This window comes from Anomaloglossus baeobatrachus, chromosome 7, assembly GCF_048569485.1.
Source record: "Anomaloglossus baeobatrachus isolate aAnoBae1 chromosome 7, aAnoBae1.hap1, whole genome shotgun sequence".
NCBI lineage: Eukaryota > Metazoa > Chordata > Amphibia > Anura > Aromobatidae > Anomaloglossus > Anomaloglossus baeobatrachus.
The window spans coordinates 65952988-66077598 of NC_134359.1; the positions used below are offsets into that span (position 1 = coordinate 65952988).

The 124611-nt window shown below is 49.6% G+C and overlaps 1 protein-coding gene across 3 annotated transcripts; it reads left to right on the forward strand.

Moving 5' to 3' along the window:
- Nucleotides 1–33443: 33443 nt before the first annotated feature.
- HNRNPA3 (heterogeneous nuclear ribonucleoprotein A3) lies at nt 33444–92889 on the forward strand. 3 transcript variants are annotated; one of them, XR_012724727.1, is made up of 14 exons: nt 33444–33569; nt 50706–50732; nt 51823–51945; nt 52949–53095; nt 53178–53388; nt 59840–59929; nt 60009–60131; nt 60219–60287; nt 62473–62625; nt 62794–62922; nt 63007–63085; nt 81154–81212; nt 89180–89306; nt 92723–92889. XR_012724727.1 is itself a non-coding variant. In XM_075317372.1 (12 exons), exons 1-11 carry the CDS (start codon nt 33549–33551, stop codon nt 63066–63068), a joined length of 1155 nt encoding a protein of 384 aa, XP_075173487.1. In that variant the 5' UTR covers nt 33445–33548; the 3' UTR covers nt 63069–63085; nt 63184–63622. The 3 variants fall into 3 exon arrangements, 2 of the variants coding, with proteins under 2 accessions (XP_075173487.1, XP_075173488.1); XM_075317372.1 differs by lacking the exons at nt 81154–81212; nt 89180–89306; nt 92723–92889 and adding an exon at nt 63184–63622 and having other exon boundaries at nt 33445–33569; XM_075317373.1 differs by lacking the exons at nt 60219–60287; nt 81154–81212; nt 89180–89306; nt 92723–92889 and adding an exon at nt 63184–63622 and having other exon boundaries at nt 33446–33569; nt 60009–60068.
- The last annotated feature ends 31722 nt before the right edge of the window (nt 92890–124611 follow it).

A 124611-nucleotide genomic window follows, 5' to 3' on the forward strand; every position in this document is an offset into this window, starting at 1 on the left:
GAGAGCCCTCCAGAAGCGGGAGGTGAACTGAGTTCCTCTGTCTGATACGATGTGTAATGGAAAGCCATGCAAGCGGAAGATGTGTTGTATAAAAGCGTCCGCGAGTTCCTGAGCAGAGGGCAGTCCAGCCATAGGAACGAAATGGGCCATTTTTGAGAACCGGTCCACCACGACCCATATGACTGTGTGCCCGGATGACAATGGCAAGTCCGTAATAAAGTCCATTGCTATGTGTTGCCACGGAATCGAAGGTATCGGCAGAGGCAGAAGGCGGCCATGTGGGAGGTGTTTGGGCGTCTTGTTTCTGGCACAAGAGGAGCAGGCAGAGACAAAGGCGGCGACGTCCGTGCGAAGAGATGGCCACCAGTAATGGCGTACAATCGCACCCCATGTTCTCTTCTGGCCTGCATGGCCGGCTGTTTTTGAGGTATGACCCCAGTGTAAGACCGTTAGCCTGTCGGTCTCCGAGACATAGGTCTTCCCAGGTGGTATCTGGGCCAGAGTGACAGGAGCCACCGGAACAATCTTGCTAGGAGAGATGATAGGCTGGATAGTCTCTTCCTCCTGTTCCATGGGCATGAGAGACCTAGACAAGGCATCAGCGCGTACATTCTTGTCCGCTGGTCGGAAGTGGAGCTGGAAGTCAAACCTGGCAAAGAATAAGGACCACCTGGCTTGCCGTGGGTTCAGTCGCTGAGCGGACCGCAGGTATTCCAGGTTTTTGTGGTCCGTGTAGATAATCACGGGGTACACTGCTCCTTCCAGGAGGTAGCGCCACTCCTCCAGAGCCAGTTTGACCGCCAGTAGTTCTCGGTCACCGATGGTGTAATTACGTTCGGGTGCTGAGAAGCTCTTAGAGAAGAAACCGCAGGTCACCATCTTCCCGGAGGAGGATTTTTGCATGAGCACTGCTCCGGCTCCTGAGGAGGAGGCATCCACCTCCAAGGTGAACTGGCGGTTTAACTCCGGTCGGTGGAGTACAGGGGCGGAGGCGAATGCTCGCTTCAAAGAACAAAATGCGGCGTCTGCCGCAGGTGACCAGTCCTTAGGATTAGCCTCCTTTTTGGTCAAAGCGGAGAGAGGAGCGGTCAAGGCAGAGAAGTGCGGGATAAACTGGCGGTAGTAGTTGGCGAATCCCAGGAAGCGTTGGATTGCCTTCAGTCCAGAAGGCGGAGGCCAGTTGATGATGGCGGAGACCTTCTTGGGGTCCATCTGCAGTCCAGTATCAGAGATGATGTACCCCAGAAAGGGGAGGGAAGACTGCTCAAAGACACACTTCTCATACTTTGCGTACAGGCGATTCTCTCTCAGTCTTTGTAAGACCAGCTGTACGTTTTCTCTGTGGGTTTGGAGGTCCGGAGAGAAGACAAGGATGTCATCTAGATAAACAACCACACAGATGTAGAGAAGGTCCCGAAACACGTCGTTCACCAGTTCTTGGAAGACGGCAGGAGCGTTACACAGACCGAAGGGCATCACGCAGTACTCATAATGTCCATCGCGCGTATTAAACGCGGTTTTCCATTCGTCACCAGAGCGGATGCGTACCAGATTGTAAGCACCCCGAAGATCCAGCTTGGTGAACACACGAGCTCCTCTAAGCCGGTCAAATAATTCGGGAATGAGCGGCAGGGGGTATTTGTTTTTCACGGTGATTTGATTGAGACCCCGGTAGTCTATGCATGGGCGTAAGTCTCCCTCTTTCTTCTTGACAAAGAAGAAACCTGCTCCAGCAGGAGAGGAGGATCTCCGAATGAACCCTCTTGCTAGGCTCTCTGAGATGTAATCTGACATGGCCCTGGTTTCGGCTGGAGATAAAGGATATATCCGTCCTCTAGGTGGGGTTGTCCCTGGAAGCAGGTCAATGGCACAATCGTATGGACGATGTGGCGGCAGTACCTCGGATTCCTTTTTGTCAAAGACATCGGCAAAGGACCAATAGGCCGAAGGCAGCCCCGTTAGGGTCTCAGGAACCGGAGGTCGTCGGAGGGGTGGTATGGACTTTAGGCACCTCTCATGACACGAAGAGCCCCAACGGGTGACTTCGCCAGTACCCCAGCTAACCGATGGTTCATGTGTCCGCAACCATGGGAGTCCCAACAGGATCTGGTGGGACATGTGTGGGAGAACGTAGAGAGCGATGTTCTCGGTGTGAAGAGCACCGATGCGTAGTTCGACAGGCCTGGTGATCAAGGAGATGGTATCAGAGAGAGGCCTCCCATCCACCGAGGCAATCACTAGGGGTTTGTCGAGTGGCATGACAGGCACCCGGTACTTGTCCACCGTGGCCTGCTGGATGAAATTGCCTGCTGCCCCGGAATCGAGGTAGGCATCAGCCGTGAACCGCGTCTCTCCCGTGGTCACTTGCACTGTCCATGTAACTGGGTCAGAGAGGGTCCCAGCACCTAGGGTGGCCTCTCCTACCAACCCTAGGCTTTGGAGTTTCCCGGCCTCTCTGGACAGGAGCGTAGCAGGTGGGTGTCCTCACCACAGTAAAAGCAGAGGCCCTGGGCGAGCCGCTCTGCTCGACGTCGTTCAGACTGCCGCACTCGGTCGATCTGCATGGGCTCGTGGACGGGAATCCCAGCTGTTGATGACTGAGGAACGGAGGACTTCTGCGGAGGAGGAGAATGCCGTACCGGGCGTCTCTCCCGAGATAGCTCTTTGGAGCGCTCCTGAAAACGTATGTCCACACGAGTTGCTAGGGCGATCAGTGCATCTAGGGTGGAGGGCACGTCCCGACCCGCCAACTCATCCTTGATGCGACTCGAGAGTCCTTCCCAGAAGGCGGCTGTTAGGGCCTCATTATTCCACCCGAGTTCTGAAGCCAAAGTGCGGAAACGGATGGCGTATTGACCCACCGTCAGTGTCCCTTGACGTAGGCGGAGGAGTGATGAAGCAGAGGCAGAGGCGCGTCCTGGCTCGTCAAAGGTACTGCGGAAGGCCTGTAGGAACTGTTGAAGATCCTTGGTCATGGGGTCCTCCTTCTCCCACAAGGGGTTCATCCACGCCAGCGCCTCGCCCTCTAGGTGGGACATTATAAAGGCGACCTTGGCTTGGTCGGAGGCGAACAGATGTGGCAGCTGCGTGAAGTGAAGGGAACATTGGTTTATGAAGCCCCTGCAGGTCTTGGGATCTCCAGCATACCGAGGAGGTGACGCCAAACGGAGTCGGGAAGCATCTGAAGAGGCTGCCACTGGTACGGGAGCCATGGCTTGCCTGGCGGGGGACCTGGGTGCCGCAGGCGTCATTGATGCTTGTAATGTGTACAGGCGGGTGTCCACGGAGGTCATGAATTGCAGCATGCGGGTCTGGACTTCACGCTGGCGTTGGAGTTCCTCTTGCAGGGCCATTAGTGCAGCAGCGGGATCCATGGCCTGATCTTACAGTCACGGCCGGGCGGTCGGGCAGACCCAGGAGGTGGATCCACTGGACCGAACTCTAAGATGGAGGTAGGGAGTCCGGCAGCTGAAGCACTGAAGGGCAGCAGGATAGTCCGTGCAAGTGAAGACAGCGGAGGAGTCCCTGGGACCACGGAGTCACAGAAGGTAGTCTTGGTGACGTAGCTCAGGTTCGGAGGCCGAGATGATATCAGGCGGAGTCCGGAACCTCTTGGAGCAAGATGACGGGTCACCGCAGGGATCCGAGATGGCAGGTGCTGTCGGATGGCAGACGGACAGCGTGCGGGGTTCGGGATACGGCAGACTGGATGGCGAGGCAGGTACGGCTCTACAAAGAGAGATAGGTGAGTACAGGCACATAAACACCAGGAGACCTGACTCCTAGCTCAGGGAACACGAAGATCAGGCCCCGCCCCCTTGGACAAGAACCCCCTTTATACCCTGAACCTGACTAACCTCATTTCCTGTTACTGGACGCTGGCCCTTTAAGAAAGGGTCAGTGACCGCGCGCGTGCCCTAATGCGCATGCGCGCGGCCCGGGTGCCAGAAGCCAGGGAAGGAGGCTGCGAGGAGGACGCAGGAGAGCCGGCCAGGGCCTGGGAAGATGTCGGACGCCGGGATCGGCGACCAGAGGACCTATGGAGGACGGGCACCGGAGGCTGGGACGAGGGGAGCGTGGCAGGTGAGCCGGGGAGCGGAGCTGAGGACCCGGGGAGGGGAGCCGAGGACCCGGGGAGCGTGACACATATCCATATAATCTCTCTGTATGGTTTTTGGAAATTTGTTATTATAAAAGACCTCAACAAATAATGAGAGTGAGACAATCAAGTGAAAGGATCCATGCAACATTTCAGCTTCAGTCTGCTTTTCTCGAGCATTGTAGGGTGTTGATTGTAAGGGATATCAGTGGGTGCTGCCATTTAGGTGTGGACCTACTGCGCCACTGGTCAGACTTACCCTAGAGGAATTTGACTAAGTGACTGTTACGTCCCCACCGGAGTCCGCTCCTGTGACTTCTACTTCAATCACCAAGCGACGCTGTGTTCCTGCCATGGATAGTGCTGGTGATGGGAGAGGAGTCAGTGCCAGCGGCGCTGGTGGACGCAAGCTCCGCTTATCCACTGGTCTGGGTTTCCTTGGGATTCGCAGTACCACTGGCTGACTGTAGGTAACGTGTATATTCCAGCTGAAGTTACCACCATTCATCTACAGCCAATGGAAAGACACATCACCCTTCTTATTCCCCCTCCTGTCTGCTGACCACTGCCAGAGATAGTTCTGTATTCCTGGTTCCTGTCCCACCCTGTTCTGTTTAGTGATTCTGGTGTTCTGACTTCTGCTTGTTTCCTGACTACCCTCCTGCCTGCTGTTTATGTACATTGCTGCATGATCCGGATTTAACCTCTGCTTTGTTTTCTGATTACATCCTTGCCTGCGTGATTGTGTCCCTGTTTTGCATTTACCGGTTCGACCCTGCCTGACAACTACTCTCATCGGACTGCAGCCTTCCACAGGTAGTGATCACCGGCGCCCTGTGTAATTCCAAATCCCCGTATAGGGGTTAAAGGGTTTCAGGGTTCTAGGGGTCCTACTTGGTGAGTGGCTTCCCTCAAGCCTGTCCATTACAGCCCGTCTGAGTCTGTGGATCCAGGCAGGCGTTACAGTGACTATCTGGTCTTTACTAGAGCCTCTGATGGTGAGAATAGGCTTGAGGCGTTAGGGTTGTCACCAGTTACCACTTCAGAGCTGTAAACCGGACTCGCAGCAGCTAAACAATTGGTCAAGGCAGGAGTACAGGCACCAAGGGAGAAGGCAGAGATATAGTCAGGAAAGTTAAGGTCAGGGCAGGTGTAACACATGCCTGGATAAAAAGACTCAGGTAGGATGTAATGGACAGACTATAGGGAAGCCCCTCACCAAGCAGGACCCCAGAACCCTGAAACCCTTTAACCCCTATACAGGGATTTGGAATTACACAGGGAACTGGAGATCTCTACCCGTGGAAGGCTGCAGTCCGATGAGAGTAGTCGTCAGGCAGGGTCAAACCAGGAACAGCAGAACAGGGATAGAATCAGCAGGCAAAGGCGTAAACAGAAAACGTAGAAGTGGTCAGATCCGGGGTGGGCAGCGAGGTACAAAACAGCAGGCAGAAGGGTAGTCAACAACAAGCAAGTCAGAGCACAGGAATCACAAAACAAACAGCACATGAGCCAGAATCAGAACTCTCTGGCAGAGGCCAGCAGACAGGAGGGGGAATAAGAAGGGTGTGGTGTCTTCCCATTAGCTGTAGCTGAATGATGGTACTTCAGCTGGGAGACACCCGCCACCTACAGTCAGCCAGCGGTACTGCAGATCCCAAGATAACCCAGCCCAGTGGATGATCGGAGCCTGCGCCCACCGGTGCTGCTGGCATCGACTCCTCTCCCATCACCAGCACCATCCACGGCAGGAACACTGCGTCGCCTGGCGATCGGAGCAGAAGTCGCTGGAGCAGACTCCGGCGGGGACGTAACAGCAGGCAGCACAGGATCAAAATACAAAGCTGGCTTCAGGAACGGAGAGGGCAGACAGGACGAGTGCACAAGTCAGGTCAAAAACAGAAGAGGCAGGACAATACAACACCTTAACAGAGGACTAGAGCAAATAGCAGCTAGGAGCTAAGCTCAGGCAAGGTGTAGGGGAAAGAACTTCCCAATTTACCACTTGCAGGCTGGGGATAGTCTGGAGAAGCAGAATACAACAGGCCACAGTGCATATAAATTCCTGCAAAGTCTGGCCGCGCCTTCCTATAGCCAGGTGGGGACTCTCCAGCAGTAGGAAGATATTGCAAAGCTGGAAGTGTTTGCATAAGACAGCTCAGCAAGATTGTCAGAACCTGAGGAGGACAGAATGTTGCACGCAGTGAGAAGGACGGCACTTACCACTCATGCGAGTCACCAGCATGACATAGGGCCCCTACAAATGTATCTTCATTAGTGAGGACTTGTGCTTTCCTATGACATAACTGTTTTAGACTGGGCTAACTTGGTGACTTTGTCCTTTGCACAAATTGATGGGCAAAGATTGCTCTGCATAGCTCACCTATTTCAGCACAAAGCATGTTAAAGGGGTGGCATTGAGTTCCAAATGGTACTGAGAATGTGACAAATATGTCACAAAATATCCAGCTGGTTCCAACTTTACACAAATTGCTTGTCTCATACTTTAGGGGTTGCAATGCAGCCACATACAGTATACTAGCATTACATTACAGTGTAAAACTTACACAGAGTGATTTTTGACAGTGCAACCTTTCGCCCAGGACCATTTCTTAAGGATTCAGCTACGGATAATCAGTTCAACACCAATGCAGAGTTTGCATGTGTGACGCTCTAGCCGGGCCAGGTAGTCACAAATAGGGCCCCACAAAACACCTGTCCCTCACAGGTGACATCAGCCAACCTTAAAACCCTAGTCACCCCCCTTAGGGCTTGATAGACACACCAGGGGGCGGAACCAGGCGGTTGGAAGACGCCCACCTAGGAGTTTTAGACAGCCCAGGGGTGGAAAAACAGTAGTCTAGAGTCTAGAGACAGATCAGTTGTAGAGTTCAAAGAGAGTGGAGGTCAGGCCTGTGTCTGAGGCCTGAAGGAAAACTGACAGGTGCCAGGGCAGGAGCCCTGGTGCCTTTGGCTAGAAGGCAGACGGTGGTCTCTGTCTGCAGGAGCCGGGAAGACGGCTCGGTGGAACCGAGGTGGACCGGGACAGGGTAGTGGCCCGCCGATACCGACCCGGGGAACCGACTCGGAAACAGGAGCACACAGGGGGGTATTCAGACCCTGAAGCTAGGTCCAGAAGCGACTGGAACTAGTTAATTAACTGATTACGGCCAGGACTAGAGGTCCTGTCCCTCCCAAAGTCCCGATTGAAGGCAACAGCCCACCGAGGGGGATAACAGGCCACCGCCAGGGCTCAGAGATCCCACGGGCCAGCGTCTGCGGGCAAGGGCTCCTTAGGCCACATCCAGCCGAGAGCGGACTCCTGAAGTTGCAAGCACAGGCAGTCCACCATTACACAAAAGTGCAGGAGAAAGACAGAGACCACCAGCCGGGTGGGGGACCAGAACGCAGCCGGCTACGGGCACCGACCACCATCACCTTGGTTTACCAGAGACTCGTGTGTTTTCTTAATAGTGAGTACACCAGTACTCTGCGGTCGCCCATCTCCCTGAACGACCAACCCCAACGGGTCCCGGGGCCACCATCCCTACCCACGGAGGGGTTAACAACTTGCTGCACAACATCTCCCTCGGGTGCCCCGTAACTGCAGCGGTGGTGTCCAAACTCACCACATACCGTGGGTGGCGTCACGAACCTAGTACGGCCCAGCCCGTACATATACTTCCTACATCCACCACCCCCAAATATTCATTCGGAGTGTCCGCGGGATCCCCCGGGTCTGGAGACCCTCGAGCCACCCACCGGAAGGCCCGGACCTGAGCAGCGGCAGGCTGCCGGCACGGGGGCGGCACACATGCACAGTGAGGCAAAGGGTTTTGGAGGTTGACCTGGCAGGAATACAGCCACTTCTCTCCAAAAAAACATCAAAGACTGACTGACATTCTAGATAAAGTACAGGGATTGGACTGCAAAGGATTGTGTGACGCCCCTGACTACGTCAGGGTGTCACAGGGAACTGCACCCCTGTTTCTGATCGTGCAGAACCCACCCTCCATGGTTCTGGGATTCTAACTACTGGTATTGCTTCTGTGGCGCCCTGGACAAGCCAGGGGCCACAGGTAACAACACACACACCCCCACCCCCAGCAGTTTCACAGCAGACATCCCCAGTGAAACTTGATTCCTTTCCTCGGGCTCAGACTGACACACCAGGTGGGGGGAGTCAGGAGATGGAGATGCCCACCCAGGAGTTAGCTGGCCTGAGGCAGGAAACAAGCGCAGTCAAGTCCTAGGAGAGGAAGAGAGAGGAGGTCTGCAGAGAGGCAGACGCAGACTGGGGCCTAGGATTGGAGCCTAGGGCCCTCGTGCAGCAGAGAGTCAGGCAGACGGTAGTGGCCGTCTGCAGGGATCCGGGGAGACAGTTGGTGGAACCGTAGGTAGCCGGGGCTGGGTGGTGGCCCACCGGTACCGAACCGGGGAGCCAGCTGGAAGCCGGAGCGCAGGAGGAGCGTGCACGGAGGTGGAAGAAAGGACTTACACCACCAAACTGGGTCAAGGGAGAAACAACAACCGCAGCCGTCTGTGGGCACCCATCCATCCAGCCGAGTGTTTTACCAAGGACTGTGTCGTGATTACTGGCTGAGTGAGTACCCCGTGCCGTGCGGCACAGCGCTGCCCCTGCGACCCTGCACCTCACCAGGCCCCGTAACCCGCCTGCTACCCATCCACCTACCTCACCGGGCCCCGGGACAACCAACCCCCTACCCACGGAGGGGAGAACTAACATCTAGCTGCTCCATACCATCACTCCCGGGATCCCCGTCCAGAGCAGCGGTGGTGTCACAACCTCACCACAACCGTGGGTGGCGTCACGGACAATCTCCCTTACCAAATCCCCTTTTACTGTGGAGCCTGGGATCACAGACCGGGTCACGCTACCGTGATACCCACATAAGTGACCTCGTGGACCGGATCTGAGTACCCCTTATCCACGGGCGACTCACTTCCATCAGCACTCATATCCTAACCACACCTCACACCACACCCTGTCAGGCACACCAGTGGGTGGTCTAGCTGGAATAGGGCCACCCGCTTAGGGGTCAGGCAGACTGGTGGGAGGGAGGAAGTCAGAACAGTAGTAGCCCTCAAAGAGTGAGTAGCTGAGGGAGTTGTAGCTCCCTATGTGACCTTGGTTGGGTCACAGATGGCGGTCTGGGACCAGAGGAGTCGGAGACCCAGTCGCAGGGTATTGGGAGAGGGTGCCTAGACTTAGTTTTGGAGAATGGTCGGCACTAGAAGTCCAGTAACCGGACCAGTACCGAGCACGGTGGGGTACAGGACCCTAGATCGGGGAGTAGCTTCACGCAACCTGACAATTCACCTGTGGAGGATAGTTTCTTTATGAACTTTCCCCAAGAGCTCAGAGATCGATGGCATAAACACAACGAGGGGGATAGGGATTTCCAGCTTATGCAGCCCACTGAAATCCCAAGTGTCAGCCATCGAGAGCACAGCTCCACTATATCACTATAGGGAGCGGGACCCTGACAGCTTCAGGCCGAAGGGTCACTCAGGAAAGTCTACACAATTGAGCATGGAGGCAGGCTCCGGACCACTAAGCAATACCAGCAGGGACGGACACCCGGACGGGCTCCCCAGAGTGGCAGCGACACCCAGAGACTTGGTTTACTTCTGTGTCAGAGTCTGCTTATTGGCCGCACTAACAACTGCACCGCCTGAGTGAGTACACTTGCCTCCCCGGGTCCTTGCCTGCCCACATCCCCCACCGTGCTATACACCATCCCTTCAGAGCCCCAGGGCCTTCCCTACCCGTGGAGGGACCACCATCTGGCTGCCCCACTCCATCTCCCCCAGGTACTCCCATTGGCAGTGGCAGTACTCTCCTTACCGCGAACCACGGGTGGGGTCACAAACTCTCCCCTGTAAATAATTCCCTCCCTTTTTATTTAAGTGGCCGCTGAGCCCCGGGTCCGGGGACCCTCGAGCCACAGCAAACCCTGGATCCAAGCAGTTCGACTGCTGCAGGGGCGGCACAATTGAGGTAAAGTTGATTTCTTTGATGAAGCCTCCTTCAGACTATTTAGGAGATCTGCAAGAATGATTGTTTGGAAAAGAAAAGATAAGAGCTAACACGGGCTCTGTGTTATGACAACTTTCAAGTATCTTGAGACCATTCATTTGTGCAGTTACTATTCATCCAAGGGAAGGGGCTGGCTCACAATTTAGTCTATGAACACTGCCATGAATAAAGAATGGTATCTACATTGTGTGCACAAATATTAGGCAATATCTATTTTTGATGATTAATTTTAATATTGACAGTGCTGTCGGTCAATCCAAAAGGTTTATAAATGAATATTTAAGAAAGTAAAATGAGATGTTGTTTTTCTTAGAATATCTATACATGATGAATTATTGGGCAACTATTAGTAAGCAGAATAAACATTACCCCCCGTAGAACCCACAAATACCCTTATAAAATCTCCCACCATATATTTAAGTTGCCCGGTCCAGTCTGATGGGCTCCCTAATCTGTGCCTCCTGTTCATCCTTTGGCCATCCTCCCATGCTGATTGATGTGGATGATGACTCTGGAATCTACGTAGACGGGAAATTCTCGCACCTCCGCAGACACATTCCTGATGCGCGCAGTCGCATTTCGCTATACCCTATTGTAGACAGAGCCGAAAACATAGGTGCGCCTGCGCGAACCGGCGAGTTCTCTGAGCAGGCATGACATTTTGCCCGGCGATGTGGATGACGTCACCCGTGTCTTGCATATCGCCGGTCAAAATCTCACGCCTGTGCAGAGAACTTGCCAGTTTGTGCAGGCGAACCTATGTTTTTGGCTTTGCCCGCAATACGACAGAGTGAAGAGCTGCCTGTGCAAGCCAGGAATGTGTCTGCGCAGGGGCGAGATTTTGCCCACCTACGTGGACAGCACCTGAGGCGTCATCCACGTCAATTAGCTCAGGAGGATGGCGAAAGGAGGGACAAGAGGCACAGGTTAGGACGCCCATTGGACCGGCACGGGCAATTTACATACATGGCGGGAGATTTTAGAAAAGTATTTTTGATGTCTACAGGGGGGGCTCAGGGGGTAATGTGCACATTCAAAGAATGCAGCACTGGCACTGCTTAAGGTGCTAGTTTTAGTTTAGAAAGTCAAAATCAGGTTCTCTCTAATAGCTTCAGTTAAGAAATCTGCAGCCCAGTTGTTGTTTAACCATCAGTAAACGTTTTGGTTTCCTAAGTCTTCGGTGCATGGGGTGGGATTGTGGGGGGGGGGGGGAGACTGTGGGTAGGTACTTCGGCTCTGCCCCAGCCTCTCCTCCACTACCTCTGGTGTCTGCATCTTCTTCCTGTTTTAAATTTTGTGCTGGCGCTGTCCTAGCCGCGGGCGGCACTTGCACAGCTTGATCTCCTGGCGGTCTTCAGGAAAATGGTGCTACTGGCAACACATGGGCAGATTTAGATCTCACTTCAATGACGAGCCGAGCTTTCAATCTGCACATGGCACTGTTTTAAGGAAGACCGTCCAGAAGTCAATCTGCGCATGTGCCTCCACCAGCACAATTTTACTGACGCCCGCCGCAAAATCAATCAGCGCAAGTGCTGCCTGTGGTTGGGACAGCGTTGGTGAGAGATTAAAAACAAGAAATAGATACATACACCACAGGCAGGGAAGGAGCCGGCGCAAACCCAAAGACACAGTCTCGTCCCACTGCACTGAAAGCTTAGGAAACCAAAACTTCTAATGATTAAACAACAACCATGCTGATTTGTTGACTGAAGGGATAAATTAAATAAGTATAACAGTGCCTTTACAGCCATACCTTTATTTGAACATGCATAATCCTGATGCCAGGTTCTCTATAATGAATTTGGCGCATGTCCATGTGGAGTACACCTCCATTGCGACACCAGAAGTACTACCGGAGTAGCATTCCTGGCATACAAAACTACAGCATAATTGTGGCGATGTGTCCCTCCCCAACACCCGGCCTGTATTCATGTACTCTATGCCATATAGGGTCATGTAGGTTGCTTGGCTGTCTTTGTTCTTCTCAGCTGGGGGTGACTCCAATAGACAGGCCTGTGGGAGACAATGGAGCCATGAGCTTCTGGAGACTTCTCCATATATAGCCACTACTCAAAAGTGGGTGTGAACCCTTCCCCTGGGGTGGATCTACAGGCACTGGAGAACAGACTGATGGTGGATCAGTCAGTTGGGTGTGGGATGAGGTTCGAGCAGCTGGGATCTTCGCTGAGGCAAGACCCTGGCACCCGTGTGTGGATTTATGGAAGCTGTCACGTGGGATTGGGTTGTGTCCCTTATCTGTTGGATCCATTGACTTCTTCCAAGGATTACTTCTACGTGTTTACTGGTGTCGGATTGCCGGGTGGCGCCCCCGGAACTTTGAGGACTCATTGTGTACTCTAAAGAACAATGCTGATATTAGCTGTTCTATGCTCTCTGCCTCAATAAAACTTGTTGGATTGTTCATCGGCCTGGTGTCCCTGCCTGCTCTGTTGCATACCCCGTCACAATGATTGATAAATATGGCGGGCAGATGTGACAATATCGCCATCCCGACCTTCACTCATTTTGGTGGAAGTGATTCAAACTGGTGTGTAAATGACGAAGAAGGGAATTTTGTTTACTTACCGTAAATTCCTTTTCTTCTAGCTCCAATTGGGAGACCCAGACAATTGGGTGTATAGCTTCTGCCTCCGGAGGCCACACAAAGTATTACACTTAAAAGTGTAAAGCCCCTCCCCTTCTGCCTATACACCCCCCCGTGCATCACGGGCTCCTCAGTTTTGGTGCAAAAGCAGGAAGGAGGAAACTTATAAATTGGTCTAAAGTAAATTCAATCCGAAGGAAGTTCGGAAAACTGAAAACCATTCAACATGAACAACATGTGTACACAAAGAACAACAGCCCGAAGGGAACAGGGGCGGGTGCTGGGTCTCCCAATTGGAGCTAGAAGAAAAGGAATTTACGGTAAGTAAACAAAATTCCCTTCTTCTTTGTCGCTCCATTGGGAGACCCAGACAATTGGGACGTCCAAAAGCAGTCCCTGGGTGGGTAAAATAATACCTCGTAATAGAGCCGTAAAACGGCCCCTTCCTACAGGTGGGCAACCGCCGCCTGAAGGACTCGCCTACCTAGGCTGGCATCTGCCGAGGCATAGGTATGCACCTGATAGTGTTTCGTGAAAGTGTGCAGGCTCGACCAGGTAGCCGCCTGACACACCTGCTGAGCCGTAGCCTGGTGCCGCAAAGCCCAGGACGCACCCACGGCTCTGGTAGAATGGGCCTTCAGCCCTGAGGGAACCGGAAGCCCAGAAGAACGGTAGGCTTCGAGAATTGGTTGCTTGATCCACCGAGCCAGGGTTGATTTGGAAGCCTGTGACCCTTTACGCTGGCCAGCGACAAGGACAAAGAGTGCATCCGAGCGGCGCAGGGGCGCCGTACGAGAAATGTAGAGTCTGAGTGCTCTCACCAGATCTAACAAGTGCAAATCCTTTTCACATTGGTGAACTGGATGTGGACAAAAAGAAGGTAAGGAGATATCCTGATTGAGATGAAAAGGGGATACCACCTTAGGGAGAAATTCCGGAACCGGACGCAGAACCACCTTGTCCTGGTGAAACACCAGGAAAGGAGCTTTGCATGACAGCGCTGCCAGCTCAGACACTCTCCGAAGTAATGTGACTGCTACTAGGAAGAACACTTTCTGCGAAAGGCGTGAAAGAGAAATATCCTTCATTGGCTCGAAGGGTGGTTTCTGAAGAGCCATCAGCACCCTGTTCAGATCCCAGGGTTCTAACGGACGCTTGTAAGGAGGGACTATGTGACAAACCCCCTGCAGGAACGTGCGTACCTTTGGAAGTCTGGCTAGGCGCTTCTGAAAAAACACAGAGAGCGCTGAGACTTGTCCCTTAAGGGAGCCGAGCGACAAACCCTTTTCCAATCCGGATTGAAGGAAGGAAAGAAAAGTGGGCAAGGCAAATGGCCAGGGAGTAAAACCCTGATCAGAGCACCAGGATAAGAATATCCTCCACGTCCTGTGGTAGATCTTGGCGGACGCTGGTTTCCTGGCCTGTCTCATAGTGGCAATGACCTCTTGAGATAACCCTGAAGACGCTAGGATCCAGGACTCAATGGCCACACAGTCAGGTTGAGGGCCGCAGAATTCAGATGGAAAAACGGCCCTTGAGACAGCAAGTCTGGTCGGTCTGGTAGTGCCCACGGTTGGCCCACCGTGAGATGCCACAGATCCGGGTACCACGACCTCCTCGGCCAGTCTGGAGCGACGAGGATGGCGCGGCGGCAGTCGGACCTGATCTTGCGTAACACTCTGGGCAACAGTGCCAGAGGAGGAAACACATAAGGCAGTTGAAACTGCGACCAATCCTGAACTAATGCGTCTGCCGCCAGAGCTCTGTGATCTTGAGACCGTGCCATGAATGCCGGGACCTTGTGGTTGTGCCGGGACGCCATTAGGTCGACATCCGGCATTCCCCAGCGGCAACAGATCTCTTGAAACACGTCCGGGTGAAGGGACCATTCCCCTGCGTCCATGCCCTGGCGACTGAGAAAGTCTGCTTCCCAGTTTTCTACGCTCGGGATGTGAACTGCGGATATGGTGGATGCTGTGGCTTCCACCCACAGCAGAATCCGCCGGACTTCCTGGAAGGCTTGCCGACTGCGTGTTCCTCCTTGGTGGTTGATGTATGCCACCGCTGTGGAGTTGTCCGACTGAATTCGGATCTGCTTGCCTTCCAGCCACGGCTGGAACGCCTTTAGGGCAAGATACACTGCCCTTATCTCCAGAACATTGATCTGAAGAGAGGACTCTGGCTGAGTCCAGGTACCCTGGGCCCTGTGGTGGAGAAAGACCGCTCCCCACCCTGACAGACTCGCGTCCGTCGTGACCACCGCCCAGGATGGGGGTAGGAAGGATTTCCCCTTCGACAATGAAGTGGGAAGAAGCCACCACCGAAGGGAGGCTTTGGCTGCCTGAGAAAGGGAGACGTTCCTGTCGAGGGACGTCGACTTCCTGTTCCACTTGCGGAGAATGTCCCATTGAAGTGGACGCAGATGAAACTGCGCAAAAGGAACTGCCTCCATTGCTGCCACCATCTTCCCTAGGAAGTGCATGAGGCGCCTCAAGGGGTGTGACTGGCCTTGAAGGAGAGATTGCACCCCTGTCTGTAGTGAACGCTGTTTGTCCAGCGGAAGCTTCACTATCGCTGAGAGAGTATGAAACTCCATCCCGAGATATGTCAGTGATTGGGCCGGTGTCAGATTTGACTTTGGAAAATTGATGATCCACCCGAATCTCTGGAGAGTCTCCAGAGCAATGTCCAGGCTGTGTTGGCATGCCACTCGAGAGGGTGCCTTGACAAGCAGATCGTCTAAGTAAGGGATCACCGAGTGTCCCTGAGAGTGTAGGACTGCTACCACTGTTGCCATGACCTTGGTGAAGACCCGTGGTGCTGTCGCCAGGCCGAAAGGCAGTGCCACGAACTGAAGGTGTTCGTCCCCTATGGCGAAACGCAGGAAGCGCTGATGCTCTGGTGCAATCGGTACGTGGAGATAAGCATCTTTGATGTCGATTGATGCTAGGAAATCTCCTTGGGACATTGAGGCGATGACGGAGCGGAGCGATTCCATCCGGAACCGCCTGGTTTTTACGTGTTTGTTGAGCAGTTTTAGGTCCAGAACAGGACGGAAAGATCCGTCCTTTTTTGGCACCACAAACAAGTTGGAGTAAAAACCGTGACCCTGTTGCTGAAGAGGAACAGGGATCACCACTCCTTCTGCCTTCAGAGTGCACACCGCCTGAAGAAGAGCATCGGCTCGCTCGGGGGGCGGAGATGTTCTGAAGAATCGAGTCAGAGGACGAGAGCTGAACTCTATCCTGTAACCGTGAGACAGAATGTCTCTCACCCAACGGTCTTGTACCTGTGGCAGCCAGGCGTCGCAAAAGCGGGAGAGCCTGCCACCGACCGAGGATGCGGTGTGAAGAGGCCGAAAGTCATGAGGAGGCCGCTTTGGGAGCGGTTCCTCTGGCGGTCTTTTTAGGACGTGACTTAGACCGCCATGCATCGGAGTTCGTCTGACCCTTCTGTGGCCTGTTGGACGAGGAGAATTGAGACCTGCCCGCGGGCCGAAAGGACCGAAACCTCGATTGTACCTTCCGTTGTTGAGGTCTATTTGGTTTGGACTGGGGTAAGGATGAGTCCTTTCCCTTGGATTGTTTAATGATTTCATCCAATCGCTCACCAAACAGGCGGTCGCCAGAAAATGGCAAACCGGTTAAGAACTTTTTGGAAGCAGAGTCTGCCTTCCATTCACGTAGCCACATGGCCCTGCGGACTGCCACCGAATTGGCGGATGCTACCGCCGTACGGCTCGCAGAGTCCAGGACAGCATTAATGGCGTAGGATGCAAACGCCGACGCCTGAGAGGTTAAGGACACCACCTGCGGAGCAGAGGCACGTGTGACCGCATTAATCTGCGAGTGACAAGCTGAGATAGCTTGGAGTGCCCATACGGCTGCGAATGCCGGAGCAAAGGACGCGCCGATAGCCTCATATATGGATTTCAACCAGAGCTCCATCTGTCTGTCAGTGGCATCTTTGAGTGAAGCCCCATCTTCCACTGCAACTATGGATCTAGCCGCCAGTCTGGAGACTGGAGGATCCACCTTGGGACACTGAGCCCAACCCTTGACAACGTCAGGGGGGAAGGGATAACGTGTGTCCTTAAGGCGCTTAGAAAAGCGCTTATCTGGACAAGCTCGGTGTTTCTGGACTGCCTCTCTGAAGTCGGAGTGATCCAGAAACGTACTCATTGTACGCTTGGGAAACCTAAAACGGAATTTCTCCTGCTGAGAAGCTGACTCCTCAATTGGAGGAGCTGGGGGAGAAAGATCCAACACCTGATTGATGGACGCTATAAGGTCATTCACTATGGCGTCTCCTTCTGGTGTATCTAGGTTGAGAGCGGCTTCAGAATCAGAATCCTGATCTGCCACCTCCGCTTCATCCTCTAGAGAGTCCTCCTGCTGAGACCCTGAACAGTGTGATGAAGTCGAGGGAAGCTCCCAGCGAGCCCGCTTAGGCGGTCTGGGACTGCGGTCCGTGTCAGAGACCTCACCTTGGGACCTATGAGTCAACCCAGGAGCACTTTGCTGCTCCAACCGAGGGGGGCCTGGGGTCAATGATTCAACAGTGCCCGGGGCCTGTGTTACCGGCCTGGACTGCAAGGCTTCTAGTATCTTAGCAGACCATTTATCCATAGTCTCAGAAAGTTTGTCAGCGAATACTGCAAACTCCGTCCCTGTCACCTGGACAGTGGTAGCAGGTGGTTCCACTTGGGCCACCAGTGGCAGAGGCTCCGGCTGAGTAAGTGCCACAGGGGCCGAGCATTGCACACAATGAGGGTAGGTGGAACCTGCCGGTAGTATAGCCGCACATGAGGTACAGGTTGCAAAGTAAGCCTGTGCTTTGGCACCCTTGCTTTTTGCGGACGACATGCTGTTGTCTCCTCTGAGTACAATCCGGGAGGGTATATAGCCAAAAACCAACAGTGCGACCGTACAGAGTAACTGTATAGCATATAAGCATATATATATATACACTTCGGCACCCAGGGGGGCCAGCACCTAGAAACAGGTGCGGCTTACCGACCGCCGAAAGCGGTTGTGTGACCACCAGATTCCCTGCCTGGGCCTCCCAGAGCCGTGTTGTCTCTCCTCTCCAGCTTCAGAAGTGCTGACAGGAATGGCTGCCAGCGTTCTGTGAGGAGGAGGGGGCCGTGGGCGTGCCCTAGAAAGTGCGGGAATCTGGTGCCCCACGGTGCTCAGTGAGGGGGGAGGAGGATACAAAGTATGCTCCAGCCCTCAGCGCTGACGTCCAGTGCAGCGTCCCTCCCTTCCCCTGACTGGCAGGCCCGGGGGCGGGAATATGCGGTACTAGGCCGCAGAAGCCTGGGACTAAAGTTATAAGCGCGGCCGGCAAACAAGCACGGTCAGCGCGGTAGTCCCGGCGCACTAACACACCCAGCAGTGCTGCAGCATGTATGACACAAGCGCTCCATGCGCCGTCCCCAAGGGGACACAGAGTACCTCACAGTAGCAGGGCCTTGTCCCTGACGATACCCAGCTCCTGTCCAGCAGATTCCCCAGGGGCTGCGGAGGGAGCACGGTCCCAGTGCCTGGAGACCGATTAGGATCCCACTTCACCCAGAGCCCTTAAGGGATGGGGAAGGAAAACGGCATCCCTTAAGGTGCTCAGTGAGGGGGGAGGAGGATACAAAGTATGCTCCAGCCCTCAGCGCTGACGTCCAGTGCAGCGTCCCTCCCTTCCCCTGACTGGCAGGCCCGGGGGCGGGAATATGCGGTACTAGGCCGCAGAAGCCTGGGACTAAAGTTATAAGCGCGGCCGGCAAACAAGCACGGTCAGCGCGGTAGTCCCGGCGCACTAACACACCCAGCAGTGCTGCAGCATGTATGACACAAGCGCTCCATGCGCCGTCCCCAAGGGGACACAGAGTACCTCACAGTAGCAGGGCCTTGTCCCTGACGATACCCAGCTCCTGTCCAGCAGATTCCCCAGGGGCTGCGGAGGGAGCACGGTCCCAGTGCCTGGAGACCGATTAGGATCCCACTTCACCCAGAGCCCTTAAGGGATGGGGAAGGAAAACGGCATGTGGCTCCTGCCTATGTACCCGCAATGGGTACCTCAACCTTAACAACACCGCCGACCAGAGTGGGGTGAGAAGGGAGCATGCCGGGGGCCCTGTTATGGGCCCTCTTTTCTTCCATCCGATATAGTCAGCAGCTGCTGCTGACTAAATTGTGGAGCTATGCGTGCATGTGTGCCTCCTTCGCACAAAGCATAAAAACTGAGGAGCCCGTGATGCACGGGGGGGTGTATAGGCAGAAGGGGAGGGGCTTTACACTTTTAAGTGTAATACTTTGTGTGGCCTCCGGAGGCAGAAGCTATACACCCAATTGTCTGGGTCTCCCAATGGAGCGACAAAGAAAGCAAAATTTTTGTGTAATTTCCCCCACTATTGAGCAAAAATGTAGCGAGATTGCAAGCATTTTTACCAGTTTTCCTGCGCAAAAGCTTTGATGAATTGACCCCAATATGCTCAAATGTGTTTTTTTTCTTACCAACATTGCATTTGTGGTGACAGCGAAAGAAGTTACAGTCGGTTCAGGTCTGCTGTGTTATAAAGCCAAAACGAATAAAACGTAAGACTTCTTCTACAGTAGCTATATTCTCAGTGGCAACTTCAATAACTCTCAAGGAATTATACCGGAGAACACTGCACAGTTTTTAATTATGTACAATAAGATGTGCATAAATAATGATCAAATCGCAATTTGTATTCTACAGAATTCTCCAACTTTCACTTCAGTAAATACTTAATGAAAGCTAGAAAGATTGCCTTCCAAAGACGTTCCCATTTTCTAAATGCTTCGGGGCATGAACTTGACTCTCTGCCGTGAAAGATTACAGCTTTACTTAAAGAGGTAGCAAGACCTGTATGTAATTATTTCAGCATTTTCTTTGGCTCAAAAAAAGTTACAACCCTCCATATAAAGACTATAATATCTTTATCTGATAAGATGACAATGCAATTAATCAAAACAACCTTTGTTAGAGAAACCACATGACTAGGTTGTATAACCACAGCCGATGGGATCAGCTGTTAAATGTGTTTCAGTGAAATGAGTGTTTTATTAGCAGGTGATTATCAGTACAGGACTAGGTGTCTCTTAGTCAACTACTCTGTATAAGGCTGGGGCCACACGGGGACTACTGCGATCCCCTTGCATGACACTCGGCTCGTGCTGGCAGTACAGCAGAGCCGAGTGTCATGCGTGTGTCCTTGCAACTGAGGTCCGTTCGTGCGAGCAGACCTCAGCTGCGGGGGGCGGGCCGGCACTCAGGAGGGGAGGGAGGGATTTCTCTCCCTCTCTCCTGCATAGCCGGCTATTGCCATTGTCGCACTGCACCAGCGGTACACCGGTATACTGCAAGTGCAATGCGATGTTTCTCTCGCCTCATTCACTTGAATGGGTGCGAGAGAAAGAGACTCAGCTTACAATCGCAGCATGCTGCGATTGTTTTCTCAGTCCGATTAGGGCTGAGAAAATAATCGCTCATGTGTGCTGACACACAGGCTAGAATTGGTCCGAGGGGAATGCGATGTTTTATCGCACTCCACTCGCACTGTTTTTCTCGCCGTGTGGCTTAGGCCTAACCTCGCCTCGAACACTGATTAGCAGATTTTCTGCCTATGCACAAGGTACACAGAAATCTGCCAATCAGTAGTGTGGGGTGGGTGACACAGCTCAGCAATCCTAGATCTATGGGTGGCACGGTGGCTCAGTGGTTAGCACTGCAGTCTTGCAGCGCTGGGATCCTGGGTTTGAATCCCACCAAGGACAACATTTGCAAGGAGTTTGTATGTTCTTCCGTGTTTGCGTGGGTTTCCTCCCACATTCAAAAGACATACAGATAGGGACTCTAGATTGTGAGCCCCAATGGGGACAGTGTTGCCAATTTATGTAAAGCGCTGTGGAATTAAAAGCACTATATAAATGAATAAAATTATTATTATTATCTACAGGAGAGAAAACTGTGAATGTATCACAACTGCTGTACCCAGTAAAACTAAGCGACACATCGTTAGAATCAGGGTATCTGTCCCTACAATATGCTGCTCTGAGATTACATAGGAAGAACCTGCTGACAGATCCCTATTAAAGAAAATGTGTAATCAAAAAATGTTTTCTTGTTTAAACCCTGTTTTCCCAGTTTACATATTTTTACATAATTTTGGGGATTTTTTTCTCATTTTGCACATCTTTATCTACATTAAATTAAAATTCTGAAATCCTAAAAGTTTTCACTCTGGATACTGAGCCTAACAACACTTCCTGTCCTGTAAAGATCACATTTCAGCAGTCATCTCATTATCATAACAGACAGGATTACATAAAAAGTATGCTTATAAATATCAGGATTCACCTTTAATAATAGAAAAAAATATTTCTGCCACATGTATAGGTTTGAAAAGCTTTTTTAAATTTTTTATGTGTGATATATTCTGCAAAAAGTTAAAACGTCAGTTTACCAACGTGTCGGCTCAGTGGTGAGCCTTTGTCAAGGCAAAGTGATCCTGAGGCTGTGCAGTGGCAATGTCACACTGATCCCTATACACCAGGCTGTTGCTTGCAGGCGCCAGCACGGCTTCTCCTTGGTTTTATAAACTCTCCTTGCCTCCTCCTATCCCGTGGCACAAACATTAACCCTTGTGCCCAGCCTCTGCAAAATATTTCCTCTTTAGTCTACCTCAAGATCACTTTGCCTTGACAAAGGCTTACCACTGAGCCAAAATGTTGGCAAACTGACAGTTTGACTTTTCTTTCTATTATATCTATTATTTTTCTGGGCACCGGCTTTACATGGTTGCATCGGAGCCCTACCATATTAACTTCACCTTTAATAATAGGCTCAGTCCCAACTTTTTATTATTACTATTTTGCTTTGCTTATATAGCACCATATATTCCATACATATTGTAATCACTGTCCCCATCAGGGTTCACAATCTAAAGTGCCTGTCAGTAAAGGCTGCTTTACACGCAGCGACATCGCTAGCGATGTTGCTGGTGAAAGCACCCGCCCCTGTCGGTTGGGCGTCACGGGCAAATCGCTGCCCGTGGCGCACAACATCGCTAGGACTTGTCACACATACTTACCTGCCTAGGGACGTCGCTGTGGCCGGCGATCCGCCTCCATTCTAAGGGGGCAGTTAGTGCGGCATCACAGCGACGTCACACGGCAACCGTCCAATAGAAGCAGAGGGGCGGAGAGTAGCCGAAAGAAAGAGACGCCCACCTCGTTGCCAGAAGACGCAGGTAAGGTGTTGTTCCTCGTTCCTGGGTTGTCACACGTAGCGATGTGTGCTGCTGCAGGAACGAGGAACAACCTGCGTGCTGGAACAGCAACGAAATTTGGGATTAGAACGACGTCTCAACGATCAACGATTAGGTGAGTAATTTTGATCGTTAGTGGTCGTTCCTGCGTTTCACACGCAACGACGTCGCTAACGAGGCCAGATGTGCGTCACGAATTCCATGACCCCAACGACATTGCGTTAGCCCCCCTAAATCTTTGTAGTGTGGGAGGAAACCGGTCAATCCAGAAGAAACCCACATGGTGGGATTGGAACCCAGAACTCCATTGCTCTGAAGCAACAGTGCTAACCACTGAGCCACCATACCTTTCCTCCTCTCTTTCCTGCAAAGTGACCTCTGCACAAATCATAGAGCATGGACACAAAACTCTCCCAGTCTGACATCTCCAGTCTATTGTTTCTTATCTATGTCCATATTGCTGCTGTAAGTTATATATAGTTGTACAAGTTATTATTACCTACCCCCAGGAGAGTAGCTTTTTTATGGTTTTTACGGTCCCCTTAGGGAATGAGTACTTACACAATACTGTAGTATTCAACTCTAAAATACAGTCTAGTAAAAATTGTTGCATCAGCAACTCTTATACAATAAGAGCAAACACCACGCCATATATTTAAAGCACCATTCCAGCATTTTTTTCAGTAGCGGAGTGGTCATTTTAATCTAAGGTCCCTGTCCCTGTCGCTGGTCTTATACTCACCCTTAAGGTCTTCACCTTTTGTTGATGCGTGGCCACATGTTGTGACCGCACCTTCTGACACTGAGCAGAAGTCAGAAGTTATATCATAAGCTCGCAATGCAAGTCTATGAGAGCCAGAATGAGACTCTCATAGACTTGTATTGAGTTGTGTGACCTTCGGCACTCCATGAAACACTGGAGTTGCCAGCAGGTCACAAATTGTCGGAGACCAACCAGAGCGGCGGTGAAAATAGAGTAGTGTCAGGGAATCTAGATTAAAAGCACCACTCCGTTGATGAAAAATAAAAACTTCAAGAGGTAGTCACCGGAAATGGTCTTCACTTCACAGGTGTGCCCTGTCAGGTGTAATAAGTGGGATTTCTTGCCTTATAAATGGGGTTGGGACCATCAGTTGTGTTGTGCAGAAGTCTGGTGGATACATAGCTGATAGTCCTACTGAATAGACTGTTAGAATTTGTATTATGGCAAGAAAAAAGCCGCTAAGTAAAGAAAAACTAGTGGCCATCATTACTTTAAGAAATGGAGGTCAGTCAGTCCGAAAGATTTTGAAAACTTTGAAAGTGTCCTCAAGTGCAGTGGCAAAAACCATCAAACACTACAAAGAAACTGCCTCACATGAGGACCGCCCCAGGAAAGGAAGACCAAGAGTCACCTCTGCTGTGGAGGAAGTTTATCCGAGTCACCAGCGTCAGAAATCGCAAGTTAACAGCAGCTCAGATTAGAGACCAGGTCCATGCCACACAGAGTTCTAGCAGCAGACATCTCTAGAACAACTATTAAGAGGAGACTTTGTGCAGCAGGCCTTCATGGTAAAATAGCTGCTAGGAAACCACTGCTAAGGACAGGCAACAAGCAGAAGAGACTTGTTTGGGCTAAAGAACACAAGGAATAGATATTAGAAATCTGTGCTTTGGTGTGATGAGTCCAAATTTGAGATCTTTGGATTCAACCACCGTGTCTTTGTGCGACTCAGAAAAGGTGAACGAATGGACTCTACATGCCTGGTTCCCACCGTGAAGCATGGAGGAGGTGTGATGGTGTGGGGGTGATTTGCTTGTGACACTGTTGGGGATTTATTCAAAATTGAAGGCATACTGAACCAGCATGGCTACCACAGCATCTTGCAGCGGCGTGCTATTCCATCCGGTTTGCGTTTAGTTGGACCATCATTTATTTTTGAACAAGACAATGACCCCAAACATACCTCCAGGCTGTGTAAGGGCTATTTGACTAAGATGGAGAGTGATGGGGTGCTACGCCAGATGACCTGGCCTCCACAGTCACCAGACCTGAACCCAATCGAGATGGTTTGGGGTGAGCTGGACCGTAGAGTGAAGGCAAAAGGGCCAACAAGTGCTAAGCATCTCTGGGAACTCCTTCAAGACTGTTGGAAAACCATTTCCGGTGACTACCTCTTGAAGCTCATCAAGAGAATGCCAAGAGTGTGCAAAGCAGTAATCAAAGCAAAAGGTGGCTACTTTGAAGAACCTAGAATATAAGACATATTTTCAGTTGTTTCACACTTTTTTGTTAAGTATTTAATTCCACATATGTTAATTTATAGTTTTGATGCCTTCAATGTGAATCTACAATTTTCAGAGTCCTGAAAATAAAGAAAACTCTTTGAATGAGGTGTGTCCAAACTTTTGGTCTGTACTGTACATTGTATTCCTTATCATCTGACATTTATGCTTATTAAACCTGGTCCAGGTTGCCTGTTACATCATATTAGGTGGTTATCTGGCCCATATCAGTGTGTGAACAATCCATTGTTATCTGTATATCTATTTTATTATTGCAAATGAATAGGGTAAATTATTTTTATAATTTATGGAGTGATGTTTGCTCTTATTGTATAGGAGTTGCCAATACTGTAGTTTTACACTGTATTGTAAAATTACTGCTCTCTTATGAAGTACAGCCACAGTCAACTGTTAAAGAGAGTCGGTTACCAAGTGTATGCTACCCGACAGGGACTAGCTGACAAATTTTAGCCTGGGGTGCAAACATAATGCACCGGCCTATAGATGGTGTGGTCAATCTTTAAGCCGGCCGTACATATTATATCATTGTCAGTCAATGTTTGGACAGACTCCCCCTTACGCAGGGGAAGTCGTTTGGCCGTGAGCTCATGTGTTCTCTATGAGAGAGCCATCCGCTGACAAGACACACACATATAGAGCTTCGCCCGGGTTAATAACTGCTGTTAACAAAATAGAATGTATTAACAAAAACGTATTCTGCACACAAAAAACACAAAACAAATAGATATAAATGTAATTATAATGTCTGTCTCCCCCTCTGTATATATCTCTCTGTCTCTCTCTCTCTCTTTGTCGGTCTGTCTCTTTCCCTGTCTGTCTCTGACTGTCTCTGTCTCTTTCTCCGTCTGTCTCAATCTCTTTCCCTGTCTGTCTATCTATCTCTGTCACTTTCCCTGTCTGTCTCTTTCCCTCTTTCCCTCTCTTTCCCTATCTGTCTCTTTCCCTCTCTGTCTCTTTTCCTCTTTCGCTCTGTCTCTTTCCCTGTTTCTGTCTCTTTGTCTGTCTCTTTACCTGTCTTTGTCTGTCTCTTTCCCTCTCTTTCCCTGTCTGTCTGTTTCCCTGTGTCTGTCTGTTTCCCTGTGTCTGTCTCTTTACCTGTCTGTGTCTGTCTCTTAAGCTGTCTCTCTCTTTCCCTCTCTTTCCCTGTCTGTCTCTTTCCCCGTCAGTCTGTCTCTTTGTCTGTGTCTGTCTCTTTGTGTCTGTGTCTTACCCTGTCTATGTCTGTTTCTTAGCCTGTCTGCCTCTTTCCCTGTCTGTGTCTGTCTCTTTCCCTGGCTGCATTGTGATACGCCAACATTCCATATAAGGGCGTGGCTGCGCATTCTTCTGAAGTTCTGGCTGCACTGTGGCTCCCAGCTCCATTCGCCTTAATGGAGGCAGGTTTTTTGGTGAATAACTGTAAAGCGCGGGGTTAAAATTTCCCCTCAAAACATAGCCTATGACGCTCTCGGGGTCCAGAAGTGTGAGTATGCAAAATTTTGTGGCTGTAGCTGCGACGGTGCAGATGCCAATCCCGGACATACACACACATACATACATACATACACACACACATACACACATTCAGCTTTATATATTAGATATATATATATATATATATATATATATATATATATATATATATATATATATATATATTGTATACATATAATTAATCACACACTCAGCACTGAGGGCACCTGCCTACAGCGTACAGAAGGAGAAGCAGGAGGGGGTGATGCCACTTATCCATAATACTAGGCAGCCATGATACTGCCTTCTGCTGTTTATGGTACTTAGAAGATAGTATCGTTAAAACATAACTTTTAAGGCTGTGTGCACAGGGTCAATTTTTGCCGGGTTTTTTCTCGCAGATGTTCACAAATCTGCAAGGAAATCCTTATGCCAGCAAAGTCTATGAGAATCCTGATGTGTTGTGCACATGTTCAGGATTTTTTCTTTGCAGATTTGTTTCAAGAAAAAATCGATTCTTTATCTGTTTTTTTTTCCTGCATTTTCACCACTAAAAGCAATGAAAAAAAAGCATAAAAAACGGTGGCAAATCGATGCAAAAAAATGTGATAAATCATGGCAAAAATACCATTATTTTCAATGGGGTGATTAAAACAAGCTCAAACAGACTGAACAAAAGCACATTGTGTCTTTTTGACATTGCAACGCATTTGTTCATTCATTTTAGCATTGTTGAGTGCTTTTTCAGGAGAATATGATTCTAATGTGCCCTGAATCTGTGGGCCATTGGTTGGCTTTAGGCTGTAGAGTAAGGCGGGCTTTGCACACTATGACATCGCAGGTGCGATATCGGTGGGGTCATGTCGAAAGTGACGCACTTCCTGCATCGCTCTTGACATCATAGTTTGTAAATCCTAGATGATACGATTAACGAGCGCAAAAGCGTCGTAATCGTATCATCGGTGTAGCGATGGCGAATTCCATAATTACGCTGATGTGACGGTCCGATGTTGTTCCTCGCTCCTGCGGTAGCACACATCGCTGTGTGTGAAGTCGCAGGAACGAGGAACATCTCCTACCTGCGTCACCGCGGCCCCCGTCGGCTATGCGGAAGGAAGGAGGTGGCCGGGATGATTACGTCCCGCTTATCTCCGCCCCTCCACTTCTATTGGCCGCCTGCCGTGTGACGTCGCAGTGACACCGCATGACCCGCCCCCTTAATAAGGAGGCGGGTCGCCGGCCAGAGCGACGTCGCAGGGCAGGTGAGTGCATGTGAAGCAGCCGTAGCGATAATATTCGCTACGGCAGCTATCACAATGATATCGCAGCTGCGACGGGGGCGGGTGCTATCACGCTCGGCATCGCAGCATCGGCTTGCGATGTCGCAGCGTGCAAAGTACCCCTAAGTGCAGGGCAGGGAACCAATTGATCTTTGCTCCACAATAGTCTTCATCTAGAGGTTTCCGACGGAGGATGTACCTCCAGTTGAGAATAACACAGATCCCAATGGGTCCTGTTGTGGTCGCACCGTTTGTGACTTTCAAAGCGCCACTCCAGGTTGTTGGTGTTTTTTTTATTTAAGAGCAGGAGTGGTACATCTAATCTAAGTTCCCTGACTCTAGCATTATACTCGCCAGCTGCTCTCTTTAGCTCTTCCCAGTGCCGTTCCAGTTGCATGGCGCCATCTTGTGACTCCAGCTCCTGAATAACTGAATATCAGCGTTAAAGGTCACAAGCTCTCAATGCAAATCTATTAAAGCCTCATTCTGGCTCTCATAGACTTACATTGCGTTTTGACTTCCGGATCGCTCAGCAAACACTGGAGTGGTCCAGCAGGTCACAAAGTGCTGGAGACCAACAATACAAGATGAAGACAGTGGCTGGTAAGTATAAGACAGGGGGTAGGAAACATTACTAGCATCACTCTAATGCTGCAGTGTTTCATGGAGCACCCCGAAGGTCACAAGTCAATACAAGTCTATGGGGGCTTTATTGTGGCTCTCATAGACTTGCATTGGAAGCTCATTATGTAACTTCTGACTTCCAGTCAGATTTTGTGATCACAAAATGGCACCGCGAGATCTAAGTGGTATCAGTATATGGTGAAGACGCCAGACGGTGAGTATAAGAGAGGAGGCAGGGACTTTAGATTAAAAGCACCACTCCAGCGCTGAAAAAAAAAGCCTAGGAAACAATGCTACCAGGTGTGTATCTTGTCAGATGTATGCATGCCTTGAGCAGCCGTTCGAGGGTGAATATGTCTGCACTCGATGCAAGCATGTTGCGTATTTGGAAGCCAAGGTAACTGATCTAAATAAGCAGCTTGCAACACTAAGGGGCATTGCAAACCTGGAGAGGAGTTTAGAGCTCACTGAGCTTTCTCTGGCTGGGGCCAGTGATATGGAGGAGGGTGGAAGTGGGGAAGATCAGGACCCAGAGGTAGGTAGCTGGGTAACAGTTAGAAGAAGAGGTAGGGGGAAAAGTGTCAGGGAGCCTAGTCCTGACCTGGCACAACCTAGTAAATATGCCTGTTTGGCTGATATTAGGAATGAAGGGCCTGGACTAGGGTCACTACAGCAGGAGGTTGCTCCTAGCAACCAGGAAAACAACTGCTGTAGGAAGGTGGGAAATAGGAGTGCAGCAAAGCCCAGACAGATGTTGGTGGTAGGGGACTCTATAATTAGGCGGACAGACAGGGTCATCTGTCGCCGAGACCGTGAATGCCGAACAGTGTGTTGTCTGCCGGGTGCTCGGGTTCGGCATATTGTGGATCGGATAGACAGATTGCTGGGTGGGGCTGGGGAAAACCCAGCGGTCATGGTGCACATTGGTACTAATGACAAAGTTAGAGGCAGGTGGAAGGTCCTTAAAAATGATTACAGGGAACTAGGAGAGAAGCTGAAGTCCAGGACCTCCAAGGTGGTGTTTTCAGAAATACTACCGGTGCCACGAGCGTCACTAGAAAGACAGCGGGAGCTTAGGGAGATAAATATGTGGCTTAGAAATTGGTGCAGAAAGGAAGGGTTCGGGTTCATGGAGAACTGGGCCGACTTCTCAGTCGGCTACAGGCTCTACGGTAGGGACGGGCTGCACCTCAATGGGGAAGGTGCAGCTGTGCTGGGGGAGAAAATGGTCAGACGGATGGAGGAGCTTTTAAACTAGGATCGGGGGGGAGGGAGGGTAGTGGAGCAAATAAGGGGATAGATAGAGCAGATAGAGACAGGGAAACGGTAGGGGTCAATGAAGGATTAGGGGGGGATGGGACATACAAGGAACGTAGGGAGGCTAGGAGTAATAAAGGTGTTAATAGGATTAAATGTCTACTGGCAAATGCAAGAAGTCTTGCAAACAAAATGAATGAATTGGAGACTCTCATGTCAACCATGGATTATGATGTGGTGGGCATTACGGAAACCTGGCTGGATGAAAGCCATGACTGGGTGACAAACATACAGGGTTATAGTACATTTAGGAAGGACAGGAAAGGCCAAAAAGGTGGTGGGGTGTGTATATTTATCAAATCTAACCTAAAACCTGTGTTGTATGATGACATTGAGGGGAACAGCAACAATGTAGAGTTAGTATGGGTAAATGTACATGGGGAGGGGAATAATGGAAAAATGCTAATTGGAGTTTGCTATAAGCCTCCTAACATACCTGAACAAATAGAGGGTGAAATGCTGGAACAAATTGAAAAGGCAGCTAATAATAATAATCGGGTTCTTATTATGGGGGATTTCAACTATCCAGACATACAGTGGGAAATAGAATCTTCTGGTTCTGCTAAAAGCTGTAAGTTCTTATCTACCATTCAAGACCATTTCCTCTCTCAGATGGTAGGTGAACCGACCAGGGGAGATAATTTGCTAGATCTGGTCCTGTCAAATAGACCGGATACAATTTCAGATCTACAGGTCCGGGAGCACTTGGGCACCAGCGATCATAATATGGTAAGCTTCGACGTAATATTCAATAGAACATTTCAAAGGGGGAATTCTAAAACCTGGAATTTTAGGAAAGCTGATTTCAACAAATTAAGGGAAGAGCTTAAATGTGTAGATTGGGACAGAGTCATGGTAACTGGGGATACCGAACATAAATGGGGTAAGTTTAAGGATATACTACTAGAGTCCTGTAAAAAACGTATACCCTCTGGTAATAAAATGTCCAGGAATAAAAAGAAACCACTATGGATAAATAAGACTGTACAAAGTATAATAAAACAAAAACAAAGGGCGTTTAAAATCTTAAAGGCTGAGAATACAGAAATAGCATTGCAGGAGTATAAAGATATCAATAGGCAATGCAAAAAAGAAATCAAACAAGCAAAACTAGCTACTGAAACAAAAATCGCCAATGACATTAAAATAAATCCCAAAATCTTTTATAAATACATTAATGCCAAAAGGAAAACAAAGGATAGTATCGGACCCTTAAAATATAATAACAAGTTAGTTATAGAGGACAAACAAAAGACTGAGATATTAAATAGGCATTTCTCATCTGTATTCACCAAGGAACTGACTGTACCAGGGATCATTCAACAAGTGAAAAATCAAAGTCCACCACCCGATATAATTAATTTAACACAAGATGAAGTACGCCTATGTCTGAGTAAATTAAACATTGACAAATCCCCAGGGCCAGATGGCATTCATCCACGAATATTGAGGGAATTGAGCTCCGTAATCGACAGACCGCTGTATCTCATCTTTTTAGACTCACTTGTAACGGGGTTGGTGCCTCAGGATTGGAGGATTGCTGATGTGGTACCGATATTTAAGAAAGGTAAGAGGGTAGATCCAGGCAACTATCGTCCAGTAAGCCTGACATCAGTAGTATGCAAAGTTTTTGAGGGCATTTTAAGGGATGACATGCAAAAATATATTGCAGAAAATAATATGATAACTGACAAACAGCATGGATTCATGAAAGATAAGTCGTGTCTAACCAACCTGTTGGGGTTCTATGAGGGGGTAAGTTCAAACCTGGATATTGGTAATGCAGCTGATGTGATTTATTTGGACTTTGCAAAGGCATTTGATACTGTACCACATAATAGCCTTATACTAAAGCTCCAGAAGCAAGGACTAGGGGACACAATATGCAACTGGGTAAGGAATTGGCTAAGAGATAGGAAACAAAGAGTAGTCATAAATGGTACATTCTCTAAATGGGCTATAGTCAGCAGTGGGGTGCCGCAGGTATCTGTGCTTGGACCGATTCTTTTTACTCTCTTTATTAATGACCTTGTGGATGGGATTGATAGTACAGTGTCAGTCTTTGCCGATGACACCAAACTATGTAGGATATTAAAAACTGACCTGGATAGTACAATATTACAAAAAGATCTGGATAAGATGTCAGAATGGGCAGATACTTGGCAAATGAGATTTAATGTTGATAAATGTAAAGTAATGCACCTAGGACGGAGTAATCCTATAGCTGCGTATACATTAAATGGAAGTAAACTCGGGACTACAGAACAGGAGAAGGACTTGGGTATTCTCATTACAAATAAGCTGAGCAGCAGCACTCAATGTCAAGCAGCAGCTGCTAAAGCAAACAAGATTTTAGGGTGTATAAAAAGAGAGATTAGATCCCGTGATCCCAACGTATTGTTACCCCTCTATAAATCACTTGTAAGACCACATATGGAATACGGGATCCAGTTTTGGGCTCCACATTTTAAAAAGGACATTCAGAAGTTAGAGTCAGTTCAAAGGCGGGCAACTAGACTATTACAAGGAATGGAAGGCCTCCCATATGATGGCAGGTTGAAAAAGTTAGATATGTTTAGCTTAGAAAAAAGACGTCTCAGAGGAGATCTCATTTATATGTATAAATACATGTGTGGTCAATATAAAGGACTGGCACATGACTTATTTCTTCCAAAAACAATACTAAGGACCAGGGGGCACTCACTGCGAGTGGAAGAAAAGCGATTCCGACACCTAAATAGGAAAGGGTTCTTTACAGTTAGAGCAGTCAGACTGTGGAATACACTACCACAAGAGGTTGTAATGGCAGATACTATAACAGCTTTTAAAAAAGGGCTGGATGATTTCCTCAGTACACAAAACATTGTTGGTTATAAATGACTTAGTGACTAAATGTAGAACTGGTGGAGGAAGGTTGAACTAGATGGACCTAGGTCTTTTTTCAACCTAAGTAACTATGTAACTATGTATACAATTTGATCATGTAAATTTTACAATGTTGATGTAGAAGTATGGATGTCACACAGATGTGAAATATGGAGACACAGATGACAACCGGATGATTGTCATACGCTCGTTTGGCCCCAAATCTGCATACATAAATCCATGTGAAGTCTTGGTGTGCTGTCCGATTTTTCTCAGATAGTACACAAACCCAAAATCGGATCAGAAGAGGATCCGCTCTGAGCCTCACAGATCTCACACTCAGGCCTCGGCACTTGCACATAGCTTCTGATGCGAGAGCATGGGAAGCGATATGCTAATGACCCGCTGCTGCGAGTGTCAGCCGAGAGTCATGCGATTGTGATGCGATCTTGCGATCATATCACAGGAGCGGAGAAGAGGGAACATTTTCTCAACCTTCTCCTCCCCAGGCTGTCTCTGCATACATCGCACTGTGGTCGGATGACATGCGAGTGCAGTGCGATATTTGACACACACCCATAGACTTGTATGGGTGTATGTGAGCCGAGGCTCGTTGCCAAATGCAGTATGCTGTGATTCATTTCTCATACCTACATGGCATGAGAAATCAATCGTAGATGGACACTGCCCCGAACTTTGCACTAGTGCGAGTTCAGGCCAATGTTTTATCGGCTTGCACTCGTCCGTGCAAAACTATAGTGGAACTCAGCCCTCAGATCCATCATTTTCACAGATATGAATAGATGGGTCCGTGTACCGTGTGAGGAAACATTTTACATGGATGTGTGAATGCAGCCTGAGGCCGGGTGCAAGCACGCATACTAAAACATGTGACAGTCACATCCACACATTGCAGAGGTGACCGGGTTGTTGTGGAGCTGCACGTTTGGCGCCTCAATCAGGAATGGAGCAAAGTGACCCAAATGATGTCACACATTTTTGCTCCCCAGTTATTTGTCATTGTGGTAGCAGGCGGCCTCTGCCCAGTCACATACAGCTGGTCTGGTCTGTAAATCAGAACTAAGTAGTGCAAGTAGCCATTTTATTCCTCACAAACTGTCCGTGTGCACGGCTCATTGACTATAATGGCTGTCTGCTCTCCGTGTGGCGCGGCACAGACAGCACACGTCCGTGTAACACACTGGTCTGAACGAGCCCTGAGGCAGAGGTTGTACAGATCAGCAATATCCGTGTAACACACTGGTCTGAACAAGCCCTGAGGCAGCGATTGTAAATGTTAGCACTATGCTGGTATACATCTCACTGACGATATCTCGGTGATATTACTTATTAATGTGCGTTGATACATCAGTAATAGTGCTATTTTATTTTATGTGATTCATTTGTATTCGCTTTTTTGAGGTACGGGCTACTTTAACAAAGACGCTTTTTTTTCCCGCCCATAGTAAGTGCACAAAATGGCGGCGGCTCCAGCCACCTCAGTCAGTTGAGCAACGCCGCTTAGTGAGTGGGCGGGGTTAAGGGCGGAAGCGAGGCTCGAGGGGGCGGGGTTGGCGCCTTGAACGTCGGTAACGTCACGCAGCGAAGGTTCTTTCTCCCTCTTCTTGTTCTCGTCTCGGCCGCAGTAGCAGAGCTGCACGTCTGGCGCCATGCCCCGACCAGGAATGGAGGTGAGTGGCTCATAGTTCCCGCTTTATGTTTAGTTCAATAATGGCGGGAGCGGGCGGCCTCAGCTGCGTCACACACGGCGAGAGGATAGCGAGGCCTGCCTGTGATCCCAGTGCGGGGGCCAGATCGCGGCGCCATTTTACACACAACGCTGCTCCCTCGCTACACCGCGGCGCGCTCTGCTGGTTCTAGTTAGGGTGGCTTGTAGTTCTCCGACATAGACCGTGCTTCTGTTCGACCTACAAGTCCCAGCATGCCTCGCACACCCGGCGCCTCGTGTACTCGCTGCACGATGTGAGGCGTCGGGCGCTCGTGCTGCGGAGGAGCCGTGTTCCTGCCCCGCCTCCCATGCTGCGGCCTGCAAATGGCGGCCATCATGTGCGAGGGGACGGCAAAATGGGAGCCGGGAGCCCGTGTGTGAGACAAAGCCGGGGGCGGAATCACAGGGCACGGGCCCAGGAAGTGAGGAGAGGTGCCGCTCTGCATCCATGTGGGCGATAATGGCGGGGCCTGCGAGCAGCGTGTTAACCCCTTCATCTCCAGACGGATCCCCCTGAAGAATCCTAGCCATAGAGGGCGCATTCATAGAATACCGTGCAGGTGAATAGTGGGCTCCATCCCTCCATTGCTTCGAGTATATTCTGTTCTTGTGGAGTTTAATGACCCGGGCCTGCTGCTCCTCCGGGTCAGAGACCCAGTGCCAGGATTTTTGTCAGGATTATTTTTTTTCTTTTATACCTTGATGTCAAACAGGATGAAAGCGCATGTAAAGGGAACCTGTCACCACTTTTTTGGCGTATAAGCTGCGGCCACCACCAGGCTCTTACATACAGCATTCTAACATGCTGTATATAAGAGCCCAGGCCGGGGGTATAACATTAAAAACACTTAAGACTTATCTAATGGTCGCGCTGTGGGCCTTATGGGCATATCTGTCCGGCGCCACCTTTCGGCCATCTTTGTTCTCCTCTAGCCGTGGTGCATGACTGGTCCGATGTCATACGACGGCATTCAGGTCCTGAGCAGGCGCGCTTTGATCTGCCCTGAGCAGATCAGAGTATTGTAGTGCGCCTGCGTAGGATTGGCGAGTGTGTATGTAGCCGTGGCATTCATCGGACAATGCAACCGTTAGGTAAGTATTATAAAGTGTTTTTTATGTTATACCCCCAGCCTGGGCTCTTATACAGCATGTTAGAATGCTGTATATAAGAGCCCGGTGGTGGCCGCAGCTTATAGTCCAAAATATTGGTGATAGGTTTCCTTTTTAAAGCATGATTGACAATGTTTTGGGGGGTTTTTTTCAGTGCTGTAGTGCAGTTTTAAAGGGAACCGGTCACCACTTTTTTTGGCCTATAAGCTGCGGCCACCACCAGTGGACTCTTTTATATACAGCATGTTAAAATGCTGTATATAAGAGCCGTGGCTGTGTAGAACATAGAAAATCATTTTATAATACTCACCTAAGTCGCTTCGATGCAGACTGGTCAGATGGGTGGCGTTGTTCTCCGGGACTGGCGCCTCCCCTTTTGGTTATCTTGGGCTTCCTTATTCTGCAGCCGCGGTGCATGACGTGTCTACGTCATACACACGCGCTGCCATTAAGGTCATACGCAGGCACACTTTGATCTGCACTGGAAGACCAAGATGGCCGAAAAAGGAGGCGCCGGTCCCGGAGAACAGTGCCACCCACCTTAGCAGTCTGCATCGAAGCAACCTCCTAGGTTAGTATTTATAAAATGATTTTTGTTATACACAGTGGCCTGGGCTCTTATATACAGCATGTTAGAATCCTGTGTATATAAAAGCTCACTGGTGGTGGCTGCAGCTTAAAGGCCGAAAAGTGGTGACAGGTTCCCTTTAAATGCAAGTCCCCAGTCATTTACTCACCTTCTGGCGGCTTCACTTTTTTATATTTTTTTTTTTTTTTTACAAACTTCGCTCCGGTCCCACGGTGCCATCTTAACAGTTGACTGACTGGAATTTACATCACAAGCTCACAGTATAAGGCTATGTGCGCACGTTGCGTAATTACATGCAGTTACGCTGCGCTTTGTAGCGCAGCGTAACTGCATACGTCCTGCGTCCCCTGCACAATCTTACGGAGATTAGGCAGGGGCCGTGCGTACGTGGCATCTTAGAGCGCAGTGCTTCGGCTGCTGCCCGAAGCACGCGTTCTAAGAAGTGACATGTCACTTCTTCCGTGCGCTTTGCCTGTAGCCCCTGCCCTGTCTATGGGAGGAGCTGCAGGCAGAGCGCATGGAATCGGGTTTTTTTTTCACTACGGACATTTTCTGCAGCGATTGGAAGCGCACGTGTGCTCTTCAGATCGCTGCAGAAATTTCTGCAGTGACTGTACGCAACGTGCGCACATAGCCTAAGTCTATGAGAACCAGAACAAGGCTCTCATAGACTTGCATTGAGTTGTGGCCTCCTGATCCATTAAACACTGGAGTGGCTGGCAGGGCTGATCAGAGCACCTCTGGAAAAAGATAAGATGGTGGTAGGTGAGTATAATACAGAGGGTAGGTGACATAGATTTAAAGCTCCTCTCCAGCAGTGGAATAAGAAATATGCCCTAAATAAAATCAATGTAATTTACCTTGTAAGTGCAAAAAAATCCTGCAACATCAAATACTCATTGTGGGCATTTGACCTTACAGGGCTTGAGTCTTTGATAGTTTAAACTGTTAAGGGAACCAATCACCGGGATTTTCGTATGTAACTTAGTGCCAGTATATCCCTGGCTTTATCAGGCTGATTCTATACATACCTGTAGTGGTCAGCTTTGGTGTTTTACGTTTTGAAATCCAAGAAAGTAAAGTTTATAAAATCATCAGCTTCTTGAGTGACAGCAGCTGAGGATCATATAATAGTTAATAATGCGTATTGCACTGCTGCGTAAATGCATGCGTCACCAGATTGCGCATGATCCAGCCTCGCGTTGTTTGAGAGCATGCTGAAATTTTGATCCAAATCGCTGCACTGAAACAAATCAACATGTCACTTATTTGGTGCGCTTTGTATGCTGCTCCCACTCTGTCTATGGGAGAGGCAGCATCCCGAGCGCATGAAATCTGCATCTAGTCTGCAGACACACTGCATAATTAGGCTGCTTTCACACATCCGGTTTGAGCTGTGCGGCTCAATCTGGCTGTGAAGCCTATGCAACGGATGCGGTGAAAACACCGCATCCTTTGCATAAGTTTTTTACATGCGGCCGGTCCGGTTTTTGCCGCTTGCGGCATGCTACTGAGCATGCGCAGTGGCAAAAACCGCATGCGGCGGCCGGATGCGTTTTTTGCCGCATCCGGCATCCATAGGGATGCATTGGGAAAAGCGGCGCGATGCGGTTTTTTTTGCCGGAGCAAAAAAATGTGCCAGTGAACGTTGCATCCGGCCGCCGCATCGGCTAAATCTGCCGCATGCGGCAAAAACCGGACCGAACGCAAGCCCATGCGGCACAATGCGGCACTAATTAAAGTCTATGCAGGAAAAACGCAACCGGCAGCAAAAAAAACCGGTTGCGGTTTTCCTGCAAAGTGCCGGATTGTGCCGCATTGCAAAAGCCGGATGTGTGAAAGCAGCCTTACGCAGTGTTTCTGCAACGATTTGAAGCGCACATGCACTGCCAAATCGCTGCAGAATGTCATGGCAGTACGCAACATGCGCACATACCCTTACTTTGCCACGAACAGGAACTGTGCTGATGTGATGCCCATGTGCCCAGAAGGGGGCGGGGACTCAGCCAACAGAAAATGTTGCTTCCTGGTAACAGCTTTGTTGATTGAGGCCCTGCCCCGTTCTGGTCACATGGTTATGACATCAGCACAGGTCCTGCTAGTGGAAGAGTAAATCAATTATATAATGCTTATTCCAACAGGGGGAGGGGATAACCCCTCCCCAGATATTTGATCCTCAGCTGCTGTCACTCAAGAAGCTGAATATTTTATAAACTTTCTTGTCTGCCCACAATGAGTGTTTGTTTTGGACAACCCCTTTAAATGCTACTAGTGATTGACAACAACATTTTAAGTTGTTCAAACAGCAGCGATTAGGTGTAGCCTGGATGACTGCTGCTATGCTGGTGGTAGCACAGGAGGATTAAAAAGTCCTGTTCTTCCAATCCATATGTAAGGTTTGGTTTTGTTTTTTTTTACAGACCAGTTTTTAAAGCGGTTGTCCACTAAAAGTACATTGATGGCTTAACCTTAGGGTACTCAATTATCAATGTCTGATCACCCAGGGTCCAGCACCCTCCCCGATCAGCTGTTCGTGGTGGTGGTGGTAACTTATGACCGGAAATGCTCAGTTCTGGAGCTGCCAGTCTTCTGATATCGGCCGTACTGCACATCCACATTCTATTGATTTGATTGCGAGGTGGATGTGCAGTACCTGGCTGTGGCCACAATCTGTTGATGTATCTGACAAAAATCAAATGTCATGCTGATGGTCCATTTTGGCTTTTTCTTCTCCTGCACACTACAGATTTTTGGAGTCAAAGTATGACTTTTTTTTTTTCTCGTGCAAACTACAGCTGAAAAGAGAGAATGCAGATCTGCACTTCCTTAGTGAATAACATTTTTCTTTAATTTCTTTTCTTCGGCGCTCCATTGGGAGACCCAGACGATTGGGTGTATAGCTACTGCCTCCGGAGGCCACACAAAGCATTACACTAAAAAGTGTAAGGCCCCTCCCCTTCTGGCTATACACCCCCCGTGGGATCACGGGCTGCTCAGTTTTCAAGCTTTGTGCGAAGGAGGTCAGACATCCACGCATAGCTCCACGGTTTAGTCAGCAGTAGCTGCTATGTCGGAGGGAAGAAAAGAGGGCCCATACTAGGGCCCCCAGCATGCTCCCTTCTCACCCCACTCTTGTCGGCGGTGTTTGTCAAGGTTGAGGTACCCATTGCGGGTACGGAGGCTGAGGCCCACATGCTGCTGTCCTTCCCCATCCCCATCAAAAGGGCTCTGGGTGAAGTGGGATCTTACCGGCCTCCAGGCTCTGAGGCCGGGCTCCGTCCACAGACCCGGAGATCCTGCTGGATACGGAGCTGAGTACTGTCAGGGACAAGGCCCTGCAACATTCAGGTACTCTGTGTCCCCTGCAGACAGGCACAGACACACTCCAGCGTTGCTGGGTGTTCTAGTGCGCCGGGGACAGTAGCGCTGTGCGCTGGGGCTATACTCACTGCAGCTTAGCTGAGTGAGTTTATGTGTGGGGAACTGCCGCGCCGGCCGCTCCTGGAGACTGCGGCACGGCTGAGACTTGTAGTGCGCCGGGGACTTCGCGCTGCTGTGCTTTTATGACGGCAGCGCTTATAAGTCTAGTCCCCGGCTTTTGCGGCCTAGTTCCGTTTTCGTTCCCGCCCCCAGCCCTGTCAGTCAGGGAAGGGGCGAGACGCTGTCCAATGGTCAGCGCCGAGGGCTGGAGTCTTATTTACATACTCCGCCCCTCTCACTCGGCACAGTGGGACGCCAGTTTCCCGCTCTTGTCTGCAGCACGCCCACGGCCCGCCCCTCTTCACAGGACGCCGGCAGCCATTCCTGCATGCAGTCTGAGCTGGAGAACGGACACAGCCCTGGGAGACCCAGACAGGGGATTCTGGCGACCACACACCCGCTGTTTAGCGGGCGGTAAGCAGCACCTACGTGCTGACCCCACTAGTGCCGCAGTGTTTGTTTGTGTACTTTTATTTGTACCATATATATATACATATTGCACTGTACGGTTGCTTCTTGGTTATACCCCTATTGCTCTGAGGAGACAACAGCATGTCATCCGCAAAAAGCAAGGGTGCCAAGGCACAGGCTTTATATGCTGCCTGTACCGCATGCGGGGCTGATCTACCTGCAGGTTCCACTGACCCCCATTGTGTGCAATGTTCGGTCCCTGTGCCACTTCGTCAGCCGGAGTCTATGCTTGTGGTGGCCCAGGCAGAGACGCCTGTGAACCCTGTCCCGGTGACGGGAACAGAGTTTGCAGTTTTTGCTGATAAGATGTCTGTCACTATGACAAAAATTCTAGAAACTTTGCAGTCCAGGCCGGTCATTCAGACCATGGACACTGGTGATTCAATGTTCCCCGGTCCCCCGCAGTTGGAACTAATCCGGGCCCCAAGGGAGTCCCAGGCATCACAGGCTGAAGGCTCTGACACGGACGACAGTCCCAGGCCGCCTAAGCGAGCCCGCTGGGAGAGACCCTCGACGTCCTCACACTGGTCAGGGTCTCAGCGAGAGGACTCTCTGTATGATGAGACAGAGGTAGAGGGTCAGGAGTCAAATCCTGAGACCGCTCTCAATTTAGATACTCCTGAGGGTGACGCCATGGTGAATGATCTGATAGCAGCCATCAATAGGCTGTTGGATATTTCTCCCCCAGCCCCTCTGGCGGAGGAGGCAGCTGCACAGCAGGAGAAATTCCATTTCAGATATCCCAAGCGTAAATTGAGTACTTTTTTGGACCACTCTGACTTCAGAGAAGCAATCCAGAAGCACCACGCTTATCCAGATAAGCGTTTCTCCAAACGTCTAAAGGATACACGTTATCCCTTTCCCGCTGACGTGGTCAAACGCTGGACCCAGTGTCCAAAGGTGGACCCCCCAATCTCCAGGCTTGCGGCTAGATCCATAGTTGCAGTGGAAGATGGGGCTTCACTTAAAGATGCCACTGACAGACAGATGGACCTTTGGTTGAAATCTGTCTATGAAGCTATCGGCGCGTCGTTTGCTCCTGCATTCGCAGCCGTGTGGGCACTCCAAGCGATTTCAGCTGGTCTTGCGCAGGTGGACTCTGTGATACGTCCATCTGTGCCGCAAGCGGCGTCCTTAACCTCGCAAATGTCTGCATTTGCGACTTACGCTATCAATGCTGTCCTGGACTCTACGAGCCGTACGTCAATGGCGTCCGCAAACTCGGTGGTTTTGCGCAGAGCCTTGTGGTTAAAGGAATGGAAAGCAGATTCTGCTTCCAAAAAATGCTTAACCAGTTTGCCGTTGTCTGGAGACACTGGTGAGCAATTGGCTGAAATCATTAAACAGTCCAAGGGTAAGGACTCTTCCTTACCCCAGCCCAGATCAAGCAAACCTCAGCAAAGGAGGGGACAGTCGAGGTTTCGGTCCTTTCGAGGCTCCGGCAGGTCCCAATTCTCCTTGTCCAAAAGGACTCAGAAGGATCAGAGGAGCTCAGATTCCTGGCGGGTTCAATCACGCCCAAAGAAGGCAGCCGGAGGAACCACCTCCAAGGCGGCTGCCTCATGACTCTCGGCCTCCTCTCTCCGCATCCTCGGTCGGTGGCAGGCTCTCCCGCTTTCGCGACATTTGGCTGCCACAGGTTAAAGACCGGTGGGTAACAGACATTTTGTCCCACGGGTACAGGATCGAGTTCAGTTCTCGTCCTCCGCCTCGATTCTTCAGAACTTCCCCACATCCCGACCGAGCCGATGCTCTTCTGCAGGCGGTGTGCTCTCTAAGGGCAGAAGGAGTGGTGATCCCTGTTCCTATTCAGGAACGAGGCCAAGGTTTTTACTCCAATCTGTTTGTGGTGCCAAAAAAGGACGGCTCCTTCCGTTCCGTTCTGGACCTAAAACTGCTCAACAAGCACGTGAAAACCAGGCGGTTCCGGATGGAATCACTCCGCTCCGTCATTGCCTCCATGTCTCAAGGAGATTTCCTAGCATCAATAGACATCAAGGATGCTTATCTCCACGTGCCGATTGCTCCACAACACCAGCGTTTTCTACGCTTCGTGTTAAAAGACGACCATCTGCAGTTCGTAGCACTGCCATTTGGTCTGGCGACAGCCCCACGGGTGTTCACCAAGGTCATGGCAGCAGTGGTAGCAGTCTTGCACTCCCAGGGACACTCGGTGATCCCTTACTTGGACGATCTACTGGTCAAGGCACCCTCTCAAGAGGCATGCCAACACAGCCTGAACGTTGCGCTGGAAACTCTCCAGACTTTCGGGTGGATCATCAACTTTTCAAAGTCAAATCTAACACCGACCCAGTCTCTAACGTATCTTGGCATGGAGTTTCATACTCTCTCAGCGGTAGTGAAGCTTCCGATGGACAAACAACGTTCACTACAGACAGGGGTGCAGTCTCTCCTTCAAGGCCAGTTGCACCCCTTAAGACGCCTCATGCACTTCCTGGGGAAGATGGTGGCGGCAATGGAGGCAGTCCCGTTTGCGCAGTTTCATCTGCGTCCACTTCAATGGGACATTCTTCGCCAATGGGACGGGAAGTCAACGTCCTTAGACAGGAAAGTATCCCTTTCCCAGACAGCCAAGGACTCTCTTCAGTGGTGGCTTCTTCCCACCTCATTGTCACAGGGAAGGTCCTTCCTACCCCCATCCTGGGCTGTGGTCACGACAGACGCGAGTCTGTCAGGGTGGGGAGCAGTTTTTCTCCACCACAGGGCTCAGGGTACGTGGACTCAGCAGGAGTCCACCCTTCAGATCAATGTTCTGGAAATCAGGGCAGTGTATCTTGCCCTACAAGCCTTCCAGCAGTGGCTGGAAGGCAAGCAGATCCGAATTCAATCGGACAACTCCACAGCGGTGGAATACATCAACCACCAAGGCGGGACACGCAGTCGGCAAGCCTTCCAGGAAGTCCGGCGGATTCTAATGTGGGTGGAGGACAGAGCATCCACCATATCCGCAGTTCACATCCCGGGCGTAGAAAATTGGGAAGCAGACTTCCTCAGTCGCCAGGGCATGGACGCAGGGGAATGGTCCCTTCACCCGGACGTGTTTCAGGAAATCTGTCGCCGCTGGGGAATGCCGGACGTCGACCTAATGGCGTCTCGGCACAACAACAAGGTTCCGACCTTCATGGCGCGGTCTCGCGATCAAAGAGCTCTGGCGGCAGACGCCTTAGTGCAGGATTGGTCGCAGTTCCAACTGCCCTATGTGTTTCCACCTCTGGCACTCTTGCCCAGAGTGCTACGCAAGATCAGGTCCGATTGCCGCCGCGTCATACTCGTCGCCCCAGACTGGCCGAGGAGGTCGTGGTACCCGGATCTGTGGCATCTCACGGTCTGACAACCGTGGGCGCTACCAGATCGACCAGACTTACTGTCACAAGGGCCGTTTTTCCATCTGAATTCTTCGGCCCTGAACCTGACTGTGTGGCCATTGAGTCCTGGATCCTAGCGTCTTCAGGATTATCTCAAGGTGTTGTTGCCACCATGAGACAAGCTAGGAAGCCCACGTCTGCTAAGATCTACCACAGAACGTGGAAGATATTCTTATCCTGGTGCTCTGCTCAGGGGGTGTCCCCCTGGCCATTTACATTGCCTACGTTTCTTTCCTTCCTGCAGTCTGGGTTGGAAAAAGGTTTGTCGCTCGGCTCCCTTAAAGGGCAAGTCTCAGCGCTATCTGTATTTTTTCAAAAGCGTCTAGCACGACTTCCTCAGGTACGCACGTTCCTGCAGGGGGTTCGTCACATCGTCCCTCCGTACAAACGGCCGTTAGACCCATGGGATCTGAACAGGGTACTAGTTGCTCTCCAGAAGCCGCCCTTCGAGCCTCTGAGGGATGTTTCACTTTCTCGACTCACAGAAAGTGGCCTTTCTGGTAGCGGTCACGTCTCTTCGGAGGGTGTCCGAACTGGCAGCGCTGTCATCTAAAGCCCCCTTCCTGGTGTTTCACCAGGACAAGGTAGTGCTGCGCCCGATCCCGGAGTTTCTACCTAAGGTGGTATCCTCCTTTCATCTCAATCAGGATATCTCCTTACCTTCTCTTTGTACTCATCCAGTTCATCGGTATGAAAAGGATTTGCATTTGTTAGATCTGGTGAGAGCACTCAGAATCTACATTTCCCGCACGGCGCCCCTGCGCCGCTCAGATGCACTCTTTGTCCTTGTCGCCGGTCAGCGCAAAGGGTCGCAGGCTTCCAAATCCACCCTGGCTCGATGGATCAAGGAACCAATCCTTGAAGCCTACCGTTCTGCCGGGCTTCCGGTTCCTTCAGGGCTGAAGGCCCATTCTACCAGAGCCGTGGGTGCGTCTTGGGCATTACGACACCAGGCTACGGCTCAACAGGTGTGCCAGGCAGCTACCTGGTCGAGTCTGCACACTTTCACCAAACATTATCAGGTGCATACCTATGCTTCGGCGGACGCCAGCCTAGGTAGAAGAGTCCTGCAGGCGGCGGTTGCCTCCTCGTAGGGAAGGGCTGTTTTGCAGCTCTAACATGAGGTATTAATTTACCCACCCAGGGACTGCTTTTGGACGTCCCAATCGTCTGGGTCTCCCAATGGAGCGCCGAAGAAGGGAATTTTGTTACTTACCGTAAATTCCTTTTCTTCTAGCTCCAATTGGGAGACCCAGCACCCGCCCTGTTTCCTTCGGGATTTTTGGTTTTTTCGGGTACACATGTTGTTCATGTTGAACGGTTTTCAGTTCTCCGATGTTTTTCGGAGTGAATTTGTTTAAACCAGTTATTGGCTTTCCTCCTTCTTGCTTTTGCACTAAAACTGAGCAGCCCGTGATCCCACAGGGGGTGTATAGCCAGAAGGGGAGGGGCCTTACACTTTTGAGTGTAGTACTTTGTGCGGCCTCCGGAGGCAGTAGCTATACACCCAATTGTCTGGGTCTCCCAATTAGGAGCGAAAGAAGGGAATTTTGTTACTTACCGTAAATTCCTTTTCTTCTAGCTCCAATTGGGAGACCCAGACGATTGGGTGTATAGCTACTGCCTCCGGAGGCCACACAAAGCATTACACTAAAAAGTGTAAGGCCCCTCCCCTTCTGGCTATACACCCCCCGTGGGATCACGGGCTGCTCAGTTTTAGTGCAAAAGCAAGAAGGAGGAAAGCCAATAACTGGTTTAAACAAATTCACTCCGAAAAACATCGGAGAACTGAAAACCGTTCAACATGAACAACATGTGTACCCGAAAAAACCAAAAATCCCGAAGGAAACAGGGCGGGTGCTGGGTCTCCCAATTGGAGCTAGAAGAAAAGGAATTTACGGTAAGTAACAAAATTCCCTTCTTTCGCTCCTAATTGGGAGACCCAGACAATTGGGTGTATAGCTACTGCCTCCGGAGGCCGCACAAAGTACTACACTCAAAAGTGTAAGGCCCCTCCCCTTCTGGCTATACACCCCCCGTGGGAGCACGGGTCCCTCAGTTTTTTGCTTTGTGCGAAGGAGGTCAGACACGCACGCATAGCTCCACTGTTTAGTCGGCAGCAGCTGCTGACTATGTCGGATGGAAGAAAAGAGGGCCCATACAGGGCCCCCAGCATGCTCCCTTCTCACCCCACTTTCTGTCGGTGGTGCTTGTTAAGGTTGAGGTACCCATTGCGGGTACGGAGGCTGGAGCCCACATGCTGATTCCTTCCCCATCCCCATTAGGGCTCTGGGCGAAGTGGGATTTTACCGGTCTCCAGGCACTGAGACCGTGCTCCATCCGCAGCCCCTGGAGAAGCCGCTGGATATGGAGCTGAGTATCGTCAGGGACATGGCCCTGCTCCGTCAAGGTACTGTGTCCCCGTGCATACGCGCGCACACCGCAGCATTGCTGGGTGTGATAGTGCGCCGGGGACAACAGCGCTGCTGCGCTTGTGCCATTTCCTCACTTCAGCTTAGCTGAGTGGGTAGACTCAGGGGGAACGGTCGCGCCGGCCGCTGGGACTGCGACGCGGCTGGGACTTGTGGTGCGCCGGGGACTTCCGCGCTGACCGTGCATATATCACGGCCGCGCTTATTACTACAGTCCCCGGCTTTTGCGGCCTAGTTCGTTCGTTCCCCGCCTCCGCACCTGCCAGTCAGGAGGAGGGCGGGACGCTGTACAGAGCATCAGCGCTGAGGGCTGGAGTCTTTTTTTTTACATACTCCAGCCCTCACACCAGGCACAGTAGGACGCAGTTTCCCGCACTTTTGTTTGTGGCACGCCCACGGTCCGCCCCTCTTCACAGAATGCCGGCAGCCATTCCTGCCTGCACGCTGAGCTGCAGAGGGGAGACTGGGAGACCCAGACACGGGATTCTACGGCCTCATACGGTAAGCAGCCCTCAAGGGCTAACCCCCACTTGTGCCGTTTGTATACTGAGTATTTTGTGTTTGCAAATACTTTGTACTGTACAGTCGCTGGTGATTCTCGGCTATATACCCTCCTAGATTACAAGGAGGCAACAGCATGTCGTCCGCAAAACGCAAGGGTGCCAAGGCACAAACATTATATGCTGCCTGTACCGCATGTGGGGCTGCTCTACCGGCAGGTTCCACTGACCCCCATTGTGTGCAGTGCTCGGCCCCTGTGGCACTTGCACAGCCGGGGCCTCTGCTGGACGTGACCCAGGGTGTACCACCTGTGAATGCTGTCCAGGTGACAGGAACGGAGTTTGCAGCTTTTGCTGACAGATTGTCTATGACCATGTCAAAGATTCTTGAAACATTGCAGTCTAGACCAGTAACTCAGACCATGGACACTGTTGCATCATTGCTCCCTGGTCCCCCTCAGCTGGAACACTTCCAAGCTCCGGGGGTGTCACATGCACCCCAGGGTGACGACTCTGACTCGGACGACAGTCCCAGACAACCTAAGCGGGCTCGTTATGAGGGGCCCTCAACTTCGTCTCACTGGTCAGGGTCCCAGCGGGACGAATCTATGGGTGATGAGGCGGATGTAACTGATCAGGATTCTGATCCTGGGACCGCTCTCAATCTGGATACACCGGATGGTGACGCCATAGTGAATGATCTTATAGCGTCCATCAATAAGATGTTAGATATTTCTCCGCCAGCTCCTCCTGCGGAGGAGTCAGCTTCACAGCATGAGAAATTCCATTTCAGATATCCCAAGCGTAAATTAAGCACTTTTCTGGACCACGCTGACTTTAGAGATGCAATCCAGAAACACCACGCTTATCCTGAGAAGCGGTTTTCTAAACGGCTTAAAGATACACGCTATCCTTTTCCCCCTGACGTGGTCAAGGGTTGGACCCAGTGTCCCAAGGTGGACCCTCCAATCTCCAGGCTTGCAGCTAGATCTTTAGTTGCAGTAGAAGATGGAGCGGCACTTAAAGATGCCACTGACAGGCAGTTGGAGCTCTGGCTGAAATCCATCTATGAAGCTATTGGAGCGTCGTTGGCGCCAGCTTTCGCAGCCGTATGGGCACTCCAAGCTATTTCAGCTGGGCTTATACAAGTCGACTCGGTCACACGTACATCTGCTCCGCAGGTGGCACCATTGACCTCTCAAATGTCTGCATTCGCGTCTTACGCGATTAATGCTGTCCTAGACTCTACGAGCCGTACGGCGGTGGCGTCGGCCAACTCTGTGGTTTTGCGCAGAGCCCTGTGGTTGAGAGAATGGAAGGCAGATTCTGCTTCCAAGAAGTGCTTAACCAGTTTGCCTTTTTCTCGTGACCGATTGTTTGGGGAACGTTTAGGTGAAATCATTAAACACTCCAAGGGTAAGGACTCATCCTTACCTCAACACAGACACAACAAGCCCCAACAAAGGAGGGGTCAGTCTGGTTTTCGGTCCTTTCGAGGCTCAGGCAGGTCCCAATTCTCTTCGTCCAAAAGGACTCAAAAGGATCAGAGAGGCTCAGATTCTTGGCGGACTCAGTCACGCCCAAAAAAGACAGCAGGAAGAACCGTTACCAAGACGGCTTCCTCATGACTCTCAGTCTCCTCTTTCCGCATCCTCGGTCGGTGGGAGGCTCTCCCGCTTTGGCGGCATATGGCTGTCACAGATCAAAGACCGTTGGGTGAGGGACATTCTGTCTCACGGGTACAGGATAGAGTTCAGCTCTCGTCCTCCAACTCGTTTTTTCAGAACTTCCCCACCGCCCGACCGAGCCGATGCTCTGCTGCAGGCGGTGGCCGCTCTAAAGGCGGAAGGAGTGGTGACTTCCGTTCCTCTTCAGGAACAAGGTCACGGTTTTTACTCCAATCTGTTTGTGGTGCCAAAGAAGGACGGGTCCTTTCGGCCCGTCCTGGATCTAATGTTGCTCAACAAACATGTAAAAACCAGGAGGTTCCGGATGGATTCTCTACGCTCCGTCATAGCCTCAATGTCTCAAGGAGATTTCCTAGCATCAATAGACATCAAAGATGCTTATCTCCACGTGCCGATTGCGCCAGAGCATCAGCGTTTTCTACGCTTCGTTATAGAAAGCGAACACCTGCAGTTCGTAGCGTTACCTTTCGGGCTGGCAACAGCCCCTCGGGTCTTCACCAAGGTCATGGCAGCAGTAGTAGCTGTCCTGCACTCGCAGGGTCACTCCGTGATCCCGTATTTGGACGATCTACTTATAAAGGCACCCTCTCAAGAGGCATGCCAACACAGTCTGAACGTGGCACTGAAGACTCTCCAGAGTTTCGGGTGGATTATCAACTTTTCAAAGTTAAATCTAACCCCGACCCAATCACTAACATATCTTGGCATGGAGTTTCATACTCTCTCAGCGATAGTGTAGCTTCCACTGGACAAGCAGTGCTCTCTGCAGACAGGGGATCTCTCCTGCAGAGCCAGTCCCACTCCTTGAGGCGCCTCATGCATTTCCTAGGGAAGATGGTGGCAGCAATGGAAGCATTCCTATTCGCGCAGTTTCATCTGCGGCCTCTACAATGGGACATTCTCCGCCAATGGGACGGGAAGTCGACGTCCCTCGACAGGGATGTCTCCCTCTCTCAGGCAGCCAAGGACTCTCTCCGATGGTGGTCTTCCCACCTCATTGTCAAAAGGAAAGTCGTTCCTACCCCCGTCCTGGGCGGTGGTCGCGACAGATGCGAGCCTATCAGGGTGGGGAGCAGTTTTTCTTCACCACAGGGCTCAGGGTACGTGGACTCAGAGAGAGTCCACCCTTCAGATCAATGTTCTGGAAATCAGAGCAGTCTATCTTGCTCTGCGAGCCTTCCAACAGTGGCTGGAAGGCAAGCAGATCCGGATTCAGTCGGACAATTCCACAGCGGTGGCGTACATCAACCACCAAGGGGGAACACGCAGCCGGCAAGCCTTTCAGGAAGTCCGGCGGATTCTGACGTGGGTGGAAAACGCTGCATCCACCATATCCGCAGTTCACATCCCAGGCGTGGAAAACTGGAAAGCAGACTTTCTCAGTCGCCAGGGCATGGACGCAGGGGAATGGTCCCTTCACCCGGACGTGTTTCAGGAGATCTGTCGCCGCTGGGGGATGCCGGACGTCGACCTGATGGCGTCACGGCACAACAACAAGGTCCCGGTTTTTCTTGGCACGGTCTCACGATCACCGAGCTCTGGCGGCAGACGCCCTAGTTCAGGATTGGTCGCAGTTCCGACTACCTTATGGGTTCCCACCTCTGGCATTGTTGCCCAGAGTGCTCCGCAAAATCAGGTCCGACTGCCGTCGCGCCATTCTCGTCGCTCCAGACTGGCCAAGGAGGTTGTGGTACCCGGATCTGTGGCATCTCACGGTAGGCTAACCGTGGGCGCTACCGGGCCGTCCAGACTGGCTGTCTCAAGGGCCGTTTTTCTATCTGAATTCTGCGGCCCTGAACCTGACTGTGTGGCCATTGAGTCCTGGATCCTAGGGACCTCAGGTTTATCTCATGATGTTGTTGCCACCATGAGACAGGCTAGGAAACCTTCCTCCGCCAAGATCTACCACAGAACGTGGAAGATATTCTTATCTTGGTGCTCTGCTCAGGGAGTTTCTCCCTGGCCATTTGCATTGCCTATTTTTTCTTTCCTTCCTGCAGTCTGGGTTGGAAAAAGGTTTGTCGCTTAGCTCCCTTAAAGGACAAGTCTCTGCGCTATCCGTATTCTTTCAGAAGCGCCTGACGCGACTTACTAAGGTACGCACGTTCCTGCAAGGGGTTCGTCATATCATTCCCCCTTACAAGCGGCCATTGGAACCCTGGGATCTGAACAAGGTTCTAATTGCTCTCCAGAAGCCGCCTTTCGAGCCTATGAAGGAGATTTCCTTTTCTCGGCTTTCACAGAAAGTGGCTTTTCTGGTGGCGGTCACGTCTCTTCGGAGAGTGTCAGAGCTGGCGGCGTTATCTTGCAAATCTCCCTTCCTGGTGTTTCACCAAGACAAGGTAGTACTGCGTCCAATTCCAGAGTTTCTTCCCAAGGTGGTATCTTCCTTTCATCTCAATCAGGAGATCGCTTTACCATCTTTGTGTCCGCATCCAGTTCACCAATTTGAACAGGGTTTGCATCTGTTGGACCTGGTGAGAGCACTCAGGATCTACATTTCCTGCACGGCGCCTCTGCGCCGTTCGGATGCACTCTTTATCCTGGTCGCTGGTCAGCATAAAGGGTCGCAAGCTTCCAAATCCACCCTTGCGCGGTGGATCAAGGAACCAATTCTTCACGCCTACCGTTCTGCTGGGCTTCCGATTCCTTCTGGACTGAAGGCCCATTCTACCAGAGCCGTGGGTGCGTCCTGGGCATTACGGCATCAGGCTACGGCTCAGCAGGTGTGCCAGGCGGCTACCTGGTCGAGTCTGCACACTTTTACCAAGCATTATCAGGTGCATACCTACGCTTCGGCGGATGCCAGCCTAGGTAGACAAGTCCTTCAGGCGGCGGTGGCCCACCTGTAAGAAAAGGGCTGCCTGACAGCCCGATCACGAGGTATTCTTTTACCCACCCAGGGACTGCTTTTGGACGTCCCAATTGTCTGGGTCTCCCAATTAGGAGCGAAAAAGAAGGGAATTTTGTTTACCGTAAATTCCTTTTCTTCTAGCTCCAATTGGGAGACCCAGCACCCGCCCTGTTTTTTCTTAGGGTATTTGTTTTTCGGGTGCACATGTTGTTCATGTTGATAAGTTAAGTTCTCCGATATTGTTTATCGGATTGAATTTGTTTTGAAACAGTTATTGGCTTTCCTCCTTCTTGCTTTTGCACTAAAACTGAGGGACCCGTGCTCCCACGGGGGGTGTATAGCCAGAAGGGGAGGGGCCTTACACTTTTGAGTGTAGTACTTTGTGCGGCCTCCGGAGGCAGTAGCTATACACCCAATTGTCTGGGTCTCCCAATTGGAGCTAGAAGAAAAGGAATTTACGGTAAGTAAACAAAATTCCCTTCTTTTCATTAAATTGCTCTTGTCTGATTTATACACTTGTAAATGAGCCCTTAGGTGTTAATGGGTCATATACGTCAAAGTTGACAAATATTTTTTTTTTTTTTTTAGGAACACTGGAGTTCATCAGATGATGCAGTAAGTATCAATCTAGCTGCGACATGCTTAAAGCTTGTATTTTTAATGTGCATGTGAGACGTCCAGGATAGTCTAAATATCTGATAGATGTGAGACCTGCATCTGCGACCCACACTGTATCTAATACTGGGTTCTTCGGCCAACTTACCAGTACCTAATCATAGTACCAGCATACTGCAAGCCCTAATAAGGTGGTAGCACAAGCAAAATACTGACGAACAACCACTCACACCTATCATCCCGGGATACCTGCTATGATAGATGCACATAGATGAGCTTTGTATCATAACTGGTCGTCCAGTAATGACAAACACCATTAGTCTTTTAAATGGGGAGATATTTGGATATAAATAAGTCTATATGCCCTGGAACACAAAATTTGGAACATTGGAGCAAAACTATTCACAGAAACCCCTGGTTCAGTGGCCCCCTCTAATCTATTATTGTCTGAGCTCTGAATCTCCAGTCTACCAGAATCCAATGCGCCTCTCATTTCGTAAGCCGGTCAGTCTGCATGCATAAACCTACTAATCAGGAGATTCACAGGGCTCTGTTATGACAGTCATGGGCTACCAGCATCGCAGATCGCACTGATCTGGGTTCCGAGAGTCTTTGCTCAGCTGTAGAATATTGAGGGTTTTTTTTAATGCATCGAATCATCCCTATAATGGGTTATTCCTTGTAGAGAGAACCCCTTTACAGAAGTGATGGTGTAGTGTTGGGATGCTCAGTTGCCAATCATATAATTGGGGGGGATGTAGCTGATGTAAAAACGTAGTACTTGTTCTGAATGTTAATCCACTCAATCAACACTGGATCAGGACAGGAGGATAAAGCTTGCTGTTTAATGCAGACTGGATCATGTGCTATGGCTGTACATCATTCCCATTGGACTCGATGGAAATGTGGGTTTGTCATTTCCAACTGCACTATGTAATTATCAATCCTCAGAATGCAGGATCTGCATTGCTTAGTTCTTTACATAAACATGCCTGCCAAGTGATTGTGCTGGAAGACCATTATGTGATATAAGTCAAGTTGTTGGTGATTCATTAATTTTTTTTTTTTATTTTTTTTTCCTTCTATATAGGGACATGAACCAAAAGAACCCGAACAACTGAGGAAGCTGTTTATTGGAGGCTTAAGTTTTGAGACCACCGATGATAGTCTAAGGGAACACTTTGAACAATGGGGGAAGCTCACAGATTGTGTGGTAGGTTATCATTTATGACCTCTTCTAAAATAATGGAACTTTAAGAATTACCAATAACCAAATTGGTCTTGAGGGAAGCATTATCTTTGCAATCATTAACACTGAACTACTGAGGTAGTCATTTTGACTACTTTGCACCATGTATTTCTATATAGGTGTCACGAGTCCAGTAGTTCTAGTGTTAAAGACCATAGATTTCTGTATAAGCACATCCATTGTCATTAAAGGGTTTTTTTCAGTTAAATTTTAACCAATAGATCTTGGAATAAGTTAAACAATTGGATGTGTTTTAAAATGTTCTTGTGCTAAGATCTTGTCATGGCTACGTAATGTGTAATAGCCGTGTCTGATCATACAGGGACATGGTATAATCAGATCACATCTCCTAAGCTGGGGAGGAAGTAAAAAAAAAAAATAGGAGTTATAGCCCGAGATTGCAAATAATTTAGGAAAAAACCACTAGACAGGGAAATGTTTAACCTCACAAAGAATTAGCTGTGGTTTCATGCAGTAATATCTATATACTCTTTGCCATGCTCTCCAGCACAGGAGATGTGGTGTGATCAGATCATGTCCCTGTACAGTCAGACACTGCCATTACACAGTACATAGCAGGGGCACAAATATATGATTTATCTCAGCAATGGAACTTTTTTTTTTTTTTTTTTTTTTTTTTTTTACTTTAAACATCAAATTGTGAAAAAATTTTTCAAGATCTATTGATTAAAATTAACTTTATTCATCGGGAACCCCCCCATCCCTTTTAACACAAACCAAAATTAAATTGTTTTTAAATGGCAATCTATGGAATCTCTCAAACTTAATTCTAGGCTACTGCTTGTTGTGGCCCTTCCCTTTTTAGCTAATGTAGGAAATGTATACATAATGCAGTTAGTATTATGTTAATGCAAGATATTTGTTTATTTACAATTTCAATATTTTTTTATTGAAAGTTTACAAGGACTGAATAGATGTGGCAACATTGTATCTTCTTTATGTTTAGGTTATGAGAGACCCACAGACAAAGCGTTCCAGAGGCTTTGGTTTTGTCACATACTCATGTGTGGAAGAAGTTGATGCCGCAATGTCTGCCAGACCACACAAGGTTGATGGCCGTGTTGTTGAGCCCAAAAGAGCAGTTTCCAGAGAGGTATGTTTTGGGTTTTTTTTGGCCCCGCCTTGGACTTGTTCTTGTCTTGCCATAAAATAACTCTCCTCCACACCTCTTCTAGGACTCTGTTAGACCCGGGGCACATCTCACTGTAAAAAAAATATTTGTGGGCGGGATTAAAGAAGATACTGAGGAATACCATTTACGAGACTATTTTGAGACCTATGGCAAGATCGAGACAATTGAAGTTATGGAAGATCGTCAGAGCGGAAAGAAGCGTGGTTTTGCTTTTGTCACATTTGATGACCATGACACAGTTGATAAAATTGTTGGTAAGTTGACTTAAAAGTATTTCTGAAGCTGTAAAAATGTAATTTTTAGTGGTTGAAGAGAATTAGAAGGGTAATACAATATGTGGATAATGTGAGTGTTTTCTCCTGGTGTCCTGTACAGTGGTGGCTCCTTCATAGAAAGCATTGTTTGCTAACACTAGGAAATGTTATCAGCGCTTTCTTTGTCGCTCCATTGGGAGACCCAGACAATTGGGTGTATAGCTTCTGCCTCCGGAGGCCACACAAAGTATTACACTTTAAAAAGTGTAACCCCTCCCCTCTGCCTATACACCCTCCCGTGCATCACGGGCTCCTCAGTTTTATGCTTTGTGTTGAAGGAGGCACACATTCACTCAAGCTCCCATTTTAGTCAGCAGCAGCTGCTGATTGTATCGGATGGAAGAAAAGAGGGCCCTAACAGGGTCCCCGGCATGCTCCCTTCTCACCCCACTAAGTCGGCGGTGCTGTTGAGGTACCCATTGCGGGTACAAAGGCTGGAGCCACATGCCGTTTTTCCTTCCCCATCCCTTAGAGGCTCTGGGAGAAGTGGGATCCTAACCGGTCACCATTCACTGGGACCGGGCTCCCTCCGCAGCCCCTGGGGGAATCTGACGGACAGGAGACTGGGTATCATCAGGGACAGGCCCTGCATCTATAAGGTACTCTGTGTCCCCTTGGGGACGGTGCATGGAGCGCCTGTGTTACAGACGCTGCAGCGGCTGCTGTTTTTTTGTGACAACCGGGACTACCGCGCCGACCGCGCCTGTTTGCCGGCCGCGTTATTAAATTTAGTCCCCGGCTTCTGCGGCCTAGTACCTTAACTCCCGCCCCCGGGCCTGCCAGTCAGGGGTAAGGGCGGGACGGTCGACTGGACGTCGGCAGTGAGGGCTGGAGCATACTTAGGTGTTCTCCTCCCCCCTCACTGAGCACTGTGGGGCACCAGATTCCCGCACTTTATTAGTCACGCCCACGGCTCCCTCCTCCCCTGAGAACTCTGGCAGCCATATTTACAATCACTTCTGCCGGTGGAGGATTTCAGAACGAGCTCTACAGCTCTGGGAGGCCCAGGCAGGGAATCTGGTGGACACACAACCGCTTTGGGCAGTCGGTAAGCCACACCGGTTACCCGGTGCTGGCCCCCCTTGGGTGCCGAAGTGTGTGTGTGTGTGTGTATATATATATTTGTATACATTTTCTCTGTTCGGCCGCATTGTTTTGCTTTTGGCTGTATACCCTCAGTGATCACTCTCAGAGGAGACTACAGCATGTCGTCCGCAGGCTTATTTTGCAACCTGTACCTCTTGTGCGGCTATGTTACCTGCAGGTTCCACCTACCCTCACTGTGTGCAATGCTCGGCCCCTGTGGCACTCACTCAGCCGGAGCCTCGGGCACTGGTGGGACCCTCGGCTCAGGTAGAACCGCCGGCTTCCACTGTCCAGGTGTCAGGGACAGAGTTTGCAGTTTTGGCTGAGAAACTGAGTCGCTTTCACAATCCATGGCTCAGTCTATGGACAGATGGTCTGCTAAGATACTAGAAGCCTTGCAGTCCAGATCGGTCACACAGGCCCCGGGCACTGTGAGTTCATCGCCCCCAGGCCCCTCTCGGTCGGTGCAGCAGAGTGCTCCTGGGGTGACACCTAGGTCCCACGGGGAGGACTCCGACACGGACCGCAGTCCCAGACCGGCTAAGCGGGCTCGCTGGGAACCTTCCCCGGCTTCATCACGCTGTTAGGGGTCGCAGCATGAGGACTCTCTGGAGGATGAGGCGGAGGTCGCAGCTCAGGGCTCTGACCCTGACGTTGCTCTCAATCTTGATACACCTGAAGGGGACGCCATAGTAAATGACCTTATAGCGTCCATCAACCAGGTGCTAGATCTTTCTCCCCCAACTCCACCTATAGAGGAGTCGGCTTCACAGCAGGAGAAACACCAGTTTAGGTTTCCCAAACGTACACGGAGTGCGTTTTTCGATCACTCTAACGTCAGAGATGCTGTCCAGAAGCACAGAGCATTTCCGGACAAGCGCTTTACTAAGCGCCTTAATGACACACGTTACCCCTTCCCCCCTGACGTAGTTAAGGGTTGGGCTCAGTGTCCCAAGGTGGATCCTCCAGTCTCTAGACTGGCGGCTAGATCCGTAGTAACAGTGGCAGATGGTTCATCGCTCAAGGATGCCACTGACAGGCAAATAGAGCTCCTGATGAAATCCATCTATGAAGCCATAGGCGCGTCGTTTGCTCCGGCCTTTGCAGCCGTGTGGGCACTCCAAGCTATCTCAGCTTGTCTGTCTGAGATTAATGCAGTCACACGTACCTCTGCTCCGCAAGTTGTGTCTGACTTCTCAGGCGTCGGCCTTTTCGTCCTACGCCATGAACGCCATCCTGGACTCAGCGAGCCGTACAGCGGTAGCGTCCGCCAATTCGGTGGCAGTCCGCAGGGCCATGTGGCTACGCGCATGGAAGGCAGACTCTGCTTCCAAGAAGTTCTTAACCGGTTTGCCATTTTCCGGCGACCGTTTGGCGAGCAATTGGATGAAATTATTAAACAATCCAAGGGTAAGGACTCGTCCTTACCCCAGTCCAAACCAAACAAACCTCAGCAATGAAAAATTCAATCGAGGTTTTGGTCCTTTCGGCCCTCAGCCAGGTCCCAATCCTCCACGTCCAACAGGTCAGAGAAGGGCCAGAGGAACTCTTCTGCATGGCGGTTGATATAGAAGGGTTAATAGTTTCTCTATTTCTTCATTAAAGATTTATTGTTATTGGTAAGTATATCTGATGGTAGTTCATAGTCATGGAGCCTACGGAATAAGAGACCGGCTCAAGGATTATTATGGTCTCTAAATGTTCTTCTAATCTTCTCCTTATCTCATATGCATGACTCTACATTTTTGTTTTGCTAAAACTTAAAGGTCATATGAACAACTGGTAAAGTAGAAGTTTTTTTTCTCTTTCTTTTGCAATATCACATTGATCTGTAAATGGTATAAATAAACTGTACTTTCCTTAAATAAACAGAAGAAATTGATCATGCTCACATGGATGCTGGTCTTTTCTCTCCGAGCGCTCGATCTTGATTAGGTCTGAAGAGGCCTAACTCAAGAGTACCTCGCTGGTGATCCCATAAGCTGACTTGTGACAAAACAGAACAGCTACAACACGGTCTAAGTCACGTCCTCCAAAGACCGCCGGAGGAACCGCCTCCAAGGCGGCCTCCTCATGACTTTCGGCCTCCCCAAACCGCATCCTCGGTCGGTGGCAGGCTCTCCCGCTTTTGCGACGCCTGGTGGCCACATGTCCAAGACCGATGGGTGAGAGACATTCTGTCGCACGGTTACAGGATAGAGCTCAGCTCTCGTCCTCCGACTCGTTTCTTCAGAACATCTCCGCCCCCCCGAGCGAGCCGATGCACTTTTTCAGTTTGTGGCACTGCCTTTCGGCCTGGCGACAGCCCCACGGGTCTTCACCAAGATCATGGCATCCGTGGTGGCGGTCCTACACTCAGGGCCACTCGGTGATCCCTTACTTAGACGATCTCCTAGTCAAGGCACCCTCCCGGGTGGCATGTCAACACAGCCTGACCATTGCTCTGGAGACTCTCCAGAGGTTCGGGTGGATCATCAATTTCCCAAAGTCAAAATTGACACCGACCCAATCACTGACTTAACTCGGGATGGAGTTTCATACTCTCTCAGCGATAGTGAAGCTTCCGCTGGACAAACGGCGTTCGCTACAGACAGGGGTGCACTCTCTCCTTCGGACCCAGTCACACCCCCTTGAGGCGCCTCATGCACTTCCTAGGGAAGATGGTGGCAGCAATGGAGGCAGTTCCCTTTGCGCAGTTTCATCTGCGTCCACTTCAATGGGACATTCTCCGCAAATGGGACAGGAGGTCGACGTCCCTAGACAGGAACGTCTTTCACTGGCAGCCAAAACCTCTCTTCAGTGGTGGCTTCTTCCCACTTCCTTGTCGAAGGGAAAATCATTCCTGCCCCCATCCTGGGCTGTGGTCACGACGGACGCGAGTCTGTCAGGGTGGGGAGCCTTCTTCCTCCACCACAGGGCTCAGGGAACCTGGACTCCGACAGAGTCCTCCCTTCAGATCAATGTTCTGGAGATAAGGGCAGTGTATCTAGCCCTAAAGGCGTTCCATCGGTGGCTGGAGGGCAGACAGATCCGCATACAGTCGGACAACGCCACGGCGGTCGCGTACATCAACCACCAGGGCGGCACACGCAGTCGTCAGGCCTTCCAAGAAGTTCGGCGAATTCTGCTGTGGGCGGAAGCCACAGCCTCCACCATCTCCGCAGTTCACATCCCGGGCGTAGAAAACTGGGAAGCAGACTTTCTCAGTCGCCAGGGCATGGACGCAGGGGAATGGTCTCTTCACCCGGACGTGTTTCAAGAGATCTGTTGCCGCTGGGGAACGCCGGACGTCGACCTCATGGCGTCTCGGCACAACAACAAAGTCCCGGCATTCATGGCACGGTCTCAAGATCACAGAGCTCTGGCGGCGGACACATTAGTTCAGGATTGGTCGCAGTTTCGACTGCCTTATGTATTTCCTCCTCTGGCACTGCTGCCCAGAGTGTTGCGCAAGATCAGGTCCGACTGCCGCCACGCCATCCTCGTCGCTCCAGACTGGCCGAGGAGGTTGTGGTACCCGGATCTGTGGCACCTCACGGTGGGTCAACCGTGGGCACTCCCAGACCGACCAGACTTGCTGTCTCAAGGGCCATTTTTTCCATCTGAATTCTGCGGCCCTCAACCTGACTGTGTGGCCATTGAGTCCTGGCTCCTAGCGTCCTCAGGGTTATCTCAAGATGTCATTGCCACTATGAGACAAGCCAGGAAACCAACGTCCGCCAAGATCTATCACAGGGCTTGGAGGATCTTCTTATCCTGGTGCTCTGATCGGGGTTTTACCCCCTGGCCGTTTGCCTTACCCACTTTTCTTTCTTTCCTTCAATCCGGAATGGACAAGGGTTTGTCTCTCTGCTCTCTCAAGGGACAAGTATCGGCGCTTTCCGTGTTTTTTCAAAAGCGTCTAGCCAGGCTTCCGCAGGTCCGCACGTTCCTGCAGGGAGTTTGCCACATAGTCCCACCTTACAAGCGTCCGCTGGAACCCTGGGATCTTAACAGGGTGCTAACGGCTCTTCAGAAACCACCTTTCGAGCCGATGCGGGATGTCTCTCTATCACGCCTTTCGCAGAAGGTGGCCTTCCTAGTGGCAGTCACAACACTTCGGAGAGTGTCTGAGCTAGCAGCGCTGTCATGCAAAGCCCCCTTCCTGGTGTTTCACCAGGATAAGGTGGTTCTGCGTCCGGTCCCGGAATTTCTCCCTAAGGTGGTATCCCCTTTTCATCTCAATCAGGATATCTCCTTACCTTCCTTTTGCCCTCATCCAGTTCACCAATGTGAAAAGGATTTGCACTTGTTAGATCTGGTGAGAGCACTCCGGTTCTACATTTCTCGCACGGCGCCCCTGCGCCGTTCGGATGCGCTCTTTGTCCTTGTCGCTGGCCAGTGGAAGGGTTCGCAGGCTTCCAAGTCAACCTTGGCTCGGTGGATCAAGGAACCGATTCTTGAAGCCTACCGTTCTTCTGGGCTTCCGATTCCTTCAGGGCTGAAGGCCCATTCTACCAGAGCCGTGGGTGCATCCTGGGCATTGCGGCACCAGGCTACGGCTCAGCAGGTGTGTCAGGCGGCTACCTGGTCGAGTCTGCACACTTTCACGAAACACTATCAAGTGCATACCTATGCTTCGGCAGACGCCAGCCTAGGTAGGAGAGTCCTTCAGGCGGCGGTCGCCCACCTGTAAGAGGGGGCCGTTTTTCGGCTCTTTTTATCGAGGTATTCTTTACCCACCCAGGGACTGCTTTTGGACGTCCCAATTGTCTGGGTCTCCCAATGGAGCGACAAAGAAGGGAATTTTGTTTACTTACCGTAAATTCCTTTTCTTCTAGCTCCTATTGGGAGACCCAGCACCCGCCCCTGTTCCCTTCGGGCTGTTGTTCTTTTGTGTACACATGTTGTTCATGTTGAATTGTTCTTTTGGTTCATGGTTTCAGTTCTCCGAACATCCTTCGGATTGAATTTACCTTAGACCAATTTATAAGTTTCCTCCTTCCTGCTTTGGCACCAAAACTGAGGAGCCCGTGATGCACGGGAGGGTGTATAGGCAGAGGGGAGGGGTTACACTTTTTAAAGTGTAATACTTTGTGTGGCCTCCGGAGGCAGAAGCTATACACCCCAATTGTCTGGGTCTCCCAATAGGAGCTAGAAGAAAAGGAATTTACGGTAAGTAAACAAAATTCCCTTCTTTGTGGAGAAAACTATTTCTACGTATGACATGCACAATTCTAGCCAGATGTTAGACTAATTGACTGTAGATCTGATTTTACACTTTCATTGGGTAATAAAGTATTGATGATACTCTTGTGCATTTTAGTCCAGAAATACCACACAATCAATGACCACAACTGTGAGGTGAAGAAAGCCCTTTCAAAGCAGGAGATGCAGACCGCCAGCTCACAGAGAGGTTTGTTAGGCTATATTCACTTGCTTTTATGAGCATTTGTGCAAAAAGCCATTTGACACAATTTTTATTTTCGAATTAGGCCGTGGAGGAGGAGGAAGCAATTTCATGGGCAGAGGTGGAAACTATGGAGGAAGCGGAGGTGGAAACTTTGGAAGAGGCGGTGGTGGTGGTGGTGGTGGAGGTGGTGGTTTTGGAAACAGAGGTAAGTTGGTTCTCCCAAGTGTCTAGTCTCCAAAATGAACAGACCTAATCTTTATATGTCTTATTTACATCTATCTTTTCTTTGCAGGTGGCTATGGTGGTGGCAGAGGTGGTTATGGTGGTGGTGGAGATGGATACAATGGATTTGGTGGTGATGGTATGTGTATGACCTTCCACTTGTACATGCAATGCATAATATGGGAGCTTGGGTGCCAGCATATGTGGGCTATAAGAGCAAACAATTAAATTCCTCAAGGTCAAAACTGACTTTCTTCGAGGATTGATTTTTAGATTTCAGTTTTAGCACAAAATGTGGATGAACTCTTTTGGTAGATACTGAGGGGGTGTTATGTGCTCAGTCGGGATTTTTTTTTTTTTTTTTTTTTGCAGTTTTGTTGCAGAAATTTCTTGAGAAAATGGTTGTAACATCTGGGGGGGGGGGATAGCTTTGTGCACACTGCGGTTTTTTTTTATATTGTGGTGTTTTTTTTCAACATTTTCTGCAAAATTTCTTGAGCAAAAATGTGCATGTCACTACTTTTCTGCAGGCACCTGCTTTTTTTTGCCATAGATAATGGTAAAAAAAAAAAAACACGGTAAAAACGCATGCGGTTTTCGGTGTTTTGTGCAGTTTTTGACAGTGCGCTAATCTTTAGGACTAAAGACATTTCTTGAGAAAAATCCTTTTTCTAGTGTGAACAGAGCCTTAGAAGATATTCCTGCATTATGTAGCGCGGAGGCTGTCTGCAACAAAAGGGGTATCTGTTGCTTGTGACGGGTTAATAAGTATTACTACATACTATACAGGCACCCATCGGAGGCAGTGTCAGGATGTAAATCAATTGCTGATTGTTGCAACCTAATCCTTTATAATTCCCTGGAAAAACACAGAATTCACCATGGGGAGCAGATATCTCCTCAGTGAGAAATCCCAGCAGAAAGTCAGAATACCTGAGACGTGTGAGGCAAATGGTGGATGTGAAGCTTCTCCTGTAGCTTTCACTCCAGAGGATTCAGATTTCTCGTTCTTGCTGCTTTTCTCCAATATCGTTACCTGGTCCGTTTCTTGTACTCAACTGTAGTCCTCCAGCATCTCTCCGGTTGGTTTTCTGTGATTTGTGACCTGCCGGCAGCTCCAGTGTTTAAAGCGTGCTGGAGGCCACAACCTGATAATGCATCTCTGAGAGCCAGAACTAGACTTAAGAGCTTGTGATGTAACTTCTGGCGAGTCAGAAGTTATGGTCACAGGATGGCGCCTTGGGACTGGTGTGACATCAATATGAGGAGAGTAGAAGACCTTGGGCAAAGGGCTCTCATTTTAAAGCCTTAAGGCCCCGTGACACTAGGCAACATCGCTGCTAACGAACAACTTTTGTGACGTAGCAGCGATGTTGCTAGTGATGTCGCTGTGTGTGACATCCAGCAACAACCTGGCCCCTGCTGTGAGGTCGTTGGTTGTTGCTGAATGTCCTGGGCCATTTTTTAGTTGTTGCTGTCCCGCTGTGAAGCACAGATCGCTGTGTGTGACAGCGAGACAGCAACAACTAAATGTGCAGGCAGCAGGAGCCGGCTTCTGCGGACACTGGTAACCACAGTAAACATCGGGTAACCAAGAAGCCCTGTCCTTGGTTACCCGATATTTACCTTTGTTACCAGCCTCCGCCGCTCTCACTGTCAGTGCCGGCTCCTGCTCTGTGCACATGTAGCTGCAGGACACATCGGGTTAATTAACCCGATGTGTGCTGTAGCTAGGAGAGCAGGGAGCCAGCGCTAAGCATTGTGCGCTGCTCCCTGCTCTGTGCACATGTAGCTGCAGCACACATCGGGTAATTAACCCGATGTGTGCTGTAGCTAGGAGAGCAGGGAGCCAGCGCTCAGTGTGCTGCTCCCTGCTCTCTGCACGTGTAGCTGTGTGCGCTGGTAGCCAAGGTAAATATCGGGTTGGTTACCCGATATTTACCTTAGTTACCAAGCGCAGCATCTTCCACGCGGCGCTGGGGGCTGGTTGCTGGTGAGCTCACCAGCAACTCGTGTAGCGACGCTCCAGCGATCCCTGCCAGGTCAGGTTGCTGGTGGGATCGCTGGAGCGTCGCAGTGTGACATCTCACCAGCAACCTCCTAGCAACTTACCAGCGATCCCTATCGTTGTTGGGATCGCTGGTAAGTTGTTTAGTGGGACTGGACCTTTACTCCTACGCTGGGGGTGATATCTGGTGTACAAAATTCCACATTGTTTACTATTGGTTTCACACCTTTATAGATGATGATGACTTTACATTCTGGCCTTTTTGCAGTTGGGGAAAATGAAACACAACTAATGTTGTTTTGCCTTTGTAAACCAGGTGGTGGCAATTATGGCGGTGGCCCAGGTTATGGCAACAGAGGATATGGTGGTAGCCCAGGTTATGGAAACCAAGGCGGTGGATATGGCGGTGGCAGTGGTGGTGGATATGATGGCTACAATGAAGGCGGAAACTTTGGTGGTGGTGGCGGTGGTAAGTAGTGTCTGTGTATATAAGATTTTTAGCGTGGCCTACTAAAGCACAAATCAACATGAGATATATTCTTTATCCATAACTAGCCATTTTGTATAGTCAACTTGCAAAATCCTAGATTTTCTAGAAAAAAAATAACCTTGTGTTGTGATTTTACATTTATTCTAGGAAACTACAATGACTTTGGCAACTATGGGGGCCAACAACAGTCAAGCTATGGTCCCATGAAGGGGGGAGGAGGCGGTGGCAGCTTCAGTGGAAGAAGCTCTGGAGGAAGTGGCAGTGGCCCCTATGGCGGTGCGTAGCCTGAACCTTTTGTAACCCCCATATGCTGTTCAGTGGTTTTGTTTTTGCATGTGAGTAAACTTTTGATCCCTGTAGGTGGCTATGGATCTGGTGGTGGTGGAAGTGGCGGTGGAAGCTACGGAAGCCGGAGGTTTTGAGTCTACAACAAGAAAAGGTAACTTAAAAAAATGGTTGTATTGTCTTGTGATAATGAATCGCTCTGGCTGAAGAAGCATTTGAATAATAATCTTCTTGTCCTATATCATTCAACAGGCTACAGTTCTTAGCAAGAGAGCGAGGAGTTGTCAGGAAAGCTGCAGGTTACTTTGAGACAGTCGTCCATGTGCATTAGAGGAACTATAAAATCTACTACAGGAGCAGCGATGATCCATAGTCAGAAAAGTTACCGCAGCTTATACAGGAGGCATTTCTTGTTCAGGACTGTAATAGCCTCAGTTTGTAAGCAGTGCAGCTGATGATTAATGCAATGTAGTGTTGATTAGATGTACATTCCTGAGGTCTTTTTATCTGTTGTAGTTTGTCTCCCGTTACCCCCATTACATCAGGTATACTGCCCTGTAAATTGTGCTAGTTATAGCAGGAATAAAGAATTGAGAAGATTTTAACCTTAAAATATCATGTAGTTCAGTGTTTCCTCGCCTAACAGGGCAAAAGGTATTGCTCGACCCAAATAAACATGCTTTCTTTTTTATTCATGAGTTAATGTCAGATTATTAAAGCAGGGCTTTGTACCTGAAAATCTTCAGTGTTGCAAGCCTAACACTAGAATCCATGCTCTACAGGTAGTGGTATGTGAAGTGTTGAAACAGGTTTTTATTTTTTTTTTTACATTTCAGCGTTTTACGTAGTTTACTTTTTCTGTGCTTTTAACATAACAAATACCACTTGTCCTCTTGGCACTGACTTGTAGCCTCACTTTTTTTTTTTTTTTTTTATAAATCAGTCTTTTGTAGGTAACCTTATGCTCCATTACCAGCTGTAGTTATTTTGACAGTGTACCTAAAGTGACACTACAGTTGCTGACAAATATATAATGTGAACTGGGCTCAGTATTTGCCTTTTTTTGCGAACTTTTGTTTGTTCAACTTTTTTTTTTAATTTAAACTATACTTGCCAAGGCTGTATAAATTTTGCAGTTATATACAGGTACTTTAATTGTATAAGTAAGCTTATTTGTATGTCAAACCAAATACCAGCTCAAAACTTCTCCCATGTATGTTTTCTAATAAAACCAGCTTGTATCTGTAAGCTTGCCTCAATTATTTAGCACAGCCTTTTTCCATGTAGATGAGCTGCCATGTGGTTCTTGTAAGTTTGTGCCACCACAAATAACTAATATTGAGGCATGTCATTGATTAGTAACATGGATCTGATTTGGTGTCCTCCTTAAATTAGATGGACACAATGTTATTCAATGAGTACACAATCAGAGTAATGGGAAAATCTAATTCTTTAATCCCTTCACAACCTTTGAAGAATGTGAAGTGCCCTGCTCTTGATGCGAGCGAGCCGTATCTTTCCTGTCTTCAAGGATCATGATTTTTTTGCTATAATTCATTTATATAGCGCTATTAACTCCACAGCGCTTTACATACATTGGAAACACTGTCCCCATTGGGGCTCACAATCTAGAGTCCCTATCTGTATGTCTTTGGAGTGTGGGAGGAAACCCACACAAACACGGGGAGAACATACAAACTCCTTGCAGATAGTGCCATTGGTGGGATTTGAACCCAGGACCCGCTGCAAGGCTGCAGCGCTAACCACTGAGCCACCGTGCCGCCCATACAGGGCTATATACAGCGTAAGTTATCAGACGATTGCAGCTTCAAGTCCCCTAAAGGGACTATTAAATACGGGGGAAAGGGGAATAAAGAATGCAAGCTCACATCCCAACTCCCCTTTTTGCCTCAGTAAACCAATTCATGCAGTGAAAGGGTGTATTTTATTCCTGAAGTCTTGGCTATCAAAATTCAATCACTAGTATGGCAAGGGAGGGGGGGCTGGAACTATCTATTTCTTTTTTTCTTTTTTTGTGGCTGCTGCAACATTGCAATGCAATGTGATCAAAACCTAGCTACCCCAAAATAGTATCAGTAAAAGTCAACTCTTGAGTGCAAAAGTGTAAGTCCTCACCACACCATATCCCAAAAATGTAGTGTTAAGCCTTGGAAAATGACAACACAAGTCAAATTTTATTTTTCTTTGGCGCTCCATTGGGAGACCCAGACAATTGGGTGTATAGCTACTGCCTCCGGAGGCCACACAAAGCATTACACTTAAAAGTGTAAGGCCCCTCCCCTTCTGCCTATACACCCCCCCGTGGGATCACGGTTCCTCAGTTTTCAAGCTTTGCGGAGGTCAGACATCCACGCATAGCTCCACTGTTTAGTCAGCAGCAGCTGCTGACTATGTCGGATGGAAGAAAAGAGGGCCCTTACTTGGGCCCCCAGCATGCTCCCTTCTCACCCCACTTTGTGTCGGCGGTGTTTGTTAAGGTTGAGGTACCCATTGCGGGTACAGAGGCTGGAGCCCACATGCTGCATCCTTCCCCATCCCCCTTTGGGCTCTGGGTGAAGTGGGATTTACCGGTCTCCAGGCACAGAGACCGTGCTCCGTCCACAGCCCCTGGGGAATCTGCTGGATATGGAGCGGAGTATCGTCAGGGACAGGGCCCTGCTACACCAAGGTACTCTGTGTCCCCGCATAGACTGCGCACACACTGCAGCATTGCTGGGTGTGTTAGTGCGCCGGGGACAATAGCGCTGCTGCGCTTGTGCCACACTTCCACAGCTTGCTAAGGGAGTTTGTGTGTGGGGAACTGCCGCGCCGGCCCCTGCTGGCAGTTTTTACTGCGACGCGGCTGGGACTTGTGGTGCGCCGGGGACTTCCGCGCTGGCAGTGCATATTTGTCGGCCGCGCTTTTTACTAGAGTCCCCGGCTTTTGCGGCCTAGTTCCGTTTCGTTCCCGCCCCCAGGCCTGCCAGTCAGGGGAAGGGCGGGACGCTATGCAGAACGTCAGCGCTGAGGGCTGGAATCTGCTTTACATACTCCAGCCCTCACATTGAGCACAGTGGGAAGCCAGTTTCCCGCACTTTGTCTGAGGCACGCCCACGGTCCGCCCCTCTTCACAGAACGCCGGCAGCCATTCCTGATGTGCAGGCTGAGCTGGAAAGGGGAGACAAGTTCTGGGAGACCCAGGCACGGGATTCTGGCGACTACAACCCGCTTTTAGCGGGCGGTAAGCGGCACCTCCGGTGCTGACCCCACTAGTGACGAAGTTTTCAATTGTATTTTTATGCTTGCATGCTATACATTGCACTAAACGGTCGCTGGTGATTCTTGGCTATATACCCTCCTGGATTGCTCTGTGGAGAATACAGCATGTCGTCCGCAAAAAACAGGGGTGCCAAGGCACAGGCTTTTTATGCTGCTTGCACCGCTTGTGAGGCTGTTCTACCGGCAGGTTCCACTGACCCCCATTGTGTGCAGTGTTCGGTCCCTGTGCCCCCTGCTCGGCCGGGGCCTCTGCTGGAGGTGTCCCAGAGAGATTCACCTGTGAATACTGTCCAGGTGACGGGGACAGAGTTTGCAATTTTTGCGGATAGATTATCTGTGACTATGTCTCAGATTCTAGAGACTTTGCAGTCTAGACCAGTAACTCAGACCATGGGCACTGTTGATTCATTGCTCCCTGGCCCCCCTCGGTTGGAACAGCTCCGGGGGTGTCCCATGCATCCCAGGGTGATGGCTCTGACACGGACGACAGTCCTAGACAGCCTAAGCGAGCTCGCTATGAGCGGCCCTCTACTTCATCTCACTGGTCAGGGTCTCAGCAGGACTCTCTGTATGATGAGGCGGAGGTAGCTGATCAGGATTCTGATCCTGAGACCGCTCTCAATCTGGATACACCTGATGGTGACGCCATAGTGAATGATCTTATCGCGTCCATCAATAAAATGTTGGATATTTCTCCCCCAGCTCCTCAAGTGGAGGAGTCAGCTTCACAGCAGGAGAAATTCCATTTCAGGTATCCCAAGCATAAATTAAGTACTTTTCTGGACCATTCTGACTTTAGAGAGTCAGTCCAGAAACACCACGCTTATCCAGATAAGCGTTTCTCCAAACGGCTTAAGGATACACGTTATCCCTTTCCTCCTGACGTGGTCAAGAGCTGGACCCAGTGTCCCAAGGTGGATCCCCCTATCTCCAGACTTGCGGCTAGATCCATAGTTGCAGTGGAGGATGGGGCTGCACTTAAAGATGCCACTGACAGACAGATGGAGCTCTGGTTGAAATCCATCTATGAAGCTATCGGCGCGTCGTTTGCTCCTGCATTCGCAGCCGTATGGGCACTCCAAGCTATTTCAGCTGGTCTTGCACAGATTAACACGGTCACACGTACATCTGTTCCGCAGGTGGCATCCTTAACCTCTCAAATGTCTGCATTTGCGTCTTACGCGATTAATGCTGTCCTGGACTCTACGAGCCGTACGGCAGTGGCATCTGCCAACTCCGTGGTTTTACGCAGAGCCTTGTGGTTAAGGGAATGGAAAGCAGATTCTGCTTCCAAGAAATGTTTAACCAGTTTGCCATTTTCTGGTGACCGGCTGTTTGGTGAGCGCTTGGATGAAATCATTAAACAGTCCAAGGGTAAGGATTCATCCTTACCTCAGCCCAGACAAAACAAACCCCAACAGAGGAGGGGACAGTCGGGCTTTCGGTCCTTTCGAGGCTCGGGCAGGTCCCAATTCTCCTCGTCCAAAAGGACTCAAAAGGATCAGAGGAGTTCAGATTCTTGGCGGGCTGTCACGCCCAAAAAAGACAGCCGGAAGACCCGCTACCAAGGCGGCTTCCTCATGACTTCCGGCCTCCTCCCTCCGCATCCTCGGTCGGTGGCAGGCTCTCCCGCTTTGGCGACATTTGGCTGCCACAGGTCCAAGACCGTTGGGTGCGAGACATTCTGTCTCACGGGTACAGGATAGAGTTCAGTTCTCGTCCTCCAGCTCGATTCTTCAGAACGTCTCCGCCTCCCGACCGAGCCGATGCTCTCCTGCAGGCGGTGTGCTCTCTAAAGGCGGAAGGAGTGGTGATCCCTGTTCCTCTTCAAGAGCAAGGTCACGGTTTTCACTCCAATTTGTTTGTGGTACCAAAAAAGGACGGATCCTTCCGTCCCGTTCTGGACCTAAAACTTCTCAACAACCACGTGAGAACCAGACGGTTCCGGATGGAATCCCTCCGATCCGTCATCGCCGCAATGTCTCAAGGAGATTTCCTAGCATCAATAGACATCAAGGATGCTTATCTCCACGTACCGATTGCACCAGAACATCAGCGTTTTCTACGCTTCGTTATAGGAGACGAACACCTTCAGTTCGTAGCCCTGCCCTTTGGTCTGGCGACAGCCCCACGGGTCTTCACCAAAGTCATGGCAGCTGTAGTTGCAGTCCTACACTCTCAGGGACACTCCGTGATCCCTTACTTAGACGATCTGCTGGTCAAGGCGCCTTCTCAAGAGGCATGCCAACACAGCCTGAACGTGGCGCTGGAGACCCTCCAGGGTTTCGGGTGGATCATCAACTTTTCCAAGTCAAATCTAATCCCAACCCAGTCGATAACATATCTTGGCATGGAGTTTCATACTCTCTCAGCGATAGTGAAGCTTCCGCTGGACAAACAGCGTTCACTACAGACAGGGGTGCAATCTCTCCTTCAGGGCCAGTCGCACCCCTTGAGACGCCTCATGCACTTCCTAGGGAAGATGGTGGCAGCAATAGAGGCAGTCCCTTTCGCGCAGTTTCATCTGCGTCCACTACAATGGGACATTCTCCGCCAATGGGACGGGAGGTCGAAGTCCCTCGACAGCAACGTCTCTCTCTCTCAGGCGGCCAAGGATTCTCTTCGATGGTGGCTGCTTCCCACCTCATTGTCGAAAGGGAAATCCTTCCTACCCCCATCTTGGGCGGTAGTGACGACAGATGCGAGTCTGTCAGACTGCTCCCCACCCTTTCTCCACCACAGGGCTCAAGGTACGTGGACTCAGCAAGAGTCCACTCTTCAGATCAACGTTCTGGAGATCAGAGCAGTGTATCTTGCCCTTCAAGCCTTCCAGCAGTGGCTGGAAGGCAAGCAGATCCGTATTCAGTCGGACAACTCCACAGCGGTGGCATATATCAACCACCAAGGAGGAACTCGCAGTCGGCAAGCCTTCCAGGAAGTCCAGCGGATTCTGACGTGGGTGGAAGACACGGCTTCCACCATATCCGCAGTTCACATCCCAGGCGTGGACAACTGGGAAGCAGACTTCCTCAGTCGCCAGGGTATGGACGCAGGGGAATGGTCTCTTCACCCGGACGTGTTTCAGGAGATCTGTCGCCGCTGGGGGATGCCGGACGTCGACCTAATGGCGTCTCGGCACAACAACAAGGTCCCAGTTTTCATGGCACGGTCTCACGATCACCGAGCTCTGGCGGCAGACGCCTTAGTTCAAGATTGGTCGCAGTTCCAGCTTCCTTATGTGTTTCCACCTCTGGCTCTGTTGCCCAGAGTGCTGCGCAAGATCAGGTCCGACTGCCGCCGCGCCATCCTCGTCGCTCCAGACTGGCCGAGGAGGTCGTGGTACCCGGATCTGTGGCACCTCGCGGTAGGCCAACCGTGGGCACTACCAGACCGACCAGACTTGCTGTCTCAAGGGCCGTTTTTCCATCAGAATTCTGCGGCCCTGAACCTGACTGTGTGGCCATTGAGTCCTGGATCCTAGCGGGTTCAGGATTGTCTCAAGAGGTCATTGCCACCATGAGACAGGCCAGAAAACCTACCTCCGCCAAGATATACCACAGGACGTGGAAAATATTCTTGTCTTGGTGCTCTGCTCAGGGAGTCTCTCCCTGGCCATTTAGATTGCCTACTTTTCTTTCCTTCCTGCAATCCGGGTTGGAAAAAGGTTTGTCGCTCAGCTCCATCAAGGGGCAAGTCTCAGCGCTATCGGTATTTTTTCAGAAGCGCCTAGCACGACTTCCTCAGGTACGCACGTTCCTGCAAGGGGTCTGTCATATCGTCCCTCCTTACAAGCGGCCGTTAGAGCCCTGGGATCTGAACAGGGTTCTAATTGCTCTCCAGAAGCCGCCTTTCGAGCCTATGAGGGATGTTTCCCTTTCTCGCCTTTCACAGAAAGTGGCCTTTCTAGTAGCGGTCACGTCTCTTCGAGTGTCCGAGCTAGCAGCGCTGTCATGCAAATCTCCCTTCCTGGTGATTCACCAGGACAAGGTGGTTTTGCGCCCTATTCCGGATTTTCTCCCTAAGGTGGTATCCCCGTTTCATCTTAATCAGGATATCTCCTTGCCTTCCTTGTGCCCTCATCCAGTTCATCAATGTGAAAAGGATTTGCATTTGTTGGATCTCGTGAGAGCGCTCAGGATCTACATTTCCCGCACGGCGCCCCTGCGCCGCTCGGATGCACTCTTTGTCCTTGTCGCTGGTCAGCGCAAAGGGTCGCAAGCTTCCAAATCCACCCTGGCTCGGTGGATCAAGGAACCAATTCTTGAAGCCTACCGTTCTGCTGGGCTTCCGGTTCCCTCAGGGCTGAAGGCCCATTCTACCAGAGCCGTGGGTGCGTCCTGGGCATTACGACACCAGGCTACGGCTCAGCAGGTGTGCCAGGCGGCTACATGGTCGAGTCTGCACACTTTTACCAAACACTATCAAGTGCATACCTACGCTTCGGCGGACGCCAGCCTAGGTAGACAAGTCCTTCAGGCGGCGACTGTCCACCTGTAGGGTAGGGCTGTTGTTACGGTCCTATCACGAGGGGTTATTATACCCACCCAGGGACTGCTTTTGGACGTCCCAATTGTCTGGGTCTCCCAATGGAGCGCCAAAGAAGGGAATTTTGTTTACTTACCGTAAATTCCTTTTCTTCTAGCTCCAATTGGGAGACCCAGCACCCGCCCTGTTTGCTTAGGGATTTTTGTTTTTTCGGGTACACATGTTGTTCATGTTGAATGGTTTCGGTTCTCCGATGTTCCTTCGGATTGAATTTGTTCTTAAACCAGTTATTGGCTTTCCTCCTTCTTGCTTTGGCACTAAAACTGAGGAACCGTGATCCCACGGGGGGTGTATAGGCAGAAGTGGAGGGGCCTTACACTTTTAAGTGTAATGCTTTGTGTGGCCTCCGGAGGCAGTAGCTATACACCCAATTGTCTGGGTCTCCCAATTGGAGCTAGAAGAAAAGGAATTTACGGTAAGTAAACAAAATTCCCTTCTTCTTTGTCGCTCCATTGGGAGACCCAGACAATTAAGTGTATAGCTTCTGCCTCCGGAGGCCACACAAAGTATTACACTTTAAAAAGTGTAACCCCTCCCCTCTGCCTATACACCCTCCCGTGCATCACGGGCCCATCGGTTTTATGCTTTGTGTTGAAGGAGGCACACATTCACGCAAGCTCCACATTTTAGTCAGCAGCAGCTGCTGATTGTATCGGATGGAAGAAAAGAGGGCCCCCCACGGGGCCCCCGGCATGCTCCCTTCTCACCCCACTAAGTCGGCGGTGCTGTCAAGGTTGAGGTACCCATTGCGGGTACAAAGGCTGGAGCCACATGCCGTTTTCCTTCCCCATCCCTTAGAGGCTCTGGGAGAAGTGGGATCCTAACCGGTCACCTTTCACTGGGACCGGGCTCCCTCCGCAGCCCCTGGGGGAATCTGACGGACAGGAGACTGGGTATCAGGGACAGGCCCTGCATCTAAAAGGTACTCTGTGTCCCCTTGGGGACGGCGCATGGAGCGCCTGTGTTACAGACGCTGCAGCGGCTGCTGTTTTGCTGTGACGACCGGGACTACCGCGCCGACCGCGCCTGTTCGCCGGCCGCGTTATTAAATTTAGTCCCCGGCTTCTGCGGCCTAGTACCATAACTCCCGCCCCCGGGCCTGCCAGTCAGGGGTAAGGGCGGGACGGCCGACTGGACGTCGGCAGTGAGGGCTGGAGCATACTTGGGTGTTCTCCTCCCCCCTCACTGAGCACTGTGGGGCACCAGATTCCCGCACTTTATTAGTCACGCCCACGGCTCCCTCCTCCCCTGAGAACTCTGGCAGCCATTGTTACAATCACTTCTGCCGGTGGAGGATTTCAGAACGAGCTCTACAGCTCTGGGAGGCCCAGGCAGGGAATCTGGTGGACACACAACCGCTTTGGGCGGTCGGTAAGCCACACCGGTTACCAGGTGCTGGCCCCCCAGCACCATCTCCGCAGTTCACATCCCGGGCGTAGAAAACTGGGAAGCAGACTTTCTCAGTCGCCAGGGGATTGGTCGCAGTTTCGACTGCCTTATGTATTTCCTCCTCTGGCACTGCTGCCCAGGAGGTCGTGGTACCCGGATCTGTGGCACCTCACGGTGGGTCAACCGTGGGCACTCCCAGACCGACCAGACTTGCTGTCTCAAGGGCCATTTTTCCATCTGAACTCTGCGGCCCTCAACCTGACTGTGTGGCCATTGAGTCCTGGCTCCTAGCGTCCTCAGGGTTATCTCTATATCACGCCTTTCGCAGAAGGTGGCCTTTCTAGTGGCAGTCACATCACTTCGGAGAGTGTCTGAGCTAGCAGCGCTGTCATGCAAAGCCCCCTTCCTGGTGTTTCACCAGGATAAGGTGGTTCTGCGTCCGGTCCCGGAATTTCTCCCTAAGGTGGTATCCCCCTTTCATCTCAATCAGGATATCTCCTTACCTTCTTTTTGCCCTCATCCAGTTCACCAATGTGAAAAGGATTTGCACTTGTTAGATCTGGTAAGAGCACTCCGGCTCTAAATTTCTCGCACGGCGCCCCTGCGCCGTTCTGATGCGCTCTTTGTCCTTGTCGCTGGCCAGCGTAAGGGGTCGCAGGCTTCCAAGTCAACCTTGGCTCGGTGGATCAAGGAACCGATTCTTGAAGCCTACCGTTCTTCTGGGCTTCCGATTCCTTCAGGGCTGAAAGCCCATTCTACCAGAGCCGTAGGTGCATCCTGGGCATTGCGGCACCAGGCTACGGCTCAGCAGGTGTGTCAGGCAGCTACCTGGTCGAGTCTGCACACTTTCACGAAACACTATCAGGTGCATGCCGATGCCAGCCTAGGTAGGAGAGTCCTTCAGGCGGCGGTTGCCCACCTGTAAGAGGGGGCCGTTTTCGGCTCTTTTTATCGAGGTATTCTTTACCCACCCAGGGATTGCTTTTGGACGTCCCAATTGTCTGGGTCTCCCAATGGAGCGACAAAGAAGGGAATTTTGTTTACTTACCGTAAATTCCTTTTCTTCTAGCTCCTATTGGGAGACCCAGCACCCGCCCCTGTTCCCTTCGGGCTGTTCTTTTGTGTACACATGTTGTTCATGTTGAATTGTTCTTTTGGTTCATGGTTTCAGTTCTCCGAACATCCTTCGGATTGAATTTACCTTAGACCAATTTATAAGTTTCCTCCTTCCTGCTTTGGCACCAAAACTGATGGGCCCGTGATGCACGGGAGGGTGTATAGGCAGAGGGGAGGGGTTACACTTTTTAAAGTGTAATACTTTGTGTGGCCTCCGGAGGCAGAAGCTATACACCCAATTGTCTGGGTCTCCCAATAGGAGCTAGAAGAAAAGGAATTTACGGTAAGTAAACAAAATTCCCTTCTTTAAACTTTTTAAGGCCTGTGCTCACTGCATCTTTTGGTACAGTTTATCGTGCAGTTGCCCAAATCTGCATATTTATCCTTATCATAGCAAAGTCTGAATTCTGAAATGCTGTGTGGACGTGTTTTTTTTTGTTTTGTTTTTTTTTTGAAAAATGCAACATGTAAATTATTAGTGCGTTTTTGTATTCCTTCCAGCCATAATTAAAAAAAAAAAACTCATGGCACAAACACCAAAAATGCGTTTCTTGGTGCATTTTCTGCCACAAAGTGCAGTTTTCGGTGCAGAATTTCTGCACCTAATCTGCAATGTACGCACATATAGATTTTTTTTTTTTTTTTTTTTTTTTTTTTTTTTTTTACGCGCCCTTCCCCTGTTAAAAATCACATGGTAATATGAATGATACCATTCATAAGTAAAATTTTATGCAAAAACAAGTTACCATATGGGTATGGGGCCTGAAAAATAAAGTTAGCTCTTGGAAGAAGGTGAAGAAAAATAGTGCAAATCGATAAATTGTTTGGTTATGAAGGGGTTAAACTACGACTAATGATCTTTAAACACAACTGCTTTAATTATTGAATTTTCAACCTGATGAGGCTGGTGTATCTACTTTAAAAAGCCTTGTCATGGTGGCTATACAATTCTTGAAAGGTTTTATCCCCACTTTCAGACCCCATCTGATGGAATGTTTGTTTTACCATCTTGCCTAGATTTTCAAAACAGTTGTACCGGCCTCATCAAGTTTCAGTCTTTTTAACAACGAATGCAGTTTATATTGTGAAGTTTGACATGATCTTTAAGTTAAATTGTTCTAACTTCAGTGGTTTGGTCTTCTATCCTGGTTGACGGTTTGTTTGTTTTTTAAAGGTTATCTTCTATAATTTTTATATGAAAAGAAATCTTTCTAAAGAGACCTAATCACTTTTTACCAGAATTGACAACTGTTGAAATGACGCAACATTGTTGCACAACTCCGTTGCTGTTCTTTTAATTTCTTTTGCATTGATTGCTTCCTTTCTGCTGCCTCGTTTACTGTTATTTTTGGTGGTACTTCTTTCAAGAATCCAAACTGGAAGCATTGAATCGACACGTTGTGGAAAGCTTATAGATTTTTTGACCGGACTAGTTAAGTGCATAACATTAACCTAGTGAGACCGCAGGAATTTTTAAATACGAGACTCGCTCATTCAGTTTCCCTGCTGCTAGGCTTAGGTTTCACCACATCTGGCATGTTTTCAGATAATTTTATGTGGAGGTCTGTTTAGAGGCTTACCAAAATGTATTTAAATACAAAATGGGGTAAACTGCAGTTTGGAGTAGAAGGCTCAAGTCCATTTACACAGACTGGCTGTATATACTCTTACCAAATAAGTCATTGGAATGCCTGTTTACAGACTAAAGGCTGCTTTACACGTTACGATATCACTAGCGTGCATACCCGCCCCCATAGTTTGTGCGACACCGGCAAATCGCTGCCCGTGGCACACCAAATCGTGCGGACCCGTCACACTACCTGTCTAGCAACGTCGCTGTGAATGGCGAACCGCCTCCTTTTTAATGGGGCGGTTCATTCGGCGTCAAAGCGGCGTCACTAAGACTGCCCAATAGAAGCGGAGATGAGCGGGACGTAACATCCCGCCCACCTCCTTCCTTTCTCATTGCCGGTGGAGGCATGTAAGGAGATATTCATCGCTCCTGCGGTGTCACATAGCGATGTGTGCTGCTGCAGGAACGTCGAACATCGTACAAGCAGCAGCAACGATAATTGGGAATAGGGGGGCATGCCACGAACTATTTTGCTCGTTTTTGCGACAATGTAAAATCGCTCATAGGTGTCACGCAACGACATCGCTAAAGCGGACGTATGTGCGTCACAAATTCCGTGACCCCAACGAAATCGCTTGAGCGATGTCGTAGCGTGTAAAGCGGCCTTTAGGCTGGAGTTCCACTTACATATGACTCATGTGAGTCTCGCATCTGTATCTCCCGGTATGGCCGGACATGAGCGCCTCCGCTGCATGAAAATACACGCAGCTGACCCGCTCCTGTAGAGTGCGGCCGTAACTGGTGATACCGATGCAAAATTGGCGCAAGTGGAATTGTATCCTTAAAAAAACCTTGCAATCTACTTTTACTAGGTCAATGAGCAAATGGTCTGCATGTTCTCAGCAGGGAGTCCTGTTCACACAAGACAAAGCACAAAGAAAGTGATCTTTATTGCTGCATAAATTCAATTACTGCACGAGCGTCATGTGATCTGGTAATCAGCAGCCTGTTTGATCAAAATCATGAAATGAGCCATAAAGGGCCATACATGACAATGAGATGTAGATATGTCATTGGTCATTGCACTGGAGGCGGTTATATTAACCGCTTCACAACCAGTCAGCAATCATGTCACTCCTAACCTTTGGACCGATCACATACATTCTGAGTGGAAGAAGCAGCTGACTTCTTCCAAATGCCTTTTTTTTTGGCCAGTTAAAACTAGGCAGCTGGGGATTGGAATCCGCAGCGCAGGGTGGCCCAAGCTTTCTGGGCCCTTTCTGCTGTGAATTGCAGTCCGCAGCTGCCCCAGAAAATTGTGCCATCTTCTGGCGCTGTATCCAACCCCTCCAGTGGCCCTGGTGCTTGGTGGCCTGCTGGGCAATAAGTGGTTAATACAAGCTTTTTTTACCAGCTGGTATAAAGCCCGAGATTCTTAATGTCAGGTTAAGTTTGACCCGGCTATTAAGAATTGCCAATAAAGAGTTAAAAAAAAAAAATCAGAGGAAAAAAACTTTATTAGAAATACACACTTAGGGACTCAATCTTTATTACTCCCTCACCCCTCCATGATCCTGGTCTTCTGTCTTCTTTTTTTGTCTTCAACCGATGCAGCTCTACTATAGCAGAAAGCAAGGGGGAGGAACTACTTTCTGGGCATGCTCAGTACAGACAACAGGATCCTGCCTATCAGAATGCGGTGACTTCTGGTACAGTAGGATCCGATGCTCATTGAACTGCATTGTAGGTTCCGCCACAATATCACGAATCCAGTGATATGCTGTATTTTCTGTCAAAACACTACAAGTGTCGTTTTTGAAAAAAGATAAAATACCACAATACACTGGATCCAGTGTATGATGCACGCAACCGTAAGTGACCGCCTCTTGCCGTGATTTCATTGCAAATGCATTGAAATGGCAGCATTTGTAAAGGATCCAGGTTTGCGGCCAAAAATCCATTCTTGCTGCAGTTAAAGAAAAAAAAAAACAAAAAAAAAACCCCGGAGATGTGAAAGCAGGCTTAGCTGATGGGAGAAAAAATAACAGTTGGGGTATATTCCCACAGTGTTGGGGCTCATGGCCACTTTCGATTTTTAAAAAAAAAGTCTGCAGTGCTTGCCCAGAAAAGTGAAGTGTCCTGTCTGTGGGGTGTTTTGTTTTGTTTTTTTTTTTTTGTTTTTCTCTTCCCCCTTACCTAGCAACAGTATGACATGAAGTGTGTAGATTTCTCATTAAGGATCCGTATTGCATGCGTATGCCATCCGTATTGCGGGGTTTTTTTTTTTTTTTTTGCGCACCCATAGACTTGCATTAACAAGTCTGGTGCGATATACGCAGCATGCTGTGATTTGATCCTCCGCACGGTGAGAGCTGAGGAAAAAATAACAAGGACACTGCCCAATAAATTAACAATGGTGCGATCCCTTTGGATTTTCCCCATAGAGCTAGATGCCTAAGAATCCGTAGGCACAACTTCTTTTTTGTGCCTTTTTACACAATGGAAACTCATGTAATCTGCCCCTGATGTCCATACCAGGAAGTTTCAAAATCAGAACCACTTTATTTAAAGGATGACACTGCAAATGCAGTGTCAAAAACACAATGAAAAGAAAAACAGAAAAGGTGCGGAGATGGTGCAGAAATTCTGTATCAAAATCTCAACTGATCCTGATCTTGGGATCTGTAGCCTTAAGTCAGACACAGTGACACCTGAAAAACTGGATTTTTTTATTTTTTTTTGTAACGCATTGCTACATCTTAGGCTAGGTTCACATTTCTGTTTTTCATCAGTCACATGCGTTGCCTGACGCTTGTGACTGATGCGTTGTACAACGGATGACAAGAATAAGAATTCATTGTCTGACTCCGTTGTAAAAGGTGAGAGAGAGAGATCAGTTGATTGCCCAGCCGCCGGCTTTTGAGAGTTGAGAGCGAACAGATCAGCCGATCGCTCACAGCCGCCGGGCGATCACTCGATCGTTCGGCCGCCGAGAGAGGATCAAAAGGATTCCGCTGCTCAAACGCTACATGCTGCGTTCCTGCCGCCCAACAGTCAGTCGTTCCACGACTGATCAGTCGGGCGGAGGATGCACCACAGGGTCATCAGTCACAATCCGCCGCTCGTACAAGTATATGGGAACAACGGAATCCGCCAGACGGAGTCTGTTTTACCAGAGCAGCGGATTGTGACTGATACAAATTGACGGAAATGTGAAGCTAACCTTAAAGGGGAGAATATTGTCTAAATCCAAATAAAAGTAGTTGAAAGTTCCTCGATGTCAAGTTTGCTTGTAAGCATAATATATATTCCAGATGCCCTGTGAACAGATTTGTACGTACTTCTCAATCTCCCATTAGTACTGTTTTTTTTGGTTTTTTTTTAATAGAAGCTGTAATTAATCAGGAAATCTGATCCCTATAAAAGGATCTGAAGAAAATGACTTGCTAAAGTCTTTTCCCAATTTTTCACTAGTTTGAAATCTAATGGTACTTTTTAATATGTTGCGAAGTTGACCACTTTGGAAAAATTAAGTGACAGCTCAGTAAGTGACACATCGCTGGAATCTGGGTCTCTGTCTACATTATGTTGCTCTCGGAGGATCAAAAACCTGGTGACATTCCCTTTAAAACAAACGTGTTATCTCAGCAAGAATGAGGATGTGATTGCTGGCACACACACTTGTTAGGCCATTTTGTAACTGGGATAAATATTTCCTGATCTGACTGCTGCGCAATCTATTCAGAAAGAGTGTAGTGCCACATCTTGCAGCCCCACATGGAGTGCAGGTTCGGCTTTTGCCCTACTGTTCCATGATGACTGATAGACGTCGTCATAATATAGTATAAGTCCTGTTTTGCTAATTGGTGAGGGTCTCCTCATTGGGATCCACGCTGATCAAAAAAGGGTATCATTGGGCAACCACTTCAAGTGTCTATTGGACTACAGAGCTCTGTTTTCATCCATCTCCAGCAGTTCCAGAGCAAATTATTGGTGCAGCCATGAGCATGATTGACAAGCAAGGCCCTGAAGAGATTGCTTTTTGTCCTGGTAGTCAGACCCCCTAAGAATTCTTATTACCTATCCTATCAATAGCTTGGTGCAAACGGTTTTATTTTTTTTATCCTTTAAAAAAAAAAAAAAATAATAAAGAATTCGTCTCCTTGTTCTCTGAATGCTAAGGCCCTGTGCGCACTGGAAAAGATTTTTCTCAAATATCTTGAGTGAAAGATTAGCGCACCTGTATTCAAAAACGCACCAATAATGCATGCTTTTTTACTGCGTTTTTGATGTTTCCGCATGCTGGTCCCCGCATATATTTTTATTTTTTTTTTTTTTTTTTTTTTACAATTTATGGCAAACGCAGGTACCGGCAGACAAGTGAGATGCATTCTTTTTCTCAAGAAATTCTGCAGGAATGTTGGGGAAAAAAAACCGCAGTGTGCAGTTTTTTTGGTTTAACCCCCCCCCCCCCCATAGGTTTTGCTGAGGAATGTCTGCAGAAAGGTTAACCATTTTCTCAAGAGATTTCTGCAGCAAAAACGCAGGTATAAGTGCAATGTGCACACAGGGCCTAACTCAGTCTTCCTCACTGGCAGCTTTCTGCCTATGCAGTGTACAGAGCAAGCTGCCAATCAGTGGAGGGTCCCGGGTATAAAGGATGACAAGGCAGCAGGTTTACTACTCTAATCATCTCATGATACAAATCTATGATTTTACCAAATATGCAGTAAGCAGCCCAGTAATTGACACATCGCTGGAATCGGGGGTCTTGGTTTATCCTCTTCTGGAGGCAGATTATCTTCAGTGTGTAATAATGTGACCTGTGCTAATAACATTAGGAGTTGCCAGTATTTTGTGTTTTTAACCTTTTAATCTGAATGAATAAGCTTTAGTTTAATAAACATGGTAATATCAGTATAGCTTTTTATCGAGCTGCGACCCAAGATGGTGTGACAATAGTTTGTTTTTTTTTTGTGGTTTTTTTTTTTTGTGTACCAATCTGTCATTCGTTTTAAGACCTTGAGCAGAAAAACCCATGGAATTGTATAAAAGGTTTTAGAGGATCACATTAGCATGTCCTTATACTTGGCCATCAGTTTTAGAACACGAGGGGCTTAGAATCTGCCCCCCACCCCTCCCCGTCTGTTTTGAGGCCGCACATTCCTGCAAGGGCTGCGGCCTCTTCAGTGTTTAATTTGCACCGTCTGCTTGGCGGCAGCTGTTCATGGTACTGTGTACCTGGTATGCGGAAAGACTGCAGGGTAAACATTGAGGCCGCAGGGTGTGCACGAGTGTCATCAAACAGCTGAGTAGTGTCCACCTCACCCACTCTCGCCAGTAATATTGATGGCCGTATACCTAAGACGTGATTAATGTGATCCAGCAAAAAAAAAAAAATTCTTTCATATCTGTAACAAATTTTAATCTGCTTTTTTTCCCCACAGGAGATGTATAATGTGGTTTATAAAATTTGGTCTGATGCTGTGTAGAGCCTCGATTTACAAAAGTGCAGGGATTTGTATACACTTTTTTTTTAATAAATAAAAAATATTTAAACTTATGTTGCTAAACTAAGCTGAAGTCTTGAGTTAAAGAAACTAAATTAGGTCTGTAGCAAAATAAAAAGAATCTAACAAATCGCACTTTAGTAAATCTAGGTGAAATGATCCAAAATATGGGGTTAAATGGACCCTTGATTAAAAGTTTTCCTGTGCTTTTAAATATTGATCTCTCAATTAGTAGTCGGCCATTAATGGTCAAAATCGAGAGTATAATCAATATTTAAACCCTGGAAAACTTTTTAAATTCAACTGTGTTCCTTTGTTAACTAGCTCACTCCTTAACGAGTCCGCAATATTAATTAGTTCACTGTTTGCAGTTAAGCATTATCTTCTGTACTAGAAAATACTAAGCTGTCCTGCCTTATAGACCAGTGGATTACTTGAGACCCTTCTAGCACAGCACAACTATCGCCTTTACGGTGCGGACTCAGTCAGCATTATTAAAGGAGTTACAGCAGGAACAAGAGCTGCAAGTTTCCAAGAAGTGAATGCAGGATTTACTATGCTGATAGTGAGGAGCTTCCCCAAGCCTAGTTACAGCTGAAATAACGAAGACAGTCTAGCAAGAGTGCAACATCATTTGGAGCCTACTAGAATGATAGCTACTGTACGACAGGTGTGACAAAAAGCCAATAGGTCTAGCAGTGAGACCTGAAAGCGAGGGCCATAAGAATAGGTAAGGTGCGCTTTCATTCTCTACCCTATAGACTGCAGCATGTATTATTGGGTTGTAATAACTTTCATTTTGCTTCACAGGAGGTATGGAATAAACTGAACAGACACATTGTATCTGTGGACTCAAACCTCATTATTGAGTAAGTATCTTTTCTTATAAACTTTATATATTTTGTCATTGCAGCGACCTATAAAGAAAAATAAATAGCATTTTCTTCGTCGCTCCATTGGGAGACCCAGACGATTGGGTGTATAGCTACTGCCTCCGGAGGCCACACAAAGCATTACACTAAAAAGTGTAAGGCCCCTCCCCTTCTGGCTATACACCCCCAGTGGGATCACTGGCTCACCAGTTTTCGGCTTTGTGCGAAGGAGGTCAGACATCCACGCATAGCTCCACTGTTTAGTCAGCAGTAGCTGCTGACTATATCGGATGGAAGAAAAGAGGGCCCATATGGGGCCCCCAGCATGCTCCCTTCTCACCCCACTGGTGGTTTGTAAGGTTGAGGTACCTATTGCTGGTACGGCGGCTGGAGCCCACATGCTGTTTTCCTTCCCCATCCCCCTGAGGGGCTCTGAGGAAGTGGGATCTTACCGGCCCCAAAGCCCTGAGGCCGGGCTCCATCCACAGACCCATTGAACCTGCTGGATGTGGAGCGGGAGTGCCGTTCAGGGACATGGCCCTGCACCATTCAGGTACTCTGTGTCCCCGTACACACAGGCACAGCACACTCCAGACTTGCTGGGTGTGCTAGTGCGCCGGGGACAGTAAAGGGTTACAGTCACTGCAGCCTAGCTGAGTGACTTTATTTATTGGGAACTACCGCGCCGGACGCTCCGGGAGCGGCGGCGCGGCTGGGACTTGTAGTGCGCCGGGGACTTAGCGCCGACCGCGCTTTTACGGCGGCGGCGCTTATAAATCCAGTCCCCGGCTTTTGCGGCCTAGCTCCGCTTCGTTCCCGCCCCCACCCTGTCAATCAGGGTAGGGGAGAGACGCTGTACAATCAGCAGCGCCGAGGGCTGGAGCCTTATTTACATGCTCCAGCCCTCTCACTGGACACTGTGGGACGCCGGTTTCCCGCTCTGACTTGGGGCACGCCCACGGCCCGCCCCTACTCACACGAGCTGGAGAAGGACGCCGGCAGCCATTCCTGCAGTCCGAGCTGATCTTAGATGGCGACACTCGGACTCTGGGCAACCAGGCACAGGACTAGGGCGACCACACACCCGCTTATAGGCGGGCGGTAAGCGGCACCTGAAGTGCTGACACTAAATACCGCAGTTTTGTCCATTTGTATTTTGTGCTTACACTGCATAGGTCGCTATTTTTGGCTATATGCCCTCTTAGATGGCGACACATCAGCAGCAGGAAAGCATGGGTGCTAAGGCACAGGCTTTCTAGGCTGCGGGTATTGCACGTACTGAAGTGTTCATGTGTATTTATGCTTGTATGCTATACACTGCACTGTACGGTCGCTAGTCTTGGCTATATTCGCCATAGAATGGCTAGACTACAGCAGCAGAAAAGCAAGGGTGCTGAGGCACAGGTTTTTTTCTATGCTGCTTGTATTGCAGGTGTTGCAGTGTTCATTTGTACTTATGCTTGTATGCTATACATTGCACTGTATGGTCGCTATTCTGGGCTATATTCCCCTAGATGGCTAGTCTACAGCAGCAGAAAAGCAGGCTTTCTATGCTGCTTGTATTGCATGTGCTGCTGTGTTCATTTGTACTTTATGCTTGTATGCTATACATTGCACTGTACGGTCGCCATTCTTGGCTCTATACTCCTAGATGGCTAGTCGGCAGCAGCATATAAGCTACACAGGCTTTCGATGCTGTTTTTACTGCATGTGATACTGTTCCACGGCACTGAACTCCATTGTGTGCAATGCTCCCCTGTAGCACTTGGTCAGCCGGGGTCTCTACTTGACATGGCCAAAAGAACCACCTCTCAACCCTGTCCAAGGACAGGGACAGAGTTGCAATGGGATAGAGACTTGCAGTCCGGACAGGCCATGGGCAATCTGGATCATTGCTCCCTGGCCACCCTCATTTGGAATAAAATCGGTGCTCCGGGGGGGGTCCCAGGAGGCTCTCTGTATGATGAGGCAGACGTAGCTCATCAGGACTTTGATCCTGACACCGCTCTCACTCCGGATACACCGGATGGTGACGCCATAAGGAATGATCCTATAGCGTCCATCAATGGAATGTTGGATCTTTTCTCCCTCAGCTCCCCCAGCGGAGGAGTCAGCTTCACAGCAGGAGAAGTCCCATTTCAGTAGCTCAAACGTATATTGAGTATTGTTCTGGCCACGCTGACTTCAGAGAAGCAGTCCAGGAACACCACGCTTCCCAGATAAGCGTTTTCTCCAAACGTATTAAGGATACACGTTATCATTTTCCCCCTGACGTGGTCAAGCGTTGGACCCAGGGTCCAAAGGTGGATTCTCCAATCTCCAGGCTTGCGGCTAGAGCCATAGTTGCAGTGGAGATGGGACTTCACTTACAGATGCCATTGACAGACAGATGGACTCTGGTTGAAATCTGTCTATGAGGCTATCGGCGTGTCGGTTGCTCCGGCATTCACAGCCGTATGGGCACCCTAAGCTTTTCAGCTGTTCTTGCGCAGCTGGTCTTGAGCACACGTACATCTGTGCCGCAGGTGGTGTCCTTAACCTCGCAATGTCTGCATTGCGACTTACCCTATTAATGCTGTCCTGGAAGGACAGTCGAGGTTTTGGTCCTTCCCAGGCTCGGGCAGGTCCCAATTGTCCTCGTCCGAAAGGGCTGAAAAGCCTCAGAGGGGCTCAGCTTCCGGCCGGGCTCAATCACGCCCAAGGAAGGCAGCCGGAGGAACCGCTACCAAGGCGGTCTCCTCATGACTCTCAGCTCTCTCATCTCTCCGCATCCGCGGTTGATGGCAGACTCGCTCGCCTTTGGCGACATTTAGCTGCCACAGGTCACAGACCGGTGGGTGAGGGACAGTGTGCCCACGTGCACAGGACAGAGTTCTGGTCTCGTCCTCCGACTCGATTCTTCAGAACGTCCCCACCTCCCCACCGAGCAGATGCTCTTCTGCAGGCAGAAGCAGTGGTAATCCCGGTTCCTCTTCAGGAACAAGACACGGTTTTCCTCCAATCTGGTTGTGGTGCCAAAAAAGGATGGCTCTTTCCGTTCCGTTCTGGACCTAAAACTGCTCAACAAGCACGTGGAGGCCAGGCGGTTCCGGATGATACCCTCCGCTCCGTCATTGCCTCAATGTCTCAAGGAAATTTCCTAGCATCAATAGACATCAAAGATGCTTATCTCCACGTGCCGATTGCTACAGAGCACCAATGTTTTTCTACGTTTCGTGATAGGAAACGACCATCTTCAGTTCGTAGCTCTGCCATTCGGGCTGGCGACAGCCCCACGGGTGTTCGCCAAGGTCATGACGGCAGTGGTAGCAGTCTTGCACTCACAGGGACACTCTGTGATCCCTTACTTGGACGATCTACTTGTCAAGGCACCCTCTCAAGAGGCATGCCAACTCAGCCTGAATGTTGCGCTGGAGACTCTCCAGACGTTCGGGTGGATCATCACCTTCTCAAAGTCAAATCTGTCACGATCCAATCACTAACGTATCTTGGCATGGAGTTTCATATCCTCTCGGCGGTAGTGAAGCTTCCGCTGGACAAGCAGCGGTCACTACAGACTGGGGTGCAGACTCTCCTTCAAGGTCAGTCGCACCCCTTAAGACGCCTCATGCACTTCCTCGGGAAGATGGTGGCGGCAATGGAGGCGGTTCCGTTTGCGCAGTTTCATCTGCGTCCACTTCAATGGGACATTCTCCGCCAATGGGACGGGAAGTCAACATCCCTGAACAGGAAAGTATCCCTTTCACAGACGGCAAGGACTCTCTGCAATGGTGGCTTCTTCCCACCTCATTATCACAGGGAAGATCCTTCCTACCACCGTCTTGGGCGGTGGTCACGACAGACGCGAGTCTGTCAGGGTGGGGAGCGGTTTTTCTCCACCACAGGGCTCAGGGTACGTGGACTCAGCAGGAGTCCACCCTTCAGATCAATGTTCTGGTAATCAGAGCAGTGTATCTTGCCCTACTAGCCTTCCAGCAGTGGCTGGAAAGAAAGCAGATCCGAATTCAGTCGGACAACTCCACAGCGGTGGCATACATCAATCACCTAGGAGGGTCACGCAGTCGGCAAGCCTTCCAGGAAGTCCGGCGGATTCTGATGTGGGTGGAAGCCACGGCCTCCACCATATCCGCAGTTCACATCCCCGGCGTAGAAAACTGGGAGGCAGACTTCCTCAGTCGCCAGGGCATGGACGCAGGGGAATGGTCCCTTCACCCGGACGTGTTTCAGGAAATCTGTCGCCGCTGGGGAAGGCCGGACGTCGACCTAATGGCGTCCCGGCACAACAAGGTCCCAACCTTCATGGCACGGTCTCGCGATCAAAGAGCAGGGCAGACGCCCTAGTGCAAGATTGGTCGCAGTTCCGGCTCCCTTATGTGTTTCCACCTCTGGCACTCTTGCCCAGAGTGCTACGCAAGATCAGATCCGATTGCAGCCGCGCCATACTCGTCGCCCCAGACTGGCCGAGGAGGGCGTGGTATCCGGATCTGTGGCAGCTCACGGTCGGCCAACCGTGGGCACTACCAGACCGACTAGACTTACTGTCCCAAGGGCCGTTTTTCCATCGGAATTCTGCGGCCCTGAACCTGACTGTGTGGCCTTTGAGTCCTGGATCCTAGCGTCTTCAGGATTATTCCACGGGGTCGTTGCCACCATGAGACAGGCTAGGAAGCCCACGTCCGCTAAGAACCACAGAACGTGGAGGATATTCTTATCCTGGTGCTCTGCTCAGGGAGTGTCTCCCTGGCCATTTGCATTGCCTACCTTTCTTTCTTCCTGCAATCTGGGTTAGAAAAAGGTTTGGCGCTCGGCTCCCTTAAAGGTCAGGTATCGGCGCTATCCGTCTTTTTTTCAGAGGCGTTTGGCACGCCTTCCTAAGGTGCACACGTTCCTACAGGGGGTTTGCCATATCGTTCCCCCGTACAAGCGGCCGTTAGATCCATGGGATCTGAACAGGGTACTAGTTGCCCTCCAGAAGCCGCCCTTCGAGCCTCTGAGGGAGGTTTCACTTTCTAGACTATCCCAGAAAGTGGCTTTTCTGGTAGCGATCACATCTCTTCGGAGAGTGTCTGAGCTGGCAGCGCTGTCATCCAAGACTCCCTTCCTGGTCTTCCACCAGGACAAGGTAGTGCTGCGCCCCATTCAGGAGTTTCTCCCGAAGGTGGTATCCTCTTTTCATCTTAATCAGGATATCTCCTTGCCTTCGTTTTGTCCTCATGCAGTTCATCGGTATGAGAACGATTTACATTTGTTAGATCTGGTGAGAGCACTCAGAATCTACATTTCCCGCACGGCGCCCTTGCGCCGTTCGGATGCACTCTTTGTCCTTGTCGCTGGTCAGCGCAAAGGGTCGCAGGCTTCTAAGGTCGCCCTGGCTCGATGGATCAAAGAACCAATTCTTGAAGCCTACCGTTCTGCTGGGCTTCCGGTTCCATCAGGGCTGAAGGCCCATTCAACCAGAGCCGTGGGTGCGTCCTGGGCATTACGACACCAGGCTACGGCTCAACAGGTGTGCCAGGCAGCTACCTGGTCGAGTCTGCACACTTTCACCAAACATTATCAGGTGCATACCTATGCTTCGGCGGACGCCAGCCTAGGTAGAAGAGTCCTGCAGGCGGCAGTTGCCTCCCCGTAGGGGAGGGCTGTCTTCGCAGCTCTAACATGAGGTATTTCTTTACCCACCCAGGGACAGCTTTTGGACGTCCCAATCGTCTGGGTCTCCCAATGGAGCGACGAAGAAGAAGGGAATTTTGTTACTTACCGTAAATTCCTTTTCTTCTAGCTCCTATTGGGAGACCCAGCACCCGCCCTGTTGTCCTTCGGGATTTTTGGGTTGTTTCGGTTACACATGTTGTTCATGTTGAACGGTTTTCAGTTCTCCGATATTACTCGGAGTGAATTTGTTTAAACCAGTTATTGGCTTTCCTCCTTCTTGCTTTTGCACTAAAACTGGTGAGCCAGTGATCCCACTGGGGGTGTATAGCCAGAAGGGGAGGGGCCTTACACTTTTTAGTGTAATGCTTTGTGTGGCCTCCGGAGGCAGTAGCTATACACCCAATCGTCTGGGTCTCCCAATAGGAGCTAGAAGAAAAGGAATTTACGGTAAGTAACAAAATTCCCTTCTTTGTGCATCTGATTAAAGGGTTTGTCCCGTATTTAATCTTCAGCCGAAGACACACGGCATGAAAATCTGAGCGAGTGGAATGCGATAAAACATCACATTCCACCCGGACCAATATTAGGCTATGTGCCAGCACCCATGAGCGATTATTTTCTCAGCTCTAATCGGACCAAGAAAACAGTTGCAGCATGCTGTGACTGTAATGCGTTTCTGGTTTCTCTCGCACCCATTCAAGTCTATAGGGCAAGAGAAAAATCGGACTCCTCTCTCGTAGTACACCGGTGTACCGAGAGTGCAGAGTGAGAATGGCAATAGTCGGAGGAGAGGGAGATAAATCCCTCCCTCCCCTTCTCAGTGCCGACCCACCCTTTCTCAGTGCCAGCCGCAGCTGTGGTCCGATCGCAAGATCGGACCTTAGTCGCAGGGACACTCAGCTGCTGCTGTGCTGCCAGCAGGAGCAGAGTCAGGCGAGGATCACAGTAGTCCCCCGTGTGGCCCTGGCCTTCAGGTTCTTCTCTCTTCCTGCTTGCCAGGGGGTATTGCGCTCCTGATGATGGTTTTGTTAGTCATTGGTACATTGTGTTCTCTGGTAGTGCAAGCAAAGATGACTTTACCTTTGCAGCATCAGAGACACATAGTTACTGAAGCTGGCCACATCCAGCTATCCGGTCCGCTTCAGATCTGTGCTTACAAAATCTATAGTAAAGAGCTTCTAAGTGCGGAGTTTCAGCTCTGGAGACTGGCCACTGCTGATAGACTGCAGAGGTGACCAGTAACTTGGGCAATAAACTATAGAAAATTAAAAGGACTGTCCGCACAGAATGATTGCTCAAATCAAGTTCTCATTTGGATTACAATGGTGGCGCCAAATGTTTAAATACACATTCCCAGCTGGTTGTTTTTTCTCTATCTCCACCCTCCCCTCTTTCACAGTTCTGGCTTTAACACTAGAAGTCCCAGAGAGGGGTCATTTGACATTTCTACCATTGGAACCCTATGGTGCTCAAAATTCCTGGAACTTCTAGTGTTAATAGATGCTCTTAAATGATTGGCCCCTCCATGATGCACGAATCACTGCTTGGCTTGAACAGTCATTCTGTGCTGACAGTCCCTTTTTTTTTTTTTTTTTTAAAAAAAACTGTAAATTGAAAAATTGCCTCCTTTTACAAGTACTTTCCAATTTTACCTTTTCAAGAAGCTGAGACCACTTGCTTTAAAGAAACTCTCCAGACAAAACTAATAAACTACAGTGCCTGAAGGGGCTGTGGCCCAACAATTCCCTATGACTTGCGTGAAGTTCCATGTAGCCAATGTGGCTACAAGTTTTCTTGCTGGTACTTAAAAGGAATCTGTCACTAGGTGTTTGTCACCCAATCTGAGAGCAGCATAATGGTGAGGCAGAGACCCTGATTCCAGAGATGTCACTTACTGGGCTGTTTAATGTAGTATTGATAAAGCTGTCTAATCAGTAGTAAATTATCAGAGGACTACTTGCCATGCTGCAGATAGTCCAGCGTATTCATGAGCTCTGTAGAACTGCTAGATCTGCAACGGAGAAACTCTTGATTTTATCAAAATGACAGCAAACAGCTCAGTAAGTGACACATCGTTAGAATCAGGGTCTCTGTCTCTATTATACTGCTCTCAGATGGGGGAGCAAAAACTTGGTGACAGATTCCCTTTAAATAAACAGGATGCAGACTTCTTCACTGATGATATCTTTTGAATCTGTATAACAGTGCCATTATGGCAACATCTTTATTTTATTATTGCATACTCTTTAAGTTGTTGACTGTAGTTTGTCACCTGGCTGTTGAAATATTATATTAAGAAGGTTACTTTATAGGTGAAAAGGAAAATTGTGAGTAGAACGACTACAATGGGCATGAACTGAGCGATCTTTGATAAAATACCTGTGACGTGGTTACATTCAGCACAATGTATCCTAGTGCCAATTTACACAACGTTTTACAGTAAGTGCCTTTTTTTTATTATGCAATTTTAAGTATTTGTAATACCTGGAAACCTCTACAGAAGGGATCTCTAGTAGACCTGCAGCCAAACACTATGGGGAGTGTAAAAGCTCAAGAATGGCCTGATATAAATGTTACATCATGCTATTTACAGCAGCTATTGTCTATGCTAAAACTATAGAAAGCGGTAATGTATTGATCAGTTTTGTAGTCGCACCTAAAATAGACCTAGTTTGAGATATTAAAGGCCTATTGTCGCCATTAAAAATACTGAATGCTGTTTTAACCAACTGAATGCTGATGGTCGTGGCTGTCTGTCTCTGTGGCTGTCTGTCTCTGTGGCTGTCTGTCTCTGTGGCTGTCTGTCTCTGTGGCTGTCTGTCTCTGTGGCTGTCTGTCTCTGTGGCTGTCTGTCTCTGTGGCTGTCTGTCTCTGTGGCTGTCTGTCTCTGTGGCTGTCTGTCTCTGTGGCTGTCTGTCTCTGTGGCTGTCTGTCTCTGTGGCTGTCTGTCTCTGTGGCTGTCTGTCTCTGTGGCTGTCTGTCTCTGTGGCTGTCTGTCTCTGTGGCTGTCTGTCTCTGTGGCTGTCTGTCTCTGTGGCTGTCTGTCTCTGTGGCTGTCTGTCTCTGTGGCTGTCTGTCTCTGTGGCTGTCTGTCTCTGTGGCTGTCTGTCTCTGTGGCTGTCTGTCTCTGTGGCTGTCTGTCTCTGTGGCTGTCTGTCTCTGTGGCTGTCTGTCTCTGTGGCTGTCTGTCTCTGTGGCTGTCTGTCTCTGTGGCTGTCTGTCTCTGTGGCTGTCTGTCTCTGTGGCTGTCTGTCTCTGTGGCTGTCTGTCTCTGTGGCTGTCTGTCTCTGTGGCTGTCTGTCTCTGTGGCTGTCTGTCTCTGTGGCTGTCTGTCTCTGTGGCTGTCTGTCTCTGTGGCTGTCTGTCTCTGTGGCTGTCTGTCTCTGTGGCTGTCTGTCTCTGTGGCTGTCTGTCTCTGTGGCTGTCTGTCTCTGTGGCTGTCTGTCTCTGTGGCTGTCTGTCTCTGTGGCTGTCTGTCTCTGTGGCTGTCTGTCTCTGTGGCTGTCTGTCTCTGTGGCTGTCTGTCTCTGTGGCTGTCTGTCTCTGTGGCTGTCTGTCTCTGTGGCTGTCTGTCTCTGTGGCTGTCTGTCTCTGTGGCTGTCTGTCTCTGTGGCTGTCTGTCTCTGTGGCTGTCTGTCTCTGTGGCTGTCTGTCTCTGTGGCTGTCTGTCTCTGTGGCTGTCTGTCTCTGTGGCTGTCTGTCTCTGTGGCTGTCTGTCTCTGTGGCTGTCTGTCTCTGTGGCTGTCTGTCTCTGTGGCTGTCTGTCTCTGTGGCTGTCTGTCTCTGTGGCTGTCTGTCTCTGTGGCTGTCTGTCTCTGTGGCTGTCTGTCTCTGTGGCTGTCTGTCTCTGTGGCTGTCTGTCTCTGTGGCTGTCTGTCTCTGTGGCTGTCTGTCTCTGTGGCTGTCTGTCTCTGTGGCTGTCTGTCTCTGTGGCTGTCTGTCTCTGTGGCTGTCTGTCTCTGTGGCTGTCTGTCTCTGTGGCTGTCTGTCTCTGTGGCTGTCTGTCTCTGTGGCTGTCTGTCTCTGTGGCTGTCTGTCTCTGTGGCTGTCTGTCTCTGTGGCTGTCTGTCTCTGTGGCTGTCTGTCTCTGTGGCTGTCTGTCTCTGTGGCTGTCTGTCTCTGTGGCTGTCTGTCTCTGTGGCTGTCTGTCTCTGTGGCTGTCTGTCTCTGTGGCTGTCTGTCTCTGTGGCTGTCTGTCTCTGTGGCTGTCTGTCTCTGTGGCTGTCTGTCTCTGTGGCTGTCTGTCTCTGTGGCTGTCTGTCTCTGTGGCTGTCTGTCTCTGTGGCTGTCTGTCTCTGTGGCTGTCTGTCTCTGTGGCTGTCTGTCTCTGTGGCTGTCTGTCTCTGTGGCTGTCTGTCTCTGTGGCTGTCTGTCTCTGTGGCTGTCTGTCTCTGTGGCTGTCTGTCTCTGTGGCTGTCTGTCTCTGTGGCTGTCTGTCTCTGTGGCTGTCTGTCTCTGTGGCTGTCTGTCTCTGTGGCTGTCTGTCTCTGTGGCTGTCTGTCTCTGTGGCTGTCTGTCTCTGTGGCTGTCTGTCTCTGTGGCTGTCTGTCTCTGTGGCTGTCTGTCTCTGTGGCTGTCTGTCTCTGTGGCTGTCTGTCTCTGTGGCTGTCTGTCTCTGTGGCTGTCTGTCTCTGTGGCTGTCTGTCTCTGTGGCTGTCTGTCTCTGTGGCTGTCTGTCTCTGTGGCTGTCTGTCTCTGTGGCTGTCTGTCTCTGTGGCTGTCTGTCTCTGTCCTCACTGACCGAAGCAAATGACATCAGGAGGGAGAAGAGTTTGGCCATTAAAATTTTAAGTTGATCTTTTCATCGGCTCCATAAGCAAGGGCCTCAACTGTGCCAGCAGCTTTCTATATAGACAGCACTGGAGCGCATGACTGAATGGTGGATAGATGGGTGTCACACAAACGATAAACAGCTATTTAATACGTATGGGAGGGCCTCTAGGCTGCACTCCCACACGGTAGGGATCCAACGGCTTTTAACAGGCTGCCATAGTTTTTTTTTTTTTTATTTTTCCACCTTTTCCCTTCACAATTGCTTAATCTGGATTTAAATCTGCAAAATCCGCATGGCAATTATGATCTACCGCAATCTTGCAGGTGATTCCACTGATTGATTAGGGAAACTAAAAAGACCACGGGCACAGAACTACCAAAATGAAAGAACCTGTCATTTGCTCAAAAATAGCATTAAATACATTGTAAAAAATCCCTAAATCTGACATTTTTCTTTGTGCTGCGTCGCTCCATTGCAAAGATATTCACGTTAGTTTCTTCTGTAGTGCAATATGTGAAATCTCTGCCTACTGTCCAACTTGGTGTTTGTTTTTTTTCACATGTTTCTTTTAAGAGCACAATATGAATCTCTGCAATGGATCAATGCAGCATAAAACTGAAAAGAGCATTTGAGCATCTTTGCAAGTCATTTAACTCAATTTTCATTTTTAGGTGGGTGCTGTATAAAAGCCGCAGTTTGACTGCTTTGTGTGTACACAGTCTTAGGAAGGTTGTTTGCTGAATAATTTTTAAAGTACACAGCTGAAAACACCAGGGAGCACAGAACAGTCATGAAAATAAAGACCCCCATAATGCAGCCAAATCTAAAAGTGCTTCCTGTATGTTTGACTTTAGGATCAGCTCATGGTATGGGATTGGGGGAATCAAACTGCACTGTGCGAACAAGGATTTGCATGTGATAAATTAAACCTTTTTTTCTTTTTACTTAAAAGCAATTGTCAGAACGAATATTAATTGTACATCCCATCTAAGATTGACTGACAAAGATTAAGCGCTTTGTGTACAATAAAAATAGTATTAAATTTATCGTTCTTTTCTAATTTATTTTTTTATATCCATAGGTCACAGCCTGGATTTATCGTAAGGGAGGAGAAAGATATTGTCTCTGCAATTGGAGATGTATTTATCCCTTTCTCCATCTTCCTACAGTTAATTAAATCTAAAATAAAAACTTTTATATTTTTTTTTTCTTTCTATATTTCTTTATTAAATCGGTTTTACTAATAAATACATGTGAATTGTGTGGTCATTCTACAGCAACACAGTTTGTTCTAGACTTGAGGAAACCATAAATTGTGAGGCTGAGTTCACATGATCAGTAATCATCCATTGCACCGTATCCTGCAGAGATCTGTTTGCAAAAATAGTTGCACAAACAACTTTATCCCAAGAGAAATTAAAAGGAAATAATATCCCTTCGACCCAGAGGTTTCAGAAATTTGGGACAAAGTCCCGAAGATAGATGTTGCAGTCACTAAAGAGTCCCATAATACGGCATTACCTTTTGTTTATATAGGCCAGCTGAAAGATCCATTGGGGTATGCTCACACGAACGTGAAAATCGGACGAGTGCAATGTGAGAATTTCGCATTGCACTCCAACCTATCTTGGTAAATGAGGGAGAGCAGTTGGTCAGCTTTTCTTGAGAAAAGCTGCAGCATGCTGTGATTTTCTGCTATAGCCATATCCCTTGCACCCATTCAAGTGAGGAATATATCGGACTGCATTCGGCTGTTATCCCAATGCTGTGCGATATACGCACAGGCTGACAATGGAGGAGATGGGGGGGGGGGGATTAACCCCTCCCTCTCCTCCGCAGCCCCCGTCCTCAGCTTTACAGCTCTGATCTGATTGTAGGATCGGGTCACAGGCGCATGACACTTGGCTCGTGCTCGCAGCAGAGCCTGAGCCGGGAGTCATTAGCATATCGCATCCGATGCCATATGCTTGTCTGAGTCCAGCCTTGGACAGAAAAACGGAAAGTTTTCAAAAGAGAACCTGGGAATATGGGGTGGCTTCATTTAAGGCTAACATAGCAGCCACATGTACTGCAACATTGCTTAGTATGTGGCTCAGTGAATATTAGGAACAGGTGTCCCAGGGACCAACTGCTTACAAATCTCCCAACTATTATGAATGCCGCAGATTTTGTTGCGGATGCGGTTAGTGATGGAAACTGCTCGGTACTTAAATTTAACTGGTCAGACGCTCAGACAATCTTGACGTGAGTATCAAGCATTATGGAAAGTCAATGATTGGACTGTTTGGGTCTGTGCCCACATACAGCCATAACAGATCATTTGTGGTGGGAGGAAGGTTGGGGGTTTTTATTACTTTTTTGGTCACACTATGCCCAAGGACATTGTTTTATCCCCTAGGAGAGCCATTCCGACACTGAATAGCTCTCCTTGGGGTGGCTGTACACATGAAGTGAATCAAGCCTTGGGTTGTGGTCATTTTACGGACAAAATATTAGACCACATGCGATAGTCTGCTGAGCTCCGCAACTACCTGAACACCCAAATCCTTGAACGAGTAGGGCTGAGCACGCTCGCTTGTCACTAGCAGTGAGGCCTACTGCTCACACATGGGCCTTCTTAAATTCAACTAGTAGAGCTCTCTGGTTAAAAAAAACAAGACAGGTGGCTTTCATTCCAAATCCAGACTGTGATGTCCCTTGTGAGAGTGAGTTTCTCTTTGGGTCCACTCTGGCTGAACCTAGGGTTTGAAACTAGCATTTATTTCCTGCCCCCTGCTGAGAGATTCATAGTCAAGGATATTTAGAGCACAGAAAGATGTCACCTGGTCTTAGGTGAAATTATATTGCTATTTAGGTGTGCTCACTCCTGTTGTGGAAAAAGATACAGAAAAATGATTTTACAGCCCTCTTAATAAGAAAACTGAATAGTCTTATAGCAAAGCATTTCAAGATGGAAACAATTGACGCGACAGTAAAATTTCTGCTTCTGGATTACTTTATGGCAACCATAGATCTCCTCGTTATTTATTACCATGTTCCTATATATCACAAACATCAGAAATATTACAGGGTGGCGGTCTTCAGCGGCTCCAAGGGTATTCACAAAGTTGGTGGTGGAGAGAGATGTGTGCTCATATCCAGGAGAAATATAAAAATAGCAACAAAAAGAGGAATAAATATCCTCCAAAAATTAAGTATTACAGAAAAGATGGGCTGCAGTGTGTACATCGCCCAGGCCAAAAACTAATACTCTACCAGGATACAGCTAAACCCCCACTAATGTGGAAGCATCACAGGTGCAGGAGAAGCAAATCACACACAATTCCATGGAATGGAGGAGGGCGATTGCTGGATGATAAAACTGCACACTGATTGCTTGCATAGAGCGCTGTTCACACATGCAGATAACACAGTCCCTGCATGTGTGAACAGCGCTGCATGCTGTCCCTGCATGATACACAGGTGGGGTACACGGCTTGGCAAGCCCGCCTGATCTAATAGTATGGTTGTCACCTAATAGGATACGGTCTTGTGACTGTTATCTGCATGTGTGAACAGCGCTCTATGCAAGCCATCAGTGTTCAGTTTTATCATCCAGCAATCACCCCCTCCATTCTTTGGAGGTGTGTGTGTGTGATTTGCTCTTCCTGCACCTGTGATGCCTCCACTTAGTGGGGGTTTAGCTGTATCCTGGTGGAGTATTAGTTTTTGGCCTGGGCGATGTACACACTGCAGCCAATCTTTGCTGTAAATCATATCTAGGAGATAAACAAACATGTTCTTAATTCCTTAAGGCCCAGTCACACACAACGACTTACCAGCAATCCTGAAAATGATGCAACCTGATAGGGATCGCAGGTGAGATGTCACACAGTCAGATCTTACCAGTGATGCAGGAACAATACAGGTCGCAGTAGCGACCTGTATAACGATCTCAGCACTCACCATGACTGTCACACAGTGTCAAACACAGCGATGCGTCCTGCCCAGCAGGACATTGCCTTTGAAGAAAATGGCCTGGACCATTCTGCAACGACTAGAGATCTCACAGCAGGGGCCTGATCGCTGGTAGGTGTCGCACATAACAAGATCGCTAACGGGATTGCTACTGCGTCACAGAAACCGTGACTCAGCTGCGATTTCGCTAGTGATCTCGTTGTGTGATGGTACCTTTTCCTGGACTTGTTTTAGTGGTAGGTAAATCAAGATCAGATTGCAGGGAGGCAATAAGACCATGTCAGAGACATTCTAATCTCATTAGGATGGTTAATAAGGGGTGCTTCACACATAGCGAGATCGCTACCGAAATCGCTACGGCACGGTTTTGGTGACGCAACAGTGACCTCATTAGCGATCTCGCTGTGTGTGACACTGAGCAGCGATCTGGCCCCTGCTGCGAGATCGCTGCTCGTTACACACAGCCCTGGTTCGTTTTCTTCAAAGGCGCTCTCCCGCTGTGACACACAGATCGCTGTGTGTGACAGCGAGAGAGCGATGAAATGAACCGAGCAGAGAGCAGGAGCCGGCGTCTGGGAGCTGTGGTAAGCTGTAACCAGGGTAAACATCGGGTAACCAAGGTGGTTACCCGATATTTACCTTAGTTACCAGCCTCCGCAGCTCTCACGCTGCCTATGCTGCCGGCTCCGGCTCTCTGCACATGTAGCTGCAGTACACATCGGGTTAATTAACCCGATGTGTACTGTAGCTAGGAGAGCAAGGAGCCAGCGCTAAGTGTGCCCGGCTCCCTGCTCTCGCGGTTATGATCGCTGCTTCGGCTGCTGTGTTATGATCGCTGCTTAGCTGTCAAACAGCGACTTACAAGGTCGCTGTTACGTCACAGAAAATGGTGACGTAACAGCGACCTCGTTGTCGCTGTCGCTTAGTGTGAACCAGCCCTTAATGCAGAAAGGTCAACGCCATCCGAGCAAAAGCAGACCTTTTTGGGAATATTGCTACATTCTACAGAACAAAAAGGAAGGAAGTTAGTGTCTAGTACAGGGGATACTGCACCTCACGATGACCTTTACTGCGGCCTCCAGGCAGATTCTCAGGGATTGCAGTGCTCAGGCAGCAGCCATGTCTTGCTAGCTGTTAACCCTTTAAACCATGCATTCAATACATGCCCACCAACCTGGAAGCAACCCACACATTCTAGGCCCAACCATGCACATACACCAAAGGACATACTTTGTGGGTGGGGAAAGCCTGCAATGTGCTCTTGTCCCATAGAAAAGGAGCTGCTGCCCTAGCATCCCTCAGGGTTGAGCCTCCCCAGCCCTCTGTGCGCTCCTCTGTAACCTCCTTAGGGCTCTGTGCACTCCTCTACAGCCTCCTGAGGGCTCTGTGCGCTCCTCAAAGGCTGTGTTCCCTTACAGCCTCCCCAGGCCTGTGTGCCCTCTAGTGATGTATATACCACCAGTGATGTTTATGCCCACCAACTTCCCTAATGATTTATATTCTCAGCCCGCCCCAAGAAAACTAGAAGGAAATCGTAAAGTAAAGCAGAAAACGAATGCTATAACTCCAAATCAAATTGCAGCACACATTGTGAACATCTCAACAAGCCCAAAAGACCGAGCTCACACCATAGAAGTTAAAGTTTAAGCTACTAAAATCATCAGTGACACCAACTGAAGACTACTCACGTGCTTTTACTACCTGTGACATTGAAATTGCCCTTGCTGAAACTAAAATTCACAAAGCTCCCAGCTCTGATGGGATCCATCCTGAATTTCTCAAAAACTGGACCTTATGCGAAAAAATGGATGGCAAAGTTCTTCTCAGATATTATGGAGAATGATCAAGTCCCTAGTAAATTAAAACATGCCAAAATAATTGCAGTTAAAACCTGGGAAGCCTGAAGATAATCCATCAAGCTATAGACCCATTGCCTTGCTGAGTTGCTTATATAAGCTCTTAGAACGCTTAATATATAGCAAGATCAGTTTAAAGATTTTCGACTCAATACCTATAGAGCAAGCCGGCTTCAGACCTGCTCGAAACTGTAGTGACCAAGTCTTAGCTTTGACAACTCTCATTGAAGCTGAATTCCAGAAGAACAAGAAAGTTTCAGTGGCGTTTATCGATCTCTCTGCCGCATGATACTGTGTGGTGGGAAGGACTTTAATATAAATTTTTGAAGGTGATTCCATGTAAGAAAATGATGCAACTCTTGAACAATATGATTGCAAATCGAACTTTCTTCGGCGCTCCATTGGGAGACCCAGACGATTGGGTGTATAGCTACTGCCTCCGGAGGCCACACAAAGTATTACACTAAAAAGTGTAAGGCCCCTCCCCTTCTGGCTATACACCCCCCGTGGGATCACGGGCTGCTCAGTTTTCAAGCTTTGTGCGAAGGAGGTCAGACATCCACGCATAGCTCCACTGTTTAGTCAGCAGCAGCTGCTGACTATGTCGGATGGAAGAAAAGAGGGCCCATACTAGGGCCCCCAGCATGCTCCCTTCTCACCCCACTCTTGTCGGCGGTGTTTGTAAAGGTTGAGGTACCCATTGCGGGTACGGAGGCTGGAGCCCACATGCTGCTTTCCTTCCCCATCCCCACGAGGGCTCTGAGGGAAGTGGGATCTTACCGGCCTCCAGGCTCTGAGGCCGGGCTCCATCCACAGACCCGGAGATCCTGCTGGAATGGAGCGGAGTATCGTCAGGGACAGGCCCTGCAACGTTAAGGTACTCTGTGTCCCCGTATGGATCACAAGCAGACACACCGCAGCATTGCTGGGTGTGTTAGTGCGCCGGGGACAACAGCGCTGCGCGCTTGGGCTATTACTCACAACAGCTCGGCTGTGTGAGTTTATGTATGGGGAACGGCCGCGCCGGCCGCCGCTGGCTGTTTTACACTGCGGCGCGGCTGGGACTTGTGGTGCGCCGGGGACTTCCGCGCAGGCCGTGCTTATACGACGGCAGCGCTTATAAATCGAGTCCCCGGCTTTTGCGGCCTAGTTTCGTTTCGTTCCCGCCCCCAGGCCTGACAGTCAGGGAAGGAGAGAGACGCTGTACAATGGTCAGCGCCGAGGGCTGGAGTCTTATTTACATACTCCAGCCCTCTCAACTGGGCACAGTGAGACGCCAGTTTCCCGCACTTTGTCTGGGGCACGCCCATGGCCCGCCCCTCTTCACAGGACGCCGGCAGCCATTCCTGCAGGCAGTCTAAGCTGGTGAACGGACACAGGCTCTGGGAGACCCAGCAAAGGGATTCTGGCGACCACATACCCGCTCATGCGGGCGGTAAGCAGCACCTTGGTGCTGACCCCTTTATTGCCACAGTGTTTTGTGTTTATGCTTGTACCTATGTTGCAAGACCATGCACAGACACACGCCAGCATTGCTGGGTGTGTTAGTGTGCCGCAGACAACAGCGCTGCACGCTTGGATTATACTCACTGCAGCTTAGCTGAGTGAGTTTATCTGTGGGAAACTGCCGCGCCAGCCGCTGCTGGAGGCTGCGGCGCGGCTGAGACTTGTGGCTGTACGGTCGCTTCTTGGCGATATACCCCTAGATAGCTCTGAGGAGACAACAGCATGTCGTCAGCATAGAGCAAGGGGGCCAAGGCACAGGCTCTTTATGCTGTCTGTACCGCATGTGCGGCTGCTTTACCGGCAGGTTCCACTAACCCCCATTGGGTAGAGTCTCTGCTAGTGGTGGCCCAGAGGGGCCACCTGTGAAACTGTCCAGAGGACAGAGTTTGCAGTTTTTTGCTGATAAAATGTCTAGGGCTATGGACAAAATTCTAGCAACTTTGCAGTCCAGGCCGGTGACGCAGACCATGGGCACTGTTGAACAATCCCCGGTCTCCCTCAGTTGGAACTAATCCGTGCTCCAAGGGGGTCCTATAAGGCTCTGACACGGACGACAGTCCCAGACAGCCTAAGCGAGCTCGCTGGGAGAGACCCTCGACTTCACACACTGGTCAGGGTCTCAGCGGGCGGATTCTTTGTATGATGAGGTAGCTGATCAGGTTCTGATCCTGAGACCGCTTTCATTCTGGATGCTCCTAATGGTGACGCCATGGTGAATGATCTCATAGCGCCCATCAATACACTGGTGGATATTTCTCCCTCAGCCCCTCCACTGGAGGAGGCAGCTTCACAGCAGGAGAAATTCCATTTCATGTATCCCAAGCGTAAATTCAGTACTTTCTGGGCTACTCTGACTTCAGGGAAGCAGTCCAGAAACACTACGCTTATCCAGACAAGCTTGCTCCAAACGTCGTAAGGATACACGTTACCCTTCTCCCCCTGACGTGGTCAAGCGCTGGACCCAGGTCCTAAGGTGGATCCCCCAATCTCCAAGCTTGCGGCTAGATCCATAGTTGCAGTGGTAGATGGGACTTCACTTAAAGATGCCATTGACAGACAGATGGACCTCTGGTTCAAATCTGTCTATGACGCTATCGGCGTGTCATTTGCTCCGGCATTCGCAGCCGTATGGGCACTCCAAGCTATTTCAGCTGGTCTTGCGCAGATGGGCACTGTCACACGTACATCTAGGCCGCAGGTGGCGTCCTTAACCTCGCATATGTCGGCATTGCGACTTACGCTATTCATGCTGTCCTGGACTCTACGAGCCGTACGCCGGTGGCGTACGCCAACTCCGTGGTTTTGCGCAGAGCCTTGGGGTTAAGGGAATGGAAGGCAGATTCTGTTTCCAAAAAAGGGCTTAACCAATTTGCCATTATCTGGTAACAGACTGTTGGGTGAGCGATTGGATGAAATCAAACAGTCCAAGGGTAAGGATTCGTCCTTACTCCAACCCAGATCAAACAGTCGAGGTTTCGGTCCTTTCCAGGCTCGGGCAGGTCCCAATTCCTAGTCCAAAATGACTCAAATGGCTCAGAGGGGCTCAGATTCCTGGCGGGCTCACTCACGCCCAAAGAAGGCAGCCGGAGGAACCGCCACCAAGGCGGTTTCCTCATAACTTTCAGCCCTCTCTCCCTCTCTCCGCATCCGCGGTCGGGGGCAGACTCTCCCGCTTGGCGGCATTTAGCTGCCACAGGTCAAAGACCGGTGGGTGAGAGACATCTGTCTCACGTGTACAGGATAGAGTTTTGTCCTCATCCTCTGGCTCGATTCTTCACCTCCCGACCGAGCCGATGCTCTTCTGCAGGCAGAAGGAGTGGTAATCCCTGTTACCTTCAGGCACAAGTTCACGGTTTTTACTCCAATCTTGTTGTGGTGCCACAAAAAGGACGGCTCTTCCGTTCCGTTCTGGACCTAAAACTGCTCAACAAGCACGTGAAAACCAGGCGGTTCCGGATGGAATCCCTCCGCTCCGTCATTGCCTCAATGTCTCAAGGAGATTTCCTAGCATCATTAGACAGCAGGATGCTTATCTCCATGTGCCGATTGCTCCAGAGCACCAGCGTTTGCTACGATTCGTTATAGAAGACGAGCATCTTCAGTTCGTAGCCCTGCCCTTCGGTCTGGCGACAGCCCCACGGGTTTTCACCAAGGTCATGGCAGCAGTGGTAGCAGTCCTGCACTCTCAGGGTCACTCTGTGATCCCTTACTTGGACGATCTACTTGTCAAAGCACCCTCTCAAGAGGCATGCCAACACAGCCTGAACGTTGCGCTGGAGACACTCCAGAGTTTCGGGTGGATCATCACCTTTTCAAAGTCAAATCTGACACCGACCCAATCGCTGACATATCTTGGCATGGAGTTTCATACTCTCTCAGTGATAGTGAAGCTTCCGCTGGACAAACAGCGTTCACTACAGACGGGGGTGCAGTCTCTCCTTCAAGGCCAGTCACACCCCTTAAGACGCCTCATGCACTTCCTAGCAAAGATGGTAGCAGCAATGGAGGCAGTCCCTTTCGCGCAGTTTCTTCTGCGTCCACTTCAATGGGACATTCTCCGCCAATGGGATGGGAAGTCGACGTCCCTAGACAGGAACGTCTACCTTTCTCAGACGGTCAAGGACTCTCTTCAGTGGTGGCTTCTTCCCACCTCATTGTCAAAAGGAAAGTCCTTCCTACCCCCATCCTGGGCGGTGGTCACGACAGACGCGAGTCTGTCAGGGTGGGGAGCAGTCGTTCTCCACCACAGGGCTCAGGGTACGTGGACTCAGCAGGAGTCCACCCTTCAGATCAATGTTCTGGAAATCTGGGCAGTATATCTTGCCCTGCAAGCCTTCCAGCAGTGGCTGGGAAGCAAACAGATCCGAATTCAGTCGGACAACTCCACAGCGGTGGCATACATCAACCACCAAGGCGGAACACGCAGTCGGCAAGCCTCCCAGGTAGTCCGGCGGATCCTCATGTGGGTGAAAGACATCCACCATATCCGCAGTTCACATCCCGGGCGTAGAAAACTGGGAAGCAGACTTCCTCAGTCGCCAGGGTATGGACGCAGGGGAATGATCTCTGCACCCGGACGTGTTTCAGGAAATCTGTAGCCGCTGGGGGATGCCGGACGTCGACCTAGTGGCGTCTCGGCACAACAAGAAGGTCCCGATTTTCATGGCGCGGTCTCACGATCAAAGAGCTCTGGCGGCAGGCGCCTTAGTTCAGGATTGGTCGCAGTTCCAGCTACCCTATGTGTTTCCCCCTCTGGCACCGTTGCCCAGAGTGCTACGCAAGATCAGCTCCAATTGCCGCCGCGCCATCCTCGTCGCTCCAGACTGGCCGAGGAGGTCATGGACCCGGATCTGTGGCATCTCACGGTCGGCCAACCGTGGGCACTACCAGACCGGCCAGACTTACTGTCCTGAACCTAACTGTGAGGCCATTGAGTCCTGGATCCTAGCGTCTTCAGGATTATCTCAAGACGTCATTGCCACCATGAGACGGGCTAGGAAGCCGACGCCTGCCAAGATCTACCACAGGATGTGGAAGATATTCTTCTCTTAGTGCTCTGCTCAGGGAGTGTCTCCCTGGCCATTTGCATTTGGAAAAAGGGTTGTCGCTCGGCTCCATTAAAGGACAAGTCTCAGCGCTATCTGTATTCTTCAGAAGCGCCTAGCACGTCTTCCTCAGGTACACACGTTCCTGCAGGGGGTTTGTCACATTGTCCCTCTGTACAAACGGCCGTTAGACCCATGGGATCTGAACAGGGTACTAATTGCTCTCCAGAAGCCGCCCTTCGAGCCTCTGAGGGATGTTCACTTTCTCGATTTTCACAGAAAGTGGCCTTTCTGGTAGCGGTCACGTCTCTTAGGAGAGTGTCCGAACTAGCAGCGCTGTCATCCAAAAGCTCCCTTCCTGGTGTTTCACCAAGACAAGGTAGTGCTGCGCCCGATTCCGGAGTTCTCCCTAAGGTGGTATCCCCCTTTCATATCAATCAGGATATCTCCTTACCTTCCTTTTGCCTCATCCAGTTCATCGATATGAAATGGATTTGCATTTGTTGGATCTGGTGAGAGCACTCAGAATCTACATTTCCCGCACGGCGCCCCTGCGCCGCTCGGATGCACTCTTTGTGCTTGTCGCTAGTCAGCGTAAAGAGTCGCAGGCTTCCACATCCACCCTGGCTCGATGGATCAAGGAACCAATTCTTGAAGCCTACCGTTCTGCTGGGCTTCTGGTTCCATCAGGGCTGAAGGCCCATTCTACCAGAGCCGTGGGTGCGTCCTGGGCATTACGGCACCAGGCTACGGCTCAGCAGGTGTGCCAGGCAGCTACCTGGTCGAGTCTGCACACTTTCACCAAGCATTATCAGGTGCATACCTACGCTTAGGCGGATGCCAGCCTAGGTAGAAGAGTCCTGCAGGCGGCGGTTGCCTCCTCGTAGGGAAGGGCTGTTTTGCAGCTCTAACATGAGGTATTAATTTACCCACCCAGGGACTGCTTTTGGACGTCCCAATCGTCTGGGTCTCCCAATGGAGCGCCGAAGAAGAAGGGAATTTTGTTACTTACCGTAAATTCCTTTTCTTCTAGCTCCAATTGGGAGACCCAGCACCCGCCCTGTTTCCTTCGGGATTTTTGGTTTGTTCGGGTACACATGTTGTTCATGTTGAACGGTTTCAGTTACTTCGGATTGAATTTGTTTAAACCAGTTATTGGCTTTCCTCCTTCTTGCTTTAGCACTAAAACTGAGCAGCCCGTGATCCCACGGGGGGTGTATAGCCAGAAGGGGAGGGGCCTTACACTTTTTAGTGTAATACTTTGTGTGGCCTCCGGAGGCAGTAGCTATACACCCAATCGTCTGGGTCTCCCAATTGGAGCTAGAAGAAAAGGAATTAACGGTAAGTAACAAAATTCCCTTCTTCTTTGTCGCTCCATTGGGAGACCCAGACAATTGGGTGTATAGCTACTGCCTCCGGAGGACTGCCTCCGGAGGACACACAAAGTATTACACTTAAAAGTGTAAAGCCCCTCCCCTCTGCTATACACCCTCCCGTGCATCACGGGCTCCTCAGTTTTCATGCTTTGTGCGAAGGAGGACAGACATCCACGCATAGCTCCACAGCTTAGTCAGCAGCAGCTGCTGACTAGGTCGGATGGAAGAAAAGAGGGCCCATAACAGGGCCCCCAGCATGCTCCCTTCTCACCCCACTCTGGTCGGCGGTGCTGTTAAGGTTGAGGTACCCATTGCGGGTACATAGGCAGGAGCCACATGCCATTTTCCTTCCCCATCCCTGCAGGGCTCTGGGTGAAGTGGGATCCATAATCGGTCTCCAGGCACTGGGACCGTGCTCCCTCCGCAGCCCCTGGGGAATCTGCTGGACAGGAGCTGGGTATCGTCAGGGACATGGCCCTGCTACTGTGAGGTACTCTGGGTCCCCTTGGGGACGGCGCATGGAGCGCTTGTGTCATACACGCTGCAGCACTGCTGGGCGTGTTAGTGCGCCGGGACTACCGCACTGACCGCGCTTGTTGCCGGCCGCGCTTATAACTCTAGTCCCCGGCTTCTGCGGCCTAGTACCGCATATTCCAGGTGCTCTGTGTCCCCGTTGGGACGGCGCATAAAGCACCTTGGGCCCAGACGCTGCAACGACTGCGGCGTGCGTATGGGTCTGGGACTACCGCGCCGACCGTGCACTGCCGGCCGGCCGCGATTTTAACTTGAGTCCCCGGCTTTTGCGGCCTAGTATGGGATTCTCCCGCCCCCAGACCTGCCAGTCAGGGAAAAGGGCGGGACGGTCGGTATGACGCCGACAGTGAGGGCTGTAGTACATTGAGCTGTTCTCCGCCCCCCTCACTACCCACGCTGGGGCACCAGATTCCCGCACTTTTTTTGTGACACGCCCACGCCTCCCTCCTCCTCAGAGAACGCCGTCAGCCATGTTTTTTCAGCAACTTCTGGCTGCAGCTGAGGGAGACCCGGGGCAGAGAATCTGGTGGCTACAAGCCACATCCGCAGCCCCTGCCGGACAGGAGACGGAGTATCGTCAGGGACATGGCCCTGCATCTACAGGTACTCTGTGTCCCCGTTGGGACGGTGCATGAAGCACCTTGGCCTCAGACGCAGCTGCGACTGCGGTGTGCATTTTTTGTCCGGGACTACCGCGCCGACCGTGCCTGTTTGCCGGCCGCGGTTTTTACTTTATTTCCCGGCTTTTGCGGCCTAGTGTGTTAATCTCCCGCCCCTGAGCCTGCCAGTCAGGGAGAAGGGCGGGATGGTCGGTATGTTGCCGACAGTGAGGGCTGGAGCACACTTTTCTGTCCTCCGCCCCCCCTCACTGATCACTATAGACCACCGGATTACGGCAGACAGAGCCCTGCATCATAACGTACTCTGTGTCCCCTGAGGGACAGTGCATGCAGCATCTGTGTTACAAACGCTGCAGCGGTTGCTGACTGGTTTGTGAGACTGGGACTAATTTAGTTCCTGGCTTACGGCCTAGTGCTCCCGTTCTGGGGCCTGCCAGTCAGGGGTAACGACGGGACGGCCGACTGGATGTCGGCAGGGAGGGCTGGAGCATACGTTGGTATCCTCCTTCCCCCTCACTGAGCACTGGGGGGCACCAGTTTTTCAGGTGTTGTCCCCCCCCTTGGTGCCGCAGTGTGTGTATATATATATATATATATATATATATATATGTTTATTTATATGTTATATGATTTCACTGTTCGGCAGCATTATTTGTTTTTGGCTGTATACCCTCAGATTACTCTGCGGACGACAGGCTGTTGTCTGCTCTTAAAGAGTAAGGGTGCCATGGCACTGGCTTATGTTAACCTCTTGTGCGGCTATATTACGGGCACTGCACAGATGACAGCGACAGAGTTTGCATGATGAAAACTTCGCCGGCGTTCCCGGTCCAGGCGGCAGGGACAGAGTTACAGCTTTGCTGAGAAACTCTCTGGGTCATTTTCACTATCCATGTCTCAGGCTATGGACAAATGGTCGGCTAAGAGACTAGGAGTTTGCAGTCTAGACCGGCCCCTTACACAGGCCCGGGCACTGCGGGATCGCCCCAGGCCTCTATCGGTCTGCGACGAAGCGTGTTCCTGGGTTGGCCTCTAGTTATTACGTGGTAAACTCCAGCACGAACCGCAGTCCCAGTCCGGCTAAGCAGCCTTGCTTGGAATCTTCCCCGACTTCTTCAAGGGTCTCAGCTTGAGGAACCTCTAGAGGATGGGACGGAGGTCGCAACCCAGGACTCTGTCCGGACGTGGCTCTAAAAGCTTCACAGATACTGTACAGAAGCACGCCTTCCAGGACAAGCGTTTTACTGAACGCCTTATAACACACGTTGTCCCTTCCCCTCTGACGTTGTTAAGGTTTGGGCTCAGTGTCATAAGGTGCCCTCCAGTCTCTTGACTGGCGGCTAGATCAGTAGTAGCAGTGGCTGACGGGTCCACGCTCAAGAATGCCACGGACAGACGGATAGAACTCCTAATGAGATCCATCTAGGAACCCATAGGCGCGTCCGTTGCCCCAGCCTTTGCAGGGGCGGGCACTCCAGACTATCTCTGCTGCTCTGTCTCAGATTAATGCGGTCTGCTCCGCATTTAGCGTCTTGACGTCTCAGGCGGTTGGTATTTTCATCCTCCGCCGTGCACAGAGAACCTTTTCTGTATGGCGGTCCAGGTCAGGGCAGTGGCCCCCACGTGTCCAAGACCGATGTAAGAGACATTCTGTCTTACGGTCACAGGATAGAGCTCAGTTCTCGCCCTCCGACTAGTTGCTTCAGAGCATCTCCGTCCCCCGAGCGAGCCGATGCATTTCCAGGCAGTGAACTCCAGATAGGACGGATCACTCCACCCCGTTCTGGACTTCTCACTGCTCAACGGACAGAGAACCTGACGGTTCCGGATGGAATCTCTCCGCTTTGCCATCACCTTTGATGGCCCAAGGAGGCTTCCTAGCATCAATCGACATCAGGGATGCTTATCTCCACGTGCCGATTGTACCAGGATTTCAGCGCTTCCTGCGCTTCGCCATAGGGGACGAACACCTTCAGTTCGTGGCACTAACTCTCGGCCTGGCGACAGCCCCACGGGCCTTCACCAAGGTCATGACAACGGTGGTAGCGGTCCTACACTCTCAGGGACAATCGGTGATCCTTTACTTAGACTATCTGCTGGTCAAGGCTCCCTCTCGGGTGGCATGCCAACGCAGCCCGAACATAGCTCTAGAGACTCTCCAGAGATTCGGGTGGATCATCAATTTCCCAAAGTCAAGATTGACACCGGCCCAATCACTGACATATCTCAGCATGGAGTTTCATACTCTCTCAGCGATAGTGAAGCTTCCGCTGGACATACAGCGTTCACTACAGACAGGGGTGCAATCGCGCCTTCGAGCCCAGTCACACCCTTTGAGGCGCCTCATACACTTCCTAGAGAAGTTGGTGGCAGCAATGGAGGCAGCTCAGTTTGCGCAGACTCATCTGCGCCCACTTTAATGGGACTTTCTCCGCAAATGGGACAGCAAATCGACGTCCCTTGACAGGAACGTTACTTCTTCTCGGGCAGCCAAGGCATCCCTTCAGTGGTGGCTTCTTCTCACTTCTTATCGAAGGAAAAATCCTTCCTGCCCCCATCCTGGGCTGTGGTCACGGCTGACGCGAGTCTGTCAGGGAGTCTTCCCCCGCCACAGGGTTCAGGGTACATGGACTCAACAGAGTCCTCCCTCCAGATCAATGTTCTGGAGGTGAGAGCAGTGTATCTAGCCCTAAAAGCGTTCCAGCCATGGCTGGAATGCAGGCAGATCCGATTTCAGTCGGACATCGCACGGCGGTGGCATACATCAACCACCAAGGCGGCACAAGCAGTCAGCAAGCCTTCCAGGAAGTCCGGCGGATTCTGCTGTGGGTGGAAGCCACAGCCTCCACCATCTCCGCAGTTCACATCCCGGGCGTAGATGACTGGGAAGCAGTCTTTCTCAGTCGCCAGGGCATGGACGCAGGAGAATGGTCTCTTCACCCGGACGTGTTTCAAGAGATTTGTTGCCGCTGGGTGAAGCCGAACGTCGACCTATTGGCGTCCCGGCACAACAACAAGGTCCCGGCATTCTGGCACGTTCTCAAGACCAGATTGGTCGCAGTTTCCACTGCCTTACGTATTCCTCCTCTGGCGATGCTGCCCAGAGTGTTACGCAAGATCAGATCCGACTGCCGCCGCGCCATCCTCGTCACTCCAGACTGGCCGAGGAGGTCGTGGTACCCGGATCTGTGGCATCTCACGGTAGGCCAACCGTGGACACTACCAGGTCGGCCAGACTTGCTATCTCAAGGGCCGTTTTTCCATCTGAATTCTGTGGCTTTCAACCTAACTGCGTAGCCTTTGAGTCCTGGATCCTAGCGTCTTCAGGGTTATCTCAAGAGGTCATTACCACTATGAGACAGGCCAGGAAACCAACACAAGATCTACCACAAGACGTGGAAGATCTTCTTATCCTGGTGCTCTGATCAGGGTTTTACTCTGGCCATTCGCCTTGCCCACTTTTCTGTCCTTTCTTCAATCCGGAATGGAAAAGGGGTGGTCTCTCGATTCCCTTAAGGGACAAATTTCGGCGCTTTCTGTGTTTTTTTATTTCGTTTTTTTTTTTCAAGAGCGTCTAGCCAGGCTTCCTCAGGCACTCACGTTCCTGCAGGGGGTTTGCCACATAGTCCCTCCTTCCAAGCGTCGGCTAGAACCCTGGGATCGGAACAGGGTGATACCGGCTCTTCAGGAACCACCCTTCGAGCCAATGAGGGATATTTCTCTTTCACGCTTTTCGCAGAAGGTGGTCTTCCTAGTGGCAGTCACGTCACTCCGCAGAGTGTCTGACATAGCAGCACTGTCATGCAAAGCCGCCCTTCCTGGTGTTTCACCAGGACAAGGTGGTTCTGCGTCTGGTTCCGGAATTTCTCCCGAAGGTGGTATCCTCTTTTCATCTCAATCAGGATATCTTCTTACCTTCTTTTTGTCCTCATCCAGTTCACCGATGTGAAAAGGATTTGCACTTGTTAGGCCTGGTGAGAGCACGCAGACTCTACTTTTCTCGTACGGCGCCCCTGCGCCGCTCGGATGCGCTCTTTGTCCTTGTCGCTGGCCAGCGTAAACGGTCGCAGGCTTACAAGTCAACTTGGCTCAGTGGATCAAGGAACCAATTCTTGAAGCCTACCGTTCTGCTGGGCTTCCGGTCCCTTCAGGGCTGGAGGCCCATTCTGCCAGAGCCGGGGGTGCGTCCTGGGCATTGCTGCACCAGACTACGGCTCAGCAGGTGTGTCAGGCGACTACCTGGTCGAGTCTGCAAATTTCACGAAGCACTATCTAGTGCATACCTACGCTTCGGCAGATGCCAGCTTAGGTAGGCGAGTCCTTCAGACGGCGGTTGTCCACCTGTAGGAAGGAGCCGTTTTACGGCTCTTTAACCGAGGTATTCTTTTACCCACCCAGGGACTGCTTTTGGACGTCCCAATTGTCTGGGTCTCCCAATGGAGCGACAAAGAAGAAGGGAATTTTGTTTACTTACCGTAAATTCCTTTTCTTCTAGCTCCAATTGGGAGACCCAGCACCCGCCCCTGTTCCCTTCGGGCTGTTGTTCTTGGTTATGGTTTCAGTTCTCCGAACATCCTTCGGATTGAATTTACCTTAGACCAATTTATAAGTTCCCTCCTTCTTGCTTTTGCACCAAAACTGAGGAGCCCGTGATGCACGGGAGGGTGTATAGCAGAGGGGAGGGGCTTTACACTTTTAAGTGTAATACTTTGTGTGTCCTCCGGAGGCAGTAGCTATACACCCAATTGTCTGGGTCTCCCAATTGGAGCTAGAAGAAAAGGAATTTACGGTAAGTAAACAAAATTCCCTTCTTTCATCTTATTATGGGTGATTCAACCAGTTGTAAGAAATCTTTAAACAACGGACTGGCCCAGGGATCAGTGCTGGCACCTCTCCTGTTTGCCCTGTACCTAGCCGATATTCCTAAAACAGTGTCACGAAAATTTAAATATGCCGATGACTGGGCACTTGCTATGGTAAGCAAAACAATGGAGGAAGCAGAGGACGTTCTTACAAAAGATCTTAGTGTAATGGGAAAGTACTTCCGACAATGGAGATTAAAATCTAACCCATCAAAAATGGAAGTTTGTTGCTTTCATTTACACAATGCAAGTGCCAAGACTGAACTTAAAGTACAATTTGAAGGCCAATCTGTTAAACACAATTTCAATCCTAAGTACTTAGGTGTAACCCTTGATAGAAGTCTAACTTTTAAATCCCATCTGGATAAATTGGTGCAGAAACTGAAAGCACGTAATAATATTATTCAGAAACTTTGTGGATCCTCCTGGGGCTCGGCCACATCTGTTTTGAGAACATCTACTCTTGCCCTGGTGTACTCTGCTGCAGAATACTGTGCTCCAGCATGGTTAAATAGCTGTCATGTAAACTTAATTGACACTCAGTTGAACAACTCTTTGCGTATAATATCTGGTACTATTAGACCTACACCTGTTCACTGGTTACCTGTGCTGAGTCATATCGCACCCGCAAATCTAAGAAAACAAAAGATCCTACTTAAAGAATACACTAAAGTAGTGAATAATGAAAAACTTCCAATACACCAAAATATCAGAGATGTTACAATACGATGATTGAAATCAAGACACCCACCCATCCGAACTGCAATCACCTTGCATGAACAAAACTTCAATTTAGAGGAGAAATGGCAAGCACTTTGGGTCAATGTAGTAGACTGTGATCCCCAAATGTTCCCTAATTTACAAAACCCTCCACCAGGCTTCAATCTACCAAGGAAAACATGGGTTACTCTAAATCGTATCAAAACAAACTATGGCGTCTGTGCAGATTTTATGTATAAGTGGGGAAAATATGACTCTTCGACCGGTGACTGTGGAGCAGATCGTCAAACTATCCAGCACATTGTTGAGGAGTGCCCCCTGAGATCCTACCATGGTGACAAGAAGGATTTCTATATTGTAAATGATAACGCTATTGCATATATAGAAAATCTTGATATTCAACTTTGATTTTTATCCTTTTGATATTTTTCAATCACTGTTTATTGCCTGGTGTTTATTTTTATATGATGGTAAGGTATACATTCATACGATTAAATAGCCCTCCCCAGTGATGTATATGCCCTCAATGCCTACTGTGAGGTCTATGAACCCCAGCCTTCCCAGTCATGTCTATGTTCCCCAGCGATGCATATTCCTCCCTTCCCTCCCCTGTGATGTATATGCCGACACAAACCTAGTAAGGCAGTTGTGAGAAGCAACAAGATTAATATTGCCTTATATCACAGCGACACCAAAAACAAGAAGCTCCAGCTGCCACAGTGAGTTGATTGTTTGACTAAATATAGTAGGGCTAATTGCAAGTTAATTTTGTGAGGCCCCCAATGATGGTAAAAACTTTCAAATGGCCCCTGGCAGAAAGAAGGTTCCCCACCCCTGGTCTTATATAATTATCAGCCCAGTAACCACTCTCAAGGTGCTTTCACATCAGCGGTATTTCGCTGCACTGCTGGATCCGTCAGAACTCCAGTACAGTGCAATACAGTTCAATGGAATCGCGGCAAGCTCCGGTCACATGCTGTCATGTGACCGGAGCTTGCTGCGATGCCATTGGGCTGTATTGCACTGTACTGGAGTTGTGACTGATCCGGCAATGCGGCGAAATACCGCTGATGTGCGAGCACCATAAAAAAAAGGCTGTCAGTTTTAGGGACCTTAACATCCTGCATTCCTGCTGTAACATGGGTCTGAATCCATTTTCAGATACTCCAGTGAGAGATCTTTAAGAATGGAAAATTACAATCTCAAAAATTACTCAGGATTCTCTACACTGGTGGCTCCACAGGAAGAACCTCTCCCAAAGGGTCCCATTGGAAATAAAATTTCTTAAGATCCAAAATAGTAGAATTGCCGACGCTTCCTAAGCTAATGATCTGAATTGGTGCAAATTGAACATAACATATAGTATCCAAAATAACAGTTGCACTCAAGGACAAGGGTAAAAAAAAAATTGAAGGATTTAAATAGTGAACATTGAAATGTAAAAACGCATTCCTGCCCAGAAAACAAACATTTTTTGAAAGAAATGAGTAATCTAATTTTATGCTTCCGTGTCCAAATTTTTGCATCATTTTTCCTTTGCAGGTTCTTTTCTAGCCTGTATAAGATGTCTGTTTGGACGAGAAAAGAGACATAAAATTAGATTAGGACCCAGTTGAGAGTTGCCCCTTGGCGTGGTAACTGGGCTCAAGTAAATTTGGCCATCTTTATTTGCAAAGTAACTCTTTTAAAATTTAAAAAAAAAAAAGTTTTCTGGGCAGTAATGTATATTCTCATATCAATGTTCACTATTTACATGCCAACAATAGAGAAAGCCACGGCACAATCCATCCAGTATTGCACAGTGCTTTATTTACTTCAGTGTAGGTAAAAAATAGCAGGGAAAGAGCCGGGTGCAGGCCTCCAGTGGACGACAGCCGTTTCGCACCTCCTTGTGCTTCAACGGGTCCCGTGTAAGCACAAGGAGGTGCGAAACTGCCATCGTCCACTGGGGACCTGCACCCGGCTCTTTCCCCGCTATTTTTACCTGCGCCGAATTAAATGTATAAAGCACTTTGGAATATTGGATGGATTGTGCCGTGGCTCTCTTGTTGGATTGGATTTGGACTTTTCTACTATGACCCCGTGCACCCGTGCCCATTTCCTTAAACTGATGACCAGGAGCTAACCTACCTCTTCCCGGTATAAAGGTACTACGCGGTTGCTGCAGAACCGCTTCTGCGTATCATTTGTTCACTATTTACATCCTTCAGTTTTTTTTCCCCCCTCCCCTTAAGTGCCACTTTTATTTTGGATAATTCCCAAGATCTTCACTACAGATGCAATTCCTTTCAGTTGGGGGACCCATACACTAGGCCAGATTCTTCAAGGAGAATGGCTGCAGGATTTGTAGAATGCATCTTCAAATCTAAAAGAACTAGTGGCTATAAAATTAACACTCTCAGGGACTCTACCACGCTTTATCGGGTCACCATGTAAAACAGTCACCAGACAACAGTATGGCAAGAGCTTACGTGAACAAACGGCACAAGATCATAGAGACTAATGTCAAAGATAAGTGAAATAATGACCTTTGCCAAGGTGAGTTTTCGGTAAGATGGAAAGAATTAGAAGAGGATTACCTTAGCCATCATTATACGAGGGGCGATCCAAAAGTAATGATAATCAATAATAAACACAATGAATACTCGTATGTCAGGACAAGTTGTCACTAAATCCTGTAATATTCCAGGAAATTACTCTCAAATTGTGGGTGTCAGGAATAGTCCTGTTCACAAGCCAAACAAAAAAAAAAAAGTCAGTTTGGTTTTTTTTCCCCTGAACCCAAGAGGATTTCCCAAGGGGTGAACGCTCTTCTCAAAAAGTGGTCCAGGGAGGTAGTCTATTCCTTCCCTCCCAATTCTTCAATTCCAATGCTTCTGAGAAAGATTCACAGTCCTAGCGGAAGTAGTTCTGATTCCACCTTCTTGGCCCAGAAGGACTTGGTTTACATGACTATGCCTTATGATGATAGGGGACCTGTGGGTACTTCCAGAGATCCCAGACTTACTATTTAAGGGTCCAATTCTGCATCCCTATCTAAGGATAATGTGGAGTTTGAGCCACAACTTTAGCAACCAGACAATTCAAGGAATTTTATCTCCACCCTGATAGAATCAAGGACAAAAATAACTACCAATATTTACTCTAGAGTGTGGAGAAAATGATCAGATATTTCAGGGTTATATCCTCTTGAAAATAATCCATTTCCTGCCAGTCATTCTGAAATTCCTGCAAAAGGGAATGTCACTAGGGTCAGTATTGGGCACTATTTTAATATTTTATATTTCTTCTACAGGGTCAATATGAGTAGAATTTCATTATTTGAATAGATGATACAAAGCTCTACAAGGTGATTAATAGGCTTAAGGTACCGTCACACTAAGCGACGCTCCAGCGATCCCACCAGCTACCTGACCTGGCAGGGATCGCTGGAGTGTCGTTACATGGTCGCTGGTGAGCTGTCAAACAGGCAGATCTCATCAGCGACCAGTGACCAATCCCCAGCGATGCTGTGCTTGGTAACTAAGGTAAATATCGGGTAACCAAGCACTTTGTTACCCGATATTTACCTTTGTTACTAGCGCACACCGCTTAGCGCTGGCTCCCTGCACTCGTAGCCAGAGTACACATCGGGTTAATAAGCAAACCGCTTTGCTTATTTACCAGATGTGTACTCTGGCTACGAGAGCAGGGAGCCGGCACTGACAGCCCGAGAGCGGCGGAGGCTAGTAACCAAGGTAAATATCGGGTAACCAAGCAAAGCGCTTCGCTTGGTTACTCGATATTTACCTTGATTATAGCTTACTGCAGGCTGTCAGAAGCCGGCTCCCTGCACATTCAGTTCGTTGCTCTCTCGCTGTCACACACAGTGATATGTGTTCACAGCGGGAGAGCAGCAACTAAAAAAAAAATGGTCCAGGACATTCAGCAACAACCGGCAACCTCACAGCAGGGGCCAAGTTGTTGCTGGATGTCACACACAGCGACATCGCTAGAAAGATCGCAGTTGCGTCACAAAAAAATGTGACTCAGCAGCGATGTCGCTTAGTGAGACGTGGTCTTTAGTCTGAGAAATGGCAATTAAAGCTTAACATAGATAAATGTAAGGTCATGCACTTTTTACAGAGGAAACCATGTATAACAACTATGTACTATATAACACTCAGTATATCTGCCACCGAAAAGAACAAAGACCATGTGCATACGGTGAGTATTTGATGAGGTTTTTTTAATCTCAGTATTTGTAAGTTACGCCAGAGTCATAATTGCGAGTGACTCAGCGAGAGTCTCGTATCGGCATCACCCGGTATGGCCACACACTCTCTGGACAGGAGTGTTTCAGCTGCATAGAAATAAATGCAGCCGACCCGCTCCTGTCAGGAGAGGAGCCAGCTGCGCCGGGTGATGTGATCCGATAATCGTACGAGTCATACGTTTGTATGAGTGCACCCTTAAAATCAGGATATAGGTAAATAAAAATATGCACAAGTGGAGTTTCTATTGTACTTTTCTTCTGATTGTTCCGCTTCTGGTTTTGACTTTCGTTTTTTCTTATTCGGGGAGCAGATGTGTGTGTGTGTGTGTGTGTGTGTGTGTACGTACACACACACACATACATAAATATAATCTATAATTATATTAATGTATGTACGTGTGTATATATATATATATATATATATATATATATATATATACATACACACACACACACACACACACACACACACAGTGTATATTATATATAATCAATCATATTACAGGGTTTTAGTACTAGATTGTGTGATAGGACATTGCTCCAAGGAACTTGTCTGCTGGTCATGTTTGGATATGGAAAGGAATTATTCCCCAATGTGAGACTATTAGTATCTGCGTTGTTGTTGAGGGGGGTTTAAGTTCCCTCTGGATCAACATATTCAGTAGGACCTATGTCTTCTTTTATCCTTAAAACTATTACTAATACCTAAGGTTTGTTTCACATGACCAACATTCATGATTCCAGTATGGAGCAGTGTTCTGACCCAAATGCTCCAGTTTCATTGGTGTAAATAAGAACTCCTATGGCCAATTCAGACCATAAAATCGGTCTTGTGACACATTTGCACATCTGTGTCACTGACAGTATGGACTATAAAACAGGTCTCCTTGTCCAAACATGACAGCCCCATATATGACTATGAAGTTATCTAGCTTGTGTGTCAAGAGACCCACGCACAGTGTGCAATATAATCTATACTCTGACATTGGCACAGGGACATGTGAATGTAGAATTAGGCAGTAAAGTTTGTGTAAAGTCTTCAGGTTAAGGTACAGTCACACTAAGCGACGCTCCAGCGATCCCACCAGCAATCTGACCTGGCAGGGATCGCTTGAGCGTCGCTACATGGTCGCTACATGGTCGCTGGTGAGCTGTCAAACAGGCAGATCTCAACAGCGATCAGAGATCAGCCATCAGCGACCCGTGTCCCAACGCTGTGCTTCGTAACCATTGTACACATCGGGTTACTAAGCAAAGCGCTTTGCTTATAGTTACCCGAGGTGTACCTTGGCTACGTGTACAGGGAGCCGGCTTCTAAAAGCTGCGGATGCTGGTAACCAAGGTAAATATCGGGTAACCAAGCAGAGCGCTTTGCTTGGTTACCCGATATTTACCTTGGATACCAGCATCCGCAGAAGCCGGCTCTGTTCCCTGCACATTCAGATCGTTGCTCTCTTGCTGTCACACACAGCGATGTGTGCTTCACAGCAGGAGAGTAACGACCAAAAAATGGTCCAGGATATTTAGCAACGACCGGCGACCTCACAGCAGGGGCCAAGTCGTTGGTGGATGTCACACAGCGACATCACTAACAAGATCGCTGTTGCGTCACAAAAACCGGGACTCAGCAGTGATGTTGCTAGTGATGTCGCTTAGTGAGACGTGGCCTTTAGGCTTATGAAACGGTTGACAAGACCAGGCAGTAGGCAGAACACAAACTGTTCATGAGCAGTGTTTGCCTTTGTAACTAATCTTCATCTAAGTGAATGGGGTTCATTTGCAATCCAAGGCCGGTGTCCCACTTGCGATTGCCTCGCGTGAGTTTCGCAGTGCATCACCAGTCACGGACTCACACTCTGCTCACAGGAGGGGGTCGGCTGCATAGAGATGCATGCAACCAATCTGCTCCTGTGAGCAGAGTGTGAGTCCGTGACGGGTGATGCACCGCGAAACTCACGTGAAATACACGCGAGGCAAACGCAAGTGGGGCACTGGCCTTAGACATAAAATACATCTGGCTAGAGCCTATGTCTAAGGCGGGTATCCCACTTGCGAGTGTCTTACGTGTATCTCGCGCGAGTTTCGCGGTGCATCACCCGTCACGGACTCTCACTCTGCTCACAGGAGCGGGTTGGTTGCATGCGTCTCTATGCAACCGACCCGCTCCTGTGTGCAGAGTGAGAGTCCGTGACTGGTGATGCACCGCAAAACTCGCGCGATATACACAAGAGGCAATCGCAAGTGGGACACAGACATCGGCTCTAGCCAGATGTATTTTATTGTCCTGACCCAACTGACTAATGAGGTCTGCAGGGTTTTCTTCATAGTGTCCATCATTTCACATGAATTGTTACCAATGACCAAATCTGCAGTGTAGGCTCCTGAAAGAACCTCTAACTCCAGTGTGAACTTAGCCTTACCAGTTCACTCATACAGGCACCAGAATCTCTTGTCTGAGGAAACTGCTTGGACCGTTCCACAAAAGGAGAGTATAACTATGAAGAGACTGTCTAAGGTCTCACATTTTTGATCCGCATTTACCAAAACCAGAAGTGAATCCAAAATACACGTGTCAATCATCCAATTATAGTTTCTCTTTCTAAATTCCACTCCTGGCCTTGGCAAACAGAGATGCAAAAGTACTAACGTGTGAATGAGGCCTACAGATGACAGTTCGGTCTGCCAGGCTGTAGTCATATCGTTCCAGCAGAAATAGCTGGTTCCGGTTGGGCACACAATGGTGTTAGGTTATCAATCTCGTGAGGTCTCATATCTCAGGCGAAAGGGAACATGGATGAAATAAAAATCATATTTGATCAGAAGGAGAAGGCTGAACTGCAGGAAAGGGTAGAGTCAGGTAGGAGCACTCTCATTGTGAACTGTACACTAGAGATCTTTAAAATATGTACAGCATGCTAAAGAAGGGTATATGGTCACATGAATGGAATTTCTCTTAGAACTTTCTGCAACAAATGTTAAAAAAAAAAAAAATAAAAACCTACAAACTTAAAAATGGTGGGCCACGATTCATTAAGGTGGTTCATACACCAATCTTAATGAAGGACATGCAGGGATAAGATGCACATGCAACAATGAATTTGGGGTATCCAAATCAAAGGTGGGCACCTAACCAGAAAGGTTACTCCAGTCAGTTAAGATACCCAACCACATTGGAAGAATTTGACAGGCAGACTTCGTTCTAGGCAGCTCTGCCAAAATGGGCAGGGTAGGGGAACAACCAAGACCGGACTTAAAGTTGCATAATTTGCATGCAACTTTAGCATTTTGTTAAAATTTTGCAACTTTTTAAAAAAAGTGTTTTACCCCAATATTCTGGTGTAAACAGTTTCATGATTCAGGGATTTGGAGTTTCTGCTCAGTCTACTTTATAAAATTAGGAAAATAACTCAGGCCATGATTCATTAAAGGGTTTACACAAATTCAATATTTTTTGTGCATTGTGAAGTGCAACTTTTTGGCATTTTCAGGCCATTTTTGCCCACCTAAGTGGGAGAGGCCAGGATGGGGAATGGCAACGCCTGACAAAGTCATCAAAAGGGGCGGCATGCTTTACATCAAAAATGTTACACCAGTCCTTGAATGGAGTAATATTTCTGGCGAGACGCACGCCATAGATATGATGCACCGAACCGTTAAGATGTGTATACCTCTTAATGAATGTGGCGTATCTTATACCCCTCATTAAGGCTGGTGAATAAAATATTAACCTTAATGAGTCAGGTCCTCAAGAGTGCACATACCCTTCTATGCTTATGGCCCTGTGCGCACACTGCAGATTTGCTGTAGTAAATTTGTCTAACATTGCTGCAGTCAATCCCCAGCAAATCCTATGGGTTCTAAAAAATGCGTTTTTCTTTGTCGCTCTATTGGGAGACCCAGACAATTGGGGTGTATAGCTACTGCCTCCGGAGGCCACACAAAGTATTACACTTAAAAGTGTAAGGCCCCTCCCCTTCAGCCTATACACCCCCCGTGGGATCACGGAGTCCTCAGTTTTCATGCTTTGTGCGAAGGAGGTCAGACATCCACGCATAGCTCCACATCTTGGTCAGCAGCAGCTGCTGACTATGTCGGATGGAAGAAAAGAGGGCCCATACTAGGGCCCCCAGCATGCTCCCTTCTCACCCCACTTTTTGTCGGCGGTGTTTGTTAAGGTTGAGGTACCCATTGCGGGTACGGAGGCTGGAGCCCACATGCTGTTTTCCTTCCCCATCCCCTTAGGGCTCTGGGTGAAGTGGGATCTTATCGGTCTCCAGGCACCGAGGCCGTGCTCCATCCACAGCCCCTGGGAATCTGCTGGACATGGAGCGGAGTATCCTCAGGGACATGGCCCTGCTACGTTGAGGTACTCTGTGTCCCCGTGGGGACCGCGCACACACACACGGCAGCACTGCTGGGTGTGTTAGTGCGCCAGGGACGGCGGCGCTGCCCGCACTGGTGCCATCGCACACTACAGCATAGCTGGGTGTGTTAGAGTATTGGGGGACTACCGCGCTAACCGCCGCTGCCATTTTTATCTCAGGCGCGGCTGGGACTTGTGGTGCGCCGGGGACTTCCGCGCCGACCAGGGCTTATATGCCGGCCGCGCTTATCACTCTAGTCCCCGGCTTGTGCGGCCTAGTCTCACTTCGTTACCGCCCACAGGCCTGCCAGTCAGGGTAAGGGCGTGACGCTGCACAGCACGGCAGCGCTGAGAGCTGGAGTATGCTTTGCATACTCCACCCCTCTCACTGTATACACTGTGAAACCGGATTCCCGCACTTTCTGGGGCACGCCCACGGCCTCCTCCTCTACACAGGACGCCGGCAGCCATTCATGTCAGTTTTTTTCTGTGGCTGAGAAAAGAGACAAGTTTGGGAAGACCCTGGCAGGGATTCTGATGGTCACACAACCGCTGTGAGCGGGAGGTAACCAGCACCTGTGGTGCTGACCCCACTAGTGCCGAAGTGCACATATAGATATATGCTTGTACGCTATACATTGCACTGTTCAGTCGCATTTTTGTATTTTGGCTATATACCCTCCTTGATTGTTCGGAGGAGATAACAGCATATCGTCTGTGAAAAACAAGGGTGCAGAAGCACAGGTTTTCTATACAGCCTGTACAGCATGTACGGCTATACTGCCGGCAGGTTACATGGACCCCCATTGTATGATATGCTCGGCCCCTGTGGCACGTACTCAGCCGGAATCTCTGCTAATAGTCCAGGTGATAGGGACGGAGTTTGCAGTATTTACTGACAGACTTTCTGAGACTATGGCTATGATACTAGAAGCCTTGCAGTCCAGACAGGTCTCTCAGACCATGGGCACTGTTCATTCATTGCCCCCTGGTCCCCCCCCCTCCCCAGTTGGTACAACAAGGTGCTCCGGGAGTGTCTCATAGATCCCAGGGTGAGGGGTCTGACTCGGACGCAGTCCCAGACCCCCTAAGCGACCTCGCTGGGAGCATCCCTCGACATATTCAGGGTCTCAGCATGGGGACTCTCTCTATAATGAGGCGGAGGTATCTGATCAGGATTCTGATCCTGAGAACGTTCTCTACCTGGATACACCTGATTGTGACACCGTAGTGAACGATCTTACGGCGTCCATCAATCAAATGTTGGTTTTTTCTCCCTCAGCTCCTACGCCTGAGGAGTCAGCTTCTCAGCAGGAGAAGTTCCGTTTCAGGTTCCCCAAGCGTACATTGAGTATGTTTCTGGGTCACTCTGACTTCAGGGAGGCAGTCCAGAACCACCAGGCTTGTCCAGATATCGCTTTTTTCCAAGCGCCTTAAGGATACACGTTATCCCTTCCCTTTTGACGTTGTCGAGGGCTAGGTTCAGTGTTCCAGGGTGGACCCTCCTATCTCCAGCGGCTAAATTCTTAGTTGCAGCGGAAGATATGGCTTCACTCATAGATGCCGCTGACAGACAGATGGAGCTCTGGTTGAAATCCATCTATGAAGCTATTGGCGCGTCTTTTGCTCCAGCTTTCGCAGCCGTCTGGGCGCTCCAAGCGGTCTCAGCGGCTCAAGCGCAAATTGAGGCAGTCTGCGCCGCAGACTGCGTCTTTCCCTTCTCAAACGTCAGCGTTTGCGTCATACGCCATTAATGCTGTCCTGGACTTGGCGAGCCAGAAGGCAGTTGCGTCCGACAATTCAGTGTTAATACGCAGAGCCTTAGGGTTGCGGGAATGGAAGGCAGATTCTGCTTCCAAAAAAGTGCTTAACCAGTTTGACAATCTCTGGCGACCGCTTGTTTTGGTGAGCGACTGGATGAAATCATCAAAACAATCCAAAGAAAAAGATACATCTTTTCCTCAGGCTAAACCGACATACCCCAACAGAGGAGGGGACAGTCGAGGTTTCGGTCCTTGCGGGGCGCGGGCAGGTTCAATTCTCCTCGTCCAATAGGCCTCAGAAGGATCAGAGGAATTCCGATTCATGGCGGCCTAAATCACGTCCTAAAAGACCGCCGGAGGTACCTCCACCAAGGCGGCTTCCTCATGACTTTCGGTCTCCTCACACCGCATCCTCGGTCGGTGGCAGGCTCTCCCGCTGTTGCGACACCTGGCTGCCACAGGTAAAAGACCGTTGGGTGAGAGACATTCTGTCTCACGGGTACAGGACAGAGTTCAGTTCTCGTCCTCCAACTCGATTCTTCAGAACTTCTCCACCTCCCGACCGAGCCGATGCTCTTCTGCAAGCGGTGTGCACTCTAAATGCAGAAGGAGTGGTGATCCCTGTTCATCTTCAGGAGCAAGGTCACGGTTTTTACTCCAAATTGTTTGTGGTGCCAAAAAACGACGGGTCTTTCCGTCCCGTTCTGGACCTAAAACTGCTCAACAAGCACGTGAAAACCAGGCGGTTCCGGATGGAATCCCTCCGCTCCGTCATCGCCTCAATGTCTCAAGGAGATTTCCTAGCATCAATAGACATCAAGGATGCTTATCTCCACGTGCCGATTGCTCCAGAGCACCAGCGTTTTCTACGCTTCGTTATAGGAGACGAACACCTTCAGTTCGTAGCTCTGCCTTTCGGGCTGGCGACAGCCCCACGGGTCTTCACCAAGGTCATGGCAGCAGTAGTACCAGTCCTGCACTCTCAGGGTCACTCTGTGATCCCTTACTTGGACGATCTACTTGTCAAGGCACCCTCTCAAGAGGCATGCCAACACAGCCTGAACGTTGCGCTGGAGACTCTCCTGAGTTTCGGGTGGATCATCAACTTTTCAAAGTCAAATCTGACCCCGACCCAATCGCTAACATATCTTGGCATGGAGTTTTCATACTCTCTCAGTGATAGTGAAGCTTCCGCTGGAAAAACAGCGTCCACTACAGACAGGGGTGCAATCTCTCCTTCAAGGCCAGTCGCACCCCTTGAGGCGCCTCATGCACTTCCTAGGAAAGATGGTAGCAACAATGGAGGCAGTCCCTTTCGCGCAGTTTCATCTGCGTCCACTACAATGGGACATTCTCCGCCAAGGGGACGGGAAGTCGACGTCCCTCGACAGGAACGTCCCCCTTTCTCAGGCGGCCAAGGAATCTCTTCGGTGGTGGCTGCTTCCCACCTCATTGTCAAAAGGAAAGTCCTTCCTACCCCCATCCTGGGCGGTGGTCACGACAGACGCGAGTCTATCAGGGTGGGGAGCAGTTTTTTCTCCACCACAGGGCTCAAGGTACGTGGACTCAGGAAGAGTCCACCCTTCAGATCAATGTTCTGGAAATCAGAGCAGTGTATCTTGCCCTACAAGCCTTCCAGCAGTGGCTGGAAGGCAAGCAGATCCGAATCCAGTCGGACAACTCCACAGCGGTGGCATACATCAACCACCAAGGAGGAACACGCAGTCGACAAGCCTTCCACGAAGTCCGGCGGATTCCGACGGGGGTGGAAGACATGGCATCCACCATATCCGCAGTTCACATCCCGGGCGTAGAAAACTGGGAAGCAGACTTCCTCAGTCGCCAGGGTATGGACGCAGGAGAATGGTCTCTTCACCCGGACGTGTTTCAGGAGATCTGTCGCCGCTGGGGGATGCCGGACGTCGACCTAATGGCGTCCCGGCACAACAACAAGGTCCCGGTTTTCATGGCACGGTCTCACGATCACCGAGCTCTGGCGGCGGACGCCTTAGTTCAAGATTGGTCGCAGTTCCGGCTACCTTATGTGTTCCCACCTCTGGCACTGTTGCCCAGAGTGCTGCGCAAGATCAGGTCCGACTGCCGCCGCGCCCTCCTCGTCGCTCCAGACTGGCCAACGAGGTCGTGGTACCCGGATCTGTGGCATCTCACGGTAGGCCAACCGTGGGCACTACCAGACCGACCAGACTGGCTGTCTCAAGGGCCGTTTTTCCATCTGAATGCTGCGGCCCTCAACCTGACGGTGTGGCCATTGAGTCCTGGATCCTAGCATCTGCAGGGTTATCTCAAGAGGTCATTACCACTATGAGACAGGCCAAAAAACCCACATCTGCCAAGATCTACCACAGAACGTGGAAGATATTCTTATCTTGGTGCTCTGCTCAGGGAGTTCTCCCTGGCCAATTGCCTTGCCTACTTTCTTTCCTTCCTGCAATTCGGTTGGAAAAAGGTTGTCGCTCTGCTCCTTTAATAGACAAATCTCAGCGCTCTCTGTATTTTTTTCAGAAGCGCCTAGCAAGACTTCCTCAGGTACGCACGTTCCTGCAGGGGGTTTGTCACATCGTTCCTCTTTACAAACGACTGTTAGAACCCTGTGATTTGAACAGGGTGCTGATGGTTCTTCAGAAACCACCATTCGAGCCTATGAGGGATTTTTTCTCTCTCACGTCTTTCGCAGAAAGTGGTTTTCCTAGGAGCAGTCACTTCACTTAGGAGAGTGTCTGTCGGGGCAGCATGGTCGTGCAAAGCCCCCTTCCCGGTGTCTCACCAGGTCAAGGGGTTCTGCGTCCGGTTCCAGAATTTCCCCCTAAGGGGGTATCCCCCCTTTCATCTCAGTCAGAGTATCCCCGTACACTCTGTTTGTCCTCATCTAGTTCACCAATGTGAAAAGGATTTGCTCTTGATTAGATCTGATGAGAGCACTCAGACTCTACATCGATCGTACGGCGTCCCTGCGCCGCTCGGATGCACTCTTTGTCCTTGTCGCTAGCCAGCGTGAAGGGTCGCAGGCTTCCAAATCAAGCCTGGCACGGTGGATCAAGGAACCAATTCTCGAGCTTATCGTTCTGCTGGGCTTACGGTTCCCTCAGGGCTGAAGGTCCATTCTACCAGAGCTGTGTATGAGTCCCGGGCTTGAGGCACCAGGCTACGGCTCAGCTCGTGTGTCAGGCGGCTACCTGGGCCAGCCTCCACACTTTCACGAAACACTATCAGGTGCATACCTATGCTTCGGCGGATGCCAGCCTAGGTAGGCGAGTCCTTCAGGCGGCGGTTGCCCACCTGTAGGAAGGGGCCGTTTTTACGGCTCTATTACGAGGTATTATTTTACCCACCCAGGGATTGCTTTTGGACATCCCAATTGTCTGGGTCTCCCAATAGAGCGACAAAGAAGAAGGGAATTTTGTTTACTTACCGTAAATTCCTTTTCTTCTAGCTCTAATTGGGAGACCCAGCACCCGCCCCTGTTTTTTTGTATACACATGTTGTTCATGTTGAATGGTTGCAGTTCTCCGATTTTCCTTCGGATTGAATTTGCTTAAACCAGTTTATTGGCTTTCCTCCTTCTTGCTTTTACACTAAAACTGAGGAGTCCGTG

Coding starts and splice junctions, on each gene's coding strand:
- HNRNPA3 (XM_075317372.1), top strand. CDS start 33,549: ATGCCCCGACCAGGAATGGAG. Junction 53,096..53,177: donor AAAGAGCAGTTTCCAGAGAG/GTATGTTTTGGG, acceptor CACCTCTTCTAG/GACTCTGTTAGACCCGGGGC. Junction 62,626..62,793: donor CTTTGGTGGTGGTGGCGGTG/GTAAGTAGTGTC, acceptor CATTTATTCTAG/GAAACTACAATGACTTTGGC.